This window comes from Aulostomus chinensis, chromosome 4, assembly GCF_037954235.1.
Source record: "Aulostomus chinensis isolate RoL2024-O1b breed Wild chromosome 4, RoL_Achi_v1.0, whole genome shotgun sequence".
Classification (NCBI taxonomy): Eukaryota; Metazoa; Chordata; class Actinopteri; order Syngnathiformes; family Aulostomidae; genus Aulostomus; species Aulostomus chinensis.
In genome coordinates, this window is record NC_141323.1 from 29,282,142 (window position 1) to 29,422,346 (window position 140,205).

Genomic DNA, 140,205 nt, shown 5'->3' on the forward strand with positions numbered 1-140,205 from the left:
GTTCAAATTTAAAGTCCCACAATAAAAAGTAGCTGAATCTGACAGGTGAAGGTTTGGAACTACAAGATGGTTGATGTTTTCTTGACTTGATGCTCTGACTGTCAGGGTAGATGACAGCTTCTTTCTGCTGCTGCATCTGAGTGGCTATGATGGGAGGTTTTACCTCCCAAGGTTGTCTGGTTCCAGGGGAAATTTGAAAATTCCAGTCCCCAACCTTGGCTGTTCTGAAACTCTTCTCCTGAATCACTCCTGAGCTGCAGCAAGAAAAAATACCAGTGCCCAACCAGATCAACTTCATGGCTGCTGACAGCCTCAGACACTTGATTTCCATCAATCTGGAGCCAAGAAGGCCCTCACCTGTGGTTCTCCTCCAGGAGGGTCCAGGTTCTGCCATTGTGGCTCCTTGTGCCACTGCCAGAGAGCCTCAGCTGCACACTGCAACATTTCGACAGGAGATTTACATTCCTTCAAATGTCCTGACATCTTATTCCAATGGTTCTGTTCCATCTTTATATTTTAAAATCAATCACACAATGAAAGCTGCCACAGCTGGTTTAAGAGAGAGAACACACTAAGAGATTTGAAACCAGTAAAATATGCTTTTCTGTGTGCAAACTAGTGAGGGGCATGGAAGGATATTTTACCACCAATACAGAACACAAACTTTAGTCATGTGATGAGATGGCGACTATGAAGAGTGATTATGAAGTTAATGGACAAAATGTGAATTGAAAGAAAATACATTAAAAAATACTACATAAACAAATAAATAAAAGAAGGAGCACAAATGACTTTTTTTTCTGCACAAATTTACTTGTATTAGACTGCATTTTTGGTTCATGAGTAGATGAAAGAGTATCACATATATATTATATACATGTGATACATGCACTTGGCTTTGGACAAAAGCTTAAAGAAATTGTAGAATTATTTAAACGTACCAAGTGAACTGTTTCAGGTTTCTTGAAGACGTTTCAGCTCTCATCCAAGAGGCGTCTGCAGTTTTCTTCGCTAATATCACTCTGTGGGGGCGGGATCTTCTACAGAGGTGATTGACACATGTGAGCTCTGGGTGTCAGAGTTGTTTTGGTCAGGATGTGAAAGGGAAGTTGACTCAACTGGTATCTGTGTCAGTTAAAAGCCTCACAGTAATTCCATAATCTAGGAGTAGAAACCAGAGTCGCTCACGACGAGGATGGGATTCGAACCCATGCGTGCAGAGCACAATGGATTAGCAGTCCATCGCCTTAACCACTCAGCCACCTCGTCTGCTGACAGCAACCCTGAGCTTTTAAAAAGCTGAACTCTTTGGAGCCTATTTGTCAAAAATGGACCCAGCAGGAGCCACTGAACACAACTCTGACATAATCAGGCTTCTTCCCAGCAGCGTCGTGCTACAGAAGGCAGAATACAGACCATCGACACATCATCAGAGTGAACACCAGCTGATGTTTACAAGTTTAATTCACCTTTTACTACAAAATGACATCCAAGTTCAGATTCTCTTGTCCTGATTGAACAAGTAAATGTTTAAGAAGATGAGAGTACCAGACTTTTTCATCCAAGGAAACAAGCATCCTATCACTGTCCTATGCAGAGTTTCTTTCAAAAAAAAAGTGAGACAACCTCAAGATTTTCTGTTTCCTCTTGTTGGATTTTGCCACAGAGAATCAGAGACAATCAAAAGCTTGTTGGACTTTAATGTTGGAGGACTGAACAAGTCAAGACATCATCAGTTTTACCTTCACAGGTGCTTCATTTACTTTACTTTCAATTTTACAGAGGTAGAACCTGAAATCAAAGCTGTCTGTCAAAAAAAGTGAAAGCTTCACAGGTTGTAATGTTCTTGTCTACCATCTCTGTCTTGTATGGAGCTTCAATCTTTAATAAAAAGACTCGTTGTACATTAATAACATCACTGTGCCTCTGCAGTGAATAAGTCACTCCATCCATTTTCTATACCACTTTTTTGTTAAAGGTTATTGGGGAGGGGGGTGAAATTTGGTGGGAGGCAGGGTTCACCCTGAACAGGTCACCAGTCCACAGGTCCACTGAACAGGTCCCCCATGTGGGATGATGGTGTTGAAGGCAGAGGAGAAGTCCAGGAAGAGAAGGTGGACATAGGAGTTCCTGCTCTCCAGATGGATGAGGGCTGCGTGGACCACTGATGAAATGGCGTCATCAGTGGAGCGGTTTTGCCTGTAGGCGTACTGGTGGGGGGTCCACAGAGACGTCAATGGAGGTGTCTATGTGGGCCTTGACCAGCCTCTTAAAGTACTTCATGACTACTGGGGTGAGTGCAATGGGTCGGTAGTCATTTAGGCCTGTCACTGTGGAGCACTTGGGGACAGGGACAATAGTGACAGTCTTTAGGCAGGTGGGGACAGGTGACAGCGCCAGTGAGGTGTTGAAGATGTCCGCCAGCACCTCGGACAGCTGTTGTGCTCAGTCCTTCAGTACTCACCCAGGGATGTTGTCTGGGCGTGCAGCTTTGCAAGGGTTGGTTCCCTGAAAGGTCTTCCTCACGTCTGCTGTGGTCACACTGAGGGGCGTGTCGTCAGGTGGTAGTGTGACTCTGGTGCTGGGGGGGGGTGTCAGGGTCCTTGAAGCGGAGAAGAAACTGATTGAAGGAGTGAGGCGCTGGACCCGCTCTACTTGTGAAGTGTCATGAGATAACATTTGTTGTGATTTGGCGCTTTACAAATAAAACTTACAACCATCCATCAGGTTTGTGTTTGATGTCTGAATTCTGTCTTTGATCTCTGGGTTCTGAGCATTGATCTCCCGCTTCAGTCTTTGATCTCTGACTGATCCTAAACTAATCAAAGGATCACATCAGCATATTGGTCCAGTCTACAGATGGTGATTTTACCTATTTGAAGCCTTATTTTGTGTTTGATGGCCATTTTTAAAATCACTAATGATTTTTTGACTGAACATCCTGGACACTGTGGTGCCCGATGAGGAGACAACTTGGGTACAAAGTTGAAGAGGAGGGAGAGAAGGATATTTTTGCAGTGTTCCAAGTCAATAATAACTGTGGCAAAATGTCATCATTTTTAAAAATGTCCTCACTAAGATGGTTTGTAATTCTGTCTCTCCCTCATCCTCAGCTGCTGCAGCACTTTAAAGAAAACCTTTGACTCGTGGATCTAACAAAGATCAGATGTTGTCTCCCCCAGAACATCAACACTTTAACGTTGTTGGCAGGACTCCAACCTGAGCAGGGAGACCCCAATGGATTTCTAGTCCATCACCTTCACCACTCGGCCACAACAACCACATTCACACACACATTTGTAAAAGATTCACATTTACACAATTCTTTAAAATTATGTCACAAGCCCATTTGTGTGAGGTGCTTTTTTCAGCATTCCTTTGTTTCCAGGTCTCTAATATGTGCAGAATTACAAAGACAAGCAAGCTTGATCCATCCTGGGCAGGTGATATGAGCCATTGACCACTGGCCAGAGACCCTGGCACAGACGTTGGGGATGGTGACAGAGAGCATTTCTACAATTATATTCTACATTTATAGAATTCTACAATCCTACAATTTCATTGAGCAGATGCTTTTGTCCAGAGCCACTTGCATATGTTTTTGGTGAGTTTGGCCCCTGAGCTCAAGACAGTTGTGACTAATAAAGGACAGCTTCAAATGCAGCTGTGAAGCCTCATTGTCAGCTGGGAGGAACGACAGGTGTCTCCCTCTAGTGGCTCCTCACAGCAACACAAGCCTCATTTCATTCACATGCATCCACCACCTCACTACCAAAGGCCAGTTGGGCCTCCACAGACAGGTGAGTTTCAAGTGTTGGACAAAGGTCTTTAAGATGTTCTTATTAATTCTATAACACCTGAGATTAAAATCTATGGAATTACAACTAACAAGCAGCCAAACACCTGATCAGATGCTCCTTCATGAGGCTGAGGAGAATCAATCTGAACTGGGATGAAGAAAATTAATTGAGAGGAGAAACCTACTGATTGGATGACATGGACCCACCTGATCCATGTCAGCCTTGTTGGAGCAGAAAGAGGTGGATCAGAGGAATCAGTGGATCAAGACTCAGGTGTCAGATGAAGAATCTCTTCATTCACAATGGAGTCAGAGAAATCTTCCAACGTGAACTTGACAGACCATTTTATACCAAAGACAGGCTGTGTGTGTGTGTGTGTGTGTGGGGGGGGGGGGGGGGCGGGACAATGGCTTAAGGGAGCTCCAGGTAGCTGGTTTGAACTGGTCCCTCATCTCTGTGAGTAGAAACCATCTGAGGTGGAGGGTGAAGATCTGCTTTGACCTCCTGATCTCCCAGTAAAGCCAATATAGATGTTGAGCTTGGAGGAGTTGATGGCCTCCTTCATCTTCTTGTTGGAGATGTTTGCTAAACTCAGCACCACCATAGATCAGAGGAAAGTCCACTTGTAAGCTGGACACTGGAGTTTCTAGTGAACTGCAGGATCTTAGTTGTGGTGGCAGAAGGCCTGTTCCAAGAGCTGGGCTCGCATTCATGATCAGGCTTCATAATGGTTCTGGACCACTGAGTGATAGAAGCTGATCCTGGGGCAGCAGAAGACAAATATAGAGACGAAAAGACAAAAGACAGAGAGAAAGGAGGGAGAGAATGACAAAAAGATGGGAACAAGATGAGGGTGAAAGACAAGCAGAGAGAAAGACAGAGGGATGGAAGACAGACAGACAACCAACAACAGCAACAGCAACAGCAGCAATAATAGTATCGATATTGTCCTGTTATTGATGTTTTCATGTGAAAGTGGCATATTTAAGATAAAAGACACTGTTAGAACAGAAAGCTCCATAAAACCCACCAACAAGAGGTGTCTGGTACAGATGTGGAATTATTGGCTCACACAATGTTGAGGCAACTGGGAAGAAGACAAACAAAAAAGGCTTGTGTGATTCAGACATTCATCAAAAATGGTCCTGTAGAACTGTTCAATGTGTCATGACTTCAGAAGCTCAAATCCTCTCTAAGTTCTAGTGAGAGTGGAAGAGATTATAAAATGAGAGAAGCAGGGCCCTCACTCAGAGCTGAAACAGCTCAGTTGGGAGAGCGTTCGACTGAAGATCTAAAGGTCCCTGGTCCGATCCCAGGTTTCAGCAGATGAACAGCATTGACTTTACTTTCCAGTGGAGGAACTGCAGACATGAAGGAGACTAACATCTTGTCCTGTGCATTCTTATGACATTCAAGACATTTTTGGAGCCTCTTGTTGGATTTTGCCACAGAGAATCAAAGCCAATCAAAAGCATGGTGGACTTTAACATGGAGGATTGAACAAGTCAAGAAAGCAGCAGTTTGACCTTCACAGGTGTTTCTTTTCCTGTCTAAATGCTGTAGAAAGAGCCTGAGTAGCACAGACGGTAGAGCATCAGACTTTTAATTTGAGGGTCCAGGGTTCAGGTCCCTGTTCAGGTGCTGTGGATGTTCCAGTGTTTGACAACATGGTACTGGATGAAGTTTAGTGTTGAACAAACTGTCATCATCAAAAGTAGAAGTGTTCTTGTCTTGAGACTGTCGCTGCAGGTCAAATGTGAAGAACCAGCATCTCCCATTTTGCAAAAAGTTAAATTTTTCTAACTGTTCAATTGGAAAGTATTTTCAGATTCAAGAAGTGATCAAGAGAAACAGGAAAATCCCTCTAAACACAGCAAACTCCATCCATTAATCCATTTTCTACAGTTTTTCCTGTTCAGGGTCTCAGAGGGAACTGCGGCCTGTCCCAGCAGCCTCAGTACAAGAGGAGGGGTTCACCCTGGACAGGTCGCCAGTCCATCACAGGGCCAGGTGAAAGTGCCAACCACTGTCACTGTATAGCAGAGTTACATATGGTGTACCACAGGGTTCAGTTTTAGGACCGATTCTCTTCACTCTTTACATGCTCCCATTAGGTGACATAATCCGGAAGCACTCGATCAACTTCCACTGTTATGCAGATGACACACAACTTTACTTGTCGATGGAGCCAGACGACACAAGCCAGCTTACTCATCTGCAAGACTGCCTGAAAGACATTAAATCCTGGATGTCCTCTAACTTCTTAATGCTCAATTCAGATAAAACTGAGGTAATCATTTTTGGACCGAAACACCACAGGGACACACTCTTGAATCGGATCTCTACTCTAGATGGCATCACCCTAACTCCGAGTACAACTGCAAGGAACCTTGGGGTCATTTTTGACCAGGACCTTTCCTTCAGCTCCCACATAAAGCATGTGACTAGGACCGCCTTCTTCCATCTGCGAAGTATCGCTAAGATTAGGAATATCCTTTCCCAGAGTGATGCTGAAAAACTGGTGCATGCATTTATCACTTCTCGGCTGGACTACTGCAACTCTCTCCTGTCAGGATGTCCTAAATACTCCCTAAAGAGTCTCCAGCTGGTCCAGAACGCTGCAGCGAGGGTTTTGACGGGAGTTAAGAAGAGAGAACACATCTCTCCCACTTTAGCTTCCCTCCACTGGCTTCCTGTAGGATCTAGAATCGACTTCAAAGTCCTTCTGCTGACTTATAAGGCTCTCAATGATAAAGCTCCATCCTATTTGAAAGAGCTCATTAGTCCGTACTGTCCGACCAGAGCGCTCCGCTCCCAGAATGCAGGTCTTTTAGTGATTCCCAGTATCAATAAAAACAGACTGGGAGGTAGAGCCTTTAGTTACCGGGCTCCTCTACTTTGGAACCAGCTCTCTCCATGGGTCAGAGAGGCAGACACTTTAACTACGTTTAAGTCCAGGCTTAAGACCTTCCTCTATGACAGAGCCTTCAGCTAGGACTGGTTCAGGTAGCTCTGAACCATTGATAGCTATGCTGCTACAGGCTTAGACTGCTGGGGGACACATCAGGTTACATGGAGCCCTTCCCTCCTCTCCTCTCCTCTCCCCCTCTCTCCTCCTCTCCTCCCTGCACATTTTTGGAACTGTCACTACCACTACTTGTTGCACTTTGTAGTTTGGCCTTGGTGTCTCGCAGTCTCTCTGTGTTTCCACAGATCCACCAGAGCCCCAACCGCCGCCTGCATCGCCCCCCCCCCCCTCTTATTCCCTACTGTTACACTGGCCTGCGCTCCCCTTCCATGAACCAGTCTGCCATCCAGTCCCCCATCAAGCTGGCTTGCTCTCCCTGCCTCCCCTACCAGAAGCTTCCTTCTTCAGCTGTTATTAACATTTCCGTGTTTCCCACATTTTGTATTGTAAACTGTTTTCTTGTCTGTAACAACATCTACTGCACGTCTGTCCGTCCTGGGTGAGGGATCCCTCCTCTGTTGCTCACCCTGAGGTTTCTCAGATTTTTCCCTGTTAAAAGGGTTTTCTATGGAGTTTTTCCTCAGTCGATGTGAGGGTCTAAGGGCAGAGGATGTTGTTATGATGCCATGTGAAGCCCTTTGAGACAAACTGTTTGTGAAAATGGGCTATACAAATAAAATTGCCTTGCCTTGCACTGCACCACCGTGCCACCCCTACTAGTCGTCTACATATCAGTGTTCTCAGTATTGCACTGACATTCACATCAGTATTGTGCTTATATTTTATTTCCTGGCTCTTCAAGCCTCCTATTATGCTGAAGTTGATTGCTTCAGTGACCAGGAGACGTTATCATTGGCAGCTAGTTTACTATTATTGCTGCTGCTGTTGTTGTTGTTGGTTGTGTGTCTGTCTTCCATCCCCCTGTCCCTTTGTCTTTCTCTCTGCTTGTCTTGCACCCTCATCTTGTTCCCCATCTTTTTGTCATTCTCTCCCTCCTTTCTCTCTGTCTTTTGTCTTTTCTTCTCTATATTTGTCTTCTGCTGTCTGTCCTGTCCTGCTCTCTTTCAACAACCAACCAGTCAAAGCAGACGTCCGGTTAAAAAAAATTATCATAAAAGAACTCTTGATTTGATTTGGCTTGAGACATGAAGAAGATAGGATTTTTTTTACTCTTAATTTTAGAAGCATTTACAGATTCATGAAAAGATCATCAATCAGTGTAGTATTTCAGACAGACTTCTGGTCCGTGAGGACGAGGAATCCAGCACAGATCCACAGAACTCCAACTGCCATCTTTGATGATTCCTTTACAGTCTGTAGGGTGGAGAGATCCTACTGAGTCTGGCTTTGAATGTTTGTCTGTGGATGTGTTAACCCTGTCATGGACTGGTGACCTGTCCAGGGTGAACACGGCCTGTCGCCCAAAAGCTGCTTGGATAGGCTCCACCCCCTCCATGACCCTGAACAGGATAAGCAGAAGAAAATGGATAGAAGTCATGACACATTGAACAGTTCTCCAGGACCATTTTTGATGAATGTCTGAATCACACAAGCCTTTTTTGTTTGTCTTCTTCCCAGTTGCCTCAACATTGTGTGAGCCAATAATTCCACATCTGTACCAGACACACCTCTTGTTGGTGGGTTTATGGATCTTTCTGTTCTAACAGTGTCTTTTATCTTGCTTTTATCTTTTATCTTTTGGATCTTTTCTTTATATCTGCATTCTGTGGTGCACGGTGGCTCTGGAAGAGCGCTCTATCTAACTATTTTAACTGTACCCCCCCCCTACAACGAAAATAAAAGATTCTGATTCTGATTCTGACACACACACACACACACACACACACACACACACACACACACACACACACACACACGCACACACACGTGTATAAACATGATGTTCCGAATGTTTCACTGTCTGTGGTTGTCCATCTTTCCTTGCCTCTTCACTGTCATTGTCAGAACTCTGAGCAATCTTCCTCTCTAGGTGATGTCTCTGAGTGATGATGATTGCTGTCTGTTCAACCAGCTTCATTTGTTGATATCTGAGAAGGACTGAAGACAGCAAAGTGTGCTGATTGGCAAACAACCCCACAAAGGTCAAAGGTCACTGCTCTGAGGCAGACCAGTTTACTATCACCAGGGGTGCACATAAGCAGTCCGCATGCGCGAATGGTTAAGGAACCTGGACAAATGCGCTCGGCTTCAAAGGCTTTTATACGCTTTTGCGTACCGACTGCTACCGACCGCGGGCAAAAGCACTTCTCAAAATGTCAAAGAGACAGGCCCCGCTAAATAATTATTTTCGTGTTTCGTACGCAAAAGCGTATAAAAGCCTTTGAAGCCGAGCGCATTTGTCCAGGTTCCTTACGCATGCGTGCATGCGGACCGCTTATGTGCTCCCCTGACTATAACAGTGGTGACACCATCCACTGCTGGCGCTCTCTTCAGTCCTTCTTGTTTCTGCCCTTTGTGCTTGAGCTCCTAGAGCAGCTGGTCCGGCTCTCCCCCTTTTCTATTCCACTAATTTTTTTTTTTATTTTCTATTTTTGTAATTCATCATCAATCTCAGCTCACGGTCGCTACACTCTTGACCTCCTGTGAGCCTTGAATCTCCATCCTGACCAGCAAAGAGAAGCCACCTTTGTGTTGGAGAAGAGCAGCTTAGTCGAGGAAGCCAGCAGCCTGAGACCAGAGGGTAGCGAATCAACGCGCTTCCCTTCTTCATCGAGCGAATGTCAGCGGGAGCCACGGTCGACGAGGTGGAGGCTTTGGAAGCCGTCCTCCCTCCAGTTCATTGGAGAGGCATCGTACATCGATGGGAGAATACAGCTGAGAACGTCAGCCGGTTACATTGGTTTTCACCTATTCAGGCCTGGACTCCTGTCTCACTGCCAAACTCCGCCTGACTCCGTAGAGCTGGTCAGCCTCCACTCAGTCCTCTTCATTTGTTTGGAGGTCACTATCGTTCATCCTACACACCTTTCCACCTGCCTCTTTGCCGTCTACTTGAAGCTCAGATAAATGGAGGCTAATTCATCCCTGCTACTCAATAAGTGCTTTAATTACTCTGCTGGAATTATCACTCTGTCTTAAGTGTTTTCTTAATTGTATTAAATCCTCTTTAATTTCCAAGAAGTGTTCCAACTCATTCATGCATGCAAGCCACTGATCCACAAGGACTCATTGATGAGCTTAAACCTGAGACTGATCGTTTCTCATTGGACGAGACAAAAATGCAACGAGTGGAGCCCCGAGTAACAACTGGATAAAACATTCTAAAGATACGCCGTCATCACCAGTTTATCAAGTCATGACACTCTTTTTATATCATCTTTTTATATCATCCAACATCCTCAGGGACTATCATTGAAGAAGCTCTATTTAATATAAGATGCATAAAATCACACCACATTAAGCAGGCTAATGAAAAATAAATCAAATGTAAAAATGCTTTATTTTAAGATCTAGAATATCTTGTGAATATCTGGAGCTTAATTCCAGCAGCAGACCTCCTCTGGTGATGGAATTTATATTTGACATGTTTACCATTAAATGAGACACATTTGCAGTCCATTGAAATCTACTTGTGTTCATGGTGAGTTGATTTCTAAAGATGAGCTGACAGAATCTACGTTTAGGGAGGAACCACCATATCCAGGGGTCTGGACCTTTTTGTAGTCAGAGCCATGAAAGTAGCAGACTAAGCTAGCAGACATTAGCATTGAGAAGAAACTGATACCTGGAGCCTACTTTTGGGTCTGGTCAAGTGATAACAAAATAGTGTGACATTGTTGTCAGACTGACGCCTTCTCCACACTGACCAAACACCGCCTTATGGCATTATGGGAAATTTCTGCTTGGCTCGTGTCCATCAATACACACAAAGAAATTTCTCCAGAGTCAGTATGGATAGTGGATACAATTGAGTACATAGTGGTTTTTCATTCTGAGTCAGGTGCAGCTTCAGACACAGCCTGTGTTCATGTTGTTTATTCATTGATTCTCCTTACAATTCACAATCACAGCTGCAGAAAGTGAGAGGACAAGCAGTGATGTTGAAGATGAACGCCCAACGTGGGGCTTGAACCCACGACCCTGAGATTAAGAGTCTCATGCTCTACCGACTGAGCTAGTCAGGCTACATCTGAGTAGCTTCAATAGCATGAACTGATCAGAGTGAGAGACGTTTGCTGCACACAAGCAATTAATCAGACTCACAGTCACATGAGCAATCACATGATTAATGAATGACAACAAACACACCTTCATCTTTGACAAAACAGTAAAATAAAAGGTGAATCACAGATGAGACACCAGTGGTAAAAACACTAAAGTGCTGTCAAGGAGAAACAGGATACGACCAAACACACACACAAGTTACAGAGAGAGAACTCTCCCAGAAGGAACCACTCAAAGGAGAACCATAGACATCATCAGGCTGTATGACCTCATCAATATGAGACAGGTGGATAGGAAACAAGCTCAGAGATGTCAGAAACATGACATCCAAGTGGTGAGAAAGCTTCAACTGGTGAGGTTCCAGAACCAAGAGCGAGGTGGAGCCTGCATCACCTACTGGGAGCTTTTTGTCAAAGGTTCAACTTTGATTTGAATGCTTTTCGAGAGACAACGTGCAGGGAGGGAATTTGGTGATGAAGAACAAGTTCCTCTCAGCTTTAAATGGAGTTTTCCAGGAGTCAAAGAGACACTCCTCTGATCCGTTGTCAGATGTGTTCTCATTGCACCACAGCCCTACAGGTTGAGGGTTCTGATCCTAGTCAGACACATTCACTATCATGCTGCTGAGCCTGAAGGGAGGATGAATAAAGGAGTGTCTGAGAGAGCTTCAACAGACAAACTGTCCACTTTAACAACAAATACTAGTCAGTATTCATGTTGCTGCCGTGACCCGGATTTAAACCAGGGTTGCTGCAGCCACAACACAGAGTACTGACCACTATAGGATCACGGCCTCCTGGAGGCTGAGGTTTGAGCTTCTATGTCTTTGTCTCATTGAGAGATCAAAGACAATTTGTGTCTACAAAGAAATCATTGAGAAATCAAGGAGAGATCAAAGAAAGAATTCTAAGATCAAACACAAAACTCAAGATTCAAAGATTAAAGATTCAAAGTGTTTGTTGTCATATGTACAGTATAGAAACATATATTCCTTATGCTAGGAATATAAAAAGAAATTACTTTTTTTGGATAAATTTCCAATAAACAATGACAGTAGAGAAGTGAGGAAACAGTGCAATTAAACAGTACTGTGCCAAATATTTGAGTATTGCAAAAACAAAAATTGTTCACGTGTAGGCCGAGTTCAAGTAGGGTCCTGAGGTAGTTTTGTTAGGAGTTTAGGAGTCTGATTGCAGAGGGAAAGAAAGACTTCTTTCGTCTTGTGGTTCTGCATTTCTCACTTCTGTCCCTCCGGCCTGAGGGTAGAAGTGTGAACAGACGTGTTGGGGTGGGTGGGGTCCTTCAAGATGGAGGCAGCTCTGCTGTGGACTGTGGTGGTCGATGCTCTGCAGGGGGGGCAGTGGAGTCCTGGTGGTCTCCTCAGCAGTCTCCACCACTCTCTGCAGGCGTTTGCGGTCCATAGCAGCAGCACTGCCGTACCACGCTGTGATGCAGCTGCTCAGATGCTCTCAGTGATGCAGCTGTAGAAGTTGCTGAGGATCTTAGGCGACATGTCAAATTTCCTCAGCCTCCAAAGGAAGTACAGCCACTGTTGTGCCTTCTTCACCAGCTGTGTGGAGTTAAGTGTCCAGGTGAGGTCCTGGCTGATGTGGACACCCAGGTATTTGAAGCTGCACACCCTCTCCACTTCAAGCTCCTGGATGAACAGTGGCTGCTGAGGTCTCCTCTCCTTCCTCATGTCCACAATCATCTCCTTAGTCTTGACTTGTCAGAGCAGGAAATAAACCACTGAAACTGATAGGGAAGCACCAGACAGGCTTGTGTGAGGGATGTCAGGAAGAGGAGCAGGTGGAGCAGGGATATCTGAGGTGGCAGTAGGGGACACAGGTGAGGGATGAGGAGTTTAATGATAGACATGATGGTCGAATATTGTAGTAGATCTGGTTAGGATCGGAAGAAGACTGGAAGTGACTGTTTGGTCCACACTCTGGAACAGAAGGTGGCGGGAATGGGCAAATAAGCTGGATGCCAACCGAAGAAGAAGAAGAAGGAGAGGAAGATGAAGAAACATAAGAAAGCGGGACATTTTCAAAAAAGGAAAGAAGGAGAAGTCCGTGAACCCCCGATCTCGGTCTGTGTTTCCTGAAGGCTGAGTGGCGCCAGTAGAGCCGCAACATGTGCGCCACGCAGCTTCTGCGGGTGTCTGTCCAGGAGCGGATCCTCGCCGCCGCTGAAGACTTCCTGCTGCAGCTGGGAGAAGGAGACTCAGCGGCTGGAGTCCCGGTGCTGAGAGCGCTGCTCACCGAGCGGCTGGCGGCGGCCGCGGAGCAGATCGTGGCTCTGCTGGAGGAAACCGTGGCGGAGTACGAGCGGGAGAACCGCCGGCGGAGGTTGCTGCTCGATGCCGTGCTGAAGCCCCGAGTCAGGCTCTACAGAGCAGGTGAGTCCCCGCCAGGGACCTGCTGGGCCCCGAATTCAGCCCAGGAAGTGGAGCTGCAGCAGGGCCGGTTCTAGACAGGCATATGTAAGGGGGCAGACAGAAATGGGAAGGGGGCACATGGTGGTGATGGAGGTTGGAAAGAGTGTGGTGGGGTGGAGGGGTGGGGGTGTTAGGTGGTTCTCTGGATAACTGATTTTGTCATGTAACTGGATTGCTCTTTATCAGACCTTTACCCTAAGACCGGTCCAACTTGGTCCCACTTGTCCCACATGAAGGTTAAAGCCCAGTTCACAAGATTTTAGGCGTCGGCGACTTTCCTCCCCCAAATCAAGGTGAGGCACTAACCACCGCCGCGACAAAAGTAATGAGGTGTGAACAGCTCAAAGACAGTGGACTGGGAGGTCGCATGCGACATCTGCGAAAAAACTGGACATTCTAGCACTGCTAGATATCAGGACTAATCACAGTGACGTAAACGGAGCTGCAGACACTGGAGGTACGTGAACCCAGATGAAAAGAGCTCTGGCAGTGGGGGAGTCACGCATAGAAAACAACAACAACAAAAATGACGAGAGGCATGGATTCTATGGGGTTTGTGATATCCTTGGACACAGGAAAAAGAAAACTAAAAAAAAAAATTCTTCCTCAGATCACACCAACTAAATCTTGACATCTACCTTCACTGGATGGCCTGTATCAAACATATTCAAACCCAACAATAACACTTGTCACTATTGCCAATATCAACAAAACAAAAAGGGTAGGCCAAGTTATTCGAGAAAAATTCCTTCACCAAGACTTGAAAAACAAAACTGATAAATAGAAAATAGATAAAATAAAGAATAAAATAAAACATCCATCCAGATCTTGACAACCAACAACATAAAATTTATCTTCATTGGATGGTCTAATTCGTAGATTAATTTGCAAAATAAAGTAATAAAATAAGACCTCTCAATAAAGCCAATATCAACAAAACTAAAAAGGGTGGGCATTGTATTAAATCTCTTTTTCTGTCTTTTCGTCTCATTTTAAGCTTGTTTGTTTTGCAAGCACCTGAACAGCTCCACTCTCCTTTCTCATCAATCCATTCTACAACAACAGTCTCCTGTTTCCCTTTGCAGAACTCTATCAAATCCTCCATATCCAAGTCATTTGTGATGGACTTCTCATGGACCAACATCACCTGTTCCTCTTTCTTTTATGGAACATGGTGCGATTGTAGGGGGTTAGGAGCCGTGACAAAGTAGAGAAGGAACTCTCCCAAGATGCTGAAGACGCATCAGTGACAGGGCACGGACTCAGGAGGGAAAGAGTGAGAAGAGGTGTAACCTCTCATCTCATTGGTGCCTTTTCCAGTGGATTTTTCAGTTACTGTAGTAACTCTTGTTCATACTCAGTTTGTGGGGAATCTGTTATTTTCTTAAGGGAGAGAGAGAAAGAGAATCTTCATATTCTGAGTGCAACTGAACGCAGCAGAAGTCAGTGTTGGTGCTGAAACCTGACAGGCTCCATCTTGGGTCGTTTGCATCCAAACAGTGATTGGAAGTTGACGGAGGGTAGTGGAGCTGGGAGGGGTGTGTGTGTGTGTGTGTGTGTGTGTGTGTGCGCGCTGTGCAGCCTAAGAAGATACACACACACACACACACACACACACACACAGCTGAGTGACAGAGAGATGAGAGGAAGCTGATACTGGATCACTCACATTTTTCAGCTACTTTAGATAATTTTGTCAACTCTTAAAGTAGTAATTTTGTGCACACACTTCAGCAGTGTCTCTGTCTCCAGGACCACAGCTGTACTAGTTTGTTTTCTTATGTGTGTGTCTTTAAAAAAACTTTCAAAAATTAACATAATAATAATGTAAATAAAGTAAATGTGTACATCAAAATGGATGTTTTGGCAGCTAACTTGAAATTAACAATTACAGAAAAACAAAATATATTAATGATGTTAATTGGTTCATGAATGTAATCTACAAAAAAGCTTTCCTTCACAAGAAAATAAACAGATAAATTAAAAGCAACCTAAAACTATTGGCTTCTTCCCTGTTACACTCCTGATTTAATATAAAGCCTCCAAAGAAATGCATACAACATTATAATTAACACTTCAACATTAAAACACAGTCAGCACACACACACACACACACACACACACACACACACACACACACACACACACACACACACATTTCAGCAGTCTCTCTCTCCTGCAGCAAGTCACATGATATCCAAATGAGTCACGTCAGAATTAACCAATGTTACAGTCGCTTTAGAGAACAAAATACAAAGGCAAAACTCATGCAGACACAAATGAAGCCTTATTTTTTCATTTAAATGCAGTTTCAGTCCAGATCAATGAGTCTTGAGCTGCTAGCTTGTCAGCTAAACACAGAGCATCACAACACTTAGCAGGACCAGAGCAGGAGTCGTTTTGCCGGCTTGAACTGATGTCACTATTGCAGCTCTTTGAGAGCACAAGGAACTCTTTTGCTCAAGACAGAATTTGCTTCAGAAATCGAGGCCAGGACAGGAAGTGACTCATTGCAGCTCAAAAGAGCAAAAAGTAAAGACTGAAAGAGAATCAGAGATCATCAAGAATGTGATGTTATGTCCTTCTGAATCTCAAACAGAAGTCAGTGAGGATGAGCATCCGTTTCAGTGCTCCACATGTAGTACAAGTTTTAGAAACAGAGGGAGTTTGGATGAACACATGAGAAAACACACTGGGGAGAACATGTTCCCATGCTCCGTTTGTGGCAGGAGATTCTCAAAGGGATATTTGACCACACACATGAGAATACACACTGGAGAGAAACCATTCCCCTGCTCAGTTTGTGACACAAGATTCTCAGAAAAGAGATATCTGAAAAGACACATGAGAACACATACGAGAGAGAAACCATTCCCCTGGTCAGTTTGTGGCACAAGATTCTCAGAAAAGAGATATCTGAAAAACCACATGAGAACACACACTGGGGAGAAACCATTCCCCTGCTCCATTTGTGGCAAAACATTCTCAGTTAAGGGACATCTGAAAACACACATGAGCATGCACACTGGGGAGAAACCAGTCACCTGCCCTGTTTGTGGCAAAAGATTCTCACAAAAGGGACAAATAACAAGGCACATGAGAACGCACACTGTGGAGAAACCATTAACCTGCTCAGTTTGTGGCAAAAGATGGTCAGAAAAGGGAAATCTAGAAAAGCACATGAGAACGCACACCGGAGAGAAACCATTTCCCTGCTCAGTTTGTGGTAAAAGATTCTCAGTAAAGGGAAACTGGAAAAGACACATAAGAACACACACTGGGGAGAAAACATTTGTCAAAATGTGGCACTGAAGCTGTGACAAAAGAGTGGGAGACGCAGGTTGAAAGCCAATTAATGAATGTATTTAACAAAAAAAAAAAAAACACACAACGATGAACCAAAAATGGGCCCAGGTGCTTCCAACTAGGAGGAATGAACAGCTCCCCACCCTCCAGATACCTGCTGCAACACCAGAAACATCATGAAAGACATGAGGTTCCACGTGACTTCAGTTCAACCTGTGTTGGGAGCTAACTTGCTGTATGGGCTGAAACCAGGTTACTTTTGGATGCTGCAAAAATACATCCCTGCAATCATTCAAATAATTATCATACAAGAACATACATCAGGTTTGTATTTTCAAAAGCAGGCAGAAAGATTTTAAACACAACTCTGGATTTTACTGGAGGCCAGTGCAGCGAAGCTAAGACTTGGGTGGTGTGGTCTCTCCTCCTAGTTTCTGTCAATACACGTGCAGGTGCATTCTGGACCAGCTGCAGTCTTCAACCACTTGTTGGTGCAGCCTGATAATAAAGAGTTACAATAGTCCAGCCTAGAAGTAACAAATGCATGGACTATTTTTTGAGCAACATCTTGAGACAGAATGTTTCTAATTTCAGATATTTTGTTGATTTAAAAAGGCGGTCCTTGAAATTTGTTTCATGTGGGAACTGAAGGACAAATCCTGACCAAATAGAACTCCCTAGGTTCTTCACTGTGCTGCTGGAGGCCATAGTGATGCCATCCAGAGCAGTGATATCACTCAGTCATGTGCCTTGAAGGGTTTGGGGCCAAGCACAGGAACTTCTGTCTTATCAGAGTTGAACTGTAAAAAGCTATAAGTCATCCGGGCCTTTATGTCTGGAATGCATGCTTGCAGTTTAGATAAATGTTGGCCTTCATCCGGCTTTGTTGATGAATGAATTGAATATCATCTGAGTAACAATGGAAATTTACGGAGTGTTTTTGAATAAAATGACCAAAAGGAAGCGTTGAAGTGTTCAAGTCCCTGTAGCAGGATTTGATGGTCAATTGTGTCAAAGGCAGCACTGAGGTCTCACAGGATGAGTACAGACTGAAAGCCATGATCTGATGAAATTCAAGGTGTCAGTAATTTCTACCTGTGCTGTCTCTGTGCTGGGCTCTAAAACCAGACTGAAACCCTCAAGTAAACTCTTGTTATGGAGGAAGTCACACAGCTGATGAGCAACTGCTTCCTCCAGGATTTTAGAGAGAAAGGAGAGGTTAGATATCAGTCTGTAATTGGCTACAACCTCAGGGTCTAGAGGAGGCTTCTTCAGCAGCGCTTTAATGACAGCTACCTTCAAGGACTGTGGTTCATATCCTGTTCCTAAAGACAGATTCATCAGATTTAATAAAGAGGTGCTCACTGAGGGAAAGACTTCCTTAAGCAGCCTAGTAGGAAACAATCGAAGAGACAGGATGAAGGTTTTGATGAAGTAATCACTGACTTAAGTTCTGAACTGTTAATTTGATAAAAGTGGTCTCAATAAATATCTGGTTTAACAGCAGTTTCTATGTTTACTGAGTTTACAGGTCAATCAGAATCTATTGAGGGCAGCAGCTGATTAGTTTTATACTAATAGTTCACATTTTGTCATCAAAGAAACTGCTAAAGTCGTCTCTACTGAGAGCTGAAGGAATCCAGGGTCTACAGAGTCAGGACTCTGTCAGTTTAGCTCAGTACTGAAAAGAAACCTGGACTGTTTTTATTTTCCTCTGTTAGTGATGAATAATAGGCAGCTCTGTCTTCACTGAGGGCCTTCTTGTACATTTGAAGACGATTCTGCCTCTTGCTTTAGTTGCCTGGTGTTGGAGTGACACCACACAGCTGTTCTCTGGTGTTTAATTATCTTCTTTTAAAGAAGCAATGGAGTCTGGAGTTGCTGGGAGTGAACCTGCAGTTTTACCTACGATGAGGTCAACCTCCAAATGACTCCACTCAGAATCAGGGATCTCTGTAGTAATGAGACATGGCATTGAGTTTAATACTGATGGAATTACTTCCTTAAGACGTGGTCAGACCCACCCTGAGAGTTTGGTGAGAACCCTTGAAGCCTGGGACTTCAGGTCAAACGCTGAGACCATGGCGTGATGGAGAGTTTGATGATTCATCACAACAATCAATCTGATAACTCCTCCCTGCCTGGTCGATCTGAGTCAAACTTCACGTGTTTGATCAACTTCCTGTCCTGGTGACATCACTACTACAGGTGAAGAGTTAGCAACTGCTCTGTTTGATGAAGCTGCGTTCAGGGAATGAGGAAGTTTCCCTTTGTGTCACTGCTTCTCTACTTTGATCCTCTGATCAGTTCACCAAGAAGAGTCTGGAGTCAGGGGCTTGATGAGTAGAGCTGTTCTACCAGGAGGAGGCTGCTCTGATGGAGTCCTGCCATTGAAACAAGACCTTCATACATTTATGGATCCATCACAAATATGAGTCTTCCCAGTCTTTCAGGTGGTAGAATTCAGTCAGCACCAATAACAGGAGAGTCAGAGTTTAGACATCAAAGACAGACATTAAAGTCTCTCTAATAAAACAAAAATACAGAGCAATATATTAAATGTTGAATAACCATAAATGGAAACCCAGTTTTATATTGGGGTGGCACGGTAGTGCAGTGGTTAACACTGTCACCTCACAGCAAGAAGGCTCCACCCCCTCACCCCCCCCACCCCATGTCCCTTAACAGGAGGCAGTAGAAAATGGATGGATGCAGTTTTGCTCCTTGTCGTTTCCGTTGGTCTGCTGCTGATTTTCTTTCCGACCAAAGCTCTGTGCTCTCTGCTGAATAATCCAACATGTTATTAGTTTTCAAATGGAATTAAGAAACTTCAAACTCTTCTGAACGCACCAAAATGAAGACGTAGTTCAAGCAGCATTGCACACAGGAGGTTAGTGGGACTGGAAATGTTCACCTGGGGAGTCTGGACACATTTGAACCACCACATTTGGGCCTGGGAGGCCAATTTAGATTCAAAACTACCTGAAGCTCAAGGACACAGGCTCACATATTGAAGTATTCTCAGTCTTCACACTTCAAGTATTTTCTACTCTTACCTGAAGCTCAAGTACACAGGCTCACATATTGAAGTATTCTCAGTCTTCACACTTCAAGTATTTTCTACTCTTCACACTAAGTTACCTCTTATATGAAGTTACATGCTGAGAGTTATGCAGGACACTTTGATGGAAATATAACCTTCTTCTCTAATTAGGACAACAATGTGGGCGTGTAGTGAATCAACACCATAACAGTAATGCAGAGCCGGCCCGCGGCATAGGCAGTATAGGCAAATGCTAAGGGCGCCATCCATCAGGGGGCGCCAGAAGGGGGATATATATATACTGTATAGCAAAGCCTATAACAATAACCTAATAGAAATGATTTTCCCTTTTCCCTAAATCGCGCCCCCCCCCCCCCCCCCCCACACACACACCCCACACACGCGCCCCCAGTCCCCCCTCCTCCTCCGACTAATAACACCTTACCAACCTGCTCCATGGGGAACGGTCGTTTTTTGATACGTAATAAAAACATGTCAAAACGTCCCAAACTGTGTGGTGCCCAGGGGAGAAAAAAAAGGAGAGAAGAGGAGGAAAAACGCGATAAAGACAGAGGTAATGTAAATGTAAATGTTACAGTTAAGATGATGTCATGATATTATTTTTCTGTCGCGGAATGATGGATAATAACGTCATTAACCATCAGCATAGGATACCCAGATAGCGAGACTACATTGAAATCTCGGTCAACTATAAATCGATACAGTTGACCGGGAAATAAATATGATTGAAATTTCATCGATTTATAGTTGAGCGGGAATGCTTTCAATGACTCTTTGCCATCTTGGTAGTTAGCTTATCAATAAATAGCCAGCTAACTGTTCATCTTGACATCAGCTTATGTTATGAAAGGGTCTGAGCTGTTATGAAAAATAGTAATGTAACAACATCAACCTTACCTTCCTCAGGTAAATGTGTAAATATGAGATTTATTCAGCAGGCGTTATAATGTTAAATTTGCTTACATTCTGACGTATCGTTGGCTCACGTTTTCCCAGCTTGTAATAGTTCATCAAATTGCTGTTAATTTCCATCTCTTTTATATATTATAACTGTAAGCCTAGCTGTTTGTTAGTTCATATATTCTTAAGTGTGTTTATAGTGGTAAACTTTATATCAAAGTGCATCATCAATGTTAAGAGGAAAACATATATTATACTGCAGTTTACTGATACCTTTTCTTCTGCTAATTAGCATTTTACTGACATGACAATAAAACTGATATCATTAGTAATATATAAATTACTTATATCATTTGCACCTCTGAAAAAGTGCACTGTATATTACACAGTATAGTATAGTCTACATGCATGCATTTCTTAGGATTTTCATTTATATTATTTCATTTTATTTTATTCCATGAAATGTGTTATCAGACTGCTGTTTCCTACTCCTCTTCTCTTTTCAGATGCGCTGCTGCATTTATCTTATTAACTTATTTAATGATAAATTAAAAAACTTATCTGAGATCTTCTATGATGCAAGAAGGTCTCAGTGGACTTGCAATTATTAGTATTAACCATGTGGTCTCAAATCAGTTGCCTTATGATGATGTTGTCGATGACTTTGCTGCAAGGAAGACCAGGAGAGTAAAGCTGTAGCAGGTTGTGACTGAGGAGCTTGAATAGTTTAAGCTAAGGTAGTCACAGAAAACACCAATAGAGATCTTTGTAAGATCACCTTTTTATATATAGTTTTAATAAATCCTAGTAATTTTGTTGTGCACACTGGTTTCTTTATGCACTTTTGTACATTTTCTTATTTATATTGTAGTTAAGTTAATTTAGGTCACTTGTTAAGACTGTTTTTTGGGAGTCCTAAATCTAATACTTTATGCAAGTTATTTATGTTATATTTCATATATTCAGTTAATTTTATTTTTGTATTTATTTCATACTTACTTTTTATATTGAGTATTTTGAATGTGAAATTTCTTTATTTAAATAAAAAAAAGTCTAACAAAACTATTTAGTTCCTTGTGAGTATATGTACACTAGAAGTTGAATTTACTGTGATGCAAGGGGGCGCCACCTAAAATCTTGCCTAGGGCCTCAAAATGGCAAGGGCCGGGCCTGGGTGGTTGTGAGAACTGCAGGGAGAAGCTGAGACCTGGAGAGGAAGTCCTGGACACCAGCAGACCTCTCAACACCTGCAGCATTTTTTCAGCTCCACCAAACCCAACATTCACTGCCTCCTCATCATCTGGGCATCAAAAGCAGCTCAGACCTGCTGCAGCTCAGCAGACCTCAGCCATTTTTAGGATATCTCAATGATTCTCCTTCACAGGATTTTCATTCAGAAACAATAGAATTGTCAAATACCACAACAGTTTTCAGCTTGCTGGTAAACAGTATTTCAACGTCCATTCCACTGTGTAATGGCAGTGACTGATGTGTACTATATGCAGTACTAATCAAGTACAGCCCCTACTGATACTTTATCTCCAGTGCTAGGAAGGATAAGAATGTTGAAATGGACCAAGCAGGAATAGAATCTCAAGTCATGTCTACTTTACTGAGCAGCACTCAGTTAATTTCAGGAAACACAAGACATTTTGACCACATGTCAATGAAGTAGTCAGCAAAATAAATATGACACTAAACAGTAGTTGAGGGAGAGCAGAGCTGGAAATAAGACATTACTGGAAGGGGAATAAATCTAAAACACGCAGAACCAGAACACAGCCACAGCTTTCTGTCATTTTCTGTCTCAAATACTTGACAAGTTTCAACTTGGTCCAAAACCTGCTCACCTCTCTGGGTGTCAAGTGTGTCTGCACCGTCTGACCAAACTGCATCAATTGTATGAGTCTTATTTCCTCAAATCAACTCTGGGCAGTGTCGATTGCAAAAAGAAAAAAAGTGGAAAAATAATGGAGTCTTTGCCAGAAGTTTCTTCTGGCTCAGGCCCTAAAAAGTGCTGTCAAGTAATGTTAGAACCAAGCTCTTTTGTTCTCCTGCTGTCACTGTCAAGTGCCAGCTTAACATGTGAGAGGTAGCAGGATCCATGCATGTGTTCATGCTTACAGCAGACAAGGAGGAAACCTTGGAGGATTTCAGGGACTTTTAGCAGTGGTTCACACTTCAGGTGTGAAAGCTTCTCAGTATAAAGTTTTAAGTGAGCGAGCCAGGAGTTGAACCTAGAATCTTCTGACAGTAGTCAGTCATGCTATCCGTTGCACCACCAGCCCTGTGAAAACCTCTTCATGTTCATGTGTACTTCATTTTACAGGAAATCCAAACGATCTGGTGGCATTTTCAGGGGACACAATGGTGCAGTGGTCAGCACTGTGGCCTCACAGCAAGAAGGTTCCAGATTTGAGCCCCAGCTGTGTGGAGTCTGCATGTTCTCCCTGTGTCTGTGTGGGTTCTCTCTGGTACTCCAGCTTCCTCCCACAGTCCAAAGACATCAAGAGGGGACGAGGCTGATTGATACTCTAAATTGACTGTAGGTGTGGCTGTGAGTGTGAATGGTTGTCTGTCTCTATGTGTTGGACCTGTGATGGACTGGTGACACATCCAGGATGAACCCCGCCTCTTGTCCGAAAGCTGCTGGGATAGGCTCCACCCCCACACACAAACCTTGACATATAATCAGTGGAGAAAAGGAAATTTATCGACACTCATGACTTCATCTGTTTTGAGAACTGAACTGGATATAAACTCTGAGAATTCAGAGTAAGGACCAGGAGGGTGGTACACAATAATAGACAGGAGGAAATGTGGAGTCTGGGTTCTTTTCTAGAATGTGATGGCAATGACAGTCCTGCCAAGTGACATCACTGACATGACTGGATGACTTCAGTCACGTGACTGGATGACAGTGTAGATGCCATTGTAGAGGTTGGGGAAACAGTCTCTGAGAATCCAGCTTGAACCAAAGCCCTCCTTGTTCTTCAAAAACCCAAACAGCGACCATCAGTCTCCCTCCAATCCTGCACTTGGGTTCAATGTTGCTGTTCCATTTTGCAGCAGTAGGTGTCGCTGTGATACCAGGTTCAGTTCAAGATTCCCAACTCCAGCTCATGTTGGTGACCTCAGTGGCAGGGGAAAATGGCGCTTCAGTGGATCATGTGGATCAACTCATGTCTATCCTCACTGCTCCACAGGTCTGTCAAATGTTCTGTAAAATAGTTTGAGCCACAGCAGAGATGCTAGATTAGGAGTTGATGGGAGTTGTTGCAGATACCAGTGTCCAAAGTCCAGCTTGAACCCAGTTTGTGCACTTATTTGTCAAGCTAGCAGAGATTCTTTTCACTGCCAAGCTAAAGTGACTTCTGTCAACAAAGGTAAACATACAAAAGGATATTTCTACTGTCAGTTCAAGATTTTTATCAAACTCCTTTTTCATAGCTTCAACCTTCCTCTTGTGTTAGCTTTCTGTTCCCATCTCTTATGTTAACGGGTCTGTTTTGACCCACGTCTTCAATCAGCTGTAAAATAAACTAAAAACAATTTTCTATCATCCAAGTTGTTTCCCATCTCTTGGTTTCCTTGTTAGGCTTCCTTATCCATGGAAATATTGATGGGAATATTTTGTTGTGGGCCTCTGGACCTTTTTTTAGTCAGTAAACCCTCGATTTCAGTTAAAAAAAATGGTAAAATGAACCTCAAGAAAATCATAGAAATAAACAAAAGGTTGTTGTGTTTCCTGACCATTACTGAGGGGTGTTAGAACACATCTCTGACATGGATTGGTTTGATTTATTCTTCATTTTAATATTATTAACTATTGTAACATCCATGGTGTTATGGGTCAGTTTCGACCCTCATATATTTACTTTAAGAAAAAGGCAAAAAAGTCTCTTTTTCAGCAACAGAACTTTAATACAAACACAAAATGAAAACCAGAACAAGCCAGAACCCAAAATATGGATTTGCAAGGTCAAACAAACAACAACCAGTCAAGCAAATCAAACCAACAGAAACCAAATACTGGTTCAAAACCAGTAAAAAACAAAAACAGAGGAAAAGTCTCTGTGTGCAAGAACATGCATGTGTGTGTGTGTGTGTGTGTGTGTGTGTGTGTGTGTTTAGATGCGTGTGTGTGTGTGTGTGTGTGTGTGTGTTTAGATGCGTGTGTGTCAAAAACTGACACACTTCATTTTTTGACAACATGAGCCAACAGTGGTGGTGTCTGTCAAAGAGGTGGAGCTCTGTCCTTCACCTGCAAGATTTCAGCAGGCAGCTCAGGTCCAGTTTTCTTCACTGTGCCACCATGATAAGTTTCCTCCTGAGAAGTTCTTGTCCAAGGTCATAGCTGGTAAAAGAATTGTCACAGTGATACTGGGACCCTGCAGTCCAGTCGTCATATCCAGGACCACACTGGACATGGCTGTCTTTGTTTGTTTTGTTGTTGTGCAATGTGAGAGAACGTGACAGACCATTTTATACCAAAGACAGGCTGTGTGTGTGTGTGTGTGTGTGTGTGTGTGTGTGTGTGTGTGTGTGACCATGTTAAATTCTTTTAAATAAATATGTTTCAACCTGCTATTATTTGTATGCTGTATGATTTCTGAAACCCAAGACTAACTAAGGTGTACATACTGCAACCTAAAGTATGGTAATGAGGAGAATGATGAAAAATCCACAAGGTGATCAGAAAATAATAAATGTATTCAGGAAAACAAAATCATCTCTGAACATGTGTGATTGAAATATGTCAGTGGGACTGGGAGAATCTGGCTTTACCACAAAGTGTCTCATCAAGAGGTCTGTCACATGCGTCTGCTGTGGAGGGTCAATCTGTCCGTCCACATTCAGATCAATGATGCAACGACTCTGCTATGATCAAACTACTCAGGATGAAACAGACCAATGTTGACATCAAGTAGCAACTCAGCAGCTGATCAACAGAGTCCTAAGCACCAGTAGAGCCTGTTCATCGTCCCTGGGGGGGCTCGAACCACCAGCTTCTCGGTTAACAGCCGAGCGCGCTGACCGATTGAGACACAGAGACTCTGAGTCACCTGCTTTTCATGAAGAGTTTTCAGGCTAAATTTCAGTGTGTGAGGTCCACACTGCACATTTGAGGGAACATGAAGGACAGATGAGGGTCTGACTGTCATGGTGAAAGCCTTCAGCACAAGAACTGAAACAACCCCCACCATCTTAACCCCCCCAGACCAAACATCATCGTCCAGCCTCCAACCAGAGGTCCATCAGTTATCATGAGAGCCACGTGTGGAGTCTGGATTCTTTTCTAGAATGTGACGGCAATGACAGTCCTGCCAAGTGACATCACTGACATGAATGGATGACTTCAGTCACATGACTGGATGACTTCAGTGCATCCAATTACCAAGTGCACTGCAGCAGTCCTTGTTGCTGTCTGCTGTTGTGTCACAGCAAAGTCTCTGGTGCTGGGATGAGGTCATGGAGACGATCTGGGAGCAGTCCTGATGTTAAATGGACAAAATGTGTCAACATGAAGTAAAATTGGAAACCTATTTGAAGCCTTATTTTGTGTTTGATGGACATTTTTTTAAATCTCTAATGACTTGTTTTAACTGAACCTACTGGATCCTGTGGTGCCTGATGAGGAGACAACTTGCAACTCTCTTCTGGCAGGCCTCCCTGCATGCTCATTCAAGCCTCTGCAGATGATCCAGAATGCAGCAGCACGCCTGGTGCTTCCAGCCCAGCGCTGCTCCAAATCTCTAGCCAGACTCTTCTCTTCTGTTGTTCCCAAATGGTGGAACAAACTACCCAACTCTGTGCGTTCTGCTGAGTCCCTTTCTACTTTTAAGAGACAATTGAAGACTCAATTGTTCAGAGAGCACCGAGGCACTTGACCTGACTCTTCTCCTCTTTGTGCTGTGGGGTAGAATAAGTCAGAGGGTCCAAGACCCAGCACTTAGTGATTATGTAGCACTAACTGTGTTGTGTGATGTTGTATGTCTGTCAAAAAAAAGAAAAAAAAAGGGAGGGGGGGGGGCGACACTTCTTCTGCCACTAGATGGCGGTACCTGTGACCAAATCACAACTGAAGCACTTTTGCGCTTCCTATGGACTTTTCCTTAATTAAGTCTAAATTCTTGCTTGTGTTGTACGTCGCTTTGGACAAAAGCGTCTGCTAAATGAAATTGTAGAATTGTAGAACTTGGGTACAAAGTTGAAGAGGAGGGTTTTTGGAGGGGAGGGGATTTTTTTTCCAGTGTTGTAAATCAAAGTAACTACAACTACATGATAGAATTTCTCAAAATGTCCTGACTAAGATGGATTCCAAACCAAATCAGCTGTCACAAGGGAAAGTCTGCATGTAAACACACACACACACACACACACACACACACACACACACACACACACACACACACACACACACACACACACACACACACACACACACACACACCAACTGACATTCCCAGGGACTAAACCAAACCAATTCCTACTTAACCCTAAGCTCCACCTCAGTTCCAGATGAAACTGGTTGAACATGGAACCGTCCCACTTGGAACATTTCCATCACCTTCACCACCACTGGAGTATCAACAAAGATTTTGGTCAACACCAGAATGGTTGAGACAAGACAACATGCTACCAATCCTCTCTCTCTCCCTCATCATCAGCTGCTACAGCCCTTGAAAGAAAACCTTTGACACATGGACCTACAGTAGGAGCAGATGTTGTCTCCTCTGGAACAGCAGTTTAACGTTGTTGGCAGGACTCCAACCTGCGCGGGGAGACCCCAATGGATTTCTAGTCCATCGCCTTAACCACTCAGCCACAACAACTACACTCCCACACACATGAGTAGAGGATTGATATTCAACAATTAATCTTCATCAAAGCACAGTAGATTTTTTTTTATCTTCTCACAAACACAAACTATTTGTGTGTGTGTGTGTGTGTGTGTGTGTGTGTGTGTGTGTGTGTGTGTGTGTGTGTGTGTTGTTTACCAGCAAGCTGAAAACTGTTGTGGTTTTTGACAATTCTATTGTTTCTGAATGAAAATCATGTGAAGGGACTTCCGGTGACGCCATGATGTAGAAGACACGAGGGAGAATTGCTCCGAGAGAAAACTTATGTAAAAATAGCTCTTTAACGTGATATTAGCAGCAGAAAGGGGTCGAGGACGCGGATAATCAGAGACTAAAGATAAGAGAAATAAAATGGACAAAAAAGGGAAGTCAGCTAAGAAAGAAAATGCGAATGATACAGGCGCTGGCGGAGCGCGGAGCACCGCACCGGGGATGGCGATGTCCGGAGACGAGGTATCGATGATATTAGCGGAGCTCCGTAAACTACGCCAAGAACATGCAGACGCGGTGACGGAAAACAAAGGAGCCTTAGCAAGACTAGAAGCTAAAATAGCTGAAATGGGGGAGAAAATGGCTCAGTTGGAGCAGCGGTCAGATGAGATGGAAGAGAGGATTAACGACACGGAAGGCCGGACGGCGAGGCTGGAAAGAATGGTCACTTTTCTACTTCAACACGAGGCAAGGCTGTCCGCGAAATGCGAGGACTTGGAATCAAGATCAAGAAGAAACAACATAAGAATACACGGAATCCCAGAGGGTGCTGAGAAAAACGACACCATAGGATTTGTGACTCATTTTATTCAGTCCTCAATGAACTTCCCTGATAAAATGGCGGTTCATTTCGAGAGAGCGCACCGATCACTGACTACGAAGCCGAGAGAAAACACGGCCCCCCCGCGAGCAATAATTGTTCGCTTCCTCAACTACAGGGTGAAAGAACGGCTGATTCAAGAAGCATGGAAGAAAAAGCTCACGTATGAGGGACGTAACGTCTACTTTAACCAGGATTACACAAATGAAGTACAAAAAAAGAGGAAACAAGTAAGGGAAGTTATAAAGAAACTGAAGGAGAAGAACGTGAAGGCACAATCTCCATATCCTGCACAGCTGAAAGTCTTTCTGGAAGACGGGACAAAGACGTTTGCCACATTAATGGATGCTGCACCCATGCTGAGGAATATGGGGATTCAGGTGGAGGAGGAGGACGAGACCGAGAGACTACAGAGAGTGATGGCGCAAGGCAGCTGGACCATAATGACGGGACAGAGGGGGAGAAGACAGCAGCCAAACATCACAGAGACGGATCTACGGGCCCTTATCAAGTGAAGTATTTCATACGAAGAGGATGCCCTGAAATATACATGATCAATAAAAGTGTCTGTTAAAAAGGACATACACGAAGACAAATGGAGCTGGTTAAGAGGTAATTTACTACTTATAAAAAAAAAAAAAAAAAAAAACAACAGACAAAATATTGTTTTGGTTCTATTTTGGAGCAAAATCACTGCTTTTGTGGAGCAAATGGCAACTTTACACAACATCCGAGAAGTTGCAAGTGCACATAGTGCGAACCACCAGAGGGCCTTCGTCACAACTCTCTGGTCAGGGGACAGTTGGGAGTCTTGTTTTTCTTGTTATTGTGTATTAGTTCTTGAGGAGATGCAGACTTGTCTTTTTCGCTGTGCTACTTTTTGCACAGTTATATTAGTTAATAAGAGATGTAAAGTTACTGGGTTTCCACTTAAACAAATATGAGTAGGCTAAACCTTGTGTCATATAATGTCCATGGGTTGAATCACCCCATAAAGAGAAAGAAAATACTGAGTCAATTGAAAAAAATGCAATGTTCAATAGCTTTGATACAAGAAACACATCCGGATGACAACGAATGTAACAAACTGAAAAGGGAATGGGTAAACCAAGTATTTCATGCTTCTTTTGGAAAAAGAAGGGGAGTAGCCATATTAATAAATAAATCCCTGCAATTTCATACAGAGAAAGTGATAAAAGATCATCTGGGAAGATATATAATGATGGTTGGTTCCATAAGCGATATGACAATATCCATACTAAATGTTTATGCCCCAAATGAGGAAAATGCGGCATTCTTTAAAAATATAGCCAACGTAATTGCCAACAATGGGAAAGGGATGATAGTGATTGGGGGTGATTTTAACACAGTGCAGAATGGTAAGCTGGATAGATTGCCTCCAGAACAGGGACCAAGTGCAAAAAAATCTAAGGTACTAAATAATGTCATAAGAGAGCGAGGTCTTACTGATCCATGGAGAAGAAATAACCCTAGAGGGAAGGATTTGACTTTTTACTCAAACCCACACGGGAGTTATTCAAGGATAGATTTTTTCTGCGTTTCACAACAACATATGCATAAAGTGCTGGACTGTGGCACAGACACCATCACTATAAGTGATCATGCTCCTATTACGCTAACGGTAGATATGGGTAATGAATCTTTTTTCAAATACTGGAGACTTAATGTATCTCTGTTATCAGATGAGAGTGTGGTAAAGGAACTAAAACAAAATTTAAAGGAATACTTTCAAACTAATGAAAAAAGGGGAAGTTTCACCTTCAATTTTATGGGACGGGGGGAAGGCAGTTATTAGAGGGAAAATAATAGAGATATCTTCCAGAATGAGAAAGGCCCGATTAAAGCAACAAAATATGTTAGAGAATAAAATTAGAGAGTTGGAATTGGAACACAAAAGAACATCAAGTAACTCAACACTTATCGAACTGAAAAAAATCAAACAACGGCTCGATGAACTATTAACTTACAAAGCAGAGGGGGCTTTAAGGTTTACGAATCAGAGATATTATGAGATGGGGAATAGAGCCAGCAGATTATTAGCATTTCAACTTAGAAAAGCCCAGGCAAATAGGACGATAAATAAAATAAGACATCCTAACTCTAAAAAATATATGATAAAGCCAACGGAGATAGCAGAAGCCTTTGCAGAATATCATAAAAATCTATATGATGACCCTGACTCGCAATCACTAGAAAATAAAACACTGGCATTCCTCAAAAGATTGCACTTACCGTCATTATTAACAGAGGAGGCATCTGAAATGGTTAGGCCAATCTCAGTACAGGAAATAGCTAATACAATTAAGGTACTTAAAAATAATAAATCCCCTGGCACGGATGGGCTCTCGGGAGAATTTGATAAGTGTTTTGCGAAGGAGATTACACCAGCCCTTTTCAAAGGATTTAATTATGCCCTGACATCAGGTGACCCAGCAACATCTTGGTCAGAAGCCATTATCTCAGTCATACATAAAGAAGGAAAGGACCCAACCACATGTGAAGGATACAGGCCTGTCAGCTTGTTATGTAGTGATCTGAAGATATTGACTCATATTTTAGCACATAGGATACAGATATATATAACAAAATTAATCAAACCAGATCAGACAGGGTTCATCCCTGGTAGACAAGGAGCTAACAATATTAGGAGAACATTAAATCTTATATGATGTACTAAAAACAACAGACAGCCCGCTTTGATGCTCAGTTTAGATGCACAAAAGGCATTTGACCGGGTAAAATGGAGCTTCCTATATCGGACATTAGAAGTTTTTGGGTTTCATTCAACATTTATAGATTGGGTAAAATTGGTTTATAAAAACCCCAAATCACGGATTAGAGTTAACGGATGCTGTTCAGATTTCTTTCCCCTCAAAAGAGGGGTCAGACAAGGGGATTTTCTGAGTCCATTGCTGTTGGCATTAAGTACTGAACCATTAGCCGAATCAATAAGACAAAATAAGGATATTAAGGGAATAAGAGATGAAGGGGGAGTGGAGCATAAAATATCTTTATTTGCTGACGATATATGAACATATCTAAGTGAACCCTCCTTAACTATACCAGCTTTATTGAACAATCTGAATGAATATGGAGAATCATCAGGTTATTTAACTAATGAATCTAAGTCAGTAGCAATGATGCTTTCAGGCAAATATCCAACTGAATTAGAGGGAAAGTTCAATTTCAAATGGACCACCACAGGGTTTAGATATCTTGGCATCATTATTACTCCCATTATATCACAGCTATTAAAAGAAAATTATGGAAAACTGATTACAGAAATAAAGAAGGATTTGGCCAGATGGGAGATATTGCCCCTGTCGATGGTGGGAAGAATCAAAACAGTGAGAATGAACATTGTACCCAGATTGTTGTTTCTGTTCGAGTCACTGCCAATTATGGTCTCTAGTTCAACTTTTAAGATGTTAGACAAAATCATATCTAAATTTGTTTGGCAAAATAAAAAAGCTAGAATCAAATACAAAATCCTTCTTTGCCCAAAAGAGAAGGGAGGGTTAAATTTACCTGGTCTAAAAAATTATTATTGGGCAGCACAACTTAGAGCGATTATTACGTGGATCACGAAGGAGACAGACACAATGTGGGTGGGAATGGAACAAAATTCCTGTCAGAAAACACCTTTGGAGGTACTCCCGTTTTTGAAAGAGAAGATGCAGAAAAAAGAGGGGCTGCGTAATGACTGGATTAGGGTAACAATAAAAGTATGGTCAATAGTGCGAAAAAAACTGAAAATATCTAACTCAATAAGTAGAATCACCAAAAAAGCAGGAAATCCAGACTTTTTACCATCTGTTATGGATGCAGGGTACAACAAATGGAGAAGTAAGGGGTTAATTTATATTGCACAAGTTTTCAATGGACAGTATATGAAGTCGTTTGAGCAACTTAAAAAGGAGTTTAACTTACCGAACCATGACTTCTACAAATTTCTACAATGAAGACACTACCTTCAGAAGCACAGAGAGTGGGAAAATATTTGTAGAACACCATCTAAGCTGGAGGAATTGCTGTTGTCGTATTTGGAGGGGGAGACTAAAAAGGGGTTAATATCAAAAATCGATAGAGTACTACAACATGAATGTAAGGACAACAATTTGGATGTTAAGGAAAAATGGGAATTAGAAAAAAATACTATTTTACCAGATGAAAATTGGGAGGAAACATTCAGAGCAGGACACAAATTAACAAGCAGCCCAATGTGGAGGGAGTTTGACTGGAAGGTGAAGATGAGATATTTCAACACTCCATCTAAGACTTCAAAATATAGCAACACATCTGAACTGTGTTGGAGAGGATGTCAGTTAATAGGAGATTTTACGCACATATTCTGGGATTGCCCACAGCTGTTGAACTTCTGGGAGAATGGTCGGAAGGAGATTGGGCAAATTTTGGACATTAATTTTGCTTTGGACGCAGCAATGTTTATCCTCGGCATACCACCTGAGAATCTGACAGACAGAAACCTGATTGCTTTGTGGAGGATTTTGATTCTGATCGCTAAAAAGACAATAACAGCCTGCTTGCTAAAGCCAGAACCTCCAAACATATCACAATGGAGGAATAGAGTAAAAAATGTATACATCATGGAAAAAATCACAGCAAGGTTACAGCTGAAAACAGGACAGTTTGCTGAAAGATGGGCACCAGTGAAAACAGTATTGGAATTATAAACATCAACATTTTTAAATTTTTTTTAATTTATTTATTTTTTTTCATGTGTATCTTGGAAAAGTATCTGAACACTTGTCTGGAATATTTGTCTGCGCATCTCTGTCATGTTCTATCTGTGCTGTATGTATGTTAAATAAAAAATAAGTTCCAAAAAAAAAAAAGCCTCACAGTAATTCAATAATCTAGAAGTAGAAACCAGAGCCACTTGGGACGAGGATGGGATTCAAACCCATGCTTGCAGAGCACAATGGATTAGCAGTCCATCACCTTAACCACTCGGCCACCTCGTCTGCTGATGGCAACCCTGAGCTTTTAAACACCTGAACTCTTTGGAGCCTATTTGTCAGAAATGGACCCAGCAGGAGCCACTGAACACAACTCTGACATAATCAGGCTTCTTCCCAGCAGCATCGTGCTACAGAGGGCAGAATACAGACCATCGACACATCATCAGAGTGAACACCAGCTGATGTTTACAAGTTTAATTCACCTTTTACTAAAAAATGACATCCAAGCTCAGATTCTCTTGTCCTGATTGAACAAGTAAATGTTTAAGAAGATGAGAGTACCAGACTTTTTCATCCAAGGAAACAAGCATCCTATCACTGTCCGATGCAGAGTTTCTTTAAAAGAAAGTGAGACAACCTCAAGATTTTCTGTTTCCTCTTGTTGGATTTTGCCACAGAGAATCAGAGCCAATCAAAAGCTTGTTTTTGGAGAGGGGATATTTTTGCAGTGTTCCAAGTCAATAATAACTGTGGCAAATATCATCATTTTTCAAAATGTCCTCACGAAGATGGTTTGAAATTCTGTCTCTCCCTCATCCTCAGCTGCTGCAGCACTTTAAAGAAAACCTTTGACTCGTGGATCTAAAAAGATCAGATGTTGTCTCCTCCAGAACATCAACACTTTAACGTTGTTGGCAGGACTCCAACCTGAGCAGGGAGACCCCAATGGATTTCTAGTCCATCGCCTTCACCACTCGGGCACAACAACCACATTCACACACACATTTGTAAAAGATTCACATTTACACAATTCTTTAAAATTATGTTACAAGCCCATTTGTGTGAGGTCCTATTTTCTCTTTTTCAGCATTCCTTTGTTTCCAGGTCTCTAATAAGTGCAGAATTACAAAGACAAGCAAACTTGATCCATCCTGGGCAGGTGATAGGAGCCATTGACCACTGGCCAGAGACCCTGGCACAGACGTTGGGGGTGGTGATAGAGAGCATTTCTACAATTATATTCTACATTTATAGAATTCTACAATCCTACAATTTCATTGAGCAAATGCTTTTGTCCAAAGCCACTTGCATATGTTTTTGGTGAGTTTGGCTCCTGAGCTCAAGACAGTTGTGACTCATAAAGGACAGCTTCAAATGCAGCTGTGAAGCCTCATTGTCAGCTGGGAGGAACGACAGGTGTCTCCCTCTAGTGGCTCCTCACAGCAACACAAGCCTCATTTCATTCACATGCATCCACCACCTCACTACCAAAGGCCAGTTGGGCCTCGACAGACAGGTGAGTTTCAAGTGTTGGACAAAGGTCTTTAAGATGTTCTTATTAATTCTATAACATCTGAGATTAAAATCTATGGAATTACAACTAACAAGCAGTCAAACACCTGATCAGATGCTCCTTCATTAGGCTGAGAAGAATCAATCTAAACTGGGATGAAGAAAATTAATTGAGAGGAGAAACCTACTGATTGGATGACATGGACCCACCTGATCCATGTCAGCCTTGTTGGAGCAGAAAGAGGTGGATCAGAGGAATCAGTGGATCAAGACTCAGGTGTCAGATGCAGAATGTCTTTATTGACAATGGAGTCAGAGAAATCTTCCAATGTGAGAGAACGTGACAGACCATTTTATACCAAAGACAGGCTGTGTGTGTGTGTGTGTGTGTGTGTGTGTGTCCTAACTGACTGGAAACTGAATAATAACCAGACTAACTTTTGTTATTGACCAAGTCTGGGTGACTCACTTAATTCATAACTGAAGTGATTATTTAATTAATAAACAGAACATTTGTCCAAAAGTCATGATCAAATTCATGTAAAATCTGAGCAACGAGGGTTTGAAAATGTTCAAATGAGCCAAAACAATGTCCTGGGATCCAACCAGGGACCTTTAGATCCACACCAATCTTCCCTGACCTCATAGAAACTGGAACATTTCAACAAATAAATTCAAATTCAACTCAGCAGCAACTCTAGAACAGTCAGAGCACTTGCTAATTCCCCTGTTAGCTCCAGATCAGACAATGCAGGCTCACCTTCACGCTTGGTTGTACGACCGTCACCAGTTGAATCTTCTCTGGTTCAACAAACTCTGGGGACTCAAGACACAAATCAGCACCGGTGCAGGTCCAGATCCAGATGTTAGCTGATGGGGACAATGGCTTAAGGGAGCTCCAGGTAGCTGGTTTGAACTGGTCCCTCATCTCTGTGAGTAGAAACCATCTGAGGTGGAGGGTGAAGATCTGCTTTGACCTCCTGATCTCCCAGTAAAGCCAGTATAGATGTTGAGCTTGGAGGAGTTGATGGCCTCCTTCATCTTCTTGTTGGAGATGTTTGCTAAACTCAGCACCACCACAGATCAGAGGAAAGTCCACTTGTCAGCTGGACACTGGAGTTTCTAGTGACCTGCAGGATCTTAGTTGTGGTGGCAGCAGGCCTGTTCCACATTCATTTGCTTTGCTCACATTCATGATCAGGCTTCATAATGGTTCTGGACCACTGTGTGATAGGAGCTGATCCTGGAGCAGCAGAAGACAAATATAGAGAAGAAAAGACAAAAGACAGAGAGAAATGAGGGAGAGAATGACAAAAAGATGGGGAACAAGATGAGGGTGAAAGACAAGCAGAGAGAAAGACAGGGGGACAGGGGGATGGAAGACAGACACACAACCAACAACAGCAACAGCAGCAATAATAGTTTTGATATTGTCCTGTTATTGATGTTTTCATGTGAAAGTGGCATATTTAAGATAAAAGACACTGTTAGAACAGAAAGATCCAGAAAACCCACCAACCAGAGGTGTGTCTGGTACAGATGTGGAATTATTGGCTCACACAATGTTGAGGCAACTGGGAAGAAGACAAACAAAAAAGGCTTGTTTGATTCAGACATTCATCAAAAATGGTCCTGTAGAACTGTTCAATGTGTCATGACTTCAGAGGCTCAAATCCTCTCTAAGTTCTAGTGAGAGTGGAAGAGATTATAAAATGAGAGAAGCAGGGCCTTCACTCAGAGCTGAAACAGCTCAGTTGGGAGAGCGTTAGACTGAAGATCTAAAGGTCCCTGGTCCGATCCCAGGTTTCAGCAGAGGAACAGCATTGACTTTACTTTCCAGTGGAGGAACTGCAGACATGAAGGAAACGAACATCTTGTCCTGTGCATTCTGATGACATTCAAGACATTTTTGGAGCCTCTTGTTGGATTTTGCCACAGAGAATTTGAGCCAATCAAAAGCATGGTGGACTTGGACATGGAGGATTGAACAAGTCAAGAAAGCAGCAGTTTGACCTTCACAGGTGTTTCTTTTCCTGTCTAAATGCTGTAAGAAGAGCCTGAGTAGCTCAGATGGTAGAGCATCAGACTTTTAATCTGAGGGTCCAGGGTTGAAGTCCCTGTTCAGGTGCTATGCTGGTGTTCCAGTGTTTAACAACATGGTACTGGATGAAGTTCATTGTTGAACAAACTGTTATCATCAGAAGTAGAAGTGTTCTCGTCTTGCCACTGTGAGACTGTAGCTGAAGGTCAAATGTGAGATAAAAGTGACTAATAATAATTTCATGTGGCATGCAATTAACGAAAGACCACAAATGACACTGGTCAAGTTAATTTTATTTATATTGCACCAAATCACAACAAAACTTATCTCATGACACTTTACAGGTAGAGCAGGTCCAGTACCAAACTCCTTCAATGAATCTACACCCAACAATTCTCCATCAGCAAGCACATCCTGCAACAGCGGCGACAAAAACCTTCCTTTTAACAGGCAGGAACATCGAGCAGATCCAGGCTCAATGGGGACGGCCTTCTGCTTTGACCGGTTGGGGGGAAAGAGAACAGGAACAAAACAGATAATGGAGGAAGACGGCTATGTAGAAGGAAAGAGAGGGACAGAGATAAAGAGAGAGAGAGACTGATGGACAGACGGTGATGTGAGTAGGTGGAGCTACGGGTGGCAGCTTGAGCCTCTTCAGCTCTGCAGCCTCCTCCAGCAGCACCCAGATCTGGAATGAGGGGAGCCTAAAAGGCTCCTGAGAAGGAGACAAGTTAGTAATACTTATGAGTATAATTAATGTATGACACATATAGGAGGAGAGAGAGGAGTAGAGAGAAGCCCAGTGCACTGCATCTGCCATCTGTCTACTTCAAATTACACGCTGCATGACATTCAATTTCAAAGCTGCAGAAAGGCGCTTCAAGAAAAGGTGTGTGAGGGAAGCTCGCTCATGCTGGTCCCCAAAGACTCAAAGCTGCCCTTTCCTCACAATGAAACAAAAAAGCTTACAGCACCTGGTATTCCCAGGCGGTCTCCCATCCAAGTACTAACCAGGCCCGACCCTGCTTGGCTTCAGAGATCAGACAAGATCGGGCGTGTTCAGAGTGGTATGGCCGTAAGGCCTTGACGCTGACACACATGGGCTCTATATCCATTTCACTCACTTTACAACCTCAGAAAAAAAGTGATGCGCAACAGCCTCACGGTCTTTTCACACGCCAAATAGTTGTCCTGTCAATACAATGAAAAGAATGTTGATGTCATCTAGAGAAAAGTACTGCATCTGCCATCTGTCTACTTCAAAATACACACTGCATGACATTCCATTCCAAAGCTGCGGAGGGCGCTTCAAGAAAAGGTGTGTGAGGGAAGCTCGCTCATGCTGGTCCCCAAAGACTCAAAGCTGCCCTTTCCTCACAAAGAAACAAAAAAGCTTACAGCACCTGGTATTCCCAGGCAGTCTCCCATCCAAGTACTAACGAGGCCAGACCCTGCTTAGCTTCAGAGATCAGACGAGATCGGGCGTGTTCAGAGTGGTATGGCCGTAAGCCCTTGACTCTGACACACATGGGCTCTATATCCATTTCACTCACTTTACAACCTCAGAAAAAAAGTGATGTGCAACAGCCTCAGGGTCTTTTCACACGCCAAATAGGTGTCCTGTCAATAAAAGAAAAGAATGTTGATGTCATCTAGAGAAAAGTACTGCATCTGCCATGTGTCTACTTCAAATTACACGCTGCATGACATTCAATTTCAAAGCTGCAGAAAGGCGCTTCAAGAAAAGGTGTGTGAGGGAAGCTCGCTCATGCTGGTCCCCAAAGACTCAAAGCTGCCCTTTCCTCACAAAGAAAAAAAAGCTTACAGCACCTGGTATTCCCAGGCAGTCTCCCATCCAAGTACTAACCAGGCCCAACCCTGCTTAGCTTCCGAGATCAGACGAGAACGGGCGTGTTCAGAGTGGTATGGCCGTAAGCCCTTGACTCTTACACACATGGGCTCTATATCCATTTCACTCACTTTACAACCTCAGAAAAAAAGTGATGCGCAACAGCCTCAGGGTCTTTTCACACGCCAAATAGGTGTCCTGTCAATACAACGAAAAGAATGTTGATGTCATCTAGAGAAAAGTACTGCATCTGCCATCTGTCTACTTCAAATTACACACTGCATGACATTCCATTCCAAAGCTGCGGAGGGCGCTTCAAGAAAAGGTGTGTGAGGGAAGCTCGCTCATGCTGGTCCCCAAAGACTCAAAGCTGCCCTTTCCTCACAAAGAAACAAAAAAGCTTACAGCACCTGGTATTCCCAGGCGGTCTCCCATTCAAGTACTAACCAGGCCCGACCCTGCTTAGCTTCCAAGATCAGACGAGATCGGGCGTGTTTTTTTTTTTTTTTTGTCTTTTATTATCAAAAATACAGCATACATTTTTACCAACTGTACATTCTTATTTACATGACAAAATTTAACAATTATATAAAAAATAAATTCCTTCAGGAAAGAAATCTTACCAAAAAAAACCCCCACCCTTGATACACCTCGAACTTGATGAAAACACCATCAGAGGTTTTTTTTTTTGTTTTTGTTTTTTTTTAAATTAAGTTAAATTTAGACAAATAAACCAACACTATGTGCCTACAGCCACTGGAGCAATGCAGGTCATTCCAAAAAAATAAATAAAAATTAAAGAGAGACAAAAAAAAACTCATGGGACTAAAAAGAACAAATTCCTGTCGTGAAGTGTCACACACACAAATTTTTTTTTTTAATGAAATTTTATCAAAATGAAATGTTAAACACACCAAAAACATAAACCACCCAATTTGCTCACCTCTTTATTAAATTTGAATAATACTTTGCTTTATAAAAAAAGAGACTACTTAGCTGGGAATTTGAAGAGAAACCATACCATTGTCAATCTTGTTTATTTCAATTTTGCCATTTGCTATGTTGAAAAATGTGTTTTTCCTGCAGAAAGTGTTTTCAAAAATATCCTTGTCCATGTCATGTAAGATTTGTAGGTGCGTCAAGAGTGTTGTGTAAAAAAACCCAAATATGTTTATTTTCTTCTTTTCATAGAGAGCGTAGTTTCTAGTTGTCCATATTGATTTTTTTGCAAAAGTGAGTATGGTATTTATGAGAGTCCTGTTCTGATCCTTTTGTTTCAGTGTTGTTCCAAAGAGAAGAGTCCATGTCCATAGTGTTTCATCTGTCAAACTGAAATTGCAGTGCTCTTGCAGTAGCATCCTTATGAAATTCCTGAATTTATCCGATTCCTTGCAGTTGATGAATAGATGCTCCTGGTCTTCCGGTTCTTTATTGCAGATTTGGCATGTCCTACTGTAGTTTTCCTTATTAATCTGGTGTAATTTGATTCCTGTGAAAATTCTCCTGTGTCTGATATTGAATTCTAGCTTGAAAGTATTGCTGTCCATGTAAGGTATGTTAAGGTTTTGCCAGATTTTTCCTATCGGTATTCCCTTGAATAATTGTGCCCAGTGTTTTTCTGCTTTTGGAGTGCGTTTAATTGAGTTAATCCCTATGGTGTACCAGTCCTTTGTTTTCACCTGTGACAGCTCTTTCCCTGTGTACTGTGTGACAAGCTCAAGCGGTGGGAGTTCGGGGTCTGCTCTCGATTTGTCCGTGATGATTAAGTTTCTCCACAGTGAGGTTATGTTTCTGTTGATTTTGTTACCTAGTCCATTTAGGTAATCCTTTCTGCACGGTGTCCCTGTTTTTTTTAGTTGGGTTGTGACTTTCCTGAGACTGAACAGACCCCTTTCCCCCACCACTTGACCGACCCTTGTTATATTATGTTGCTGAAGTGCCCTGCATTTAAGTGTCCTACCATTGTGTGTGAAAAAGGTGTTTTCGAGAAAAGGTAACTGCAGCACATGACTTTTCTGACTGCACTTAGGCCTGAGGTGGGGCAGGAATTTGCCCCATGCCTCTAGCACCTCCTGGTAGAACATCGGAAGCGAGCCATGGCTTTTCCCAGGAAGGAGGTGATAAAGAGGGAGTTTCTCCCCCTCCCCGTACTCAGCCAGGTAGCCCGCCATTGTGTCCTCCCAGGGGTACTGCCTGTTCGAATCGAGAAAATTTCTAACTAATTTGGCCCTGAGTGCATCTTTTCTTGCACTGATGTCAATTAGTCCTAATCCCCCCTCCCTTTTATTAGCAATTATCACCCGATGAGCGATCGAATTTCCCTTTCCCCTCCAAAGGAAGGAGGAGATTGCTTCATTGAGCGAATTTAGTGCCCACTGCGGTAGCTCACAGGCCCCCAAAACATGATTAATTTTTGACAGTATTAAGGCATTGATGACAATTACCTTTCCTCTCAGGCTTAAACCCCTACTTCTCCATAAATTAAGTGTATTTTCTACCTTTTTTACAAGTTCTCTCCACCCTAAGTCCCTGGCTTCCCCTTCATTTTTACCAATGTATACACCCAGTATTTTCCTGTATTCTTTAGTGCTAAAACCCCAATTATTTTTTAAACTATTTTTACCGAATTCCATCATTTCTGACTTATTTCTGTTAACCTTAGCTCCTGATGCTTTTTCATATCTTTCTAGATGTTTTATAATATAATTTAAATTTTCTTCATTTTTAAACATTATATTGATATCATCCGCAAATTGTGCTATTTTAACGACTTTGTCTCTATATGTTTTTATACCTATAATATTCTTATCATTCATTATACTTAAAGCTAGTGGCTCAGCAACAATACTGTATAAAAGAGCCGAAAGCGGGCATCCTTGCCTTACCGATCTTTTTAATTTGATCTTTTCTGTTAGTTGTCCATTTATCTTTATTTGACTGTATGCGTTATCGTATAATAATTTAATCCATCTAATAAAGCCTTCACCGTATCCAAATCTTTTTAAAGTTTTATATAAGAAAAGATGTTCTACTCTGTCGAATGCTTTCTCCAAATCAATTCCGAGCAGATACCCCCCCTGTGCTGCCATTGTCCTGACGGTATCCTTTATTGTAAGGATCGTATCTATGATGTCTCTATCTGGTATGCCGTATGCCTGTGTATTACCAATAATGGTTCCTATTGTAAGTTTAAGCCTGTTTGCCAGTGTTTTGGTCAGTATCTTGTAATCTGTATTGAGTAAACTTATTGGTCTATAGTTTGTTATATCCTGTTTTGAACCTTTATTTTTGAAGATAAGTGAAATTATTCCTGCAGTGAATGTATTGGATGTTCTCTGTTCCCGTTCCATTGAGTGGTACAATGACAGCAACAGGGGAGCTATCTGCTCTTTGAAACAAATATAAAATTCTGCTGTTAAACCATCTACCCCTGGACTTTTGTTTTTATTTAAGCTATCTATTGCCGTCTTTATCTCATTAATAGTAATTTGTGCATCAGACCATTCCTTATCCTCCACTGAAATACTAGTTTGGATATTTGATAACAACTTGTCTACCTCTTCGCTATTGCTATATCCATTATCAAATAATTCTTTATAAAACTCTGTAGTTACTCTTAGTATATTTTCTTGATCGTCATATTCTTTTCCAGTTATATCGTTGATTTTTTCTATTATAGTTTTGTTTTGTTTTTGCTTTTCGAGCCCCAAAAAATATGCGGTGCATTTTTCTCCTTCTACTAAATTTTTAACTCTGCTTCTTATCATTGCACCTCTGCATTTTATTTTTTCTATGTTTCCTAGTTTTGCTTTATATAATTCATAGTTTTCTGTGTTTCTGTTAGGTTCTTTATCAAATAATGCTATTTCATGATTGATTAATTTTCTTAGTCGATTTTCTTCCAGCTCCTCTCTCCACTTTTTCTCTTTACTATAATTTATACTACTTCTTTTAATTCTTTGCTTTAGAATTTCCCACTTTTCTATAAAATTATTTTCTATTTTCATTTCAATTTTTGCATAATCAAGCAGTTTTGTGATTTTTTTAACGTAAGTTGAATCTGCCAGGAGGCTGGAGTTGAGGCACCAGGTACCTCCCCCCCTGAAACCTCCTGCAGCACCCAAGTAACACTCAATTGTTGCGTGATCACTCCATGCGTTATAATTATATTGTATTTTATTGATCTGTTTTGTTGCTTCAGGGGCCGCTAGACATAAATCTATTCTGGCTTGTTTCATTTTTCCCTGCACAACCTGTCTTCTGGAGTACTCTTTCTTGAATGGGTTGTGAATTCTCCATACATCTGTCAAATTGTGAATATTCATTAAATTATATAGCTCAGTTCTGCTTGTGTCATTCTTGTATACATTGTTAATTGATATATCATCCTTAGTTAATGCGATATTGAAATCTCCTATTATTATGGTTCTATGATCTATCCATCTGCTTATACTATTTAGAAACATTTTCCTTTCCTTTTCACAGTTACTGGCATATATGTTAACAATTCTGTATGTTCTATTGTTTATGCAAACATCTATAATAAGTATTCTACCTTTCTTGTCATGATATATTAACTTGCTATTGGTACTTATAGTCTTTTTTACTAAAATAGCTACGCCACAAGATTTACTTGTGCCGTTGCTAAAAAAGACATCTCCTTCCCACATTTTGCTTGCTGCCGCCACGCTATCCCCTTCCCACCTTGTCTCCTGTAAGCAGAGAATGTCACACTTGCTTTTAAGTAAAATGGCGGTCATCCTGCCATAAGTGCGGAGTCCATTGACATTAAGGGAGTGCAGCAGAAACATGGTCAGACCAAAAAAAACCTTTAAACAGCCAATTTTCCCTCAAGATTTTTTACCTCTCCCTCCTTCTTTCTTCTGTTTTTTCTTCATCGCAGCATCTTTTATTGAGGTGTGCTTTTTCCGAATATTTTTGATTGTGGCAAAGTCCATTTCCGAGTCACTGTTTGATCTACTCTGAGGAGGGAAGGTGGAGGGCACATTTAAGGTAGGTACCCTGGTGGATGTGGCTGCCGCCGGCTGCAATTCTCTTGGGGTATCCCCCACCTCCATTGATTCCAGGAGTTGAGAAGGCTCCGGCTCCTTTTCGGACCCGTTTCCTCCTCCATCCTTTCCTCTCTGCTGTGGGCCTGAGTCAGTGCTCATGTCATTCAGACTTGAACCAAGCCTTGTGCCTGGGCTCTGCACCACTTTAGGAGGGCTCTGGGTTCTCTGAGGGGCGTAACCCTCACCAGCAGCCTGCTTGGCGGCGCCACTACCCACCTCGTCATCTTCCTCCTCATCCTCCGTTCCTCCCTCACTTAAACCTTCCATCTCACTGTACAGCTCCTCAGATCCAGATTCCACCACAATATCCTCATCACTATAATTACAATTACATTCATCAATTTTGTTCCAACACACCTCACATTTCTGTATCTTATTAGGTTTCCTGTTGCACTCCCTTGCATAATGCCCCTGGACACCACACTTATGGCAGGAGAACTCAGGACAGTCCCTTAGGATGTGCCCCGGCTGGAGGCACATCCTACACACCCTAGCCTGCCTATCATGTATGACCCTGAAATATTCCGGTCCTATTGCTGTGTCAAACCGTGCTGAATAAGGCAGAGATTGGACCTTGTCTGTAAATTTTACTTTGAGAAACCGCGTCCCATCAGCAATTTGCGTACCCGGCCACATCCTCCTCCTCATAGTTGATGCAGCTGAGACTCCCCACCCTTCTAGCTTTTGTAAAATTTCCTCATCTCTGATGTAAGCTGGTAAGCTTAAAAAAGAAACCATGAGTTCATCATTACACAGATCTTTGACATGCACTGTGTTGTCCCCAATTTTGAAACCATCTAGGATTCTCTCTTTCCCTTTGATGTGTGACATGGTAATTTCATATTTCTGCGGCCCTGTCGCCCTACAGGCTATTAAACCTCCACACAGTGCTCTTATGCATCTCATTAATTCGAGAACTGGGACTTCATCCTGCCCAGTTACCTCGACACTGACCGTCAGTTCTCTGTCATACTTGTGGTCGCCACCCGCAGATTTCGCCGCTCCATGTCGCTGCTGCAGCTGCCTTTCCCCACCAGACGCCGCGTCTCTTTCCGCCGCCAATTCTCTCTCACTCTCCGTCGCCTCTCCAGTAGCTCCTCGCTGCCCAGGTCTTCTCGGAACCACGTCTTCAGCTCTGTTCTTCAGGCCACCAGCTCTCGTTGCCTGTGGACCGGCTCCAGCGCTCCTTCCACACATCTCCTCTGAATCAGCCGCTGCTCGCCGTCTTTCCCCCGCTGTCGCTGCGGAAGCCGCTCTCGCATTTCCCTCCGGCAGTTTTCCTTCCGACTTCTTCATGTTTCGTTTCTGATTGTTTCTTTTAACAAGCAACCATTTTTCATTTTCTTCACCTGTTTGTGCGTTTATGTCAAGTCCGTTTTCCATGCTCGTAATCTGAAATCCGTTTGCAGAGTTCAAATCCATTTGGTCCGTCCGAAAGTTTTCCATTAGGAAAAAAAAAACTCAAATTGACCTCCCCCGATCAGTATAAAAACTGTCGGGGGGAAAAAATGTTCACTCTAAAAACGAACCAAAAATGCACGGAAAATAAGGAAGAACAATGAAAAAGGCTGAAAAAAACGAAAGAAATGGGAAAAACGGAGTCCGCGACCTCCGTGTGTCGTGCTGTCAGCGTACCGTCTGATTGGCGCATGCGTGTTCAGAGTGGTATGGCCGTAAGCTCTTGACTCTCACACACATGGGCTCTATATCCATTTCACTCACTTTACAACCTCAAAAAAAATGTGATGTGCAACAGCCTCACGGCCTTTTTACACACCAAATAGTTGTCCTGTCAATACAAAGAAAAGAATGTTGATGTCATCTAGAGAAAAGTACTGCATCTGCAATCTGTCTACTTCAAATTACACACTGCATGACATTCCATTCGAAAGCTGTGGAGGGCGCTTCAAGAAAAGGTGTGTGAGGGAAGTTCGCTCATGCTGGTCCCCAAACACTCAAAGCTGCCCTTTCCTCACAATGAAACAAAAAAGCTTACAGCACCTGGTATTCCCAGGCGGTCTTCCATCCAAGTACTAACCAGGCCCGACCCTGCTTAGCTTCCGAGATCAGACGAGATCGGGCGTGTTCAGAGTAGTATGGCCATAAGCCCTTGACTCTGACACACATGGGCTCTATATCCATTTCACACAATTTACAACCTCAGAAAAAAAGTGATGCGCAACAGCCTCAGGGTCTTTTCACACGCCAAATCGGTGTCCTGTCAATAAAACAAAAGAATGTTGATGTCATCTAGAGAAAAGTACTGCATCTGCCATCTGTCTACTTCAAATTAACCACTGCATGACATTCCATTCCAAAGCTGTGGAGGGCGCTTCAAGAAAAGGTGTGTGAGGGAAGCTCGCTCATGCTGGTCCCCAAACACTCAAAGCTGCCCTTTCCTCACAATGAAACAAAAAAGCTTACAGCACCTGGTATTCCCAGGCGGTCTCCCATCCAAGTACTAACCAGGCCCAACCCTGCTTAGCTTCCGAGATCAGACGAGATCGGGCGTGTTCAGAGTGGTATGGCCGTAAGCTCTTGACTCTCACACACATGGGCTCTATATCCATTTCACACACTTTACAACCTCAGAAAAAAAGTGATGCGCAACAGCCTCAGGGTCTTTTCACACGCCAAATCGGTGTCCTGTCAATAAAACAAAAGAATGTTGATGTCATCGAGAGAAAAGTACTGCATCTGCCATCTTTCTTCTTCAAATTAACCACTGCATGAAATTCCATTCCAAAGCTGCAGAGGGCCCTTCAAGAAAAGGTGTGTGAGGGAAGCTCGCTCATGCTGGTCCCCAAAGTCTCAAAGCGGCCCTTTCCTCACAATGAAACAAAAAAGCTTACAGCACCTGGTATTCCCAGGCGGTCTTCCATCCAAGTAATAACCAGGCCCGACCCTGCTAAGCTTCCGAGATCAGACGAGATCGGGCGTGTTCAGATTGGTATGGCCGTAAGCCCTTGACTCTCACACACATGGGCTCTATATCCATTTCACTCACTTCACAACCTCAAAAAAAATGTGATGTGCAACAGCCTCACGGCCTTTTTACACACCAAATAGTTGTCCTGTCAATACAAAGAAAAGAATGTTGATGTCATCTAGAGAAAAGTACTGCATCTGCAATCTGTCTACTTCAAATTACACACTGCATGACATTCCATTCGAAAGCTGTGGAGGGCGCTTCAAGAAAAGGTGTGTGAGGGAAGTTCGCTCATGCTGGTCCCCAAACACTCAAAGCTGCCCTTTCCTCACAATGAAACAAAAAAGCTTACAGCACCTGGTATTCCCAGGCGGTCTCCCATCCAAGTACTAACCAGGCCCGACCCTGCTTAGCTTCCGAGATCAGACGAGATCGGGCGTGTTCAGAGTGGTATGGCCGTAAGCCCTTGACTCTTACACACATGGGCTCTATATCCATTTCACTCACTTTACAACCTCAGAAAAAAAGTGAAGCGCAAAAGCCTCAGGGTCTTTTCACACGCCAAATAGGTGTCCTGTCAATAAAAGAAAAGAATGTTGATGTCATCTAGAGAAAAGTACTGCATCTGCCATCTGTCTACTTCAAATTAACCACTGCATGACATTCCATTCCAAAGCTGTGGAGGGCGCTTCAAGAAAAGGTGTGTGAGGGAAGCTCGCTCATGCTGGTCCCCAAAGACTCAAAGCTGCCCTTTCCTCACAAAGAAATAAAAAAGCTTACAGCACCTGGTATTCCCAGGCGGTCTTCCATCCAAGTACTAACCAGGCCCGACCCTGCTTAGCTTCCGAGATCAAACGAGATCGGGCGTGTTCAGAGTGGTATGGCCGTAAGCACTTGACTCTGACACACATGGGCTCTATATCCATTTCACACAATTTACAACCTCAGAAAAAAAGTGATGCGCAACAACCTCAGGGTCTTTTCACACGCCAAATAGGTGTCCTGTCAATAAAAGAAAAGAATGTTGATGTCATCGAGAGAAAAGTACTGCATCTGCCATCTGTCTTCTTCAAATTAACCACTGCATGAAATTCCATTCCAAAGCTGCAGAGGGCGCTTCAAGAAAAGGTGTGTGAGGGAAGCTCGCTCATGCTGGTCCCCAAAGACTCAAAGCGGCCCTTTCCTCACAATGAAACAAAAAAGCTTACAGCACCTGGTATTCCCAGGCGGTCTTCCATCCAAGTACTAACCAGGCCCGACCCTGCTAAGCTTCCGAGATCAGACGAGATCGGGCGTGTTCAGAGTGGTATGGCCGTAAGCCCTTGACTCTCACACACATGGGCTCTATATCCATTTCACTCACTTTACAACCTCAAAAAAAATGTGATGTGCAACAGCCTCAGGGTCTTTTTACACACCAAATAGTTGTCCTGTCAATACAAAGAAAAAAATGTTGATGTCATCTAGAGAAAAGTACTGCATCTGCAATCTGTCTACTTCAAATTACACACTGCATGAAATTCTATTCGAAAGCTGTGGAGGGCGCTTCAAGAAAATGTGTGTGAGGGAAGCTCGCTCATGCTGGTCCCCAAACACTCAAAGCTGCACTTTCCTCACAATGAAACAAAAAAGCTTACAGCATCTGGTATTCCCAGGCGGTCTCCCATCCAAGTACTAACCAGGCACAACCCTGCTTAGCTTCCGAGATCAGACGAGATCAGGCGTGTTCAGAGTGGTATGGCCGTAAGCCTTTGACACTGACACACATGGGCTCTATATCCATTTCACACAATTTACAACCTCAGAAAAAAAGTGATGCGCAACAGCCTCAGGGTCTTTTCACACGCCAAATCGGTGTCCTGTCAATAAAAGAAAAGAATGTTGATGTCATCGAGAGAAAAGTACTGCATCTGCCATCTGTCTTCTTCAAATTAACCACTGCATGAAATTCCATTCCAAAGCTGCAGAGGGCGCTTCAAGAAAAGGTGTGTGAGGGAAGCTCGCTCATGCTGGTCCCCAAAGACTCAAAGCGGCCCTTTCCTCACAATGAAACAAAAAAGCTTACAGCACCTGGTATTCCCAGGCGGTCTTCCATCCAAGTACTAACCAGGCCCGACCCTGCTAAGCTTCCGAGATCAGACGAGATCGGGCGTGTTCAGAGTGGTATGGCCGTAAGCCCTTGACTCTCACACACATGGGCTCTATATCCATTTCACTCACTTTACAACCTCAAAAAAAATGTGATGTGCAACAGCCTCACGGTCTTTTTACACACCAAATAGTTGTCCTGTCAATACAAAGAAAAAAATGTTGATGTCATCTAGAGAAAAGTACTGCATCTGCAATCTGTCTACTTCAAATTACACACTGCATGACATTCCATTCGAAAGCTGTGGAGGGCACTTCAAGAAAAGGTGTGTGAGGGAAGCTCGCTCATGCTGGTCCCCAAAGACTCAAAGCTGCCCTTTCCTCACAAAGAAATAAAAAAGCTTACAGCACCTGGTATTCCCAGGCGGTCTTCCATCCAAGTACTAACCAGGCCCGACCCTGCTTAGCTTCCGAGATTAGACGAGATCGGGCGTGTTCAGAGTAGTATGGCCATAAACCTTTGACTCTGACACACATGGGCTCTATATCCATTTCACACAATTTACAACCTCAGAAAAAAAGTGATGCGCAACAGCCTCAGGGTCTTTTCACACGCCAAATCGGTGTCCTGTCAATAAAAGAAAAGAATGTTGATGTCATCGAGAGAAAAGTACTGCATCTGCCATCTGTCTTCTTCAAATTAACCACTGCATGAAAATCCATTCCAAAGCTGCAGCGGGCGCTTCAAGAAAAGGTGTGTGAGGGAAGCTCGCTCATGCTGGTCCCCAAAGACTCAAAGCGGCCCTTTCCTCACAATGAAACAATAAGCTTTCAGCACCTGGTATTCCCAGGCGGTCTTCCATCCAAGTACTAACCAGGCCCGACCCTGCTAAGCTTCCGAGATCAGATGAGATCGGGCGTGTTCAGAGTGCTATGGCCGTAAGCCCTTGACTCTCACACACATGGGCTCTATATCCATTTCACTCACTTTACAACCTCAGAAAAAAAGTGATGTGCAACAGCCTCACGGTCTTTTTACACACCAAATAGTTGTCCTGTCAATACAAAGAAAAAAATGTTGATGTCATCCAGAGAAAAGTACTGCATCTGCCATCTGTCTACTTCAAATTACACACTGTATGACATTCCATTCGAAAGCTGTGGAGGGCACTTCAAGGAAAGGTGTGTGAGGGAAGCTCGCTCATGCTGGTCCCCAAAGACTCAAAGCTGCCCTTTCCTCACAAAGAAATAAAAAAGCTTACAGCACCTGGTATTCCCAGGCGGTCTTCCATCCAAGTACTAACCAGGCCCGACCCTGCTTAGCTTCCGAGATCAGACGAGATCGGGCGTGTTCAGAGTAGTATGGCCATAAGCCTTTGACTCTGACACACATGGGCTCTATATCCATTTCACACAATTTACAACCTCAGAAAAAAAGTGATGCGCAACAGCCTCAGGGTCTTTTCACACGCCAAATCGGTGTCCTGTCAATAAAAGAAAAGAATGTTGATGTCATCGAGAGAAAAGTACTGCATCTGCCATCTGTCTTCTTCAAATTAACCACTGCATGAAATTCCATTCCAAAGCTGCAGAGGGCGCTTCAAGAAAAGGTGTGTGAGGGAAGCTCGCTCATGCTGGTCCCCAAAGACTCAAAGCGGCCCTTTCCTCACAATGAAACAAAAAAGCTTACAGCACCTGGTATTCCCAGGCGGTCTTCCATCCAAGTACTAACCAGGCCCGACCCTGCTAAGCTTCCGAGATCAGACGAGATCGGGCGTGTTCAGAGTGGTATGGCCGTAAGCCCTTGACTCTCACACACATGGTCTCTATATCCATTTCACTCACTTTACAACCTCAAAAAAAATGTGATGTGCAACAGCCTCACGGTCTTTTTACACACCAAATAGTTGTCCTGTCAATCCAAAGAAAAAAATGTTGATGTCATCTCGAGAAAAGTACTGCATCTGCAATCTGTCTACTTCAAATTACACACTGCATGACATTCCATTCGAAAGCTGTGGAGGGCGCTTCAAGAAAAGGTGTGTGAGGGAAGCTCGCTCATGCTGGTCCCCAAACACTCAAAGCTGCCCTTTCCTCACAATGAAACAAAAAAGCTTACAGCACCTGGTATTCCCAGGCGGTCTCCCATCCAAGTACTAACCAGGCCCAACCCTGCTTAGCTTCCGAGATCAGACGAGATCGGGCGTGTTCAGAGTGGTATGGCCGTAAGCTCTTGACTCTCACACACATGGGCTCTATATCCATTTCACACAATTTACAACCTCAGAAAAAAAGTGATGCGCAACAGCCTCAGGGTCTTTTCACACGCCAAATCGGTGTCCTGTCAATAAAAGAAAAGAATGTTGATGTCATCGAGAGAAAAGTACTGCATCTGCCATCTGTCTTCTTCAAATTAACCACTGCATGAAATTCCATTCCAAAGCTGCAGAGGGCGCTTCAAGAAAAGGTGTGTGAGGGAAGCTCGCTCATGCTGGTCCCCAAAGACTCAAAGCGGCCCTTTCCTCACAATGAAACAAAAAAGCTTACAGCACCTGGTATTCCCAGGCGGTCTTCCATCCAAGTACTAACCAGGCCCGACCCTGCTAAGCTTCCGAGATCAGACGAGATCGGGCGTGTTCAGAGTGGTATGGCCGTAAGCCCTTGACTCTCACACACATGGTCTCTATATCCATTTCACTCACTTTACAACCTCAAAAAAAATGTGATGTGCAACAGCCTCACGGTCTTTTTACACACCAAATAGTTGTCCTGTCAATCCAAAGAAAAAAATGTTGATGTCATCTCGAGAAAAGTACTGCATCTGCAATCTGTCTACTTCAAATTACACACTGCATGACATTCCATTCGAAAGCTGTGGAGGGCGCTTCAAGAAAAGGTGTGTGAGGGAAGCTCGCTCATGCTGGTCCCCAAACACTCAAAGCTGCCCTTTCCTCACAATGAAACAAAAAAGCTTACAGCACCTGGTATTCCCAGGCGGTCTCCCATCCAAGTACTAACCAGGCCCAACCCTGCTTAGCTTCCGAGATCAGACGAGATCGGGCGTGTTCAGAGTGGTATGGCCGTAAGCTCTTGACTCTCACACACATGGGCTCTATATCCATTTCACACACTTTACAACCTCAGAAAAAAAGTGATGCGCAACAGCCTCAGGGTCTTTTCACACGCCAAATCGGTGTCCTGTCAATAAAACAAAAGAATGTTGATGTCATCGAGAGAAAAGTACTGCATCTGCCATCTGTCTTCTTCAAATTAACCACTGCATGAAATTCCATTCCAAAGCTGCAGAGGGCCCTTCAAGAAAAGGTGTGTGAGGGAAGCTCGCTCATGCTGGTCCCCAAAGTCTCAAAGCGGCCCTTTCCTCACAATGAAACAAAAAAGCTTACAGCACCTGGTATTCCCAGGCGGTCTTCCATCCAAGTACTAACCAGGCCCGACCCTGCTAAGCTTCCGAGATCAGACGAGATCGGGCGTGTTCAGAGTGGTATGGCCGTAAGCCCTTGACTCTCACACACATGGGCTCTATATCCATTTCACTTACTTTACAACCTCAAAAAAAATGTGATGTGCAACAGCCTCACGGCCTTTTTACACACCAAATAGTTGTCCTTTCAATACAAAGAAAAGAATGTTGATGTCATCTAGAGAAAAGTACTGCATCTGCAATCTGTCTACTTCAAATTACACACTGCATGACATTCCATTCGAAAGCTGTGGAGGGCGCTTCAAGAAAAGGTGTGTGAGGGAAGTTCGCTCATGCTGGTCCCCAAACACTCAAAGCTGCCCTTTCCTCACAATGAAAAAAAAAAGCTTACAGAACCTGGTATTCCCAGGCGGTCTCCCATCCAAGTACTAACCAGGCCCGACCCTGCTTAGCTTCCGAGATCAGACGAGATCGGGCGTGTTCAGAGTGGTATGGCCGTAAGCCCTTGACTCTTACACACATGGGCTCTATATCCATTTCACTCACTTTACAACCTCAGAAAAAAAGTGAAGCGCAAAAGCCTCAGGGTCTTTTCACACGCCAAATAGGTGTCCTGTCAATAAAAGAAAAGAATGTTGATGTCATCTAGAGAAAAGTACTGCATCTGCCATCTGTCTACTTCAAATTAACCACTGCATGACATTCCATTCCAAAGCTGTGGAGGGCGCTTCAAGAAAAGGTGTGTGAGGGAAGCTCGCTCATGCTGGTCCCCAAAGACTCAAAGCTGCCCTTTCCTCACAAAGAAATAAAAAAGCTTACAGCACCTGGTATTCCCAGGCAGTCTTCCATCCAAGTACTAACCAGGCCCGACCCTGCTCAGCTTCCGAGATCAGACGAGATCGGGCGTGTTCAGAGTGGTATGACCGTAAGCCCTTGACTCTGACACACATGGGCTCTATATCCATTTCACACAATTTACAACCTCAGAAAAAAAGTGATGCGCAACAGCCTCAGGGTCTTTTCACACGCCAAATACGTGTCCTGTCAATAAAAGAAAAGAATGTTGATGTCATCGAGAGAAAAGTACTGCATCTGCCATCTGTCTTCTTCAAATTAACCACTGCATGAAATTCCATTCCAAAGCTGCAGAGGGCGCTTCAAGAAAAGGTGTGTGAGGGAAGCTCGCTCATGCTGGTCCCCAAAGACTCAAAGCGGCCCTTTCCTCACAATGAAACAAAAAAGCTTACAGCACCTGGTATTCCCAGGCGGTCTTCCATCCAAGTACTAACCAGGCCCGACCCTGCTAAGCTTCCGAGATCAGACGAGATCGGGCGTGTTTTTGTTTTTGTTTTTGTTTTTTTTTGTCTTTTATTATCAAAAATACATCATACATTTTTACCAACTGTACATTCTTATTTACATGACAAAATTTAACAATTATATAAAAAATAAATTCCTTCAGGAAAGAAATCTTACCAAAAAAAAAAACCCCACCCTTGATACACCTCGAACTTGATGAAAACACCATCAGAGTTTTTTTTTTTTTTTTTAATTAAGTTAAATTTAGACAAATAAACCAACACTATGTGCCTACAGCCACTGGAGCAATGCAGGTCATTCCAAAAAAAAATAAATAAAAATTAAAGAGAGACAAAAAAAACTCATGGGACTAAAAAGAACAAATTCCTGTCGTGAAGTGTCACACACACAATTTTTTTTTTTTTTTTTTTAAATGAAATTTTATCAAAATGAAATGTTAAACACACCAAAAACATAAACCACCCAATTTGCTCACCCCTTTATTAAATTTGAAAAATACTTTGCTTTATAAAAAAAAGAGACTACTTAGCTGGGAATTTGAAGAGAAAACATACCATTGTCAATCTTGTTTATTTCAATTTTGCCATTTGCTGTGTTGAAAAATGTGTTTTTCCTGCAGAAAGTGTTTTCAAAAATATCCTTGTCCATGTCATGTAAGATTTGTAGGTGCGTCAAGAGTGTTGTGTAAAAAACCCCAAATATGTTTATTTTCTTCTTTTCATAGAGAGCGTAGTTTCTAGTTGTCCATATTGATTTTTTTGCAAAAGTGAGTATGGTATTTATGAGAGTCCTGTTCTGATCCTTTTGTTTCAGTGTTGTACCAAAGAGAAGAGTCCATGTCCATAGTGTTTCATCTGTCAAACTGAAATTGCAGTGCTCTTGCAGTAGCATCCTGATGAAATTCCTGAATTTATCCGATTCCTTGCAGTTGATGAATAGATGCTCCTGGTCTTCCGGTTCTTTATTGCAGATTTGGCATGTCCTACTGTAGTTTTCCTTATTAATCTGGTGTAATTTGATTCCTGTGAAAATTCTCCTGTGTCTGATATTGAATTCTAGCTTGAAAGTATTGCTGTCCATGTAAGGTATGTTAAGGTTTTGCCAGATTTTTCCTATCGGTATTCCCTTGAATAATTGTGCCCAGTGTTTTTCTGCTTTTGGAGTGCGTTTAATTGAGTTAATCCCTATGGTGTACCAGTCCTTTGTTTTCACCTGTGACAGCTCTTTCCCTGTGTACTGTGTGACAAGCTCAAGCGGTGGGAGTTCGGGGTCTGCTCTCGATTTGTCCGTGATGATTAAGTTTCTCCACAGTGAGGTTATGTTTCTGTTGATTTTGTTACCTAGTCCATTTAGGTAATCCTTTCTGCACGGTGTCCCTGTTTTTTTGAGTTGGGTTGTGACTTTCCTGAGACTGAACAGACCCCTTTCCCCCACCACTTGACCGACCCTTGTTATATTATGTTGCTGAAGTGCCCTGCATTTAAGTGTCCTACCATTGTGTGTGAAAAAGGTGCTTTCGAGAAAAGGTAACTGCAGCACATGACTTTTCTGACTGCACTTAGGCCTGAGGTGGGGCAGGAATTTGCCCCATGCCTCTAGCACCTCCTGGTAGAACATCGGTAGCGAGCCATGGCTTTTCCCAGGAAGGAGGTGATAAAGAGGGAGTTTCTCCCCCTCCCCGTACTCAGCCAGGTAGCCCGCCATTGTGTCCTCCCAGGGGTACTGCCTGTTCGAATCGAGAAAATTTCTAACTAATTTGGCCCTGAGTGCATCTTTTTTTGCACTGATGTCAATTAGTCCTAATCCCCCCTCCCTTTTATTAGCAATTATCACCCGATGAGCGATCGAATTTCCCTTTCCCCTCCAAAGGAAGGAGGAGATCGCTTCATTGAGCGAATTTAGTGCCCACTGCGGTAGCTCACAGGCCCCCAAAACATGATTAATTTTTGACAGTATTAAGGCATTGATGACAATTACCTTTCCTCTCAGGCTTAAACCCCTACTTCTCCATAAATTAAGTGTATTTTCTACCTTTTTTACAAGTTCTCTCCACCCTAAGTCCCTGGCTTCCCCTTCATTTTTACCAATGTATACACCCAGTATTTTCCTGTATTCTTTAGTGCTAAAACCCCAATTATTTTTTAAACTATTTTTACCGAATTCCATCATTTCTGACTTATTTCTGTTAACCTTAGCTCCTGATGCTTTTTCATATCTTTCTAGATGTTTTATAATATAATTTAAATTTTCTTCATTTTTAAACATTATATTGATATCATCCGCAAATTGTGCTATTTTAACGACTTTGTCTCTATATGTTTTTATACCTATAATATTCTTATCATTCATTATACTTAAAGCTAGTGGCTCAGCAACAATACTGTATAAAAGAGCTGAAAGCGGGCATCCTTGCCTTACCGATCTTTTTAATTTGATCTTTTCTGTTAGTTGTCCATTTATCTTTATTTGACTGTATGCGTTATCGTATAATAATTTAATCCATCTAATAAAGCCTTCACCGTATCCAAATCTTTTTAAAGTTTTATATAAGAAAAGATGTTCTACTCTGTCGAATGCTTTCTCCAAATCAATTCCGAGCAGATACCCCCCCTGTGCTGCCATTGTCCTGACGGTATCCTTTATTGTAAGGATCGTATCTATGATGTCTCTATCTGGTATGCCGTATGCCTGTGTATTTCCAATAATGGTTCCTATTGTAAGTTTAAGCCTGTTTGCCAGTGTTTTGGTCAGTATCTTGTAATCTGTATTGAGTAAACTTATTGGTCTATAGTTTGTTATATCCTGTTTTGAACCTTTATTTTTGTAGATAAGTGAAATTATTCCTGCGGTGAATGTATTGGATGTTCTCTGTTCCCGTTCCATTGAGTGGTACAATGACAGCAACAGGGGAGCTATCTGCTCTTTGAAACAAATATAAAATTCTGCTGTTAAACCATCTACCCCTGGACTTTTGTTTTTATTTAAGCTATCTATTGCCGTCTTTATCTCATTAATAGTAATTTGTGCATCAGACCATTCCTTATCCTCCACTGAAATACTAGTTTGGATATTTGATAACAACTTGTCTACCTCTTCGCTATTGCTATATCCATTATCAAATAATTCTTTATAAAACTCTGTAGTTACTCTTAGTATATTTTCTTGATCGTCATATTCTTTTCCAGTTATATCGTTGATTTTTTCTATTATAGTTTTGTTTTGTTTTTGCTTTTCGAGCCCCAAAAAATATGCGGTGCATTTTTCTCCTTCTACTAAATTTTTAACTCTGCTTCTTATCATTGCACCTCTGCATTTTATTTTTTCTATGTTTCCTAGTTTTGCTTTATATAATTCATAGTTTTCTGTGTTTCTGTTAGGTTCTTTATCAAATAATGCTATTTCATGATTGATTAATTTTCTTAGTCGATTTTCTTCCAGCTCCTCTCTCCACTTTTTCTCTTTACTATAATTTATACTACTTCTTTTAATTCTTTGCTTTAGAATTTCCCACTTTTCTATAAAATTATTTTCTATTTTCATTTCAATTTTTGCATAATCAAGCAGTTTTGTGATTTTTTTAACGTAAGTTGAATCTGCCAGGAGGCTGGAGTTGAGGCACCAGGTACCTCCCCCCCTGAAACCTCCTGCAGCACCCAAGTAACACTCAATTGTTGCGTGATCACTCCATGCGTTATAATTATATTGTATTTTATTGATCTGTTTTGTTGCTTCAGGGGCCGCTAGACATAAATCTATTCTGGCTTGTTTCATTTTTCCCTGCACAACCTGTCTTCTGGAGTACTCTTTCTTGAATGGGTTGTGAATTCTCCATACATCTGTCAAATTGTGAATATTCATTAAATTATATAGCTCAGTTCTGCTTGTGTCATTCTTGTATACATTGTTAATTGATATATCATCCTTAGTTAATGCGATATTGAAATCTCCTATTATTATGGTTCTATGATCTATCCATCTGCTTATACTATTTAGAAACATTTTCCTTTCCTTTTCACAGTTACTGGCATATATGTTAACAATTCTGTATGTTCTATTGTTTATGCAAACATCTATAATAAGTATTCTACCTTTCTTGTCATGATATATTAACTTGCTATTGGTACTTATAGTCTTTTTTACTAAAATAGCTACGCCACAAGATTTACTTGTGCCGTTGCTAAAAAAGACATCTCCTTCCCACATTTTGCTTGCTGCCGCCACGCTATCCCCTTCCCACCTTGTCTCCTGTAAGCAGAGAATGTCACACTTGCTTTTAAGTAAAATGGCGGTCATCCTGCCATAAGTGCGGAGTCCATTGACATTAAGGGAGTGCAGCAGAAACATGGTCAGACCAAAAAAACCTTTAAACAGCCAATTTTCCCTCAAGATTTTTTACCTCTCCCTCCTTCTTTCTTCTGTTTTTTCTTCATCGCAGCATCTTTTATTGAGGTGTGCTTTTTCCGAATATTTTTTATTGTGGCAAAGTCCATTTCCGAGTCACTGTTTGATCTACTCTGAGGAGGGAAGGTGGAGGGCACATTTAAGGTAGGTACCCTGGTGGATGTGGCTGCCGCCGGCTGCAATTCTCTTGGGGTATCCCCCACCTCCATTGATTCCAGGAGTTGAGAAGGCTCCGGCTCCTTTTCGGACCCGTTTCCTCCTCCATCCTTTCCTCTCTGCTGTGGGCCTGAGTCAGTGCTCATGTCATTCAGACTTGAACCAAGCCTTGTGCCTGGGCTCTGCACCACTTTAGGAGGGCTCTGGGTTCTCTGAGGGGCGTAACCCTCACCAGCAGCCTGCTTGGCGGCGCCACTACCCACCTCGTCATCTTCCTCCTCATCCTCCGTTCCTCCCTCACTTAAACCTTCCATCTCACTGTACAGCTCCTCAGATCCAGATTCCACCACAATATCCTCATCACTATAATTACAATTACATTCATCAATTTTGTTCCAACACACCTCACATTTCTGTATCTTATTAGGTTTCCTGTTGCACTCCCTTGCATAATGCCCCTGGACACCACACTTATGGCAGGAGAACTCAGGACAGTCCCTTAGGATGTGCCCCGGCTGGAGGCACATCCTACACACCCTAGCCTGCCTATCATGTATGACCCTGAAATATTCCGGTCCCATTGCTGTGTCAAACCGTGCTGAATAAGGCAGAGATTGGACTTTATCTGTAAACTTTACTTTGAGAAACCGCGTCCCATCAGCAATTTGCGTACCCGGCCACATCCTCCTCCTTATAGTTGATGCAGCTGAGACTCCCCACCCTTCTAGCTTTTGTAAAATTTCCTCATCTCTGATGTAAGCTGGTAAGCTTAAAAAAGAAACCATGAGTTCATCATTACACAGATCTTTGACATGCACTGTGTTGTCCCCAATTTTGAAACCATCTAGGATTCTCTCTTTCCCTTTGATGTGTGACATGGTAATTTCATATTTCTGCGGCCCTGTCGCCCTACAGGCTATTAAACCTCCACACAGTGCTCTTATGCATCTCATTAATTCGAGAACTGGGACTTCATCCTGCCCAGTTACCTCAACACTGACCGTCAGTTCTCTGTCATACTTGTGGTCGCCACCCGCAGATTTCGCCGCTCCATGTCGCTGCTGCAGCTGCCTTTCCCCACCAGACGCCGCATCTCTTTCCGCCGCCAATTCTCTCTCACTCTCCGCCGCCTCTCCAGTAGCTCCTCGCTGCCCAGGTCTTCTCGGAACCACGTCTTCAGCTCTGTTCTTCAGGCCACCAGCTCTCGTTGCCTGTGGACCGGCTCCAGCGCTCATCTCCTCTGAATCAGCCGCTGCTCGCCGTCTTTCCCCCGCTGTCGCTGCGGAAGCCGCTCTCGCATTTCCCTCCGGCAGTTTTCCTTCCGACTTCTTCATGTTTCGTTTCTGATTGTTTCTTTTAACAAGCAACCATTTTTCATTTTCTTCACCTGTTTGTGCGTTTATGTCAAGTCCGTTTTCCATGCTCGTAATCTGAAGTCCGTTTGCAGAGTTCAAATCCATTTGGTCCGTCCGAAAGTTTTCCATGAGGAAAAAAAAAACTCAAATTGACCTCCCCCGATCAGAATAAAAACTGTCGGGGGGAAAAAATGTTCACTCTAAAAACGAACCAAAAATGCACGGAAAATAAGGAAGAACAATGAAAAAGGCTGAAAAAAACGAAAGAAATGGGAAAAGCGGAGTCCGCGACCTCCGTGTGTCGTGCTGTCAGCGTACCGTCTGATTGGCGCATGCGTGTTCAGAGTGGTATGGCCGTAAGCCCTTGACTCTCACACACATGGGCTCTATATCCATTTCACACACTTTACAACCTAAGAAAAAAAGTGATGCGCAAAAGCCTCAGGGTCTTTTCACACGCCAAATCGGTGTCCAGTCAATAAAAGAAAAGAATGTTGATGTCATCGAGACAAAAGTACTGCATCTGCCATCTGTCTACTTCAAATTAACCACTGCATGATATTCCATTCCAAAGCTGCGGAGGGCGCTTCAAGAAAAGGTGTGTGAGGGAAGCTCGCTCATGCTGGTCCCCAAAGACTCAAAGCTGCCCTTTCCTCACAAAGAAACAAAAAAGCTTACAGCACCTGGTATTCCCAGGCGGTCTTCCATCCAAGTACTAACCAGGCCCGACGCTGCTTAACTTCCGAGATCAGACGAGATCGGGCGTGTTCAGAGTGGGATGGCCGTAAGCCCTTGACTCTCACACACATGGGCTCTATATCCATTTCACACACTTTACAACCTCAGAAAAAAAGTGATGCGCAACAGCCTCAGGGTCTTTTCACACGCCAAATCGGTGTCCTGTCAATAAAAGAAAAGAATGTTGATGTCATCGAGAGAAAAGTACTGCATCTGCCATCTGTCTTCTTCAAATTAACCACTGCATGAAATTCCATTCCAAAGCTGCAGAGGGCGCTTCAAGAAAAGGTGTGTGAGGGAAGCTCGCTCATGCTGGTCCCCAAAGACTCAAAGCGGCCCTTTCCTCACAATGAAACAAAAAAGCTTACAGCACCTGGGATTCCCAGGCGGTCTTCCATCCAAGTACTAACCAGGCCCGACCCTGCTAAGCTTCCGAGATCAGACGAGATCGGGCTTGTTCAGAGTGGTATGGCCGTAAGCCCTTGACTCTCACACACATGGGCTCTATATCCATTTCACTCACTTTACAACCTAAGAAAAAAAGTGATGCGCAACAGCCTCACGGTCTATTCAAACGCCAAATAGGTGTCCTGTCAATACAAAGAAAAGAATGTTGATGTCATCTAGAGAAAAGTACTGCATCTGCCATCTGTCTACTTCAAATTACACGCTGCATGACATTCAATTTCAAAGCTGCAGAAAGGCGCTTCAAGAAAAGGTGTGTGAGGGAAGCTCGCTCATGCTGGTCCCCAAAGACTCAAAGCTGCCCTTTCCTCACAAAGAAACAAAAAAGCTTACAGCACCTGGTATTCCCAGGCGGTCTTCCATCCAAGTACTAACCAGGCCCGACCCTGCTTAGCTTCCGAGATCAGACGAGATCAGGCGTGTTCAGAGTGGTATGGCCGTAAGCCCTTGCCTCTGACACACATGGGCTCTATATCCATTTCACACACTTTACAACCTCAGAAAAAAAGTGATGCGCAACAGCCTCAGGGTCTTTTCACACGCCAAATCGGTGTTCTGTCAATAAAAGAAAAGAATGTTGATGTCATCGAGAGAAGAGTACTGCATCTGTCATCTGTCTTCTTCAAATTAACCACTGCATGAAATTCCATTCCAAAGCTGCAGAGGGCGCTTCAAGAAAAGGTGTGTGAGGGAAGCTCGCTCATGCTGGTCCCCAAAGACTCAAAGCGGCCCTTTCCTCACAATGAAAAAAAAAAGCTTACAGCACCTGGTATTCCCAGGCGGTCTTCCATCCAAGTACTAACCAGGCCCGACCCTGCTTAGCATCCGAGATCAGGCGTGTTCAGAGTGGTATGGCCGTAAGCCCTTGAATCTTACACACATGGGCTCTATATCCATTTCACTCACTTTACAACCTCAGAAAAAATGTGATGCGCAACAGCCTCAGGGTCTTTTCACACGTCAAATAGCTGTCCTGTCAATACAAAGAAAAGAAAGTTGATGTCATCGAGAGAAAAGTACTGCATCCTCCATCTGTCTACTTCAAACTACACGCTGCATGACATTCAATTTCAAAGCTGCAGAAAGGCGCTTCAAGAAAAGGTGTGTGAGGGAAGCTCGCTCATGCTGGTCCCCAAAGACTCAAAGCTGCCCTTTCCTCACAAAGAAACAAAAAAGCTTACAGCACCTGGTATTCCCAGGCGGTCTTCCATCCAAGGACTAACCAGGCCCGACCCTGCTTAGCATCCGAGATCAGACGAGATCGGGCGTGTTCAGAGTGGTATGGCCGTAAGCCCTTGACTCTGACACACATGGGCTCTATATCCATTTCAAACACTTTACAACCTCAGAAAAAAAGTGATGCGCAACAGACTCAGGGTCTTTTCACACGCCAAATCGGTGTCCTGTCAATAAAAGAAAAGAATGTTGATGTCATCGAGAGAAAAGTACTGCATCTGCCATCTGTCTTCTTCAAATTAACCACTGCATGAAATTCCATTCCAAAGCTGCAGAGGGCGCTTCAAGAAAAGGTGTGTGAGGGAAGCTCGCTCATGCTGGTCCCCAAAGACTCAAACCGGCCCTTTCCTCACAATGAAAAAAAAAAGCTTACAGCACCTGGTATTCCCAGGCGGTCTTCCATCCAAGTACTAACCAGGCCCGACCCTGCTAAGCTTACGAGATCAGAAGAGATCGGGCGTGTTCAGAGTGGTATGGCCGTAAGCCCTTGACTCTCACACACATGGGCTCTATATCCATTTCACTCACTTTACAACCTCAAAAAAAATGTGATGTGCAACAGCCTCACGGTCTTTTTACACACCAAATAGTTGTCCTGTCAATACAAAGAAAAGAATGTTGATGTCATCTAGAGAAAAGTACTGCATCTGCAATCTGTCTACTTCAAATTACACACTGCATGACATTCCATTCGAAAGCTGTGGAGGGCGCTTCAAGAAAAGGTGTGTGAGGGAAGCTCGCTCATGCTGGTCCCCAAACACTCAAAGCTGCCCTTTCCTCACAATGAAACAAAAAAGCTTACAGCACCTGGTATTCCCAGGCGGTCTCCCATCCAAGTACTAACCAGGCCCGACCCTGCTTAGCTTCCGAGATCAAACGAGATCGGGCGTGTTAAGAGTGGTATGGCCGTAAGCCCTTGACTCTGACACACATGGGCTCTATATCCATTTCACACACTTTACAACCTCAGAAAAAAAGTGATGCTCAAAAGCCTCAGGGTCTTTTCACACGCAAAATAGGTGTCCTGTCAATAAAAGAAAAGAATGTTGATGTCATCTAGAGAAAAGTACTGCATCTGCCATCTGTCTACTTCAAATTACACGCTGCATGAGATTCCATTTCAAAGCTGCAGAAAGGCGCTTCAAGAAAAGGTGTGTGAGGGAAGCTCGCTCATGCTGGTCCCCAAAGACTCAAAGCGGCCCTTTCCTCACAATGAAACAAAAAAGCTTACAGCACCTGGTATTCCCAGGCGGTCTCCCATACAAGTACTAACCAGGCCCGACCCTGCTTAGCTTCCGAGATCAGACGAGATCGGGCGTGTTCAGAGTGGTATGGCCGGAAACCCCTTGACTCTCACACACATGGGCTCTATATCCATTTCGCACACTTTACAACCTCAGAAAAAAAGTGATGCGCAAAAGCCTCAGGGTCTTTTTACACACCAAATAGTTGTCCTGTCAATACAAAGAAAAGAATGTTGATGTCATCTAGAGAAAAGTACTGCATCTGCCATCTGTCTACTTCAAATTACACGCTGCATGACATTCAATTTCAAAGCTGCAGAAAGGCGCTTCAAGAAAAGGTGTGTGAGGGAAGCTCGCTCATGCTGGTCCCCAAAGACTCAAAGCTGCCCTTTCCTCACAAAGAAACAAAAAAGCTTACAGCACCTGGTATTCCCAGGCGGTCTTCCATCCAAGTACTAACCAGGCCCGACCCTGCTTAGCTTCCGAGATCAGACGAGATCAGGCGTGTTCAGAGTGGGATGGCCGTAAGCCCTTGACTCTCACACACATGGGCTCTATATCCATTTCACACACTTTACAACCTCAGAAAAAAAGTGATGCGCAACATCCTCAGGGTCTTTTCACACGCCAAATCGGTGTCCTGTCAATAAAAGAAAAGAATGTTGATGTCATCGAGAGAAAAGTACTGCATCTGCCATCTGTCTTCTTCAAATTAACCACTGCATGAAATTCCATTCCAAAGCTGCAGAGGGCGCTTCAAGAAAAGGTGTGTGAGGGAAGCTCACTCATGCTGGTCCCCAAAGACTCAAAGCGGCCCTTTCCTCACAATGAAACAAAAAAGCTTACAGCACCTGGGATTCCCAGGCGGTCTTCCATCCAAGTACTAACCAGGCCCGACCCTGCTAATCTTCCGAGATCAGACGAGATCGGGCGTGTTCAGAGTGGTATGGCCGTAAGCCCTTGACTCTCACACACATGGGCTCTATATCCATTTCACTCACTTTACAACCTCAGAAAAAAAGTGACGTGCAACAGCCTCACGGTCTATTCAAACGCCAAATAGGTGTCCTGTCAATACAAAGAAAAGAATGTTGATGTCATCTAGAGAAAAGTACTGCATCTGCCATCTGTCTACTTCAAATTACACGCTGCATGACATTCAATTTCAAAGCTGCAGAAAGGCGCTTCAAGAAAAGGTGTGTGAGGGAAGCTCGCTCATGCTGGTCCCCAAAGACTCAAAGCTGCCCTTTCCTCACAAAGAAACAAAAAAGCTTACAGCACCTGGTATTCCCAGGCGGTCTTCCATCCAAGTACTAACCAGGCCCGACCCTGCTTAGCTTCCGAGATCAGACGAGATCAGGCGTGTTCAGAGTGGTATGGCCGTAAGCCCTTGCCTCTGACACACATGGGCTCTATATCCATTTCACACACTTTACAACCTCAGAAAAAAAGTGATGCGCAACAGCCTCAGGGTCTTTTCACACGCCAAATCGGTGTTCTGTCAATAAAAGAAAAGAATGTTGATGTCATCGAGAGAAGAGTACTGCATCTGTCATCTGTCTTCTTCAAATTAACCACTGCATGAAATTCCATTCCAAAGCTGCAGAGGGCGCTTCAAGAAAAGGTGTGTGAGGGAAGCTCGCTCATGCTGGTCCCCAAAGACTCAAAGCGGCCCTTTCCTCACAATGAAAAAAAAAAGCTTACAGCACCTGGTATTCCCAGGCGGTCTTCCATCCAAGTACTAACCAGGCCCGACCCTGCTAAGCTTCCGAGATCAGACGAGATCGGGCGTGTTCAGAGTGGTATGGCCGTAAGCCCTTGACTCTCACACACATGGGCTCTATATCCATTTCACTCACTTTACAACCTCAAAAAAAATGTGATGTGCAACAGCCTCACGGTCTTTTTACACACCAAATAGTTGTCCTGTCAATACAAAGAAAAGAATGTTGATGTCATCTAGAGAAAAGTACTGCATCTGCAATCTGTCTACTTCAAATTACACACTGCATGACATTCCATTCCAAAGCTGTGGAGGGCGCTTCAAGAAAAGGTGTGTGAGGGAAGCTCGCTCATGCTGGTCCCCAAACACTCAAAGCTGCCCTTTCCTAACAATGAAAATAAAAAAGCTTACAGCACCTGGTATTCCCAGGCGGTCTCCCATCCAAGTACTAACCAGGCCCGACCCTGCTTAGCATCCGAGATCAGGCGTGTTCAGAGTGGTATGGCCGTAAGCCCTTGAATCTTACACACATGGGCTCTATATCCATTTCACTCACTTTACAACCTCAGAAAAAAAGTGATGCGCAACAGCCTCAGGGTCTTTTCACACGTCAAATAGGTGTCCTGTCAATACAAAGAAAAGAATGTTGATGTCATCGAGAGAAAAGTACTGCACCCTCCATCTGTCTACTTCAAACTACACGCTGCATGACATTCAATTTCAAAGCTGCAGAAAGGCGCTTCAAGAAAAGGTGTGTGAGGGAAGCTCGCTCATGCTGGTCCCCAAAGACTCAAAGCTGCCCTTTCCTCACAAAGAAACAAAAAAGCTTACAGCACCTGGTATTCCCAGGCGGTCTTCCATCCAAGGACTAACCAGGCCCGACCCTGCTTAGCATCCGAGATCAGACGAGATCGGGCGTGTTCAGAGTGGTATGGCCGTAAGCCCTTGACTCTGACACACATGGGCTCTATATCCATTTCAAACACTTTACAACCTCAGAAAAAAAGTGATGCGCAACAGACTCAGGGTCTTTTCACACGCCAAATCGGTGTCCTGTCAATAAAAGAAAAGAATGTTGATGTCATCGAGAGAAAAGTACTGCATCTGCCATCTGTCTTCTTCAAATTAACCACTGCATGAAATTCCATTCCAAAGCTGCAGAGGGCGCTTCAAGAAAAGGTGTGTGAGGGAAGCTCGCTCATGCTGGTCCCCAAAGACTCAAAGCGGCCCTTTCCTCACAATGAAAAAAAAAAGCTTACAGCACCTGGGATTCCCAGGCGGTCTTCCATCCAAGTACTAACCAGGCCCGACCCTGCTAAGCTTACGAGATCAGACGAGATCGGGCGTGTTCAGAGTGGTATGGCCGTAAGCCCTTGACTCTCACACACATGGGCTCTATATCCATTTCACACACTTTACAACCTCAGAAAAAAAGTGATGTGCAACAGCCTCAGGGTCTTTTCACACGCCAAATCGGTGTCCTGTCAATAAAAGAAAAGAATGTTGATGTCATCGAGAGAAAAGTACTGCATCTGCCATCTGTCTTCTTCAAATTAACCACTGCATGAAATTCCATTCCAAAGCTGCAGAGGGCGCTTCAAGAAAAGGTGTGTGAGGGAAGCTCGCTCATGCTGGTCCCCAATGACTCAAAGCGGCCCTTTCCTCACAATGAAACAAAAAAGCTTACAGCACCTGGGATTCCCAGGCGGTCTTCCATCCAAGTACTAACCAGGCCCGACCCTGCTAAGCTTCCGAGATCAGACGAGATCGGGCGTGTTCAGAGTGGTATGGCCGTAAGCCCTTGACTCTCACACACATGGGCTCTATATCCATTTCACTCACTTTACAACCTCAGAAAAAAAGTGACGTGCAACAGCCTCACGGTCTATTCAAACGCCAAATAGGTGTCCTGTCAATACAAAGAAAAGAATGTTGATGTCATCTAGAGAAAAGTACTGCATCTGCCATCTGTCTACTTCAAATTACACGCTGCATGACATTCAATTTCAAAGCTGCAGAAAGGCGCTTCAAGAAAAGGTGTGTGAGGGAAGCTCGCTCATGCTGGTCCCCAAAGACTCAAAGCTGCCCTTTCCTCACAATGAAAAAAAAAAGCTTACAGCACCTGGTATTCCCAGGCGGTCTTCCATCCAAGTACTAACCACGCCCGACCCTGCTAAGCTTCCGAGATCAGACGAGATTGGGCGTGTTCAGAGTGGTATGGCCGTAAGCCCTTGACTCTTACACACATGGGCTCTATATCCATTTCACTCACTTTACAACCTCAGAAAAAAAGTGATGCGCAAAAGCCTCACGGTCTTTTCAAACGCCAAATAGGTGTCCTGTCAATACAAAGAAAAGAATGTTGATGTCATCTAGAGAAAAGTACTGCATCTGCCATCTGTCTACTTCAAATTACACGCTGCATGACATTCAATTTCAAAGCTGCAGAAAGGCGCTTCAAGAAAAGGTGTGTGAGGGAAGCTCGCTCATGCTGGTCCCCAAAGACTAAAAGCTGCCCTTTCCTCACAAAGAAACAAAAAAGCTTACAGCACCTGGTATTCCCAGGCGGTCTTCCATCCAAGAACTAACCAGGCCAGATCCTGCTTAGCATCCGGGATCAGACAAGATCGGGCGTGTTCAGAGTGGTATGGCCGTAAGCCCTTGACTCTGACACACATGGGCTCTATATCCATTTCACACACTTTACAACCTCAGAAAAAAAGTGATGCGCAACAGCCTCAGGGTCTTTTCACACGCCAAATCGGTGTCCTGTCAATAAAAGAAAAGAATGTTGATGTCATCGAGAGAAAAGTACTGCATCTGACATCTGTCTTCTTCAAATTAACCACTGCATGAAATTCCATTCCAAAGCTGCAGAGGGCGCTTCAAGAAAAGGTGTGTGAGGGAAGCTCGCTCATGCTGGTCCCCAAAGACTCAAAGCGGCCCTTTCCTCACAATGAAACAAAAAAGCTTACAGCACCTGGGATTCCCAGGCGGTCTTCCATCCAAGTACTAACCAGGCCCGACCCTGCTAAGCTTCCGAGATCAGACGAGATCGGGCGTGTTCAGAGTGGTATGGCCGTAAGCCCTTGACTCTCACACACATGGGCTCTATATCCATGTCACACACTTTACAACCTCAGAAAAAAAGTGATGCGCAACAGCCTCAGGGTCTTTTCACACGCCAAATCGGTGTTCTGTCTATAAAAGAAAAGAATGTTGATGTCATCGAGAGAAGAGTACTGCATCTGTCATCTGTCTTCTTCAAATTAACCACTGCATGAAATTCCATTCCAAAGCTGCAGAGGGCGCTTCAAGAAAAGGTGTGTGAGGGAAGCTCGCTCATGCTGGTCCCCAAAGACTCAAAGCGGCCCTTTCCTCACAATGAAAAAAAAAAGCTTACAGCACCTGGTATTCCCAGGCGGTCTTCCATCCAAGTACTAACCAGGCCCGACCCTGCTAAGCTTCCGAGATCAGACGAGATCGGGCGTGTTCAGAGTGGTATGGCCGTAAGCCCTTGACTCTCACACACATGGGCTCTATATCCATTTCACTCACTTTACAACCTCAAAAAAAATGTGATGTGCAACAGCCTCACGGTCTTTTTACACACCAAATAGTTGTCCTGTCAATACAAAGAAAAGAATGTTGATGTCATCGAGAGAAAAGTACTGCATCTGTCATCTGTCTACTTCAAATTACACACTGCATGACATTCCATTCCAAAGCTGTGGAGGGCGCTTCAAGAAAAGGTGTGTGAGGGAAGCTCGCTCATGCTGGTCCCCAAAGACTCAAAGCTGCCCTTTCCTAACAATGAAACAAAAAAGCTTACAGCACCTGGTATTCCCAGGCGGTCTCACATCCAAGTACTAACCAGGCCCGACCCTGCTAAGCTTCCGAGATCAGACGAGATCAGACGAGTTCAGAGTGGTATGGCCGTAAGCCCCTGACTCTGACACACATGGGCTCTATATCCATTTCACTCACTTTACAACCTCAGAAAAAAAGTGATGCGCAACAGCCTCAGGGTCTTTTCACACGTCAAATAGGTGTCCTGTCAATACAAAGAAAAGAATGTTGATGTCATCGAGAGAAAAGTACTGCATCCTCCATCTGTCTACTTGAAATTACACGCTGCATGAGATTCCATTTCAAAGCTGCAGAAAGGCGCTTCAAGAAAAGGTGTGTGAGGGAAGCTCGCTCATGCTGGTCCCCAAAGACTCAAAGCTGCCCTTTCCTCACAAAGAAACAAAAAAGCTTACAGCACCTGGTATTCCCAGGTTGTCTTCCATCCAAGTACTAACCAGGCCCGACCCTGCTTATCTTCCAAGATCAGACGAGATCGGGCGTGTTCAGAGTGGGATGGCCGTAAGCCCTTGACTCTTACACACATGGGCTCTATATCCATTTCACTCACTTTAAAACCTCAGAAAAAAAGTGTCGTGCAACAGCCTCACGGTCTTTTCAAACGCCAAATAGGTGTCCTGTCAATACAAAGAAAAGAATGTTGATGTCATCTAGAGAAAAGTACTGCATCTGCCATCTGTCTACTTCAAATTACACGCTGCATGACATTCAATTTCAAAGCTGCAGAAAGGCGCTTCAAGAAAAGGTGTGTGAGGGAAGCTCGCTCATGCTGGTCCCCAAAGACTCAAAGCTGCCCTTTCCTCACAAAGAAACAAAAAAGCTTACAGCACCTGGTATTCCCAGGCGGTCTTCCATCCAAGAACTAACCAGGCCCGACCCTGCTTAGCATCCGAGATCAGACGAGATCGGGCGTGTTCAGAGTGGTATGGTCGTAAGCCCTTGACTCTGACACACATGGGCTCTATATCCATTTCACACACTTTACAACCTCAGAAAAAAAGTGATGCGCAACAGACTCAGGGTCTTTTCAAACGCCAAATAGGTGTCCTGTCAATACAAAGAAAAGAATGTTGATGTCATCTAGAGAAAAGTACTGCATCCTCCATCTGTCTACTTGAAATTACACGCTGCATGAGATTCCATTTCAAAGCTGCAGAAAGGCGCTTCAAGAAAAGGTGTGTGAGGGAAGCTCGCTCATGCTGGTCCCCAAAGACTCAAAGCTGCCCTTTCCTCACAAAGAAACAAAAAAGCTTACAGCACCTGGTATTCCCAGGTTGTCTTCCATCCAAGTACTAACCAGGCCCGACCCTGCTTATCTTCCAAGATCAGACGAGATCGGGCGTGTTCAGAGTGGGATGGCCGTAAGCCCTTGACTCTTACACACATGGGCTCTATATCCATTTCACTCACTTTAAAACCTCAGAAAAAAAGTGTCGTGCAACAGCCTCACGGTCTTTTCAAACGCCAAATAGGTGTCCTGTCAATACAAAGAAAAGAATGTTGATGTCATCTAGAGAAAAGTACTGCATCTGCCATCTGTCTACTTCAAATTACACGCTGCATGACATTCAATTTCAAAGCTGCAGAAAGGCGCTTCAAGAAAAGGTGTGTGAGGGAAGCTCGCTCATGCTGGTCCCCAAAGACTCAAAGCTGCCCTTTCCTCAAGCTGAAGTTAAAAGAATTGCAAATTAATCCTTCACAGGTACTTGTTCACAGAGATGGATGAAATAAAAATTGAATATATTCTAGTATTATAAAAATACAATGAACAAAATTATTAACAATGAGTAAGAGGATTTTCAAAACAAAACAAACAGTGTCTTTCTTGGTTCTGAACTTTCGTTTCACTGAAAATAAAAATCTTTTTTAGTTAGATAGTTTCACATCAAATACCCTCAAGTCATCCTTTACACCTCAATTGTAAGGAAAAAAAGTTTCCTCTACAAAAGATAACCCTTTTGTTTTTTAAAAATATACATCATATTTAATCCCTTTCAGAATCCTTAAGTTACCTTCTAAAACGTTATTCTTTAATTTACAACAACTAAAACTCAATATTTTACCTGTGGGCACACACACATTCATATGAAACACCTTAAATTAAATTTTTACCTGTTTCAGGCCTGTTTATTGAAGCTCGTGTGCGGTCGGGGCTTCACAACTGTAATGGCCGCTTCACTCGCAGCTGAGCACACAATAAAAGCAAGTGCATGTGTATGTGTATGTTAGTCCTCACAAATCCAGGGTTTTATTAGAAGGGGGAGAACGGGAATGGAGGATGAGAGTCTGAATGGTAATGGCAATGGCGGTGGCAGTCACAATCCAAACACTCACACGCAATGACGGGACAGCGAAAGTCACGAAGAAGAAAACACAGCAGGACAGGGCACAGCAGAACAGCAGAGCCATCGGATGGAAACCCGTCTCTCTCTCTCCAATGTCCGTCTCCTTCAAGCATATTATCTTAATTTAGCCACAATTATCAAACATTATCTCGTGTCGAATTCGCATTACCTTTACTTTCGCTCCAAAAATATTACAACGCTAAAGCTACGATTTGCAGGCACATTAGCACGGAATGCTATCCCTAGCTAGCACGTCGCTAACCATGTACACATCCAGTCTCTTTTCACTATAACAGTTAGATAAAGCTAAAAATACAGGCATAAATATTCACCTCTCGAAGGTCACACAGAAGTTTACATCAGGACCACCAGTCGTCGACCTCCAAAATAAACTTAAATGCTCTCCACACAAATGATGCCTCCCCTCTTAACTCTCTGATCATTGCCTCTGTTTCTCTCCCCATGCGCGCGAACTACTCACTTCACAAACCTGCGCCACTAGTCCCACCCCTTACACAGTAACTTTCCTCTCATTGGCTTTTGCGGTCTTAATACACCCAAAGATAAGACAGGAATGAAATGATTGACAGGTAACAATTGAGGTTACATATAAACACGGCTTCTTCCCCTCTCCTTATTCTCAGATCACTGATCTTTTACAGACTCAGAGAACTTAAAGACCTTTATATGAATTTATTTTTTAACTGTAAATAGTTTTACTTTTTAAATGTTACATATTATATTTATGCTTTTAACCTGCTCACATTATAACCAATTTTAAAGATCATGAACTCTATTTATTTTTGAACTTTTTAACACATCTTTTTATGCTTTTTATGCGATGTAATTTATTTGATTTTTGTACAGGGCTACATGTTGTATGATAACAAGAGTGTATATTGTTTACAATGTGTTACAGTCAATGGGTGGCACGGTGGTACCGTTGTTAACAGTGTCGCCTCAAAGCAAGTTCAAGTCCTGGCTCGAGCACAGGTTCTTTCTGTGTGGTGTGTGCATGTTCTCTCCGTGCCTGCGTGGGTATTCTGTCTGCAATGGACTGGCTACCTGTCCAGGGTGAAACCTGCCTCTCACCTGAAAGCCACTGGGAAAGGCTCCAGCCTCCCCCTGCAACCCTTAACAGAAATAAGCTGGGATGCATGGAAGTATAGAAAGTGGATACAATGAAGCGCATACAAATTTTTCGAACGCACGAAAAAGTCTCACCTTTTGTTTTTTTCATTTTGGTTAGTTTGGAAGCATGGAATTTCTGACAAAGCCTAAGTTTGTATTGTTTATTCACTGATTTTTCTGACAATTTACAAACAAAGCTTTCAAAACTGAGAGGACAAGCAGTGGTGTTTAAGATCAACACCCAACATGGGGCTTGAACCAAGAACCCTGAGACTAAGAGTCTCATGCTCGACTGACTGAGCTAATCAGGTTACGTCAGTGTAAGTCCCATAGCATGAACTGGTCAGAGTGAGAGACTCACAGTCCTGTGAGTGATCACCCACCCATCTATCCATCCATCCATCCATCCATCCATCCATCCATTTTTCCGCTTATCCTGTTAAGGGTCACAGGGTGGGGCTGGAGCCTATCCCAGAGGGGACATTACCTTGGACAGGTCAGTGGTCCATCGCAGTCCACCGCAGCCAACAAATATTGACAGACAACCATTCACACTCACAGCCATACCTACAGTCAATTTAGAGTTGCATTTCCATTTGCATGTCTTTGGACTGTGGAAGGAAGCTGGAGTACCTGGAGAGAACCAGCACAGGGAAAACATGCAGACACTCTCAGGATTTATTCCAATGAAGCGCCTAAAAAAGGAGTGTTGGAACTCACTCAGATGAATGAGACATTATAAGCCATCAAATATATACATGTAGATATAGTGTTGGAGATCCAAAAAAACAGGGAGAAAAGAGAAGAGAAGAAGAAGAAGAAAAAAACAGCTTCTTTAACCAGATAACATAGTTGTCTATTTCAATGTTTGAGGTCTGAAAAAAATAACTGATTAACTGTGAAATGTGATGGACAGGCAAGTACTTACTAGGATCAGGGCAGCTGGAAAATAGGCTCCTGCATCTGTAGGCAATATCAGAGACAAAGAAAAATCAACACAAATGAGCAGGCACTTGAACGATGCTAAAACCACTCTTTTTTAAACAAATACAACCACAGCTCCTGATCTATGGCCTTAAGTACACTGTAATCATGCCATCAGACAGACTCATGCCAGAGCAGTAGCCTAGCACAAGATGGAGGAACGTAATTGCATGTAAACACAGTCAGTGTGCACTCATCTTAATATGAACCGACTTAACTGTTGTGTGACACGTATATTGTGTGTACTGTAAAATGGTTCAGACTATCAGAAAGCTTCATGAATTCACAGGCAAAATACAGATGTCGCACACATTAATTTGTGGAGGCTCGAGATGTAAAAAGTAAAGTCAACTCTCTGTGTTTTTTGGATTAATTTGCAAGCATTTTCAACATTTTGGCTAGCTGCTAAATCTGGCTAGCATGATGTGCACCGAGTGTAATTATCAATGCAAATGTGGCAGGATGAGAGGTCCCATCCTAGCAGTGAGACTGGTTGGTGATGCCTGACTTGGCTTGTACCATCATGAGCCAACCAGTGTGTGGCGCTGCTCTATAAATAGGGGCAGCATCTACCTGGTCAATCTCTTGCTCTTGGGGTTCGGGGTCCTCCCACTTCCTGGTCACATCGCTTCCTCCTCTGATCGCCTCACGCCTGCCTTCTCGCCACCGTCTGTGCTGGTATGTAGCAGTAGCTCCCTGTAGCTCGTGTTGCATGCTGATCATGCACGTTTTTCATATTCACGTGTTTAATTGTAGGCGTCCGGCTTTTGGGACACGGTCCCTTAATCGCCGCTAGTGGGGAACCCCCCCCCCCCCGATCTGACGTGCAGAGGCTGTTTGCCACAGCATACTAGCTGTGAAACCCTTTGCTCTGCATGCGTGCGATCTACACCTGATTGGCACAGCTGGTGAGCCGTGACACTGAGGAAGAACTAGCTGCTGCTTTGCTACCGGGCGCTGTCTTGCCAGACTACCCTGCTTTGCTAGATGCTCCTGCTTTGCTGTGGCTGCTGTTTTGCTACAGACTACCCTGCTTTGCTGTGGCTGCTGTTTTGCTACAGACTACCCTGCTTTGCTCTGGCTGCTGTTTTGCTACAGACTACCCTGCTTTGCTCTGGCTGCTGTTTTGCTACAGACTACCCTGCTTTGCTCGGGCTACTGTTTTGCTACAGACTACCCTGCTTTGTTACAGGCTCCTGCTCTGCTATTAGCCCGCTCTGCTACTAGCCTGTTCTACGACCTACTGGCCATCTACACATGTTTTGCTTGTTTGTTTGTTCACTGTTTACTGTGTTCACTGGAGTGCTCTGCTTCTGTGTTAATGATTTGGAATCTGCTGTGTGTTGAACTGGAGGTTGTTTCAGTAATTCACCTTGTTTAACCAGAGTCTGCCAGATCCTGATGTCCACCGTGTGGCGCCACTGAACTGTCCTTCATGGTGCTCTGAAGGTTTGGATCTGCATTGTTTCCCATTCCTCTGCTTGGGCTTCAGGGTGTAGCAAGCTGCTGGACGGCTATCCGTTAGCTCCCTGGTCTAGCAATGGAGAAATGAACTCGTTTCTGGTTATTTTGGGGTATTTTTCCTTGCTAATTTGTGTTTAATAATTAAATCTTGTTTCTCGAATTAATTTGTAAATTGTTTTGAGTTTGGTTCTGTTTTTTTTTGTTTAGTTTTGGAGTTAAATTATAATTCTTGTCATTTCGTTTCAGGTACTGGAAGCTCACGGTCCTGGCGTCGCTTTGCCTCTTGTGTGCTGTGCACCCCTGTTTTGCTTTAATCATGTGTTTTTTTTTTTTAAATGTGATGTCCCAATTGATCAGGGTGTCTTCTGCCTTGGGATCCCTCCCCCCCACTGGTAAGCTCCAGACTTGTTTAGATTCATTCTTGTTCTCTTTTTAATCTGCTGGCCTGTTTACAATAAAATATTTTTGTCATGGAACCACGTCTCCTGCCAATTAGTAAATGAACCTGTGAGTGCCTTTTGGTCGGTACGTTAACTATTTCCTTGGGCGAAATTCCCAAGGTGGCATTGTCCGGCTTTGGTCACTACTATATTTTAATAAGTGCACCCCCCACTCGTGTGTGTCGCCACACAAACTGGAAACTTCACTTAGCCTCCACTGGCCTACAGACTTTGCGCCAATGTCTACAATAAATGCAATCGCTACTCACCAAATGACTGTGATTGAGATGGATGACGAAAACCAAGGCTCTTGCCTCACATGTGCAGCTCAGGAGATTCTCCTTGCGTCCATAAGGCAAAGATACTGTTGATTTATTTACAGTGAAGTACTGTATTTTAGCATTACAGCATAGTTCTGTTAAACAGTCATGGGGTGTAATTTAACAGATTCCAATTAGAATTAACGGCAAAGTACTGTAATTTTAAAAACGGTGATACTATTGAAATCTTGTAGTAAATTTACAGCAATTGCTTGCAGTGTACAAGTCCCACCGCTTTCATAAAATTCATCATTGGATTCCGGACGACCCCTGCTACTCGGCTACGGTGGGCGGGAGGAGGCTCAGGCCCGAACAATGCTGACTGCAGCTTTAATTTATTCCTAGGTTGATGTAATACTCTGATAAATCAGTGGTATTTATTTCATGATTTTCATAGGAATAAGTTAAGAATAAAATGCCAGTTCATGGTTAAGCTAAAATTTACATAAATTAGTATTATGAAGAAGATATTAAAATGTATAAAATTTGTTTAAAATTAGTACTTTCAAAAAATGATGTTTAGTACTTTCAAAAAAACATAATTTCATGGGGTGTGAATGTCTTTCAAAAATGTTAAAGTAATTCTATTACGTTAGGTTACGTGCGTGAGTTCATGACCTTTAGTGTTTACACTTCCGGGAGAAACGCGCGCGAGGAAGGAGCATCGTGTAATGGCGTAACGTTATCGGAGTTTGGAGACTGTGTCGTCGGAGAGGAGTTTTTATCGGTAACGGACTGTGAACTGTAATTGACCGACGTGATCGGAGTGCGTGAGTCGGATTCTCCGCCACCGATTGTGTTTTGTTGAGCACCAGGCAAGTCAAGTTACAGAAGCTAGCGGGAGCTAGGCTAACGCTGTCCACGCTGAAGGGAGACGCCGCTGCACGGACGGGACAGGAGCTTCGGATAGTCGCCTCGGGAGAGAGTCGTTAACGGCGGACGCGTCACTGCTGCCGACGGAGTCGGAGGACGGGTCGTGGTTCCCGACGGAGCCGGAGGATGTGCCGCTGCTGCCGAGTCACGGAGGTCTGTTGCTGCGGGCTGCTGCGAGCGGGACGGTTGCTGCCACAACGAGCGAGGGATTCATCGGCTGCGGTCCGGTATTGTTGACGTCACCGACACATGGGGGGATCTGGTAAAGGTTTCCATCATGAGCTCCAACTAAAGCGCGCCAACGAAAGTAAACAAGAGTGCACTCGAAATAAAATTAGACAGTTGAAAAAAAGACAAACAATATACCCCGGGGTTCTTCTTTTTATTTTCTATAGTCTTGTTTATTCAAGGTTTGAATGTGTTTTTCTGCAAGCCTTTAATACATTTTCTAAACTGAAATCTTGTGTTGTTTCATTGAATTTGTGTGTTGTTACTGAAGCTTTACAGCAGAGTTTAAAGGTCAAGTGTTCTCCCCATAGCCTCCAGTTGAATATTTAAGAGTGAGAATCATACATTGCCCTAGATTGATATTAATTATTCCAGATGGGACTTTTACCATACAAGATATTTGAAATGAGTTAAAGTGTTCCCTGTAAGCCTAAGGTGGGTTTTAATATTGGAGCCGGTGGTAAAAGGGTTACATTTAGAAATCTAAACCCCTGCTACCATGAGCACACATGGAAATAAAGACTCAACTGACCGCTCGGTCTACTTCAGCTAGCACACTGAACAATACTGTTGTTTACTTGCTAGCTGATAAGTGAGCAGCTGATGTTTGCAATAACATTGAAATAAACTAAAAATAGAGTCAATAGCTCAAATCCTATCACCACCAAAGGAGCCACGTCTTTAACACTTCAATCTCATAGCGACTCCTCAGGATTTCTTCTTCTCTCCATTGCATTTTGTAGGAGGCTCCTGCCGGTCCACACTGCCTTCCCCCTAACAGATTCAGCTACTGAGACTAAAGTTCGTCAGTAAGCTCAATGCATAAAAGTGACTTAATATTTGTTGAAAACTAAATAGGCGTGAAGCTGTAACCTCACATGAACACTTGAAGTCTAGATTTCAGCTGCATGTGAAGAAATCAGCATAAAATCCTTGTGTTGGTGTTTAAACCTGGACTACCAGAACCAGGCTAAGAGGTGTTTGTCTGTTAGCTGTGAAGCAAACTGAAACATGAAGGCTTTGAGGGTTTGTTCTCAACACAAAGAAAGATTCAATGCTCAAACTGCCAACTCTGTAAAAAAAAAAAAAAAAAAAAAAAAAAAAAATTTTTTTACAAATCTCAGTTTATTTCTTCATGAAGATCTTAATGACGCAATCAGCACCAGAGCACTAAAGTTAAAATTAGTAACACTGTCACTAACGATGGATTTATTTGACCCAATGTAGTTTTCCTGATCAAATATAGTTTTCATCAAAATATTTTATTTTTATCATTAATTATTTCCCAATATGCAACGTCACATAAATGAAAAAATGGAGGACCCTATAAAATGACCTGACGTCAGTGTTCAAGGGTGAAGTCATTTTTGGAATGAAGAAGAGTTCATCCAGCTTTTTTTGCCTCGTGTCTCTGAACCAGCTCATTTGTTGTGTCCACGCAGAGAGAGAGAGGATAAATGTGATCGTGGAGAAGTCCTTTTGTTCTTCAACTTGTCCAACTTGATGGTGAGTCTCCTTTTATCTAGGATTACTGAATGCTTGTGTTATTCATGGCATTGTTAACACTTTATAAACCCTTCATTCAGAGCTGTAAAGAACCTTTAACCTCATATCCCAGACATCAAAGTGGGCCACTAACCGGTGAGATGAAGCTATGCTATGCTGCTACATTCTGAAGAGGTAAAGTAGCAGGTTCTGAGAGTGATGGCTAACCTGGATGTGTTCATCTCCTACTTTAATATCAGCGTCCCAACTTGGAGCTCTGACCACCTCCAGCTTTTTGTTCCTGTTTCTGCTTCAGTCAACAGGGAACTCAAACCTGCAATAGAATCAACAACAACAATGGAATAGAAAACAGAGGAAGACAAAATATCATAAACTTACAAAGCTGAGAAATGTTCATGAAGAATAAATGCACACATTATGATTGAGGCCAGAAAGTAAAACTCCACACCAAATGTATTTTGACATGTAGGGATAATGAACTTGAATGTGTTGAAATAGCAGATAAATGAATCCACTGTCACACAACAAGATGATGACCCACTACCACAAGATGGCGTCACAGATCCTGATGCTCTGAGCAGGAAACACCAAGCAAAACATGACTAAAAAGCTCCTGTTGTTCCCTCCATGAAAAACTGTGGCACTGATGAGAAGAAGGATCCCAGCGTCCTCTGAGGATCCATCGCCGCACCATTCGGTAGAAGGATGATCGGGTCGGCACCAGGAGAAACCCTTGTGTCTCCGATGCAGGGAAGATGGAGCACTGAAGAGGCCACATTGTGGCGTCCTGAAGAGGACATTTGGTGGAGCCTGAGACAGCAAACATCATGCCGCCCTTCATCAGAAGAACCACAGCACCAGAAGAAAGAATCCTGGCAGTGACGACAGGGAGGATCAGGGTGTCCTCCTCACCACCACCTTTAAACCTTCAAATGAACTTTCAAAAGCTTCAGAGTGGTGAATGATTTTTTTCAACCTTTTTTTTTGTTTTTCCTTTCATTCTCATTTGTGCCATTGTCTGATTCATTAGAAATAAACACTGTCTGCTGGGTTTAAATTGACTGTGATTCTCTTTTTGCGTGCAAATTGAAAGTTATGCCAATAAAAACCACAAGTATTGGAAGACCAAAGGAAGAACCCCCAAGGTCAGGACCCTGAGATCAAAGTGATCGCTCTGATCTCAGAGGTTTGGGATATTTCACATCCCATGGCCCTTCAAATAAGAGCCCTGTGTCACTGTCTACAAGTTTTAAACCGTATTTGTTTGTGAAAATTAAAACCAGACGACCACTGTGGTCCTTTTTACACGGTAAGTAAAGCCCAGATGCCATGGTGGACCTGTTAGCACCCTGGACTTTGAATCCAGTGACCTGAGTCCAAGTCTCAGTTCCAGCAGGTTTCCTGCAGCCTTCAGAAGAGCTGCTATGTTTCTCTGTAGTTAACTAAGTGATGCTCTCAGCAGGTTGAGGGCACCACCAACAAGGGAGGTTATTAACCTCTGACTTGTAGGAAGAAGGTAGGAGATCTCCAACAGGATCCTTCTTTCCTCTGTCCTCCTTGGATCTCATGGATCATCACAGTCAAGTGGAGACCCAAGCTCCTGGATGGATGTGGCACTCAGGAATTGCTGAGTTTTCCAGTGGATTTTGTTCCATCCATGGTTCAGGAGCAGGATTCCTCCTGGTTAACCTTGTATCTATCGACCCCAACTGTGTAGGTTTGGAGAATTTTTCATGTCATGTCAAGAAATCAGGCTGGTGGGTTTTTCAATGAGAGAAATTCTGGTAACTTAATTATGTGGCATGTTTGTTGAAGCAGTAATTAACTGATAAATTAAGGAAGGCGTGGCCAGTCTTTGCTCACAGGTCATACGATGTAGTTAGAAAGTCCTGAATAAATCTGGAGTTCCATGATTTCCTTGTGGTTCATGTTCCTTTTGGCAATGTAGTCTGGAACAAGAGCAAGATGAACCTCCAAATATCAACAGTTTGGATTGCAGGTGATGTCAAGTTGTATTTTGAGGAAACTCCTCCTTGTGTTTGGTTCCATGGTGAAATGGTGAGCACTCTGGACTCTGAATCAGTTATCAGAGTTCGAGTCTCAGGGGGACCTTCCTGTCTGGAATGTGTCCCATGGAACAAACTGATAGAGAGATATTATGTGGTTCTAATGTTCTGGTTCATTTCTTGTCCTTTAGAAAAATGAAATTAATTTCTTATTGCCATGAACACAGACTGTGTGTTTAATGTTAACAATAAATGCAACAACTCAGGAGCCAGTCGCTCCAGTGGAAAAAATTCTACTTTGTCAATGAATTAATTCATTTCATATTGCAGTCTGCCACACAGTCTGAGGAGGCAAACGAGTTTCCCTGTGACGTTCCAACATCGGCCTGGTTTCCTCCAACATAGAGCAGCCACCAAAATCTAACTTCAAATGTTGGATCAAAGTCTACAGAAGAAATGCATTTTCTTTCAATTCACATTTTGTCCATTAACTTCATAATCACTCTTCTCAGTCGCCATCTCATCACATGACTAAAGTTTGGGTTCTGTATTGGTGGTAAAATATCCTTCCATGCCCCTCACTAGTTTGCACACAGAAAAGCATATTTTACTGGTTTCAAATCTCTTAGCGTGTTCTCTCACTTAAACCAGCTGTGGCAGCTTTCATTGTGTGATTGATTTTAAAATATAAAGATGGAACAGAACCATTGGAATAAGATGTCAGGACATTTGAAGGAATGTAAATGTCCTGTTGAAATGTTGCAGTGTGCAGCTGAGGCTCTCTGGCAGTGGCACAAGGAGCCACAATGGCAGAACCTGGACCCTCCTGGAGGAGAACCACAGGTGAGGGCCTTCTTGGCTCCAGATTGATGGAAATCAAGTGTCTGAGGCTGTTAGCAGCCATGAAGTTGATCTGGTTGGGCACTGGTATTTTTTCTTGCTGCAGCTCAGGAGTGATTCAGGAGAAGAGTTTCAGAACCACTGAGGTTTGCCTTTTTTGCCTTTTTTTGTAGTGATTTGGTTTGATACAAATAAAACTGACTTGACTTGATTTGGTGCCTCATGAAGAGAAAATCTGGCCACAAATGTTGGACAAGAGTGTTTGTGGAAGGGTGATTTTTTTTTTTTTTTGCAGTGTTGTAAGTCACTGTAACTGCAGCTAAAAGATTGAACTTTCTCCAAATGTCCTCAAGATGGTTTCCAAATGACATCAGTTGTCACAAGAGAAAGTCTGCATGCAAACACACTCAGGTGTGCCCAGCTATTCTTATTAGAACATTCCATCGACTTCATTCTATGTGCAGCCTAACCTTAATCTTAATCTTAACCAAATGTATCTTAATCTTTATTTGAAACTAAACTCAATCCAGACCTTGACTCTGAAATTCATGCAAGAACTAACAAACTGCGCTGTGTTGCATCAGGGCCGGTCTTTGGTCCCCATGAGGAAGAGGACTCCTGATCAGTGTTGATGATGGAAATGGTCTCCAGCACGATAAATCAAGAAATACACACACGCGTAAACACACACAGTGACCCTGCATGTCGTTTCTGTCCAATTTAAATTTTCATTCATTACCCAGAACCTCTCAAAAGCCCTGAAGAAAAAATTGAATATTTGGAGTTTGAAAGCCATAAATAACATCCATATCATATCGTCCATGTCATCTGATCTCATCTTTGTTTGTTGTTTGGAAAGAGGGACAAATTGGTACTTGGTCAAAAAAGAACTCTGGGAAAATGATCCTGCTTTCAGGGAGGTCTTTGGTGAGTTTGCTAAAATTGCAGAGAACCATGACGGAACCAAGCACAAGGCTGCTGCCCTCTGCATCACACGCTGCACTTTGTAGTGTTTGAACTGAATGTGAAGGGTCTGACATCATCACACCAGTACGACAAAAAGTGACCGTGAACCACAAGAAAACCTTCACTGATGAGTCCATGGATCTTATTGATCTGTGCCATTTTCTGATCTTCTTTTTCCGTCTTTGATTTCTTTCTTTGATCTCTAAATTCTGTGCTTTGGTGTCCTTGGTCAGTCTTTGAATTTCTGTTAAAAAAAAAGAACTCAGCATATTTCTGCAGACCATAGATAGGGATTTTACCCACTGCACCATAGCAACCCTCGTTGCTGCTGTGCCATTGAAAAGTAAGACAGCCTGGCAGCCAAGAAAAAACAGAAAAATGTCAACTTAAGATGTATTAAAGACGAGGAGGAAATGTAACCAACCTACAAAGATGGAGGGGAATTGAGACCCACATGTTTGCCATCCTTGATGAACTGTCCACTGGTGCAGGGGATGAGGTCATGGCAATGATCTGGGAGCCAGTCATGGATGTTAAATGCCCTGATGATGGACAGTGTAGTGGCAAAATGTCTGGTCCACTGACTGAACTCTGCCACAAATGAGGAACAACAGTCAGCAAGGAATAGAAACGAAGAGGAGAAATGGAGAGAACAGAAAAAATGAGAGATCATGGAGGAAAGAGGCTGATATTTGCAAGTGTCCTGACTACAACACAGAAATCTAGAGAAACCATGACCTGGATTACTGAGGATCTCCACTGGCAGTTCATTTCTGTTGATCATAGGGCCATGCTGGGGGAAGCATGAATTCCCCCTGGGACTGACATTGTGGAGCAATGGTCACCTTTCCTGCTGAAATTGTCAATTCTTGTGCTCCCTTCTCTCCACAAAACCATTCCCTTAACGGAGCTCAAACCCCAGTTACAGCTGTGGGAGCCCAACATATGACACACTGGACCATCAGGAACAGCTTTGTGCTTTCAAACAACAGAGACGATACACAATGACTCACGGAACACAGGAATCTCTGGCCTCAGCTGACATGTTGAATTTCAGCAACACTTCATGATGCTGAGCAAACCAATGAGAAGATGAAGGAGGCCGTCAACTCCTTCAAGCTCAACATCTACGCTGCTTTACCCAGGAGGTCAGGAGGTCAAAGCAGAACCTGCACCCTCCTCCTCTGATGTTTACTCCACACAGAAATGAGGGGTCAGTTCAGAAAAGTCAGCTGGACTCTGGGCAAATCTTTTCATTCAGTCAATTGTCTCCACCAACTTAAATATGGGTCTAGACCTGCACAGGTTCCAATTTGTGTCTTGGTCCCAAGGGTTTGTTGAACCAGAGAAGCTTCAACTGGTGACGCTCAGCCAACCATGCATGAAGGTCAAGCTGCATTATCTGCTGTGCTCATTAGCAGGGGAATTAGCTCAAATGGTAGAGTGCCAGTTTAGCATGTGAGAGGTAGAAGGATCCATGGCCTCATTCTCCAGAATACTTTAGCTTGTTCTGTTGATCAGAGGAGCTGCTGTGTGATGAATGCTGATGTTTGTCCACTGCTGTGATAAAGTGTCACCCTGTTACTGATATGTGAATGAACACCTGCTCAGTTCAAAGCTGCAAGGAAACCAGGGACTTTGAACCACACAGTGAAAGAGTTTGTCACCAGCCTTTAAAATTCCCACCATCTCCTGAATGTGGAGCAACTTGTCCTGCCAAAACTGTCACCTCTACCATTCTTAATAACACCTGTCCTGACAGCCAATCAAGCTCGAGCTGCAGCGGTGAAAGCGCCGAATGCCAGCCACCATACACAATGACTCAGGCAACACAGGAATCTGTTGACTCAGCTTGAGGAGCAGAGGGTCCACCAAGACAAGCATACACCTTCATTCTTGATTCTTTATTTCAAGGGTAGCCCCTTGAGATGCACCATCTCATTTTGGAGGGGGTCCTGACAAATAATGACCAACAATAATACAAGTAGATTCTAAACAAAATACCAAACATTTCAACACAAGGACACACACATCATACACCCAAGTACAGGCCAACAATGTTCCCCAAAGCCAAACCCCATCACTCACCATCCAGTATTATACAAAGTATGATCAGAGATCCCACTGCAGAATAAGAGTGGGCCTGTGTACCCATACTCATACATTTCAACACCCATCTAAATAAATACTGCTTACATGCACCATTAAAGTACACAATGCATATTCATACACAAATATCCACATATGTACAGTATAGAGAACAAACAAGAACAAGTACAGAGTGAATCCTGGAGAGAAAAGGTGAGGTGCATCAGAAACAAGAGCAAGATGTTTGAAAATGCTTGATGATTTGAAGATGAGAAAGGAAGTGAGAGACCGAAGTGAGGAGGAAAGGTTGTTCCAATCTGATGGAGCTTTAAATACAACCAGACAAAGCAGAAGGCCGTCCCCACTGATCCTGGATCTGCTCGACATTCCTGTCTGTTAAAAGGAAGGTTTTCATCACCGCTGTTGCAGGATGTACTTGTTGATGGAGAATTGTTGGGTGTAGATTCATTGAAGGAGTTTGGTGCTGGACCTGCTCTACTAGTAAAGAGTCATGAGAGAACTTTTGTTGTGATTTGGTTCCATACAAATAAAAATGACTTGACTTGATTTGGTGCCTCATGAGGAGAAAATCTGGGCACAAAAGTTGGACAAGAGTGTTTGTGGAGGGGTGATTTTTTATTTTTTGCAGTGTTGTAAGTCACTGTAACTGCAGCTAAAAGATTGAACTTTCTCCAAATATCCTCAAGATGGTTTCCAAATGATAAAATTGACTTGAGGAAAATATGAATGTGCGATGACCAGTTTCTTTGCTGATTCTAGGCAGACATAGAAACAAATGATCTCTACACTCTAGGTTGCATTGTGAGCTGAAAGGAATTGAAAGTTGCTTAAAGTATGAAGGGAAATTCAAGCAGACACATTTGAAAATAAATACTGACCAGTGGAGTTGTCTTTGTGTCACGATCCCTGTTTTGTTCACCAAAAATGTCTGCGTTTGGGTCTCCCTCACCATCCACAACCCTCAATCCTGACACTTTGGGAATCATACATTAAATAATGATGGGTTCAATCCAAACACCTGAGCACAAATCTACAAAGACTATTATATCAGACATTGAGAGGACAAAGATTGATGTCTGAATGTGTTAGGACCGGCTCAGAGGTGCAGCAAAACCTAGTAGCAGCAAATCAACATTTATTGAAGTAAATAATCAACCATATGAGGTGTGGAAGGGCTGCACGGTGGTGCAGTGGTCAGCACTGTGGCCTCACAGCAAGAAGGTTCCGGGTTTGAGTCCCGGCTCTGGCACGGGATCTTTCTGTGTGGAGTTTGCATGTTCTCCCCGTGCCTGTGTGGGTTCTCTGTGGTACTCCGGCTTCCTCCCACCGTCCAAAGACATGCAATTTGGGGACAAGGCTACTTGGGTTCTCTAAATTGACCATAGGTTTGAATGTGAGAGTGAATGGTTGTTTGTCTCTGTATGTTGGCCCTGCAATGGACTGATGACCTGTCCAGGGTGAACCCCGCCTCTCGCCCGTAGCCACTGGGATAGGCTCCAGCCCCCCGTGACCCTTACTCGAAAGGAATAAGCGGAAGGTGTGGAAGTCAGTGTCAGCAGTGGAGGTGAGAGTGTGGATGTGATGTCAATGTGTACTGCATGTTGTTGGTGGAAAACAAGGAAAAACAAAAGGACAACAACAGCACGCCGGCTGAGCACAAAAGGGAGACAAATGTGTGGGAAGGCGGGGTTAAACAGGCCTAACTGGGAACACTGGCCTGGTCCTCCCAGTCAGCCTGATGACCAGGCTGCTCCAGACCTGCAAAGACACAAACACACCCACCAACAGGACCCTGCACACAGAACACTGCATAGGACCACAGGCCTGGGGCCGTCACCAGTGTTCCCATAGAAACCACCAGCGTAGTCCAGTATTGGGAACATGAACTGTGTCATAATACTTTTCCGGACTTCTTGTGGAAAAAGTCAACAGAACAACAAACGTAATTTTAGCCCACCAGATATTTGCTTGGACACTGAGTTCATGTGAAATTTAAATGACAGCTGAGAATCACGCCAGAGGCCTGGATATTCAAAGTCTTCAACTTTTGCTTTTGTTGTTCCATCAAGAAAGCCAATGAGCCAGTTAGTTGACAACCAAGAATCAGGTCAAACGGAAAACAACATACGATATGAGGTTTTTCTTGTTTCTTGATGGGCAGCCAAAAATATTTTCAGCATTGGATCATTAAAGTCTGTTTCATTTCTGATGTCGTGTTCAAAAATAATTGCTCACCTAAGAGGATTCTAAAAAGTCCGACTTTCTCAGTGATATTCTCTTCTCAGGCTTTCAAATCTTTTAAATTTCCATTTTCCAACAGTGAGTAGAAAGTTGTTACTCTCTTTGAATCCAGGATTTAAATCTGGGGTTCATTTCATGAGGCTTGAACCCAGGATTAAAAGCACATCATTAAATGACTTGTAGTGATATTCTCCTGTTAACATTCCAAATTATTCATTGAGATTTGGACTTTATGGAAACATTTTTCCAGATTTTGATGGGCCAGTACAGCAGGAACTGGGGCTCATTCATGGTGTGGTTCAAATTTGAGCCTGGGTTTCTTCCCCTGCAAGATAAATCTGGAAAGCATTTTGTTCAATTCAGAAACGGTTTTGAAGGCAATTTCTCCAGTTGGTCCTGGAACTAGAAAGAGATCTTGTGGTAGGACATTTATTTTTACTCTATCAATCCTGTGACTCAGACTCAGAAAGGAAATGGAGTTCCATCTTCTTCTATCATCTTCAAGGAGTTCTGGCCCCAATCCAGGTGGAGGTTTTCCTCCATGTGTTCTGGAGGTGAGTGATTAAAGGTCAGAACCTGTGTTTTAGAATGGAGAATTTATGTCCAGCAGAGCTTCCCAGTGTTTCAAAGAGCTTTATTAATGCAGGTCCTGTGTTAGGGGGCTCACTTCAATATGTTAAAACATCATCAGCGTCCAGCGCCACCTTGTGTTCTTCTCCATTTATGTGGACACCTTTAATATTTGTGGTGTCTCTCAACCACTGTACGAGGGGCTCGATATGAAGAGCTGGAAGCAGCAGGAACTGGGGGGTCATGTCTCAGAGTCTGTCTTTTATTTTTTTGTCCTGGTCCTGGTCTGGGGGGACCAGGGCCACACAAGATAGAGAGAGAGCTCCCTCGCCTTCCACTCTCAAGAAAACCAGCCAACTTCACGGTCAAAAGACAAAGTAGCAGTTTATTTAGCTTCAGAGGTGAGCAGTGCCAACACAACAAACCAAACTAACCAAGATCCCTACCTGTCCTGCAAGAAAAACCAAACTACTCATCCAAAAACAGGAGAAAAGGGACAGGAAAATAACAAAGCTTCTCCCTCCTACTGCTGCCACTGAAAACCAAAAGTACGATCAACAATTATTTACTAATGATTGACTTCTCCAGAGGTTTCACAAATGGCTCACAGGACACGAGGCTGCTCCATGAGTTACAGAAATGTCAATGAGCTAGAAAACACTTGACACATGGTTGGCAAGCAGGGAGGCGGGGTCATGTCTCATGGTCTCTCTTATTTTGATATCCCATTTGTGTCCTGTTCTTCCTGTTTAAGTTTGATGTCGAACCTCCCCTCTCATTTTCAGGTTACTTCACTTGCCCTTGTCTTCTGTTTGCCTGAGTCTCTCGGTGCATCCGAATAGACGTCAGGACTCTGAGAGGGAACGACCTCAGCAGAGACTCCTCTACTTAGAGGAAAGGAGAGCTGAGAAAACACTTTTTTGACATCATTCAACATCCTCAGGGACGATCGTTTACAAAGTTCTATTTAATATAGGACACATAAAATCACACCACATGAAGCAGGCTAATGAACAATAAATCAAATATAAAAATGCTTTATTTTAAGATATAGAATATCTTGTGAATATCTGGAGCTTAATTCCAGCAGCAGACCTCCTCAGGTGATGGAATTTATATTTGACATGTTTACCATTAAATGAGACACATTTGCAGTCCATTGAAATCTACTTGTGTTCATGGTGAGTTGATTTCAAAACATGAGCTGACAGAATCTACGTTTAGGGAGGAACCACCATATCCAGGGGTCTGGACCTTTTTGTAGTCAGAGCCATCAAAGTAGCAGACTAAGCCAGCAGACATTAGTATTGAGAAGAGACTGATACCTGGAGCCTACTTTTGGGTCTGGTCAAGTGATAACAAAATATATGACATCATTGTCAGACTGACACCTGGTCAACACTGACCAAACACCACCCTGTTGCATTGTGGGAAAATTCTGCTTGGTTTGTGTCCATCAATACACACAAGAAATTTGTCTCATGCTGCTGTGACCCGGAGTCGAACCAGGGTTGCTGCGGCCACAACACAGAGTACTAACCACTATGGGATCACGGCCTCCTCAACAGCAACTTGAGATTCGATGTCTTTGTCTCAGGTGAAATCAAAGAAAGAATTCTAAGATCAAACACAAAACTCTGAGATCAAAGGTTGAAGTTCCCCAAGATTCAATTTTAGCTCAGACCCTCTTCAAGGTGGAACCAGCAGAGGAGCTCAGTAGAGACAACTGGACAGCAGCAGGACAGAACAGAGGCTCTCCACAATGGGAGGAGACAGGAAACAGGTTTGGACCATCTGGGCTTCTGTCCACTTTGATGGTTTTTAAAACATTGAAGGAAATTGTAAAAATCAACATTGTGTTTAAATCATGATTTCTAGTTGAGAGTGTTTGCTCATCTGTTCCAGAAGCTTCTTCTAGAGTTGACCCTGAATGAGTGGAGGGACCTTTTTGATCATCAGGACTGCTTTTTGATGCCCTGATGGTGCATCGGGGTCATCATGGTCCTCCACCATCTGCAGGGGTTCCAGGACTGTTGTGGTGTTTGTGGGAACTGCAGGGAGAAGCTGAGAACTGGAGAGGAAGTCCTGGACACCAGCAGACCTCTCAACACCTGCAGCATTTTTTCAGCTCCACCAAACCCAACATTCACTGCCTCCTCATCATCTGGGCATCAAAAGCAGCTCAGACCTGCTGCAGCTCAGCAGACCTCAGCCATTTTTAGGATGTCTCAATGATTCTCCTTCACATGATTTTCATTCAGAAACAATAGAATTGTCAAATACCACAACAGTTTTCAGCTTGCTGGTTAACAGTATTTCAACTTCCATTCCACTGTGTAATGGCAGTGACTGATGTGTACTATATGCAGTACTAATCAAGTACAGCCCTGACTGATACTTCATCTCCAATGATAGGAAGGATAAGAATGTTGAAATGGACCAAGCAGGAATAGAATCTCAAGTCATGTCAACTTTACTGAGCAGCACTCAGTTAATTTCAGGAAACACAAGACATTTTGACCACATGTCAATGAAGTAGTCAGCAAAATAAATATGACACTAAACAGTAGTTGAGGGAGAGCAGAGCTGGAAATAAGACATTACTGGAAGGGGAATAAATCTAAAACACGCAGAACCAGAACACAGCCACAGCTTTCTGTCATTTTCTGTCTCAAATACTTGACAAGTTTCAACTTGGTCCAAAACCTGCTCACCTCTCTGGGTGTCAAGTGTATCTGCACCGTCTGACCAAACTTTATCAAATGTGTGAATTTTATTTCCTGCAGATGAACTCTGGGCAGTGTTGATTGCAAGAAGAAAAAAAAGTGGGAAAAATAATGGAGTCTTTGCCAGAAGTTCCTTCTGGCTCAGGCCCTAAAAAGTGCTGTCAAGTAACGTTAGAACCAAGCTCTGGACCAAAGTCTGGTGCTTTTTCAATTTTCAGTCAGTGAGTAATGTTCTATTCATTTATGTAACTCTATCTTACATTGATACAGAGAGTTGTTTTTAGTCTTTTAAATCATGTGACCATCATTATAACAGCTGTTGACCTTGTTTGAACTATTTGATGGTGCTAAATATTGCCAGCTTGCTAACATTTACGAGCTAACATTAGGTAGCTACTAATATTATTTTCTAACTTCAGGCCTTAAATTTGGGATTGATTGTGGAAATTGTTCACTTCATCTTTGTGAGCCCAAGGTTTTGTATTGATGATGTCATTGTAACTGTCTTTCTGATTCTTTGCATACATAAAATTAAAATACAAATGTTAGCCTGCTCTTGTTTGTACCCTCAGATGCAGGTTTGACAACTGGTAGCTTAGCTAACTGTTAACCCATGAATGTTTAATTGTGTGAGTTTTTCCTTTCAGTTTTCCATGATGGAAGACAACTCAACACAGGTGGTTTCATCACTTTCAGTTGTCTGAAGATTGGAGCACCACGAACCCAGAGGCTGATTCCTGAAACCATCAATAAAACTCTGCATTCACTTCTTCTGAATGTTAAATGATGATGTTTTGATTTATTCTTCTAGAATCATCTGAACAAACCCTCCCTCAACACAGTTGAAGCAAAACTCTTTGGCCTTCATCTGACAGGATGAGTTTCTTTTCCCAGTGATTCCATTGATAAAGTGAAAGCTTTGCATCTCTCACTGGAAAGTCCTGAGGCTCGTCCCATTCTGAAGCAGGCAGTTGCTCCCTGCCAGCCGACACTTTCACTCTCTTGTGTAGGAGTGAAGAACAAAATCAAACTAAAGAATCATCACTCTTTCATTGGGGCTCCTTTCTCCTTGTTCTGATACAGAAATTCAACAGCTTCTATCATTTATTTCTCAGGAAATGTTGATGACACACTGGGATTTTTTGTTCTCCTGCTGTCACTGTCAAGTGCCAGCTTAACATGTGAGAGGTAGCAGGAGCCATGCATGTGTTCATGTTTACAGCAGACAAGGAGGAAACCTTGGAGGATTTCAGTGACTTTTAGCAGTGGTTCACACTTCAGGTGTGAAAGCTTCTCAGTATAAAATTTTAAGTGAGCGAGCCAGGAGTTGAACCTAGAATCTTCTGACAGTAGTCAGTCATGCTATCCATTGCACCACCAGCCCTGTGAAAACCCTTTTCATGTTCATGTGTACTTGATTTTATAGAAAATCCAAACGCTCTGGTGGCATTTTCAGGGGACACAATGGTGCAGTGGTCAGCACTGTGGCCTCACAGCAAGAAGGTTCCAGATTTGAGCCCCAGCTGTGGAGTCTGCATGTTCTCCCTGTGTCTGTGTGGGTTCTCTCTGGTACTCCAGCTTCCTCCCACAGTCCAAAGACATCAAGAGGGGACGAGGCTGATTGATCCTCTAAATTGACTGTCGGTGTGACTGTGAGTGTGAATGGTTGTCTGTCTGTGTGTGTTGGCCCTGTGATGGACTGGTGACCTGTACAGGATGAACCCCGCCTCTTGTCCGAAGGCTGCTGGGATAGGCTCCACCCCCACACACAAACCTTGACATATAATCAGTGGAGAAAAGGAAATTAATCAATACTCATGACTGAATCTGTTTTGAGAACTGAGCTGGATATAAACTCTGAGAATTCAGAGTAAGGACCAGGAGGGTGGTACACAATAATAGATAGGAGGAAATGTGGAGTCTGGATTCTTTTCTAGAATGTGAAGGCAATGACAGTCCTGCCAAGTGACATCACTGACATGAATGGATTACTTCAGTTACATGACTGGATGACTTCAGTCACATGACTGGATGACAGTGTAGATGCCAATGTAGAGGTTGGGGAAATAGTCTCTGAGAATCCAGCTTGAACCAACGCCCTCCTTGTTCTTCAAAAACCCAAACAGCGACCATCAGTCTCCCTCCAATCCTGTACTTGGGTTCAATGTTGCTGTTCCATTTAGCAGCAGTAGGTGTCGCTGTGATACCAGGTTCAGTTCAAGATTCCCAACTCCAGCTCATGATGGTGACCTCAGTGGCCTCAGTGGCAGGGTAAAATGGCGCTTCAGTGAATCATGTGGATCAACTCATGTTCCCATCTCTTATGTTAACGGTCAGTTTTGACCCACGTCTTCAATCAGCTGTAAAATAAACTAAAAACAATTTTCTATCATCCAAGTTGTTTCCCATCTCTTGGTTTCCTTGTTAGGCTTCCTTATCCATGGAAATATTGATTTGAATATTTTGTTGTGGGCCTCTGGAACTTTTTTAGTCAGTAAACCCTCAATTTCAGTTAAAAAATGATAAAATGAACCTCAAGTAAATAATATAAATAAACAAAAGGTTGTTGTGTTTCCTCACCATTACTGAGGGGTGTTAGAACAGTCTTTTAGTTCTTTATTTTAATGTTATTAACTTTTGTAACATCCATGGTGTTATACGTCAGTTTCAATTCTCATATATTTACTTCAAGAAAAAGGGAAAAAAGTCTTTTTTTCAGCAACAGAACTTTAATACAAACACAAAATGAAAAGCAGAACAAGCCAGAACCCAAAATTTTGATTTGCAAGGTCAAACAAACAACAACCAGTCAAGCAAATCAAACCAACAGAAACCAACTACTGGTTCAAAACCAGTAAAAAACAAAAACAGAGGAAAAGTCTCTGTGTGCAAGAACATGCATGTGTGTGTGTGTGTGTGTGTTTAGATGTGTGTGTGTCAAAAACTGACACACTTCATTTTTTGACAACATGAGCCAACAGTGGTGGTGTCTGTCAAAGAGGTGGAGCTCTGTCCTTCACCTGCAAGATTTCAGCAGGCAGCTCAGGTCTAGTTTTCTTCACTGTGCCACCATGATAAGTTTCCTCCTGAGAAGTTCTTGTCCAAGGTCATAGCTGGTAAAAGAATTGTCACAGGGATACTGGGACCCTGCAGTCCAGTCGTCATATCCAGGACCACACTGGACATGGCCGTCTTTGTTTGTTTTGTTGTTGTGCAATGTGAGAGAACATGACAGACCATTTTATACCAAAGACAGGCTGTGTGTGTGTGTGTGTGTGTGTGTGTGTGTGTGTAAAACCATGTTAAATTCTTTTAAATAAATGTGTTTCAACCTGCTATTATTTGTATGCTGTATGATTTCTGAAACCCAAGACTAACTAAGGTGTACATACTGTAACCTAAAGTATGGTAATGAGGAGAATGATGAAAAATCCACAAGGTGATCAGAAAATAATAAATGTATTCAGGAAAACAAAATCATCTCTGAACATGTGTGATTGAAATATGTCAGTGGGACTGGCAGAATCTGGCTTTACCACAAAGTGTCTCAGCAAGAGATCTGTCACATGCGTCTGCTTTGGAGGGTCAATCTGTCCGTCCACACTGCACATTTGAGGGAACATGAAGGACAGATGAGAGTCTGACTGTCATGGTGAAAGCCTTCAGCACTAGAACTGAAACAGCCCCCACGATCTTTACCCCACCAGACACCATCATCCAGCCTCCAACCAGAGGTCCATCAGTTATCATGGGAGCCACATGTGGAGTCTGGATTCTTTTCTAGAATGAGACGGCAATGACAGTCCTGCCAAGTGACATCACTGACATGAATGGATGACTTCAGTCACGTGACTGAAGTGCTGTGGTTCTTCTGATGAAGGGCGGCATGATGTTTGCTGTCTCAGGCTCCACCAAATGTCCTCTTCAGGACGCCACAATGTGGCCTCTTCAGTGCTCCACCTTTCCTGCATCGGAGACACAAGGGTTTCTCCTGGTGCCGACCCTATCATCCTTCTACCGAATGGTGCGGCGATGGATCCTCAGTGGACGCTGGGATCCTTCTTCTCATCAGTGCCACAGTTTTTCATGGAGGGAACAACAGGAGCGTTTTAGTCATGTTTTGCTCGGTGTTTCCTGCACAGAGCATCAGGATCTGTGACGCCATCTTGTGGTAGTGGGTCATCATCTTGTTGTGTGATAGTGGATTCATTTATCTGCTATTTCAACACATTCAAGTTCATTATCCCTACATGTCAAAATACATTTGGTGTGGAGTTTTACTTTCTGGACTCAATCATAATGTGTGCATTTATTCTTCAGGAACATTTCTCAGCTTTGTAAGTTTATGATATTTTGTCTTCCTCTGTTTTCTATTCCATTGTTGTTGATGATTCTATTGCAGGTTTGAGTTCCCTGTTGACTGAAGCAGAAACAGGAACAAAAAGCTGGAGGTGGTCAGAGCTCCAAGTTGGGACGCTGATATTAAAGTAGGAGATGAACACATCCAGGTTAGCCATCACTCTCAGAACCTGCTACTTTACCTCTTCAGAATGTAGCAGCATAGCATAGCTTCATCTCACCGGTTAGTGGCCCACTTTGATGTCTGGGATATGAGGTTAAAGGTTCTTTACAGCTCTGAATGAAGGGTTTATAAAGTGTTAACAATGCCATGAATAACACAAGCATTCAGTAATCCTTGATAAAAGGAGACTCACCATCAAGTTGGACCAGTTGAAGAACAAAAGGACTTCTCCACGATCACATTTATCTCACTGGTCCATACTTGGGGACCTCTGTACTCAATGGAGAGTTGAAGAAATCGGCTTGTTGTGGCCCTGCGGTCCACAGACCTCCTGTACAGTCACCAAGCGCTGTCAGACACAATCGTAATGGAACCAATTATTTTACAATGACAGTAACTAGTAAGAAATAAGGCATTACAGCTTTGAAGGAACTTGTCCAGCACTGGTTTGTGAGTGGGTGTTGTCCTGTATTGGCAGGAAAAACTCCTTGAAATGTCATGCAAGTTTTTTCTTCAAAAGAAATGTGTAAAACATTCAGTAACATCCAGGACCAAAGACAAGAGAGGGCAACGCTCCAGGAGTCTCTGATCTCTGAATTCTGTCTTTCATCTCTGAATTCTGTGCATTGATCTCTGAATTCTGTGCATTGATCTCCTGCTTCAGTCTTTGATCTCTGACTGATTCTAAACTAATCAAAGGATCACATCAGCATATTGGTCCAGTCTACAGATGGTGATTTTACCAAGTGCACTGCAGCAGTCCTTGTTGCTGTCTGCTGTTGTGTCACAGCAAAGTAAGGAAACAGCCTGACGGTCCTCAGGAGGAAATTCAACAACCTCCAAAGATGGAGGTGAACCTAGACCTGCTCGTGTTTGCTGTCCTTGATGAACTTAGGCGGTACTCTGGTGCAGGGATGAGCTCATTGAGATGATCTGGGAGCAGTCCTGATGTCAAATGGACAAAATGTTTTTTAAATCTCTAATGACTTGTTTGAACTGAACCTACCGGATCCTGTGGTGCCTGATGAGGAGACAACTTGGGTACAAAGTTAAAGAGGGGGGTTTTTGGAGGGGAGATGATTTTTTTATGTGATCGATGTGCCGCGGAGAACATGTTTCAGTGGCTCTTTGAGGTCAAGGTTGTTGTAGAAGAAAGATTCCCTCCAACTACATAATAGAATTTTCTCAAAACATCCTGACTAAGATGGATTCCAAACCAAACCTGTCACAAGGGAAAGTCTGCATGTAAACACACACACTCTGGAACAGTAGTTTAACGTTGTTGGCAGGACTCGAACCTGCGCGGGGAGACCCCAATGGATTTCTCGTCCATCACCTTAACCACTCCGCCACAACAACTACACTCCCGTGCACATTAGTAGAGGATAGTAGTAGATTTTTTTAATCTTCTCACAAACACAAACTATTTCACACTTACTCTTTTATAATTTAGTGACAAAATTTGTTTTGCTTTATTTTTTTGAACTGGAGCTTCCTGACAAAGTCAAAAAGCAATAAACAAATTCATGTGCTTCTTTGATGCATTTAAAACTTCCAAAGAGGTCACACAGGAGGAAGGTTGAATCATGTGACCATCATTATAACAGCTGTTGACCTTGTTTGAACTATTTGATGGTGCTAAATATTGACAGCTTGCTAACATTAACTAGCTAACGTTGCTAGCTAGCTAATATTGTTTTCCAATTTCAGGCCTAAATTTAGGATTGATTGTTAAAATTGTTCACCTCACCTTTGTCAGCACCAGGTTTTGTCTTGATGATGTCATTGTAACTGCCTTTCTGATTCTAAAATATAATGCATCCAAGAATAAAAATGTAAAACTGCCCCTCCATGGAAATATCATATTTAATATATTGCAATATTCTTTTCCAGTATATTACACTATATTTTTGTTTTATCAGAGAGACTTTAATGTCTGTCTTTGATTTCTAAACTCTGACTCTCCTTTTATTGGTGGTGACTGAATTCTTCCACCTGACAGACTGGGAAGGCTCATATTTGTGATGGATCCATAAATATAGGAAGGTCTTGTTTCAATGAATTCGTGTGAGATAACTTGTTATTTTGTTTGTGGTTGTCATGGTGACTCGTGGTGTCGGGGCTCCATTGACGATGGCATTTTGTCGTGGTTGTGCACGTGTGCAACTCAAGGTGAACGTACTCACAGTTGATTGAAGCAACTCAGATCAGCTGTTCTGGAACCAGATACTCAGAGTTTCCCATCTCAGAGTGTCAACTCAGGAGTGATTGAGGAGAAGAGTTTCAGAACAGCCACAGTTGGGGGACTTCCATCCAGCCATCCATTTTCTTTACCTGTAAGGGAGTTCAGGGATCTGGAGCTGCTTCGTTCAGGTGGATCCAGAACACAAGATGGGTGTCAGTCAGGACACCAGAAGGAGACCAGCATCTGGAAGGTGAAGATGCTTTAATCTGACACTGTTGTGTCAACAGTTCTGAAATAAGAACAAAAATAAACAGTATTATTTCCACCTCATACTCCTGCATATATTCAAGTGAACAGGGAACACAAATTCATGCACAACTTCTCCTGTGTGTTCATCCACAGTCACTAAACAACAACCAAACCAAACAAAAGGGGGTTTGCTAGCGTGGCGTGCTGAGGTAGAAAGGAGCTGTACAAATTGAGTCCTTTTACCATTTCTTTCCTGGCTGCTTCTGGCAGCGCTGTCGTCACTTCCTGTGACAGTGGGAGGGAAAGGGGTCCCCCTTCAGAATAAGTTTTATAGCATTGTTACTTGCGCTTCAACATGCCTTTCACAGACCAACTCACTAAACAGCTCAGTGAGGTAGTGTGGCAGAGCGATCTAAAGCGCTGGATTAAGGCTCTAGTCTCTGAGGAGGTGTGGGTTCAAATCCCACCACTGCCATCGTATCCTAGGTCACTGGAGAGGTGTGGCAGGTCTCTCACAGCCTCTCTGTGCTGGAGGGGTTGGCTGCTTTTATCACTCGTGGGAAGAAAATGTCCTGAACTTGAGGAGTTCTCCTCATCTTGAACTCTCCAAAACAACAATGTGCAGTAATGCTGAGCTGCCTTCAAGCCAACAACATGGGCACAGTGTAACCAGAGCCACAGGCTCCTCCCAGTATATGCAACACTGCCAGTGACAAGTGATGCGGACCTAAATAATCTATAACCAAAAATCTATCACATGACAGGATAAAGGCACATTGAAAGAGTTACTCTTGCAAGACAGGTTTTGAGAAGGTTCACCAAAATAATATAATGTGAAACAATTTCTTTTTTTTAATTGGTTATCTACTCAGCTACACCAGCACCTGGTTCTACAGGCTGAATTAACTCCAGGACGTTGGCCAGCCGTGTCAGTTGAAACCTTATTTGTCCAAATAGCAAAAAAATAAGTCTGATTGTTAATGAAAGATGTCATCATGGCTTTGAAACTGTGGTTGGGGACAAGCCAACATGAGCACATTCATGGAAGAATAGCAATAAAAACAGGAAGTGTTAGTTAGCAAGCACTCACCAGGCTTTCACTATCATATTTGAGTCTAGTGGAACAAAATGGCTGCTGCTGACTGTGCTGCCTGGTGGTGGATCACTCTTCACCATCCTCACAGTCCTTGATGGAACCAAAAAGGCGAGTTCCTCAAGAAGATCTTCCAGGGCGTCCAGGTTAAAGCGGTGCCCCAGCTGGCACCAGGCACTGACCCAGGTCCTGCATGTGAGATACTGTCAGTTCTGTTCTGCCCTGCTCACAACCACAGGCTGGTGTTGAGGCCTGCAGCAACCAGGGCCCCAGTCACCAAGTGTATAAAGGCTGGTCATTGTGGCAGTGGGAGGAGTCAAAATGAAGACAGACCAATGTGAGCAGGACTTGACTGCAAAAGTAAGAAGAACTTGACCATGTTTCCTACAGTACCCAGGAGGCTTGGTAGTTGTTGAAGGAAGCTCCAAAAGCAAAGAGCAGACAGCAGGATATAAAAAGAAAAGATCCAGACACTAAAACTACAAGTAGAAACAAGATGAAATACTAAAAGCTTTGGAAAGATACTCCAAGGTTGTATATACATTATTATATACACTACTATTCTCATTGACTCCTAAAGAGGGAAAGGAAGAATTAGAATGTGGATCATATGAGCTGATTTCAGTGTTAAGTCCATCCCTCCATCCACTTTCTATTCTTATCCTTTAAGGTTCACGGGGGGGGGGGGGGGGCGATCCCAGGTGACATTGGGCAAGAGGCAGGGTTCACCCTGGACAGGTAACCAGTCCATCAGGAGAAATTAGGTGGCCAAAACTAAAACATTAGTCAGATCAAATTCAGATTAAAGCAAGAGTCTCCAGATCAAAGTCAGAATTCCTGATGATGTCATCAGGGTTTTGACAGTAACTAGAATTCTGTCTTTGATCTCAGGAGGACATGACAGAAACACAATTGAGAAAAGTATATAAGACCACGGCGGCATGATGATGCAGTGGTTAGCACTGTTGCCTCGCAGCAAGAAGGTTCTGGGTTTGAGTCCAGGCTCGGGTGCAGAATCTTTCTGTGTAGAGTCTGCATGTTCTCCCCATGCATTCGTGGGTTCTCTCCAGGTACTCCGGCTTCTTCCCACCGTCAAAAGACATGTAATTTGGGAAGAGGCTGATTGGACACTCTAAATTGCACGTAGGTATGAATGTGAGTGTGAATGGTTTTTCATCTCTGTATTGTTGGCCCTGTGATGGACTGGCAACCTGTCCAGGGTGAACCCTGCCTCTCACCTGTAGATGCTGTAAATACAATGGAATTTGGACAAGGAGTTTTCCTTCAAGTCCAAACATCATCGTCCAGCCTCCAACCAGAGGTCTATGACTATGATTTGAGGTTTTACCTCCCAAGGTTGTCTGGTTCCAGGTGAATTTTAAAATTCCAGTCTCCAACCTTGGCTGTTCTGAAACTCTTCTCCTGAATCACTCCTGAGCTGCAGTAAGAAAAAATACCAGTGCCCAACCAGATCAACTTCATGGTAAATGGACTCAATTTTATTTTTCTACCTTATCTGCACTCAAAGCGCTTTACCGTGTAATCTCATTCACACAGGCCTCAAATGCTAATCTTTTGTTATGTTAGTTGATTTTGTTTTGTTCGTTTACACATCGTCACTTTTTATATGACGTCAATAAAAATGTGTCAACATTGTATGATGTACAATCTACTAAGTGGGTATCAAGTGATGTTAAAACAACATTTTTTTAGGGGTTTAAATCAGTACTTGAAGTAGCCACTGAATTTATATTTACTTCATCGCTTAAGTATCTTTAAAAAAATAAAATCAAAGTGAGGTACAATCATTGCCCAGCAAAATACAGCTTACCTTTTGAAAGGTGTTTTTATGTTTCATTTTAACTTCTCCCCAGTCCACTCCTTCCCTGTTGGATGGCACCAGAATGAAAATCAGATTTTATTCCTATTAATATCTACAAGTGTAAGCTACAACCTCTTACAGCTAAATGTTAAATCAATGGAAAAGTACATTCAAACTTCTGCCTTGACTCAGGTAGCTCCTTTCTCTCATGCCGATTCTCTCTCCTTCGCTGCTGCAGTGGTGCTCCAACTCCACTGTCATGAAATAACTTATTATTTTGTTCTCGGTTGTCATGGTGACTCGTGGTATCGGGGCTCCATTGATGATGGCGTTTTGTCGTGGTTGTGCACGTGTGCAACTCAAGGTGAACGTACTCACAGTTGATTGAAGCAACTCAGATCAGCTGTTCTGGAATCAGATACTCAGAGTTTCCCATCTCAGAGTGTCAACTCAGGAGTGATTGAGGAGAAGAGTTTCAGAACAGCCACAGTTGGGGGACTTCCATCCAGCCATCCATTTTCTTTACCTGTAAGGGAGTGGAAACAGTTCTGCAAAAATAACAAAAATAAACAGCATGTCGTGGTGGAAAATGGTGGATGAGAGGAATCAGAGCACTGAGTCTCAGGTGCCAGATGGGGGATCTCTTTATTCTTAGCGACGATCCCTCCTAGCAGTGCAGTTAAAGATGTCCTCCCACTGATACAGAATATGACATACCTTTTTATACTGTATTCAGGCTGTGTGTGTGTGTGTGTGTGTGTGTGTGTTTGTGTGATGTGATGGCCTTCACACTATCTTCAAGGACCAGAAAGGAATGGGACATTCCCCAATTACACTTATCTTGGACCTTGGCTGCCTGTGTGTGGCGTCTCTTTACCATGTGTATGTGTGGTGTACTTGCTTTCCCAGATGACTGCCATCTTTGTTATGTGGGCTGACATGTTGAAGTGTCAGCACAGGTCATAGTGATGAGACTTAACTCTCATTCTCCCACAAGTATTATTTCCACCTCATACTCCTGCATATATTCAAGTGAACAGGGAACACAAATTTATGCACAACTTCTCCTGTGTGTTCATCCACAGTCACTAAACAACAACCAAACCAAACAAAAGAGGGTTTGCCAGCATGGCGATCAGCTGTAGTTCACCATCTTATCCAGGTCACATGACTCAGGAGTAGCATGGCCGTCTGGCAACCAAAGGGTGGCTGGTTTGATCCTCATTTCCCCCGGTGACCATGTCAAAGTGTCCTTGAGTAAGAGACTGAACCCCTAATTGAGCATCAAAAGCAGCTCAGACCTGCTGCAGCTCAGCAGACCTCAGCCATTTTTAGGATGTCTCAATGATTCTCCTTCACGTGATTTTCATTCAGAAACAATAGAATTGTCAAATATCACAACAGTTTTCAGCTTGCTGGTAAACAGTACTTCAACTTCCATTCCACTGTGTAATGGCCGTGACTCATGTGTACTATATGCAGTACTAATCAAGTACAGCCCTGACTGATACTTTATCTCCAATGCTAGGAAGGATAAGAATGTTGAAATGGACCAAGCAGGAATAGAATCTCAAGTCATGTCTACTTTACTGAGCAGCACTCAGTTAATTTCAGGAAACACAAGACATTTTGACCACATGTCAATGAAGTAGTCAGCATCAGATACCATCAGATACCACCAGATACCACCAGATACCATCAGATACCACCAGATACCATCAGATACCATCAGATACCATCAGATACCACCAGATACCATCAGATACCATCAGATACCACCAGATACCACCAGATACCATCAGATACCATCAGATACCATCAGCTTATCAGCTCAGTGTGCATGAGGTCATGGTTGCTCATTGAAGAACCAGGGCTGCTCTCTCCACCAATCCACTGCCAACAAGCCAGACAAGTGGGACTGGCAACTGTTCTGCTCCGCAAGTTCATCTGGCATCATCATGACCTGCTCCTCTATCAGGGGCATCCACATTCTTCAATGTTGCCCTGAGTCAGCAGGAGCAGACGCTACCTTTAGGGGCCGAAGTGTTCACACGCAGAACCAGAACACAGCCACAGCTTTCTTTCATTTTCTGTCTCAAATACTTGACAAGTTTCAACTTGGTCCAAAACCTGCTCACCTCTCTGGGTGTCAAGTGTGTCTGCACCGTCTGACCAAACTTCATCAAATGTGTGAGTGTTATTTCCTGCAAATCAACTCTGGGCAGTGTTGATTGCAAGAAGAAAAAAAAGTAGAAAAAAGTTCTGTCAAGTAACGTTAGAACCAAGCTCTGGACCAAAGTCTGGTGCTTTTTCAATTTTCAGTCAGTGAGTAATGTTCTATTCATTTCTGTAACTCTATCTCACATTGATACAGAGAGTTGTTTTTAATCTTTTAAATCATGTGACCATCATCATAACAGCTGTTGTCCTTGTTTTATCTGAAAACAAATTTATTCCTGATGAATTCCCACTGACTGTAGCAGAGACTTGTCCTCATCTTTTCTTCCATGCTCTGTGTCCTGTATATGGTTATAATGATGCACACATTTAAGGTGAATGACAGTTTCAGACATTGTTCTATTTTAAGCATTTAACGTTCAATCTTGTGCTTTACCAAAGAAATGTGTAATATTGGGTGCTGGTGTCTCACCTCTGACAGATGAGGTTTGTTGCAGAGCACCAGGAGTAATAAAGCACTACTTTCTCAACAGTTGACAGACAGTGCAGACTGTTTACGTACCTCCTACTATATGTTCCCCACAGAAACAAGGATCTCATAAAGATTCCTGTCAGACAATTTCAACACTCCACTTTCACTCATGGCTTCACAATAAATGATATTAAACATTGGTTACTTCTATTAAATATGAAGCCATCACTCAGCTGTTTACGATGAAGTTCATATCATGAAACAAGGTAAGTTAAAGTTAAAGTACTGTCTTTCGTAAAAATATCAATATCTTTTCAAATATAGAATAACTTTAAAAACAAAGTCGCCCCAACGTTTCTTTTGACAGCCCAAACGACTGAGACTAGTTTGATGAGATTTGGACGTGGAGGGGGGCTGCGTGACGTCAAGGGTCAGAAATGTCTTTTTGAATGACTTCAAAGCAGGTTTAAATGGTTTGTAGTTCCATGGTGTTAATTGGGGTGTTGTTCTCCCGCCTCAGTGCAGCTCAGGGGGCGGGGCTATTTCAGCAGTCACGCGCAGGAACTCTGGGCTGAGTTCCACTCTCCATCTCCACGCGCTGTTCTCTAAGATTCGCGGTGTCCAGAGGAAAACGCAGTGCCTGGAATATTCGGTTTAAAAAGAAAAAAAAACGAAGTATATGAACTTCTACAGGTTCTAAAACTTTATATACGCCGCGTATAAAGCCTTAAGTAGCGAGTAAGGCGATTGTTAAAGGCACCTGAAGCTGGTCGACTTTAGCTGAAGTTAATGCTAATGCTACCTGACATTCTTGCTAGTTTATGAACTTTAATGGCAGGAGAATGAAGGGAACTATGTTCTTTTTCTGTACTGCATCAAACATCGAGGTGAGTTTACTCTCATTTTGTGTATAAAATACTATCACAACATACAGACACAAGGTTTGATGAAACTTCACTGTTTGAGGACATTTTTTGTTGAATTTCTTTTTTTTGGGCGGGGGGGGGTGTGAATGTCCTGTATTATTTTGTTTAATTTGTGCTTCTCTTTTCCTGATAGTTCATGGTAGCATTATCAGCTTTAGTCAATAGAGGGCAGTATGCACCTTATTGTTTTTTAGTTTGATGTGTCAAAATAATTTGACCTTGTCTGCTTCCTCTTGCAGGTTTCAACCTGAATGAGAAAGTTTTTTATTATCCACTAATATTGGTAATGGACAAGATACAAATTCATGATGTAACTGTGAACATTAAAAGCTGCTGAAGCAGTTCTTCATTTGAAACATTTTTAAACTTAATCCAGCTTTATCTTGTTAAATGCTTTCTTCCTGTAGTTAAAAAAACAGTTGTGGATTCCCAGCGCAGCTGAACTTGACATTTTTGATGAGACTGAGGCAGCAGTGGAGGAAGACGTCCTCCTTGAACTCCTGGAGGCCAATCCAGACGTAGGTGATGAAGGCAGGAGTCATTATGAAGCTTTGCTGTTAACAAACAGTCAGAAACACATTTTCTCTGATGCAGCTTAACTTGACATGTTAATGAAATCTGGACTGCAGTGACACAGTTGGGTCACATTTCTGTAACATGTTCAGTTATTAAATACAGGTTACTTGAAAGACTGAAAATGAAATCTCAATGATTTGAACTACTTTGTGGAAAAATAACAAAATGGACGCAGCCATAAAAATGGAGTTTCACAAACATGTCTGTTTCTAGATTTGTCTCCTTTAGATCATTCAACACCATCTCCACTCACACAAACCTCATCACTTTGTCTTCAAGTAGATTGAAAAACCTGGAGATGATGATGTCAGCAGTTTTACATTCTAGAACTTTGGGGTTTTACTTAACAAGACTGAATACTTCAGAGTTCCCTCTGAAAAACTGGAATTGTCAATATTGTAATATTTGGTTTGATAACTTTGTTACTGTCTAATGTAATGTGATGTAATGCTGTAGTACCTTGATTCATATTTTTAAGTCTGCTACAATGTTCAACTTGATCATCTAAGCAGATATGAAAATACAAAATAACAGTCATTAAAACCATCAGTCAATGAAAATGCCAGTTTGACAATGACTTGGATTCATAGGATGGGACACAAATTCAAAAATAGTAAACCTTCTTCTTTATCAGTGTTTTTGTTTCACTGTTGTCCTTTGTATTTTTGTTGAACTTTAACAGGAGCGCTTCTATGATGGAAAAGGGGGCTGAATATTTCTGTTCTATCAGACAAAGTCCAGGAGTGCAGTAAAACAGCCGGTCAAGGAAGCAACGGTGCTTCAAGCAAAAGGACCAGAGATCAGCAGCCATGTTGCCTCAGCAGCTTGAAGGTGACTCTTGTAGGGAGACCATTTAATTTCTTGTTCACTCTCCTGATGAAGCTGATGTGTTTCAAAAGATCAAGTTAGGAAGCAGCAAAATGCACCAAGTGACCTCTAAAGAGTCTCCAGCTGGTCCAGAACGCTGCAGCGAGGGTTTTGACGGGAGTTAAGAAGAGAGAACACATCTCTCCCACTTTAGCTTCTCTCCACTGGCTTCCTGTAGGATCTAGAATCGACTTCAAAGTCCTTCTGCTGACTTATGAGGCTCTCAATGATAAAGCTCCATCGTATTTGAAAGAGCTCATTAGTCCCTACTGTCCGACCAGAGCACTCCGCTCCCAGAATGCAGGTCTTTTAGTGATTCCCAGTATCAATAAAAACAGACTGGGAGGTAGAGCCTTTAGTTACCGGGCTCCTCTACTGTGGAACCAGCTCTCTCCATGGGTCAGAGAGGCAGACACTTTAACTACGTTTAAGTCCAGGCTTAAGACCTTCCTCTATGACAGAGCCTTCAGTTAGGACTGGTTCAGGTAGCTCTGAACCATTGATAGCTATGCTGCTACAGGCTTAGACTGCTGGGGGACACATCAGGTTACATGGAGCCCTTCCCTCCTCTCCTCTCCTCTCCCCCTCTCTCCTCCTCCTCTCCTCCCTGCACATTTTTGGAACTGTCATTACCATTACTTGTTGCACTTTGTAGTTTGGCCTTGGTGTCTCGCAGTCTCTGTGTTTCCACAGATCCACCAGAGCTCAAACCGCCGCCTGCATCGCCCCCCCCCCCCTTTTATTCCCTACTGTTACACCGGCCTGCGCTCCCCTTCCATGAACCAGTCTGCCATCCAGTCCCCCATCAAGCTGGCTTGCTCTCCCTGCCTCCCCTACCAGAAGCTTCCTTCTTCAGCTGTTATTAACATTTCCGTGTTTCCCACATTTTGCATTGTAAACTGTTTTCTTGTCTGTAGCAACATCTACTGCACGTCTGTCCGTCCTGGGTGAGGGATCCCCCCTCTGTTGCTCACCCTGAGGTTTCTCAGATTTTTCCCTGTTAAAAGGGTTTTCTATGGAGTTTTTCCTCAGTCGATGTGAGGGTCTAAGGGCAGAGGATGTTGTTATGATGCCATGTGAAGCCCTTTGAGACAAACTGTTTGTGAAAACGGGCTCTACAAATAAAATTACCTTACCTTACCTACCTACCTCAAGTTAATTTTAGGTTGGAGGAGCGGAGCTCTGGTTCCGCTGGTATCAGCCCGGTCCAGTGTTGTGGATTTCTCTCTCTTCTCTCTAACATTGTAGACCAGCAAAAGCAAGTTAAGAGCAAAAACAGGTTTCTATCAGGTCGTCTCTCTAAATGCTGCACGTCTGTGCTGATAAACGTCTCATGATTGTGGTTTGTCTCCACCGGCCTCCCCCCTCCTCTCTATCAGCCTCTGACTCTCACTCTCACCCAATGTCCTCCCCTTCCTCCTGCTTCTACGACTGAACAAAGATTTGTAGATTTGACACAAAAATACAAGCCTGTGGTGCAACGCTGCTTCTCACACAGAAATACATGGAAACACTTGGCCCTCAATCTGCTGGTCTGACCAACACATTCACTTGCAGGGTTCTTTTAACAGGCCTGAAATCACCAGTTCAGTTTCCCTGCTTTGAAATATGTGGTGACAATGTGTGAACATGACCAAGTTAAAGGTTGAAGTACTGCAGTTACTACAAGATAAGAAGTACCTGGATGATGAAGCCTCTTCAAGACATTCAAGCAAGTCCAGTTGCTTTTATCCTTTAAACTCAAATCTGATCCAGGATCAGTGAGTTGACACTCAGAACTATCATTAAAGTGAATTAACTTTTTTCCTGTCTGTTCTATTCATGATTCCTCTGGCAGGTTTGTGATTAATATTCCAGGAATGTGTGTCAGTTTTCAGTCTTTTTTTCCTGTTTCCTTCACAAACATGGGGGATGAAGTCCTGAGTGACGATCAAGAAACTCCCTAAAAATGAGAAGTAACGACAGCAAGGAAATCACCTGAAGTCAGTAAAAGTGTCATTTTAATAAATGGATTTAAAAGTCAGATCAGAGATTTTGTCAGATTTTACTTTTATGAAATGCCTGGGAAAAGCTTGCTTTCATCCTGAGCTCAGGAGGGTTCACTGTTTTGTTTCCAGTGTTGTGTTTTTGCCTCTGGAATGAAATTTCATTCTTATGTACACTGCTTGTTCTCTCTCTCTCTCTCTCTCTCTCTCTCTCTCTCTCTCTCTCTCTCTCTCTCTCTCTCCTCTGACCTTCGTTAGCAGTCCAGTGAAACTCAGCTAATTTATCTGAGGACTTCACTTTGAAACCCTCTGTTTCAGACACGCTGTCGTCTGCCTCCTCAGATGCTGAAACTGTCAGAGGTCCTAAAAAATGTCTGGAGAATCATGGATGAGATTCACCTCTAGTAGGATTCAACAAAACATCTCTGTGTTGTTAAATGCAGTTGACATGAAATGTGTTAAGTTGGTCAGGCTTGTTTTATGAAGTACGTGTCGTTTTATATCAGGAAACAGGAGATGTGGTGCTGACAATCTGATGCGTCTGCAGCAGTGAAGGAGAGGAAACTGCTCATCTGATCAGAAGATCATGAGTGTCGCAACTCTGATGTGGATGACGTGTCCGACCCTCAGCTTTATCTTTGTATCACTTCAGCACATCAGGAGCTGTTGACACGGACATGAAAAGCTGCACTTAAGAGTCCTGATGAGGAAATAAGAGTGAAGAAACTAGTAGCAGACGATCGGAGGAGCTTGACACTGGACATGGATGGCAGGGTGCTGCTGGTGCTGCTGGTGCTGCTGGTGCTGTGGAGCTCAGGTAGGCTTCCTGTTGGAGGTGTTGTTGATCTGCATGGTTCAGATAGACGTGTGTTTGAAACGGCTCAAATCAACTGGCTCATGTCCACGAGGCAGCAGCTGCATTTCTGGATTGACTCCCTCACTGTTTGCTCCAGTCGGCCCTCAACTGCTCTGATGTTCTGTGTTCCGTATGTCAAGAAGTCAAATAAATGGACTGTTCTCCAGTTGTAGTGTGCTGGTACAAACACAGTAGTTCAATCACATGAGGTGGCTGAGCTGCTGCTAAACCCAGAGAGTGTCGGTCCTCCACAGTCTAACTTGTCTCAGCTTAGTTTCAGATCAACTTGAAAAATATTCTTTTAATTTACATGAAGCAGGAGAGACAAGATAACAGGAACGCTGAGAAAAGACCGAGTGTCAACAACTGAACCATGAAATAAGAGACAAGAATCAAAGACACTGAAGCCACATTTACAGAAATTGTGTGTGTGTGTGGGGAGGGGGGTTCAGAACCAGAAAAGACTTTTTTGCCAATGTTGTGCATTGAGGAGCGATTTGGTCAAAATTATAATTGTCAATAATTATGAATATAATTTTTGATTATTGAATGAAATACTAATTAATATTGAATATTAATCAATCGGGGCACCACCCTGATGAGTTCAGGGAAACTAAAATGTTGACCAAATTTGGAAAAATTGTCAGTCTCAAACAGAGTTTATCCACTAAACAGTCAATATTCTGTAATATCAACTAAACAGGGACAACTCTGATCTTAGAAGGGTGAGATCAGAGCGCTGCCTATCACTGAGACACGTGACCACAGTTTTGGACACAAAAGACACTGCGACTTCTCTCTTATGATTAAAAATGTTTATTAAACACAATGCATCAATCAATCAGCAACACGTTGGTATAACAGTTCAATCGAACCAAAAGATACAAAGTGATAACGTGTGTGTGTGTGTGTGTGTGTGTGTGTGTGTGTGTGTGTGTGTGTGTGAGTGTGTGTGTGTGTATGTATGAGTGTCCCAAAGAGAGAAGGAGGAGGGGGGAACCTGTCCAGTCAGCATCAGCAGCAGAGGCTCACAGCTGAGGCTGGCTAGCCACTAGTTAGCAGCGTCGGGTGTGGAACCAAACGAAAGGAGGAAGCTGCTGATGGAAGTCACCAGCCGCTATTCCATCTCCTCCCAGTTCAACCCCCAGACCCAATGTCAGGGCGTCTGCTCATGACATATTTGTCTCATTTATTTATTATTCATTTATTCAAGTAGTTGAGCAATCGGACAGTTGAAAGTCATTTTGTGTGTTTTCTCTTTAAAGAGGACTGGACAAACTGGAAAGGGAGAGGCAGGAAATTGGAGGAAACAATGAACAAGATTAATTCATGAATTGAAATGCTAAAATTAAAAGAATTATCTGGGGGAAAAAAGAAACTAAAAATAATTTTAACAAATCAATAATTCATTAATAATGAGAGACTAATATTGTGTCAGTGTTGTGTGTAAATTGATGGTGTGTGTGTTGTGTTCATTATCTTTGTATCTCAATCATATTAATAATGAATGATGAATATCTATCATGGTAGGCTGATGAATGACATCTGAAGAAGATCATTGTAAAAAGAAATAGAATAAATGAATGGGTGGAGAAATAAATCCTACTTTAAGGCCTTTTAACATTTGTAATTGAGAACCTCTGGTTTCTATCATACAGAAATATCAATAAAATATAATTCCACAATAATTTTGTACAGCAAAGAATAAACAAACACATAGGAGACAAAGAGTAGAAATATGTAATTAATGACTATCACCATAATAAGAAAAACAATAACCATAGTTGTGATATTAATATAAAGGTGATGTCATCATTAACAACGTTGTTAATGCCAGAACAATAATAGCAAGAGTAGTGATGAGAACCAGAAAACAGTGATGCCACAAAAACAGTGATAATAATAATGATAATAATAATAATGAGAGAGAAGTGTCACATTTCATTAATAACTTGTGTTTGGTAATAATAATGGTGAATGAGGATAAATTGTTCATCTCTGGTTTGCTGTTCCTATTTTTTTCCTCCTCCACTTGCAGTGATTCCTCATACAAAATTTGTAGCATTTCTACTGTCAAAAAACTTATAAACAAGCAAGTGGACGAGGAGAAAGAGACCAGAACATAGTTATAATGTCTGAAATGATACATTATTAATAATAAAATAGAACAAAATATTGATTGAGTGAGAGTATTAATAATAATAACAATAATAATAATTTCATCATGCAGTAATTCTGTATTATTCAGAATCAATGGTATCCTTTTCAATGCTTTTGTTGTTATCACCACGATCAGTAGAAATGTTTCTAATACAGCAACAATAATATCAAATATAATATAATTATAATATTGTAATGAAAACAATAAATGTATGAACAAATAAAGACATTTGAAAAAGAATAAAGGGTGAATGGAGCTGGTGTGTGTGTGTGTGTGTGTGTGTGTGTGTGTGTGTGTGTGTGTTGAATGTGTGTGTGTGTGTGTGTGTGTGTGTGTGTGTGTTGAATGTGTTGGGTGTTTGTGTGATCAATGTCACTTTGAGGGTTGGAGGTCAGGTTCATTTATTGATGGTAGTGGACCAGGTTTTACTGAAGTTGGTGGTTTCATGGTTGATGGATGCAGACATTTTTCCAGGGATTTCTGCTCATCAGCAGCTTCTTCCACTGTAGGATGTTGAGGTTGTTTGGAGGTTTCCAGTCTAACAGGATGGACTTCTGGGTGATAGTGAGTGCTGGAGGGGAATGCTGGAAGATGGATGATGGAATGGTCGTTGCCTCCTGGCTCCAGTTTGAACTCTTCTCCAGTACGACCTCCATCATTTTTCTGTCCTCAGTAACTGTGATAATTATGTGTACGTGTGAGCATTTGACACCAGAAAAGACCACTGAGGCAGGTTTACTGGTCACCAGCACCTCTTCTCTCCTGTGACAGGTCTCCTGCTCCTCTCCTCCTCCACTGAGGGAGGGGGGAGGGGGGGCACAGCTCCCTTCTATTTCCTTTAAGTTGGCTCATAGCGCCGTCATTGAAAAGGTCCTGGAAACTCATCATGACACAGTTGTTAATCCAGGTCTGAGTGAACATGACCCTCTCAGAGTCTTGATACTCCAGTCTGGAATTTCAGTTTCTTTTTGGAGTCCTTTCTCTATAAACCCATCATGATACTGGTCCTCTTTGGTGATGTAACAGACTTAAATACTCTTGTAACTGTCATGTCCATGCATGTAGTGGTGTTCTTTGTTTGCCATGTGTCTATGTTGTGTCATGACGTCCTGTTTTATTTTGAAATTTAACCATCCTCCCAGTTTCTGGTAACTTCCACTTCCCCGTGGTGGATTTCCCACCAGTCTGATTGTCTTCCCCACCCCGACTGTGTCCTCCTGTTTCCGTCACCTCATGAGTTTATGTCATCTGCATTTCTCTTTGTCTGGTGCGAGTTTGTCTTTTCCGTCAGTTCCAAACGTGCTACGTCATTTAATGCCTCATCAAGTTTGTGTTTTTGTTGAATCTTTGTCTAGTCAGGTTTTGTTTTCCATGCCATGCTCCTTACCTGATCTAACTTTGAGTTTCTTTGTCACTTTGTCGAGTCAGGTTCTCCTCAGTCGAGTGAGTTTGAGTTTTTGTAGTTTAGGCTTTTTTCCTCATAAGAGTGGTTTTGATTTGTACTTTAGTAATAAACTTTCTTCATCTGGCACCTTGCCTGGGAGTCGTGGCTTTGGGTTCTCGTCCAAGCTCAAGTCATGACAGGAACAAAGACAAAGTGTGCACTTGATTTATTAGGTGGTACATAATTATTGAAGTGGTAAAATTGTTAAAATGTCAATAATCATATCATAAATCAAAATAATTCTTGGATAATATATCCTGGGAGACATGGTTGTGCAGTGGTCAGCACTGTTGCCTCACAGCGAAAAGGTTCCAGGTTTGAGCCCAAACTTGAGCACAGGATCTTTCTGTGTGGAGTCTGCATGTTCTCCCTGTGTCTGTGTGGGTTCTCTCTGGTACTCCAGCTTCCTCCCACAGTCCAAAGACATCAAGAGGGGACGAGGCTGATTGATACTCTAAATTGACTGTAGGTGTGGCTTTGAGTGTGAATGGTTGTCTGTCTCTATGTGTTGGCCCTGTGACGGACTGGTGACCTGTCCAGGTTGAACCTGGCCTCTCACAGGAAGGCTGCTGTGATAGGCTCCAGCCCCCCGGCACCCTTAACAAGATAAGAGGTACGAAATTGATGGGACACATCAACTAACATAATGTGTTACTGTGACAGGCCTAATATACACTCGTAATTTTAGGAGGTGCACTTGTTCACCTGGTGCAATAAAAACATTTTCCACTGAATACTTACAAATAGTCTCGATGATGTATATTAAACATCAATTATAGACTCAAATTTGTCATTTTTCAGAGTACAAGTACTGACATGCAGCTAGCATCCAACCAGAAGTGCAAATCAACTGGAACGTGCAGATGAATCCAAGTATAAATGTGGAATAATGTTGTATTATACAGTTTAGGCAGGAGTGTCATGAGAATCACACCATTAACTTGCTGTGTACATGAGGTTAGATCACATATAAACAAAGCTAGTATGTTTACTTCAAACCAGAGGTGCTGCCTGGAAACGTAGCATCAGTTTTTATGTATTTAGCTGCTTCTCAAGCACATTTTCTTCTCCCTCCCTGTCGGCTCCACCCTCCTCCAATTGCAGTACTTTTGAGTCCCAAAATGCTGAGGCAGGTGAAGGAAAAGTGCTCTCACTTGACTGGACCTGCAGTGAGCAGTAGAAAGTAAAATGTAAAACTCATCCAGGAAGGCCAATTAGAGGTTGGACTTTTTGGACCAGCAGAGTCTCCATTCTGGGCTCAGGTGTTCCAGTGTGAGGGCCATGAATCTTCCCTCCTGGACTGTGGCCGCTCAGGGTCTGGAAACACCTGCTCACCTGGCAAATCAGTTGGACTCATCTGCTCAGGTGGAGCTTTGGTTCAGGTCCTCCTCCGTCCTGTTGCATATTCATGTATTAATGATGCTCTTGTCTCTGCTCAGATGCTGATGATGTCAGGTTGGTGGGAGGAGCAAACCACTGTGCTGGTAGACTGGAGGTGAAACACCTGGGAGAGTGGAGAGAAGCAGAGACAGACAGGTCCTGGACCCTGAAGGAAACAGCTGTGATATGTAGACGGCTGGACTGTGGTTCTGCTGTCTCAACACAGCAGAGAGACGAGTCCTCAGAACGACTCATGTGGTTCATCGACTCTGAGTGTGTTCAGTATACATCAACACTGAAGGAGTGTGTGAGATCATGGAACTCTTCTGGTTCCTCCATCCTGGAAATCACCTGCTCAGGTAACATTATTGACACTAACAGTCATGTGACTGAGATCCAGGACAAGTTGTCTTTGGCTGTTTAATTGAACACAAATGTTCCTCTATTATTCTGACAATAACATAACAATTTTTTTAACCTTCATCTCGCCAGAAGACTCTCACTGCGTGTTTTCTCAATCGCATACTTCTATACTGCATACTTAAAATTTTAAGTCTACTCAACTGAAAATGGAAAAACGTATGGATAGTTTTCAAAAATTGAGAATGCAAAAGTTCCTGGATGACGTACTCCAATCAGTTAAGATTTTGAGTGTGCAACTGTGTACACTTGCTGTGGTGAGAGTCGGCCAACACTGACTTGTATAGAGTCATCTTTACATGAAATAACAGGGACAAGTAGGAAATTCTGTGTGGACACGGGTTTGAAAAGATAAAATCACTTGTCACCAAAATGTTGTGCTAAATAAATCACACAATTAAACTCTACAGACCGTTGCTTCTTCAGCCAGTAGAAGGAGGACATCGTGTTGTTGGCGCCTATTGTGGTGTAACAATGTGCGATGACCCTCCATTTTGCTTTTTTACTGCTTCAGAAATTGACAAACAAGCACAGGCAAAAGGAGGCAGTAATTAGCTGATGCTGATGCGGTGCTCGCCAGTCACAAATCTGTGTAGAAGAAGAAGACATCACGTCATCATTTCTGAAGAGTGCACCGCACGGCAGGATGTGGTTTGGGACAGCACTGCACCCTCGAAACACGCGCACTGCGCGATTGAGTACATACTTTGCTTAGAATACTCAGTTTGAAAATTTTACATATGCAGTATGGAAGTATGTGATTTGGTACACAGTAATGCAGTCATGTTACTATGATCCAGTACAAGTGACTTTGTTTTTTTAACATGCACACAAATATTCACAAAACTCCAGTGTTTTTATTTTTTACCTTTATTTAGTCCAAGGAAACTCACTGAGAGTGACTCACATTTGCAGGAGCACCCTGATCACATTCACAGTCATAGAACAGCAGCTGCTCAGTACCACCTCTGAGAGCCTTGCTCAAGGGCATCTTGGTGGTGTTAATGAGTGTGGCTGCTTCCTCCTACCAGTCCTGAGGATTGAACCAACAACCTTTTAGTTTCAAGTTCACTTCTCTGTCCTTCAGGCCAGTGGTTGTCTAACTCTTGAAGCAAGTACCTCCATGATGAGCATGGAACAGTGTCATAGTGCCTCTGTTCAGCTGCATCAGAGGTGGACAGCATGTTTTCTCAGAGTCAGAGTGAGTCAGAGGCCAACCATCAGACAACCATAGAGAAACATGAAACACTGGAATATTTTATGAATCTGAACTTGTTTTCAAGTGTGTGTGTCAATCTGGTGAACTCTGAGGTTCCAGTGAAAAGATCCACTTGTTGCCAATTACTGCTATAAATGATGCATTGATCACTGATGAAATACAGTAAATTATATTATGAATAGTGTTTGAGAATATTTGAAAGTAAGGAGCTGGGCAGTGTCTTTGGTATCAGTGCTCTGATGCAGCAGTCAGCTGGAGCCTCTGTTGGAATCACCTTTGATAGCAATACACACTGAGCACAGGTTCCAATAGAAGACCCAGTGTGTGCTGCTCAGGGTCCAGCACAGGTAGGCCAACACACTGTTGCTGTTTGACTGAGATGCACACCAGACAGTTGTAGAATCACAGACATCAGAATGTATCTTAGCATCAATCAGGGAAACGCTGGCTCTGGTTCTTCTGTGGAGGCGAGCAGCAGTGACGTGAGTTCATCCTCAGGACAACACAGGAGTTGGGAATCATTCAGCTCCTCCAGGAGCTGTGGCCTCATGACGATCTCTTCCAGGGTTTTCACACTGAACAACACCAGGGCCGGCTTTTCCTTCATCACCATTGTAGTGATTTGCAGTTCCCTCCTGTCAGATCACCTGCTATTGAGCTGCTGGTGTAGCAGATGTTTGTTTTTATTTCCTGACACTCTGACTATTTCCCGTTCATCAGACTGAAAGCCTGAGGGTAGAAACTGTTTTTAGCCTGGTGGTCTCAGCATCCAGGGCTCTGTAGCATCTTCCAGAGGGGAGGGGATCAAACAGTTTGTGACTGGGGTGTGATGGGTCAGCAGAGATGGTGCCTGTCCGTTTCCTGACCCTGGACCGATAAAGGTCCTGGATGACAGGTAGGTCGGCCCCCATGATTCTCTCTGCTGACCCGATTGTTCGTTGCAGTCTGATCCTGTCTTGTTTGGTGGCCGATCCAAACCAAGAGTGATGGCTGTGAACAGGACAGACTGAATGATTGTAGTATAGAAGATGATCAGCAGCTCCTGTGGCAGGTTCAACTTCCTGAGCTGTCACAGGAAGTCCAACCTCTGCTGAGCTTTTTTTCTGGACAGTGTCCATGTTAGAGGTGGACTTCAGGTTCTTGGAGATTGTGGTTCCCAGGAACTTGAACATGTCCTCAGGAGACACTGTGTTGTTGAGGATGGTGAGGGGGGAGAGTGTGGGTGGGCTTCTCCTGAAGTCCACTGTCATCTCCACATTCTTGAGCAGGTTCAGCTCCAGGTGGTTCAGACTGCCCCAGTGGACCAGCTGCTCCACCTCCTGTCTGAAAGCAGACTTGGAACCATCCTTGATTGATACAGATATGTATTTTCTTTCAAAATTGTTTGCTATTTTTTCGATAGTATTCATTGTTTCAAAACAATTTTGACTTGTTTAACTTTCCAAAAGATATTTGGGTTTTCCACAGTTTGAGAATCACAACTTTAGGCTGCCACTGCTAGGATCTGAAAATGGTGGTGATGATAACGTAAACTAGAGATTCCAGTTGTGTTCTCTGGTATCCACATGTGGGATATTAGATGGTTTAGGGAGGAAAGAGCAGGAATCATGATTCCCAGCTTCAATAATCACATGAATTATTTCAAAGAGGATAAATTCCTTCCAATTCTATATTTTCCTTCTCACTCTCAGGATAAATTCCGAGGAAATCTGTTTTCCTGTCTCATTTCCAGGGTTTGCTAGTTAACATGTCAGAGGCATGAACAGGTGAGTTCATATTAACATGACTTCATTCTCATCATGAATCTGCCTCTTGTTGTCTTTCTCAGAGTCTGTCAGGCTGGTGAACGGGTCGGACCTTTGCTCTGGAAGACTGGAGGTGAAATCTAACCAGCTGTGGTCCTCAGTGTGTGAAGAGGACTTTGACATGCAGGATGCAGAGGTGCTGTGTGGAGAGCTGAGATGTGGGACACCTTCAGTCCTGGAGGGGGCACTTTTTGGACCAGCAGAGTCTCCATTCTGGGCTCAGGTGTTCCAGTGTGAGGGCCATGAATCTTCCCTCCTGGACTGTGGACGCTCAGGGTCTGGAAACACCTGCTCACCTGGCAAATCAGTTGGACTCATCTGCTCAGGTGCAGCTTTGGTTCAGGTCCTCCTCCGTCCTGTTGCATATTCATGTATTAATGATGCTCTTGTCTCTGCTCAGATGCTGATGATGTCAGGTTGGTGGGAGGAGCAAACTACTGTGCTGGTAGACTGGAGGTGAAACACCTGGGAGAGTGGAGAGAAGCAGAGACAGACTGGTCCTGGACCCTGAAGGAAACAGCTGTGATATGTAGATGGCTGGACTGTGGTTCTGCTGTCTCAACACAGCAGAGAGACGCGTCCTCAGAACGACTCGTGTGGTTCATCAACTCTGAGTGTGTTCAGTCTACATCAACACTGAAGGAGTGTGTGAGATCATGGAACTCTCCTGGTTTCACCATCCAGGAAATCACCTGCTCAGGTAACATTATTGACACTAACAGTCATGTGACTGAGATCCAGGACAAGTTGACTTTGGCTGTTTACATGAACACAAATATTCCTCTATTATTCTGACAATGATGATATCCCATTTTTAACCTTTATTTAACCAGAAGAAACTCCCTGAGTGACTCACATTTGCAGCACCACTCTGATAATGTTCTTGAAAACAACACAAGCTGCTCAGTACAGCCACTGAGGGCCTTGCTCAAGGGCCCCATGGTGGTGGTAGTGAGGGAGGCAGCAGTGCTGCTTGTAGCTCAATCCTGGTGAGACAAAGGTGAAGTGTACTGATGTTTCCAGTAGCTTTTTAATCTGTTCAGCTTTCAGTTGTATTTTAACATAATTTACTGTCTCTCTGTTTCATTTTTGTGTTCAGAAAAAAACCTTCAGAGCTAAAAGACAGATAAATGAAATGAAATCAGTTCTTAAAAAAAACACAAATTTTAAACGTCAGATGTGCAACATGAACAATCTTCAAAACAATGAATCACAAAAATGAGTCATGTTCACCCATAGTGTGCTCATGTGGTGAGGTAGAGAAGCTAACAAGACTGAGAAACAGTTGTGACCAAAGCTCATGGTTTTAGACTCCATTGGTTTCCATCAGTCTGCAGGTGAGCCCACTCACTGTCTCAGTCACACCCTCAACCTCGTCCTGTCGTATGGAATTGAAGCCAAACATCAAGTTGTATTTCCACAGAACTCTTTTTAATCCCCGTCCCAATCTGTCCATCAGTCTCTTCCACTTTCTCTCTGTCTTTATCTCTGTCCCTCTCTTTCCTCCTGTTTATCTGTCTTCCTCCATTTTCTGTCTTGTCCTGCTCTCCTGCTCTCTTTCCCCCTGCTATTCAAAGCAGAAGGCCGTTCCTGTTGAGCCTGGATCTGCTCGACGTTCCTGCCTGTTAAAAGGAAGGCTTTTGTCACTGCTTTTGTGCCTGCTGATGGAGAATTGTTGGGTGTAGATTCATTGAAGAAGTTTGGTGCTGGACCTGCTGTACTTGTAAAGTGTCATGAGATAACTTTTGTTGTGATTTGGCTCAATACAAATAAAAGTGACTTGACTTGACTGATGTCAGCATAGCCTTAACCTCAACACACAGATACAAAAACCCCACCCAAAACACAGAACATGGCATCAAACAGAACAATGACAGAAGACCTTGTTCTCGTTCCAACTTGGGGCTTCAAAGTTTTGAATGATTCCTACATGTTAGGAGTCTCTACTAAAAAAGGCCGTAAGAAAATAAAAGCTCACAGACTTTAACCTCAGTAACAGCCTATCAGATTCATTTACACTCCTTCTTCCTGCCTCTCCTGATGATTGAACTGACAACCCTCCCATCACAAGTTCACTTCTCTATGTGGTCAGGATGCTGATGTAAACCAGAGATTCCAGTTGAGGTCTCTGATTTAGAAATATGGGATATTAAATCCTGGGATATTAGGTACAGTGAGGAATGAGCAGGAATATTGTTTCCCAGTTTCAACAATCACATGAATTTTTCCAAGGAGGATGAATTCCGAGGAAATCTGTTTTCCTGTCTCATTTCCAGGGTTTGCTAGTTAACATGTCAGAGGCATGAACAGGTGAGTTCATGTTAACATGAATTCATTCTCATCATGAATCTGCCTCTTGTTGTCTTTCTCAGAGTCTGTCAGGCTGGTGGACGGGTCGGAACTTTGCTCTGGCAGACTGCAGGTGAAGTCTAACCAGCTGTGGTCCTCGGTGTGTGAAGAGGACTTTGACATGCAGGATGCAGAGGTGCTGTGTGGAGAGCTGAGATGTGGGACACCTTCAGTCCTGGAGGGGGGACTTTTTGGACCAGCAGAGTCTCCATTCTGGACTCAGGTGTTCCAGTGTGAGGGCCATGAATCTTCCCTCCTGGACTGTGGACACTCAGGGTCTGGAAACACCTGCTCACCTGGCAGATCAGTTGGACTCATCTGCTCAGGTGCAGCTTTGGTTCAGGTCCTCCTCCGTCCTGTTGCATATTCATGTATTAATGATGCTCTTGTCTCTGCTCAGATGCTGATGATGTCAGGTTGGTGGGAGGAGCAAACCACTGTGCTGGTAGACTGGAGGTGAAACACCTGGGAGAGTGGAGAGCAGCAGAGACAGACCGGTCCTGGACCCTGAAGGAAACAGCTGTGATATGTAGACGGCTGGACTGTGGTTCTGCTGTCTCAACACAGGAGAGAGACAAGTCCTCAGAACGACTCGTGTGGTTCATCAACTCTGAGTGTGTTCAGTCTACATCAACACTGAAGGAGTGTGTGAGATCATGGAACTATCCTGGTTCCACCATCCAGGAAATCACCTGCTCAGGTAACATTATTGACACTCACAGTCATGTGACTGAGATTCAGGACAAGTTGACTTTGGCTCTTTACATGAACACAAATATTCCTCTGTTATTCTGACAATGATGATATCCCATTTTTTAACCTTTATTTAACCAGAGGAAACTCCCTGAGTGACTCACATTTGCAGCATCACTCTGATAATGTTCACAAAAACACAAAACAAGCTGCTCAGTTCATCTACTGAGGGCCTTGCTCAAGGGCACCTCAGTGGTGTTCATGAGGGAGGCAGCAGTGCTGCTTGTAGCTCAATCCTGGTGAGACAAAGGTGAAGTGTATTGATGTTTCCAGTAGCTTTTTAATCTGTTCAGCACTCAGCAGGAATTTAACATAATTTACTGTCTGTTTCATCCTTTTCTTCAGGAAAAACCCTCAAGTGCTAAAAGACAGATAAATGAAATTAGCTCTTTTTTTAAACGTCAGATGTGCAACATAAACAATCTTCACAACAACGAACTACAAAAATTAGTCATGTTCACCCATAGTGTGCTCATGTGGTGAGGTAGAGAAGCTAACAAGACTGAGAAACAGTTGTGAGAGAAGCTCCTGTTAGCATAGCCTTCATCTCAACACTCAATCAAGTTCACTGATTCCCATAAATTGACATCAAACAAATGAAACACAGAGTTCCTTGTTCCAGTTCCAGCCAGGAGCTTCAAATTGCTGCCTGCCATATGTGCAGGGACTTAACTGGATGCTCTTCAATATAAAAGCCTCAACTCTTGAGAATTGCCTTAACAAAATAAAAGCCCACGGGAAATTTTCCCTCAGAAATGGACCGACATTAGAGTCATTTACACTGCTTCTTCCTGCAAATCCTGAGGATTGAACCAGCAACCTTCCAATCACAAGGCAATTTTCTTTTCTTTTAGTAACCAGTCAGGGTTGGGGGTTGAGGATGGTGTGGGAGACCCAAATGCAGACAAATTTGGGAGGTGCACAAAAGAGGTTTATTGAAGCTGGGTGACTGGGGGCTAGACGTGGCGTGAGGGCGAAGGCTGGAGACGTGGCGTGAGGGCGAAGGCTTGAGACGTGGCGTGAGGGCGGAGGCTTGAGATGTGGCGTGAGGGCGGAGACGTGGCGTGAGGGCGGAGACAAGACGTGAGGCTGGAGGCTTGACCGGTGACTGATGAACTTGACAGTATACAAGACAGAACAATCAGCGACAACAGCGACATCATCATCATCGACGACGACGACGACGACGACGACGACGACGACGACGACGACGACGACGACGACGACGACAACAACAACAACAACAACAACAACAACAACAACAACAACAACAACAACAACAACAACAACAATGACCCAACAACCTAACAGGGGAAAACACACGGGTTAAATACGAGAGGGGAAACAAGACACAGGTGGTGCAATCAACCAGGTGAGACACATGAGGGAATCACAGGAGGGAGATCAGGAAGACAGGACATGACTACAAAATAAAACAGGAAGCACGAGACAGGGATCGTGACAAAACCAGTGCTCAATTTTGCAAGGGTCCAGAAGGTGATGAAAACCAGAGATTCCAGTTGTGTTCTCTGATTGACACATGTGGGATATTAGATGATATAAGATCATCAGGGCGGCTCTATGGGGAAGCAAGATCTGTCTCAAACAAATGTCCTGCCCCCTCAAATCAAAATTTTAGAAGTAAAAAAAAAACACATTTTAATATATTTACAAAATTGATATATTATGAGTTGACAAAATTATCTGCAGTAGCGGAAAAAATGCAAAAAAATGTGTGTGATACAGTCTCAGCTTCCTCTCATCTCCCTGTCACTCAGCTGCACACACATCTGTATTTGTCGAGTCAACTGAGGACCAGCACGTTGTTCTTCTCACTGTTTGACTCTGTAAGAGAAGTGTTTCTTTCTGGATCCCACAAGCACCACAGTGAGCTGGTCTGCAGCATGGAGCCAACAAAGACCTTCAATGTTGTTGGTTGTCAAGATCTGGATGGATGTTTTATTTTATTCTTTATTTTATTTATTTATTTATTTTCTATTGATCGGTTTTGTTTTTCAAGACTTGGTGAAGGGATTTTTCTTTAATAACCTGGCCTACCCTTTTAGTTTTGTTGATATTGGCAATCATGATAAGTGTTATTGTTGGGTTTGAATATATTTGATACAGGCCATCCAATGAAGGTAGATGTCAAGATTTAGTTGTTGTCATCCTAAGAAATGTTTTTTTTTTTTTTTTTTAGTTTTAGTTTGTTTTTTTTAAATTTTGCCCCGAGGTATTGCCACCTCAACAGGGTCAGGGGGTTTGTGGGCCTCAGTGACCTGAAGAGTTACACCAGCAGAAGCTTAGCCTTCAGGTGGGACAAGTGGGACCAAGTGGGACCGGTCTTAGGGTAAAGGTCTGATAAAGAGCAATCAAACTACATGATAATATCAGTTATCCAGAGAACCACCTACCCCCCCCCCCCAACACCGCCACCACACCATTTCCCCACATCTGTTGCCACCCTTTGCCCTCTTCACATTTCTATCTGCCCCCTTATATGTGACTGTCCAGAACCGGCCCTGTTGGATCACATGAATTATTTCAAGGAGGATGAATTCCTTGGAAATCTGTGTTTTCCTGTCTCATTTACAGGGTTTGTTAGTTAACATGTCAGAGGCATGAACAGGTGAGTTCATGTTGACATGAATTCATTCTCATCATGAATCTGCCTCTTGTTGTCTTTCTCAGAGTCTGTCAGGCTGGTGGACGGGTCGAACCTTTGCTCTGGAAGACTGGAGGTGAAATCTAACCAGCTGTGGTCCTCGGTGTGTGAAGAGGACTTTGACATGCAGGATGCAGAGGTGCTGTGTGGAGAGCTGAGATGTGGGACACCTTCAGTCCTGGAGGGGGGACTTTTTGGACCAGCAGAGTCTCCATTCTGGACTCAGGTGTTCCAGTGTGAGGGCCATGAGTCTTCCCTCCTGGACTGTGGACGCTCAGGGTCTGGAAACACCTGCTCACCTGGCAGATCAGTTGGACTCATCTGCTCAGGTGCAGCTTTGGTTCAGGTCCTCCTCCGTCCTGTTGCATATTCATGTATTAATGATCCTCTTGTCTCTGCTCAGATGCTGATGATGTCAGGTTGGTGGGAGGAGCAAACCACTGTGCTGGTAGACTGGAGGTGAAACACCTGGGAGAGTGGAGAGAAGCAGAGACAGACTGGTCCTGGACCCTGAAGGAAACAGCTGTGATATGTAGATGGCTGGACTGTGGTTCTGCTGTCTCAACACAGCAGAGAGACGCGTCCTCAGAACGACTCGTGTGGTTCATCAACTCTGAGTGTGTTCAGTCTACATCAACACTGAAGGAGTGTGTGAGATCATGGAACTATCCTGGTTCCTTCATCCAGGAAATCACCTGCTCAGGTAACATTATTGACACTAACAGTCATGTGACTGAGATCCAGGACAAGTTGACTTTGGCTGTTTACATGAACACAAATATTCCTCTGTTATTCTGACAATGACGATATCCCATTTTTAACCTTTATTTAACCAGAGGAAACTCCCTGAGTGACTCACATTTGCAGCACCACTATGATAATGTTCACAAAAACCAAAACAAGGTGCTCAGTTCAGCCACTGAGGGCCTTGCTCAAGGGCCCCATGGTGGTGGTAGTGAGGGAGGCAGCAGTGCTGCTTGTAGCTCAATCCTGGTGAGACAAAGGTGAAGTGTACTGATGTTTCCAGTAGCTTTTTAATCTGTTCAGCTTTCAGTTGTATTTTAACATAATTTACTGTCTCTCTGTTTCATTTTCGTGTTCAGAAAAAAACCTTCAGAGCTAAAAGACAGATAAATGAAATAAATTTATCTCTTAGAAAAACAACAATTTTAAACGTCAGATGTGCAACATGAACAATCTTCACAACAACGAACCACAAAAATTAGTCATGTTCACCCATAGTGTGCTCATGTGGTGAGGTAGAGAAGCTAACAAGACTGAGAAACAGTTGTGAGAGAAGCTCCTGTTAGCATAGCCTTCATCTCAACACTCAATCAAGTTCACTGATTCCCATAAATTGACATCAAACAAATGAAACACAGAATTCCTTGTTCCAGTTCCAGCCAGGAGCTTCAGTGTCTTTAACAGGATCAGCACACATCAGGAAAACCCTGTTTAACCTCACTTCATTCTGGGAAGGCATCAAATTGCTGCCTGCCAGATGTGCAAAACAAGAACGTAACTGGATTCCCTTCAAAATAAAATTCTCATGTCCTGAAAATTACCTGAACAAATTAAAACCCCTCAGGAAAATTTCCCTCAGAAACAGACCTACATGAGAGTCATTTACACTGCTTCTTCCTGCAAATCCTGAGGATTGAACCAGCAACCCTCCAATCACAAGTTAATATTTCTTAACTTTAAGCCACCAGTGCTCAAATTTGACAAGGGTTAAGATGGTGATGAAAACCAGAGATTCCAGTTGTGTTCTCTGATTTACACGTGTGGGATTTTAGATGATATAAGAGCATGTGAATTATTTCAAAGAGGATAAATTCCTTGCAATTCTAAATTTTCTTTTTCATTCTCAGGTTAAATTCCTTGGAAATCTGTGTTTTCCTGTCTCATTTCCAGGGTTTGCTAGTTAACATGTCAGAGGCATGAACAGGTGAGTTCATGTTGACATGAATTCATTCTCATCATGAATCTGACTCTTGTTGTCTTTTTCAGAGTCTGTCAGGCTGGTGGACGGGTCGAACCTTTGTTCTGGAAGACTGGAGGTGAAATCTAACCAGCTGTGGTCCTCGGTGTGTGAAGAGGACTTTGACATGCAGGATGCAGAGGTGCTGTGTGGAGAGCTGAGATGTGGGACACCTTTAGTCCTGGAGGGGGGACTTTTTGGACCAGCAGAGTCTCCATTCTGGACTCAGGCGTTCCAGTGTGAGGGCCATGAATCTTCCCTCCTGGACTGTGGACGCTCAGGGTCTGGAAACACCTGCTCACCTGGCCAATCAGTTGGACTCATCTGCTCAGGTGGAGCTTTGGTTCAGGTCCTCCTCCGTCCTGTTGCATATTCATGTATTAATGATGCTCTTGTCTCTGCTCAGATGCTGATGATGTCAGGTTGGTGGGAGGAGCAAACCACTGTGCTGGTAGACTGGAGGTGAAACACCTGGGAGAGTGGAGAGCAGCAGAGACAGACGGGTCCTGGACCCTGAAGGAAACAGCTGTGATATGTAGATGGCTGGACTGTGGTTCTGCTGTCTCAACACAGGAGAGAGACGAGTCCTCAGAACGACTCATGTGGTTCATCAACTCTGAGTGTGTTCAGTCTACATCAACACTGAAGGAGTGTGTGAGATCATGGAACTCTCCTGGTTCCTCCATCCAGGAAATCACCTGCTCAGGTAACATTATTGACACTAACAGTCATGTGACTGAGATCCAGGACAAGTTGACTTTGGCTGTTTACATGAACACAAATACTCCTCTGTTATTCTGACAATGATGAGATCCTGAATTTGATGAGGGTCATGTTGATGATGTGAAATACGGAATCCAGATGTTTCACTTTAAGAAGAGAGACCAGGGTGTCTCAAATACGTGTGTTTGTGTGTGTGTGTGTGTGTGTGTGTGTGTGTGTGTGTGTGTGTGTGTGTGTGTGTGTGTGTGTGTGAGTGTGTGTGTTTTGGGGGTTCAGCCTCATCAAGCAATAACAAGAGGAAGGTGAGTCAGGAAGGGAAGTTTCATGGTTCTTGTTTTTTCCGATGAGTTTAAGCAGGATTAGTAGTTGATAAAAATGGGTGAATATTGGAATGATGATTTCCTGATGTCTCCACAGAGTCTGTCAGGCTGGTGGGGGGGTCCAGTCTGTGCTCAGGCAGACTGGAGGTGAAGTCTAACCAGTCATGGTCCTCTGTGTGTGAGGAGGATTTTGGCCTGCAGGATGCAGAGGTGCTGTGTAGAGAGTTGGGGTGTGGGGCTCCGTCCCTCCTCCACGGGGGCCCGTATACAGACATGGAGACCCCAGTCATGGCAGCAAAATTCCAGTGTGGTGGAGATGAATCTGCTCTGCTAAACTGTGGAAGGTCTGGCTCAGTGAGGAAGACCTGCTTACCTGGGAAAAGCGTTGGCCTCGTCTGCTCAGGTGAAGGTCATAGATCTGCTTCATCTCACTGCTTTACTTCTACCACTCATGATTCCTGTGTCTGCTCAGAGCCTGATGGAGTCAGGATGGTGGGAGAGCCCAGTCGCTGTGCTGGGACCCTGGAGATCAAACACCAGGGAGAGTGGAGACCAGCGGCCCCTGGGGGTCCTGAATGGCTCCACCAGTCTGCCTCTGCAGTGTGTAGACGGATGAATTGTGGCTCTGCTGCTTTAACAAATAAAAGAAGGGACTCGCTATCCAGGCCTGTGTGGTGGATCAGGTCTTCTTGTGTCCAGTCAGCATCTGGACTGCGGGAGTGTGTACTGCAGACTGATAGAGTTCATAGTGATACCAGTCTGATGGTGGTGTGCTCAGGTAAAACTGGACATTCCAAACAAGCTGCTGCTTCCTCGATGACACCAGCACATCTGCTGATTCAGCCTTTCTTCTGCTCCCCCCTCAACAGATTTGCTGGTCCAGCCAAACATCTCCTTCTCTGCCTTCACTGACGGCGTCTCTGAGGTGAGGCAGCAGGAGACTCTGCTGCTCCGGGGCTCCAACTTCACCATCAGTTGCTCTGTTGAACCACAGTACCCAGGAGGCCTGTTCCAGCTCATCTTCTCCACCTCCAGCACGGCACAGAACTACACCCTACCAGCGCTCAAGCACTCCGCCCAGTTCCTGTTCTCAGCAGCAGACCACACCCACCGAGGGAACTACAAATGTCTTTATCACCTGTCCCATGTTTTCCCCCATCACTTCTCCTCTGAGAGCCAGGAGCTCCACCTCATCATAGCAGGTGACAACAGGACCAGCTGGAGTCAGACAGAAGAATGTGACCCTGACTACATTTACATGCACTTTCTACTCCTCTGTTCTCCTGCTTCTTGTTTTTAGCCTGAAAATGACAACATTCTGATGAAGCTGTTTACATGACTATGGAAAATAGTCCAGCTAGCTAATTCTAACTAGCTAGGCTAGTCTGAGAGATGAAGGGCGGAGCTAAAGTTCACTGTCAAATTGATCATTTTCTTGACAGTCCAACAGGCACCTTAAGAACAACTTTGGACTCAAATGCCTCGTTAAAAAAGAAATCTATAAGTCCAAGGAAACAAGCACCTTGGTACAATTGAGAAAGCAGACACCTGTAAAGTGTCATGAGATAACTTTTGTTGTGATTTGGTGCAATATAGATAAAACTGACTTGACTTGTCATTTGTTTGTGTCCCGTCCAGTTAAAGTGTCTCACACTGTGAGACACTACAGTTTTAATTCCTCCTGAAGTTCATTCATGACAGAAAAGCCTCAAACCTAAATAATATTGGTCTGTCCTACGTTTTCATTGAGAAATGCTCAGTTTTGAAAACCCACCCAGAATAAACTCTTTCTAGAATCCTGATTAAATCTGGACTGTTGTCATTTTCAGAATAACAGTGGAACGATGGCGGACGTGTAAAAGTAGTCTGTGTTAAATGAATCCACCAACCTTCTGGGAAATATGCTTCTTGTCCATCATCCCCAGAACCAGACAAGGAGACAGAGACTCTTCTCTAGAGAGCTGAGACCCTCGCTAGTTAGCTTAGCACATTGAATCGTAGCGGTTGGGAAGTGTTAGCAAGTGTTAATAGTTTCTCCAGAAACATTTGTTCGTCCTATCATTTGCTCACGTGAAGGTCCCACTTCAAACTCAGTGTCAGAACGAACCTGACAGGAAACGATCTCGTTGCAAGAGGCCCCAGACTTGAACTGGACAGTTTGAACAAACGGGAAACAAAGAGAGAGGAAACTGCATGAGGTTCAACACGTTGGTGAAATTAAACCAAGAATGTTGTAATTACATGTTCTGTGTGTCCATGAGGGAGCTGAGACCAGCAGAGACCAGCAGACCATGAGTTAGCTCAGCATAATGAATGGTAGTGAGTGGGAAGTGTTAGCATCAACTGTCTCAGGATCATGATGTTGGTTTGTCCTGCAGTCCTCCTCCTCCTCCTCCTCCTCTCTTCCAATGTCGGCCATGATCAGTAGCAGCAGTCGCTCTCCTGCTCCAACAAACATTTGGTTTTGGTGGCCAAATCACTGCTCCCAGTCAGGAAAGTAGTCCCAGCTATGTGTCTGATTCTAAAATTAGAATGTCTGTTAAAAGTGATCCACAAGCCCAGATATATGAATGCAGGTGTAGCGGCTCCAGACTGAGGGGTATCTGGACGCTACATGTGATACCCAGGATGAAGACTGAGGATCAATGAAGAGAGAGGCAATGACTGTTTGGGACTTTTATGCTAACACTTCCCACTTCCTACCATTCATTGTGCTAAGCTAATTAGCATGAGCCTCAGCTCCAAGAGAAGGGTCTCCATCTTCTAGTCTGGCTCTGGGGATGATGGACAATCAGAGACTTCTCCTAAAAGTTAGCGTGTTCCTTTAACATGCAGCCTTCCATCAAGAACCTTCAACCATCAACATGTCTGTGGTGGTCAGTGGTGATGTCATTGATCAAATGTGATGATTCTAAATGTTTTTCAGTGCCTTTAAGTGATTTCATCATCAGAGCGTCCATCCACCTTCTGATCCTGGGGTCATGTCCTGTCTTCTTCTACCGCTACTTCAAGGTAACACGACGTAGCTTCGTAGTCCTTGGCTATGAGCAGTTGTTTCAGCAGCAATTGGAGGTCTGAGCTGTCATGTCTTCCAGGCCAAAATGGAGCGGCAGGCCGGACACCAGGAGAACATTGAACTCAACGCTGGTGATGCTACAGAGGAAGGCTTGGTTGATGAAGAGGCTGGAGTTCACCACCAAGACATCACGGACGTGTGACTGCAGCGCCGCCACAACTGAGCTCCAGGCTTCTTCTGCTTTCACCGTGATGATGTTTAAAGCAACAGGACGTCTCCTCATTGCAGTCTTTTAGTTTTCCTCATGTTTTCATGATCGTCCATCTCTGTTCTCAAGGTCAAGTCTCAGTTCCGGCCTGTTTTATCAGATAGATCAAAGGTTATTGAAGGTCCCTGAAATGAAAACTCCATGTTCTCAGTTCTGATCCTGCATCTCTGTGGTCATGGCTCATTTATCTCTCCACACATGACAAACCAAAAACTTTTCCAGTGTTTTTACATCAGACTCCCGGTTTTTCTTTTTTTCTCTTCCTGTTAAAACAATCCAAACATTTGAGGACTCATCCTTCCCTCAGTGGTGTCGACTCATTTTCCATCCAATGGAAACGTCTCCTCAGATTTGGATGCCCCTCCCCCATCCACCATGTGATGCACTGTGGCCCCAAAATACTTTTTTCCCATAAACATCCAAGAAGAAGTGGCTGCAAAACATTGGATTGATTGTTTTAGTCTCTACAGCCCAAACTGACTCGTTCCACTGACAGAATAAAACTGATGGAAAGTCTGAAGGGACCATGATTCCATTTTTGTACCCACTTTTGTTAGCAGCAAGCTAACCACAAGTAGCCAGAGCAGGTCAAGTGAACATGTTCTGCTGTGCGGGGGTGCGTTCACTGCTTCTGGCTCATGTAGAGGTCACATCCTGTCACATGACCCATGAGGACAGAGGTTCTGTTCATCATCAGAACTGTTGAGGAGCCGTCTGAGCACATTTTGATGAAAAATAATCACAAAATCAACTTTAAACAAGTTCCCATCTACCAGCATAGCAGAGATCAGCTCATGGTCCAATACTGGGCCTCCTCCTGATTAGTAGGCTGGATTTTTACAGTGAACATTTGAAGTCACCAAATGAGAGATGGAAACAAAATGAAGTCCAGTTTGATGCTGGAAAACCACTTCTTTGACAAAACTGTGTTTTTCTCAGCTTTCGTTAAAAAAATGACAGTTTTTCATGAAACCATCCTTCATTCAGGTGTTGATGAAAAATATAAGAGACTCCCTGACAACAAATCTTTTGAAATGAAAACAGACACCTTGGTCTTTGTTCTGATGAGCTCTGATGTTGTTCAACTGTTGGTCTCTGAGCCTCAGCACCCCTGCCTGTTTGAAGGCGTATTCTGTCCAAGTAGAGCTCATGATGTGTTCATCTGACCAAAATAAAAATGGATGAAAATGTCAAGAACCTCCCTCCCAAATGTGATGTCTTCAACTGAAACACCTCTGGAACATTGAGAGGTTTCCTCCTCCAACAGTCCTGTCTTCTTACCAGCTTTGCTCTCTCACTGCTGTTTAGTGTTGGAGAGATTTTGTTCTGTGACACCTGTGAGGAAGAGACTTCTATTCTTCTTTATGATGTCATGACCTGATTTCTGGAGTGAAAGTAGTTAGTGTGATGTCATAATGAGCTCCATGATTTTCTGTTATTTTTGGTAAGAGTTTCATTGTTTCACCTGTACATGCGTAGTTACACCAGAAGGGGGCAGTTTAGCTCATAGAGTGCTTGGTGACATGAAAAATCTGTAAATAAAAAAAATTGTTCTTCTTCTGTGGTGGTTCTGCTGATGCTTCCAGTTCTTGCCAATGCTGAAGTAATAAAAGAAGGTGTTGTCCAGCAATGCTGTCTGTCTTCATGGTGTCTCATTGATTCCTTCATCTACATATCAGGCCACAGCAACAGTGCTGTCCCTCACTACACAACATTGACACTGAGATTCCCACTAATGATGAGTCAGCACATCCTGACTGTTATGATGACCTCAGCCTGAATGCTCCTCCTTCCTGAGATGCCAGACCTCAAAGGACTCCAGTTTGACTCAGAGTCACTTCTTCTTCTCTTGGACAAATAAATGGATGAACAAACACTAACATATCAATCATGATTTAAACCCACTGGCAAAACCAATGTTTCCACTTTGTTGATTTTTACAATTTCCTTTAATAAATACAAGTGGGTGGAGCCCAGATGGTCCAAACCTGTTTCCTGTCTCCTGTCATTGTGGAGAGTCTCTGTTCTGTCCTGCTGCTGTCCAGTTGTCTCAACTGAGCCAACTCAGACTCACACCCTCTTCATCAAAACATGACGTTTGGTTGAGTCCTGTCACATCAACAGGTGACGTGGAGGAAGTCATCAGGAGACACGGCGATGTACAGCTATGTGACATCAGCAGAACTGTGGAAGTTTATACTGAGTCTCCCGATGACAAGTGGCAGTATACAGATACTAAAGAGGGTCTGAGCTGAAACTGAACCTTGGGAACTTCAACCTTTGATCTCAGAGTTTTGTGTTTGATCTTAGAACTCCTTCTTTGATCTCACCTTGATTTCTCAATGATTTCTTTGTGGACACAAATTGTCTTTGATCTCTCAGTCTTCTTCTGTAACCTCACCAGTTGAAGCTTTCTCACCACTTGGATCTCATGTTTCTGACATCTCTGAGCTTGTTGGTCGACCTCTGGCTGAGGCCTCTCAAAGATGGCCGGGGGAACCACCCGGGCTGGTCCTGGAGCATCGTTGAGCACCGGCTGAGGACCAGGAGGATGATGGCAAGTGTCCATATGAGGCGCAGGTGGCAGGACTGCTGGATGTGCGTCGTGAACCCCTTCCCCTGGGCGTGGCACATTCTTCAGTCGTTTCGCATGCCAGCGAGACCCATCGCTGAGCATGAATGTGGCTGGACCCAGCTGGCGACGGATTTGGAGAGGCTGAGACCAGTATGACGCCATCTTGTTGCACCGGTGGGGCCGCATAGCTCGGACCCAGTCACCGACTCGGAGAGCGGTCCCTTTAACTCTGCGCTTTTGGTTGAAGTGCTTCTGCATTTGACGCTGGCACCTTTTGACGGACGCTTTGATTTGCGCATGGGAGCGGCCAATGGCAGGTGTTGCTGTGCCTTGCACCCTGAGTCTGTCGAGCGGCAGCTGCATTTCTCGACCCAGCATTAGGAATGCTGGAGAGGCTCCAGTTGTGGTGTGTTGGCTAGCCCGGTAGTGCATCAGGGTCTGAGTGAGTGCAGTCTGAAAACCACACCCCTGGGCCATGTGTGCCCGAATGCCATTCAGACTTTGATTAAGGCGTTCAACGCCCCCATTTGCCTGGGGATTGTAGTAGGCAGTGCAGATGTGCTTTATCCCCCTCTCCCTGAGGAACGCTGAGAAGTCTGCGGAGACAAACTGGGGCCCGTTGTCCGTCGTGATGGCCCGAGGCAGACCCCAGCGTGCAAAAAGTCCCTCCAAGACATCTGTGACGACCTGGGTTGTAACGGTGCCAGTCGGGAACACCTCAGGCCACTTTGAGTGAAGGTCGTACAGGACCACCAGGAAGCGCTGATGGTGAGGGATCCCTCGTCCATGGATCTCGCCGCAGACGTCAAGCTGAAGATGGTCCCACGGGCGGGAGGGACATGGCACTGGTTGTAGGGGCGTTGGCGCTGGAGGTCTGGTCTTGCCACTGACCAGGCATGGTGCACAATCCCGAACCAGCGCCTCTATGTCACGGTCGATGCCAGGCCACCAAACCAGGTCCCTGCACCGCTGCTTGAGCTTCACAATGCCGAGGTGTCCTTCATGCGCCATTGACAGCACACACCCACGCAGTGATAGGGGGACCACTGTGCAAAGGCCCCTGGACACACACACATCGCTCCAGCAGGAGAGTTCGTCACGGACCCTGGAAAATGGGGTGAGCTCATCAGGGACTTTAGCCGGCCATCCTGAGCGTATGTACGTGCGTAGGGTGGTCAGCATCGGGTCGCACTCCGACTCCTTCTGGAGCTCCTCCAGAGACACTGCTGGCTGGAGAGGTGGGTAAAGCATCTGGACGAGGTCCGGTTCTGAGTTGTTAGCCTGCGAGACGACTGGCGCTGGGCCATCAATAGACCGTGAGAGCAGGTCAGCGACCACGTTGTCCCTCCCTGGGGTAAACTTTGGCTCGTAGTCGTACTGCCTCAGACGTTCCGCCCACCTGTGCAGGCGCAGGGGCTTGTGGCCTGAGCCCGAAGTCATCAGCAGGGCGGTCAGGGCCTGGTGATCCGTTCGAAGGACGTAGCGGCGCCCGTACAGGTAGAGATGCCACCGTTCCGAAGCCCAAACACACGCAAGTGCCTCGTGTTCACCCACGGAGTAGCGCTGTTCTGTTGGCGTCAGAGCCCTAGAGGCAAAGGCGACAGGTCTCTCCACCCCACCCTGCAGCTGCGACAAGACCGCTCCGATGGCCCGAGCCGAAGCATCACAAGTGACAAACGTCTGGCAGTCCGGGCTGAAATGGGTCAAAACGGGGGGCGTTGTGAGCTGCTCCTTCAACGTCCGCACCGCCTCCGAGCATGCAGCCGTCCAGTCCCATGGTTCGTCCTTCTTGAGCAGCTGGCGTAGGGGAGCAGTAGTCTGAGAGTAGTGTGGCAGGAACCGGAGGTAGTAGGCAGTCATGCCCAAAAATGAAGCGACCTGGGAGGCTGAGACTGGCTCCGGAATCTTGTGGATGGCATCCACATTGGACTGGAGGGGAGAGATCCCTTTGGCTGACAGACTGAACCCCACAAAGTCGATGGCCGGCGCAGCAAAACAGCACTTTTCCACATTCAGCGTCAGGTGGTTCTCCATGAGAGCCCGGGCCACTCTCTGAAGGCGTCTGTTGTGCGTGTCCATGTCCGCAGCATGGACCACGATGTCGTCAAGGAAGATGGCCACCCCAGGTATGCCTGCCAGGATGGTGGTCATGACCTTCTGAAAGCAACTTGGGGCAGAGCTCAGGCCAAACGGCATCCTCGTATACCGGAAGACCCCGGCGTGCGTGACAAAAGCCGTAAGGTCTCTGCTCGCTGGATGAAGTGGCACCTGCAGATAGCCCTGGCGTAGGTCGAGCTTCGTGAAGACTGTAGAGCCGTAGAACAGTGCTGTGAGCTCTTCCGAAGTTGGCAGCGGGTACCTGTCAGGGATGACGGCCTTATTCACCAGACGGAGGTCCACACAAATCCTGATCCCTCCGGATTTCTTTCTTGCAATGACGAGGTTGGAGATCCATGGGGCGGCATTCACTTGTTCAATGATCCCCAACTCCAGGAGGGACTCCAGCTCCCGGGTGACATCATCTCTCAAAGCAAGAGGAATCCGGCGCAGGGGCTGGACCACTGGTGAGACATCCGGGTTCACCAGAGGCCTGTGAGTGAAAGCCGTGGCACAGCCCAGACCGTCGAAAAGGGTAGGCCACTTCTGCTGCCAGGCGGAGTCAACGTGGTTAATGGGGGAGCCAGCGTCATCCGTCAGTGCGAATCCCAGGCCCGTGAACAGGTCCAGACCTCGGAGGTTAGCCCCTCGTTTGGCAATATGAAAGGGAAAGGACGGTAAGTGCTTGGAGCCGTAGTGAACTGGGATGCGAAGCACACCCAGGACGTCAATCCTGGAGCTGTCGTAGCCGCACAGAGCGGCAGCAGGCTGTTCCAGTGGTAGGTGTGAGAAGAAACGGTAATACGTGGAGGCATTGAGGAGAGAGGCAGCCGCGCCCGTGTCCATCAGTAACGGAAGCGTCACATCGGCCAATTGCACTGAGCACGTTTTGAATGCAGCCCGCGCTGTAGACACATTCCTAATCTCTGTGTGGCTGTTGTAAGCAAGGGCGGGCCCTCTGGTGGTTGGCAGAGGTGCTGGGGAAGAGCGGCACATCTTGGAAAAATGATTTTGTTTTAAACAGTTTCTGCACTTTTGCCCTCTGGCAGGGCAATTTTGTGCCCCAGAACTGTGTGAGGTGGAGCCACAGTTGCCACAGACACGCTTTCCACTCTGCCTCCGTGCAAGTTGCACCGGGAAACTGTCTTCCGAGTGATGCTCCAGGGGGCGCGCATTCGCCAGCAGCGCCGTGCATTCAACGGCCGTCTCAACTTGCAGCGCGATTTCCACCGTTCTGTCCAGCGTCAAACTGTCCGGTTCAAGCAGCAGCTTCTCTCTCGTCTTTTCACACAGCACTCCCTCAATAAACTGGTCTCGGATTATTTGTTCCAGCAGCGCGCCGTAATCGCACGAGCGGGCCATGTCCCTCAGGTTAGTGACGTAATCTCGGACCGACTCACTCAGTGCAAGGTAGGGCGCAGGCGGGGGTAAATTTATACTAAAATCAGCCATCCTCGTCGCCAATATTATGTCCAGAAAATGAATGAGAGAGACGGGAGCGTCAACCGAACGTTTAGTTTCTTCTGCCAGTCACTCTTACAACCCACACACACCAAAAAAAACAAAAGCACACTTCCTTAATGGAACTTCAACATAAAAGTACCTTTCTTTTGTAACTGCCATTGTTCCTTATTACTAAGCAGTGACAGCCACCTCCCATGTACAAGACTGTCAGTGCATATGTAACACTCTGCTTCAGTATAACGGAGACTCTCCAAACTGAAGCTGATCCAGGACCAGCTCAGGAGGAGACATGGAGAAGACAGGCTCTCTGATTTCATGCTGCTGTCTATTGAGAGGAACATCCCAGTTGACTCAAACAAGGCTGCTGATGTCTTCAAACCCAGGACCAAAAGAAGAATCCTCCTCTGAGTCCACAGACCTGAGCATCGCTGCTCTGACTACCACGTTACCTCCTGGTTATCAGTGTGAAGTCAGTGGTGAGGTAGTCAGTTGTTCCTGGTGTTTTATTCCAGAGGCCTGGTAGTTAAACACTGAATTAAATAATTTTAATTCTTTACTTGAAGTTTCATGCTGTTTTGCTGGAAATGTTTGACAACTTCTTGCATGTTGGTGCCCCATCACACACAACAGGTGCACTTGTACTCTTTTCACCTCTGACCCACAAACATTCCACCAGTGAACGTCCAGAAATTGAAGCATAAACAGTTCAGCAACAATGAATTCTTCAAATCCTCCTCTGAAATCAGAGATGAATCTTTACCTGCTTAGGCCTGCTTCAGAGCAAATTGTGAAACCTTCAACACTCACATTCCTGTTCTTGTCACAATCCTGCTCTTCTAAATCAAGGCCTGTTCAATAAATGGTAGAGCAGAGTGGAGCAGAGGAAGCGTGCTGGGCCAAGAACCCAGAGGTTGATGGAACAAAACCATCCTCTGCTGAAAGAAAGGAGCAAAATAAACCTGATTGTTTTGAAATGTGAATCTGTTAAAAAGAGGTGGAAATGGTGATGTAGTCAGTTGTTCCTTTTGTTTTATGACAGAGGCCTCATTGTTAATTAAATAATTTCAATTCTTTACTTGAAGTTTCACTGTTTCATTCAAAATGGATGACAACTTCTTGCATGTTGGTGCCCCATCACACACAACAGGTGCACTTGTACTCTTTTCACTTCTGACCCACAAACATTCATAGTCTTCCAGTGAACGTCCAATTATCTTCTGAAATCAGTGATGAATCTTTACCTGCTGAGACTCATTATCTCTGACTGTGACTAGCATGTGCTAGCAGAATACAGCAGTCCTTCTTCATTATCTGTCTTTGTCTCTGACCAGCTCTCCTGCTCTCTTTCCTCCTACCAGTCAAAGCAGACATCTGCACCAACTGATCTTGGATCTGCTGCCTGTTCTTGCCTGGTAAAAGAAGGAACCAGAACCTGGTTCTACAGGCTGAATTAACTCAAGGACGTTGGCCAGCCGAGGCAGTTGAAACCTTATTTGTCCAAATAGAGAAAAAATAAGTCTGATTGTTAATGAAAGATGTCATCATGGCTTTGAAACTATGGTTGGGGACAAGCCAACATGAGCACATTCATGGAAGAATAGAAATAAAAACAGGAAGTGTTAGTCAGCAAGTACTCACCAGTCTTTCTTTTGGACCTAAACACCTCAGGGACACACTCTCTAATCAGATCACTACTCTCGATGGCATCACCTTGACCCCGAGTACAACTGCAAGGAACCTTGGGGTCATTTTTGACCAGGACCTTTCCTTCAGCTCCCACATAAAACATGTGACCAGGACCGCCTTCTTCCATCTGCGAAGTATTGCTAAGATTAGGAATATCCTTTCCCAGAGTGATGCTGAGAAACTGGTGCATGCATTTATCACTTCTAGGCTGGACTACTGCAACTCTCTCTTGTCAGGATGTCCTAAATACTCCCTAAAGAGTCTCCAGCTGGTCCAGAACGCTGCAGCGAGGGTTTTGACGGGAGTTAAGAAGAGAGAACACATCTCTCCCACTTTAGCTTCTCTCCACTGGCTTCCTGTAGGATCTAGAATCGACTTCAAAATCCTTCTGCTGACTTATAAGGCTCTCAATGATAAAGCTGCATCGTATTTGAAAGAGCTCATTAGTCCCTACTGTCCGACCAGAGCACTCCGCTCCCAGAATGCAGGTCTTTTCGTGATTCCCAGTATCAATAAAAACAGACTGGGAGGTAGAGCCTTTAGTTACCGGGCTCCTCTACTTTGGAACCAGCTCTCTCCATGGGTCAGAGAGGCAGACACTTTAACTACGTTTAAGTCCAGGCTTAAGACCTTCCTCTATGACAGAGCCTTCAGTTAGGACTGGTTCAGGTAGCTCTGAACCATTGATAGCTATGCTGCTACAGGCTTAGACTGCTGGGGGACACATCAGGGTACATGGAGCCCTTCCCTCCTCTCCTCTCCTCTCCTCTCCTCTCTTCTCCTCTCCTCTCCCCCTCTCTCCCTCCCCCCCCCCCCCCCCCCCGCAAATTTTTGGAACTGTCATTACCACTACTTGTTGCACTTTGCAGTTTGGCCTTGGTGTCTCGCAGTCTCTCTGTTTCTACAGATCCACCAGAGCTCCAACCGCTGCCTGCATCACCCCCCCCCCACCCCCCCTTTATTCCCTACTGTTACACCGGCCTGCGCTCCCATTCCATGAACCAGTCTGCCATCCAGTCCCCCATCAAGCTGGCTTGCTCTCCCTGCCTCCCCTTCCAGAAGCTTCCTTCTTCAGCTGTTATTAACATTTCCGTGTTTCCCACATTTTGCATTGTAAACTGTTTTCTTGTCTGTAGCAACATCTACTGCACGTCTGTCCATCCTGGGTGAGGGATCCCTCCTCTGATGCTCACCCTGAGGTTTCTCAGATTTTTCCCTGTTAAAAGGGTTTTCTATGGAGTTTTTCCTCAGTCGATGTGAGGGTCTAAGGGCAGAGGATGTTGTTATGATGCCATGTGAAGCCCTTTGAGACAAACTGTTTGTGAAAACGGGCTATACAAATAAAATTGCCTTGCCTTGCCTTTCACTATCATACTTGATTCTAGTGGGAAAAAAATGGCTGCGGCTGACTGTGCTGCCTGTTGGTGGATCACTCTTCGCCATCCTCACAGGCCTTGACGGAACCAAAAAGGCGAGTTCCTGGAGAAGATCTTCCAGGGGGTCCAGGTTAAAGCGGTGCCCCAGCTGGCACCAGGATCTGACCCAGGTCCTGCATGTGAGATACTGTCAGTTCTGTTCTGCCCTGCTCACAACCACAGGCTGGTGTTGAGGCCTGCAGCAACCAGGGCCCCAGTCACCAAATGTATAAAGGCTGGTCATTGTGGCAGTGGGAGGAGTCAAAATGAAGACAGACCAATGTGAGCAGGACGTGACTGGAAAAGTAAGAAGAACTTGACCATGTTTCCTACAGTACCCAGGAGGCTTGGTAGTTGTTGAAGGAAGCTCCAAAAGCAAAGAGCAGACAGCAGGATATAAAAAGAAAAGATCCAGACACTAAAACTACAAGTAGAAAAGAGATGAAATACTAAAAGCTTTGGAAAGATACTACAAGGTTGTATATACATTATTATATACACTACTATTCTCATTGACTCCTAAAGAGGGAAAGGAACAATTAGAATGTGGATCAGATCAGCTGATTTTAGTGTTCAGTCCATCCCTCCATCCACTTTCTATTCTTATCCTTTAAGGGTCACGGGGGGGGGGGGGGGGGGGGGGACGATCCCAGGTGACATTGGGCAAGAGGCAGGGTTCACCCTGGACAGGTCACCAGTCCATCAGGAGAAATGAGGTGGTCGGTATCATGCAACCTAAACTAAAACTTCAGTCAGATCAAATTCAGATTAAAGCAAGAGTCTCCAGATCAAAGTCAGAATTCCTGATGATGTCATCAGGGTTTGACAGTAACTAGAATTCTGTCTTTGATCTCAGGAGGACAAGAAAGAAACACAATTGAGAAAAGTATATGAGAGCACGATGGCATGATGTTGCAGTGGTTAGCAATGTGGCCTCAAAGCAAGAAGGTTCTGGGTTTGAGTCCCGGCTCGGGTGCGGAATCTTTCTGTGTAGAGTCTGCATGTTCTCTCCAGGTACTCCGGCTTCTTCCCACCGTCCAAAGACATGCAATTTGGGACGAGGCTGATTGGACGCTCTAAATTGACTGAAGGAGTGAGTGTGAATGGTTGTTCGTCTCTGTATGTTGGCCCTGTGATGGACTGACGAACTGTCCAGGGTGAACCCCGCCTCTCGCCCGTAGATGCTGGGATAGGCTCCAGCTCCCCTGCGACCATTAATGTAGGTGTTTTGTGAATTGCATGCATCATGAAATTATTGTTGGTCTCTTTTCTAGCAACAGTCTCACAGTGGCAAGACAAGAACACTTCCACGTTGACAGTTTGTTCAACACCAAACTTTATTCAGTACCATGTTGTCAAACACTGGAACATCCACAGCACCTGAACAGGGACTTGAACCATGGACCCTCAGATTAAAAGTCTGATGCTCTACCGTCTGAGCTACTCAGGCTTTTTCTACAGCATTTAGACAGGAAAAGAAACACCTGTGAAGGTCAAACAGATGCTTTCTTGACTTGTTCAATCCTCCATGTTAAAGTCCACCATGCTTTTGATTGGCTCTGATTCTCCGTGGCAAAATCCAACAAGAGGCTCCAAAAATGTCTTGAATGTCATAAGAATGCACAGGACAAGATGTTCGTTTCCTTCATGTCTGCAGTTCCTCCACTGGAAAGTAAAGTCAATGCTGTTCCTCTGCTGAAACCTGGGATCGGACCAGGGACCTTTAGATCTTCAGTCTAACGCTCTCCTAACTGAGCTGTTTCAGCTCTGAGGGAGGGCCCTGCTTCTCTCATTTTATAATCTCTTCCACGCTCACTAGAACTTCGAGAGGATTTGAGCTTCTGAAGTCATGACACATTGAACAGTTCGACAGGACCATTTTTGATGAATGTCTGAATCACACAAGCCTTTTTTGTTTGTCTTCTTCCCAGTTGCCTCAACATTGTGTGAGCCAATAATTCCACATCTGTACCAGACACACCTCTTGTTGGTGGGTTTTATGGATCTTTCTGTTCTAACAGTGTCTTTTATCTTAAATATGCCACTTTCACATGAAAACATCAATAACAGGACAATATCAATACTATTATTGCTGCTGTTGCTGTTGTTGGTTGTGTGTCTGTCTTCCATCCCCCTGTCCCTCTGTCTTTCTCTCTGCTTGTCTTTCAACCTCATCTTGTTCCCCATCTTTTTGTCATTCTCTCCCTCCTTTCTCTCTGTCTTTTGTCTTTTCTTCTCTATATTTGTCTTCTGCTGCTCCAGGATCAGCTTCTATCACTCAGTGGTCCAGAACCATTATGAAGCCTGATCATGAATGTGAGCAAAGCTCTTGGAACAGGCCTGCTGCCACCACAACTAAGATCCTGCAGGTCACTAGAAACTCCAGTGTCCAGCTGACAAGTGGACTTTCCTCTGATCTGTGGTGGTGCTGAGTTTAGCAAACATCTCCAACAAGAAGATGAAGGAGGCCATCAACTCCTCCAAGCTCAACATCTATACTGGCTTTACTGGGAAATCAGGAGGTCAAACCAGATCTCTACCCTCCACCTCAGATGGTTTCTACTCAAAGAGATGAGGGACCAGTTCAAACCAGTTACCTGGAGCTCCCTTAAGCCATTGTCCCATCAGCTAACATCTGGATCTGGACCTGCACCGGTGCTGTCTTGTGTCTTGAGTCCCCAGAGTTTGTTGAACCAGAGAAGATTCAACTGGTGACGGTTGTCCAACCAAGCGTTAAGGTGAGCCTGCATTGTCTGATCTGGAGCTAACAGGGGAATTAGCAAGTGCTCTGACTGTTCTAGATTTGCTGCTTAGTTGAATTTGAATTTATTTGTTAAAATGTTCCAGTTTCTATGAGGTCAGGGAAGATTGGTGTGGATCTAAAGGTCCCTGGTTGGATCCCAGGACATTGTTTTGGCTCATTTGAACATTTTCAAACCCTCGTTGCTCAGATTTTACATTAATTTGATCGTGACTTTTGGACAAATGTTTTGTTTATTAATTAAATAATCACTTCAATTATGAATTTTATTGAGTAAACCAGACACACACGCGCGCACAAACACACACACACACACACACACACACACACACACACACACACACACACACAGCCTGTCTTTGGTATAAAATGGTCTGTCAGGTTCTCTCGAGTTGGAAGATTTCTCTGACTCCATTGTGAATAAAGAGATTCTTCATCTGACACCTGAGTATTGATCCACTGATTCCTCTGATCCACCTCTTTCTGCTCCAGCAAGACTGACATGGATGAGGTGGGTCCATGTCATCCAATCAGTAGGTTTCTCTTCTCAATTAGTTTTCTTCATCCCAGTTTAGATTGATTCTTCTCAGCCTCATGAAGGAGCATCTGATCAGGTGTTTGACTGCTTGTTAGTTGTAATTCCATAGATTTTAATCTCAGATGTTATAGAATTAATAAGAACATCTTAAAGACCTTTGTCCAACACTTGAAACTCACCTGTCTG

At 43.7% G+C, this 140,205-nt stretch overlaps 1 protein-coding gene, 2 long non-coding RNA genes, 33 other non-coding genes and 15 pseudogenes across 36 annotated transcripts; 3 read left to right on the top strand and 48 right to left on the bottom strand.

Moving 5' to 3' along the window:
* Positions 1–1,187: 1,187 nt before the first annotated feature.
* trnas-gcu (transfer RNA serine (anticodon GCU)) lies at positions 1,188–1,269 on the bottom strand. Its single transcript has one exon. It is a non-coding gene; the product is annotated as a tRNA-Ser (tRNA).
* Positions 1,270–10,840: 9,571 nt separating this feature from the next.
* Positions 10,841–10,913, bottom strand: trnak-cuu (transfer RNA lysine (anticodon CUU)). The gene has a single exon. It is a non-coding gene; the product is annotated as a tRNA-Lys (tRNA).
* Positions 10,914–16,072: 5,159 nt separating this feature from the next.
* On the top strand, positions 16,073–16,705 carry LOC147265870 (uncharacterized). Its single transcript, XM_086202348.1, has one exon. The coding sequence runs from the start codon at positions 16,073–16,075 to the stop codon at positions 16,703–16,705; it is 633 nt and encodes a 210-aa protein (XP_086058474.1).
* A 10,712-nt stretch (positions 16,706–27,417) lies between these two features.
* trnas-aga (transfer RNA serine (anticodon AGA)) lies at positions 27,418–27,499 on the bottom strand. The gene has a single exon. It is a non-coding gene; the product is annotated as a tRNA-Ser (tRNA).
* Positions 27,500–37,576: 10,077 nt separating this feature from the next.
* On the bottom strand, positions 37,577–37,695 carry LOC147265872 (5S ribosomal RNA; annotated as a pseudogene).
* Positions 37,696–38,005: 310 nt separating this feature from the next.
* On the bottom strand, positions 38,006–38,124 carry LOC147265873 (5S ribosomal RNA; annotated as a pseudogene).
* Positions 38,125–38,432: 308 nt separating this feature from the next.
* Positions 38,433–38,551, bottom strand: LOC147265874 (5S ribosomal RNA). The gene has a single exon (XR_015113505.1). It is a non-coding gene; the product is annotated as a 5S ribosomal RNA (ribosomal RNA).
* A 6,973-nt stretch (positions 38,552–45,524) lies between these two features.
* On the bottom strand, positions 45,525–45,643 carry LOC147265875 (5S ribosomal RNA). Its single transcript, XR_015113432.1, has one exon. It is a non-coding gene; the product is annotated as a 5S ribosomal RNA (ribosomal RNA).
* Positions 45,644–45,952: 309 nt separating this feature from the next.
* On the bottom strand, positions 45,953–46,071 carry LOC147265876 (5S ribosomal RNA). The gene has a single exon (XR_015112699.1). It is a non-coding gene; the product is annotated as a 5S ribosomal RNA (ribosomal RNA).
* A 309-nt stretch (positions 46,072–46,380) lies between these two features.
* On the bottom strand, positions 46,381–46,499 carry LOC147265877 (5S ribosomal RNA; annotated as a pseudogene).
* Positions 46,500–46,809: 310 nt separating this feature from the next.
* On the bottom strand, positions 46,810–46,928 carry LOC147265878 (5S ribosomal RNA). The gene has a single exon (XR_015114114.1). It is a non-coding gene; the product is annotated as a 5S ribosomal RNA (ribosomal RNA).
* Positions 46,929–47,237: 309 nt separating this feature from the next.
* LOC147265879 (5S ribosomal RNA) lies at positions 47,238–47,356 on the bottom strand. Its single transcript, XR_015112901.1, has one exon. It is a non-coding gene; the product is annotated as a 5S ribosomal RNA (ribosomal RNA).
* A 309-nt stretch (positions 47,357–47,665) lies between these two features.
* On the bottom strand, positions 47,666–47,784 carry LOC147265880 (5S ribosomal RNA). The gene has a single exon (XR_015113986.1). It is a non-coding gene; the product is annotated as a 5S ribosomal RNA (ribosomal RNA).
* Positions 47,785–48,094: 310 nt separating this feature from the next.
* On the bottom strand, positions 48,095–48,213 carry LOC147265881 (5S ribosomal RNA). The gene has a single exon (XR_015115182.1). It is a non-coding gene; the product is annotated as a 5S ribosomal RNA (ribosomal RNA).
* Positions 48,214–48,522: 309 nt separating this feature from the next.
* On the bottom strand, positions 48,523–48,641 carry LOC147265882 (5S ribosomal RNA). Its single transcript, XR_015113987.1, has one exon. It is a non-coding gene; the product is annotated as a 5S ribosomal RNA (ribosomal RNA).
* Positions 48,642–48,951: 310 nt separating this feature from the next.
* On the bottom strand, positions 48,952–49,070 carry LOC147265883 (5S ribosomal RNA; annotated as a pseudogene).
* A 308-nt stretch (positions 49,071–49,378) lies between these two features.
* LOC147265884 (5S ribosomal RNA) lies at positions 49,379–49,497 on the bottom strand (annotated as a pseudogene).
* A 310-nt stretch (positions 49,498–49,807) lies between these two features.
* LOC147265885 (5S ribosomal RNA) lies at positions 49,808–49,926 on the bottom strand. Its single transcript, XR_015113433.1, has one exon. It is a non-coding gene; the product is annotated as a 5S ribosomal RNA (ribosomal RNA).
* A 309-nt stretch (positions 49,927–50,235) lies between these two features.
* On the bottom strand, positions 50,236–50,354 carry LOC147265886 (5S ribosomal RNA). The gene has a single exon (XR_015113988.1). It is a non-coding gene; the product is annotated as a 5S ribosomal RNA (ribosomal RNA).
* A 310-nt stretch (positions 50,355–50,664) lies between these two features.
* LOC147265887 (5S ribosomal RNA) lies at positions 50,665–50,783 on the bottom strand. Its single transcript, XR_015112711.1, has one exon. It is a non-coding gene; the product is annotated as a 5S ribosomal RNA (ribosomal RNA).
* Positions 50,784–51,092: 309 nt separating this feature from the next.
* On the bottom strand, positions 51,093–51,211 carry LOC147265888 (5S ribosomal RNA). The gene has a single exon (XR_015113989.1). It is a non-coding gene; the product is annotated as a 5S ribosomal RNA (ribosomal RNA).
* Positions 51,212–51,521: 310 nt separating this feature from the next.
* Positions 51,522–51,640, bottom strand: LOC147265889 (5S ribosomal RNA). Its single transcript, XR_015112722.1, has one exon. It is a non-coding gene; the product is annotated as a 5S ribosomal RNA (ribosomal RNA).
* A 309-nt stretch (positions 51,641–51,949) lies between these two features.
* On the bottom strand, positions 51,950–52,068 carry LOC147265890 (5S ribosomal RNA). Its single transcript, XR_015113990.1, has one exon. It is a non-coding gene; the product is annotated as a 5S ribosomal RNA (ribosomal RNA).
* Positions 52,069–52,378: 310 nt separating this feature from the next.
* Positions 52,379–52,497, bottom strand: LOC147265891 (5S ribosomal RNA). The gene has a single exon (XR_015113041.1). It is a non-coding gene; the product is annotated as a 5S ribosomal RNA (ribosomal RNA).
* A 309-nt stretch (positions 52,498–52,806) lies between these two features.
* LOC147265892 (5S ribosomal RNA) lies at positions 52,807–52,925 on the bottom strand. Its single transcript, XR_015115093.1, has one exon. It is a non-coding gene; the product is annotated as a 5S ribosomal RNA (ribosomal RNA).
* Positions 52,926–59,897: 6,972 nt separating this feature from the next.
* Positions 59,898–60,016, bottom strand: LOC147265893 (5S ribosomal RNA). The gene has a single exon (XR_015113344.1). It is a non-coding gene; the product is annotated as a 5S ribosomal RNA (ribosomal RNA).
* Positions 60,017–60,325: 309 nt separating this feature from the next.
* On the bottom strand, positions 60,326–60,444 carry LOC147265894 (5S ribosomal RNA). The gene has a single exon (XR_015115285.1). It is a non-coding gene; the product is annotated as a 5S ribosomal RNA (ribosomal RNA).
* Positions 60,445–60,755: 311 nt separating this feature from the next.
* LOC147265895 (5S ribosomal RNA) lies at positions 60,756–60,874 on the bottom strand. The gene has a single exon (XR_015113202.1). It is a non-coding gene; the product is annotated as a 5S ribosomal RNA (ribosomal RNA).
* Positions 60,875–61,183: 309 nt separating this feature from the next.
* LOC147265896 (5S ribosomal RNA) lies at positions 61,184–61,292 on the bottom strand (annotated as a pseudogene).
* A 311-nt stretch (positions 61,293–61,603) lies between these two features.
* On the bottom strand, positions 61,604–61,722 carry LOC147265897 (5S ribosomal RNA). Its single transcript, XR_015114642.1, has one exon. It is a non-coding gene; the product is annotated as a 5S ribosomal RNA (ribosomal RNA).
* Positions 61,723–62,031: 309 nt separating this feature from the next.
* LOC147265898 (5S ribosomal RNA) lies at positions 62,032–62,150 on the bottom strand (annotated as a pseudogene).
* A 310-nt stretch (positions 62,151–62,460) lies between these two features.
* On the bottom strand, positions 62,461–62,579 carry LOC147265899 (5S ribosomal RNA). Its single transcript, XR_015112923.1, has one exon. It is a non-coding gene; the product is annotated as a 5S ribosomal RNA (ribosomal RNA).
* A 310-nt stretch (positions 62,580–62,889) lies between these two features.
* Positions 62,890–63,008, bottom strand: LOC147265900 (5S ribosomal RNA). Its single transcript, XR_015114484.1, has one exon. It is a non-coding gene; the product is annotated as a 5S ribosomal RNA (ribosomal RNA).
* A 312-nt stretch (positions 63,009–63,320) lies between these two features.
* Positions 63,321–63,439, bottom strand: LOC147265901 (5S ribosomal RNA). Its single transcript, XR_015114406.1, has one exon. It is a non-coding gene; the product is annotated as a 5S ribosomal RNA (ribosomal RNA).
* Positions 63,440–63,748: 309 nt separating this feature from the next.
* Positions 63,749–63,867, bottom strand: LOC147265902 (5S ribosomal RNA). Its single transcript, XR_015114510.1, has one exon. It is a non-coding gene; the product is annotated as a 5S ribosomal RNA (ribosomal RNA).
* Positions 63,868–64,178: 311 nt separating this feature from the next.
* Positions 64,179–64,297, bottom strand: LOC147265903 (5S ribosomal RNA). Its single transcript, XR_015113203.1, has one exon. It is a non-coding gene; the product is annotated as a 5S ribosomal RNA (ribosomal RNA).
* Positions 64,298–64,606: 309 nt separating this feature from the next.
* Positions 64,607–64,725, bottom strand: LOC147265904 (5S ribosomal RNA). The gene has a single exon (XR_015113991.1). It is a non-coding gene; the product is annotated as a 5S ribosomal RNA (ribosomal RNA).
* Positions 64,726–65,036: 311 nt separating this feature from the next.
* Positions 65,037–65,145, bottom strand: LOC147265905 (5S ribosomal RNA; annotated as a pseudogene).
* Positions 65,146–65,456: 311 nt separating this feature from the next.
* LOC147265906 (5S ribosomal RNA) lies at positions 65,457–65,575 on the bottom strand. The gene has a single exon (XR_015114643.1). It is a non-coding gene; the product is annotated as a 5S ribosomal RNA (ribosomal RNA).
* A 309-nt stretch (positions 65,576–65,884) lies between these two features.
* On the bottom strand, positions 65,885–66,003 carry LOC147265907 (5S ribosomal RNA; annotated as a pseudogene).
* A 309-nt stretch (positions 66,004–66,312) lies between these two features.
* Positions 66,313–66,431, bottom strand: LOC147265908 (5S ribosomal RNA). Its single transcript, XR_015114418.1, has one exon. It is a non-coding gene; the product is annotated as a 5S ribosomal RNA (ribosomal RNA).
* A 311-nt stretch (positions 66,432–66,742) lies between these two features.
* Positions 66,743–66,861, bottom strand: LOC147265909 (5S ribosomal RNA; annotated as a pseudogene).
* Positions 66,862–67,172: 311 nt separating this feature from the next.
* Positions 67,173–67,291, bottom strand: LOC147265910 (5S ribosomal RNA; annotated as a pseudogene).
* Positions 67,292–67,600: 309 nt separating this feature from the next.
* On the bottom strand, positions 67,601–67,719 carry LOC147265911 (5S ribosomal RNA). Its single transcript, XR_015114419.1, has one exon. It is a non-coding gene; the product is annotated as a 5S ribosomal RNA (ribosomal RNA).
* Positions 67,720–68,028: 309 nt separating this feature from the next.
* Positions 68,029–68,147, bottom strand: LOC147265912 (5S ribosomal RNA). Its single transcript, XR_015113993.1, has one exon. It is a non-coding gene; the product is annotated as a 5S ribosomal RNA (ribosomal RNA).
* A 310-nt stretch (positions 68,148–68,457) lies between these two features.
* Positions 68,458–68,576, bottom strand: LOC147265913 (5S ribosomal RNA; annotated as a pseudogene).
* A 311-nt stretch (positions 68,577–68,887) lies between these two features.
* On the bottom strand, positions 68,888–69,006 carry LOC147265914 (5S ribosomal RNA; annotated as a pseudogene).
* Positions 69,007–69,317: 311 nt separating this feature from the next.
* On the bottom strand, positions 69,318–69,436 carry LOC147265915 (5S ribosomal RNA; annotated as a pseudogene).
* Positions 69,437–69,747: 311 nt separating this feature from the next.
* LOC147265916 (5S ribosomal RNA) lies at positions 69,748–69,866 on the bottom strand (annotated as a pseudogene).
* A 32,484-nt stretch (positions 69,867–102,350) lies between these two features.
* LOC147265917 (uncharacterized) lies at positions 102,351–104,143 on the top strand. The gene is made up of 4 exons (XR_015112657.1): positions 102,351–102,656; positions 102,935–102,978; positions 103,103–103,213; positions 103,954–104,143. It is a non-coding gene; the product is annotated as an uncharacterized LOC147265917 (long non-coding RNA).
* Positions 104,144–125,317: 21,174 nt separating this feature from the next.
* LOC147265918 (uncharacterized) lies at positions 125,318–127,530 on the top strand. The gene is made up of 3 exons (XR_015112658.1): positions 125,318–125,401; positions 127,126–127,211; positions 127,295–127,530. It is a non-coding gene; the product is annotated as an uncharacterized LOC147265918 (long non-coding RNA).
* Positions 127,531–140,205: the final 12,675 nt, after the last annotated feature.

Excerpts from the sequence above, each read along its gene's own strand:
- LOC147265870 (XM_086202348.1), top strand. The coding sequence starts at position 16,073 with ATGAGAAAACACACTGGGGAGAACATGTTCCCATGCTCCGTTTGTGGC.